Source organism: Phacochoerus africanus, chromosome 1, assembly GCF_016906955.1.
Source record: "Phacochoerus africanus isolate WHEZ1 chromosome 1, ROS_Pafr_v1, whole genome shotgun sequence".
NCBI lineage: Eukaryota > Metazoa > Chordata > Mammalia > Artiodactyla > Suidae > Phacochoerus > Phacochoerus africanus.
Window position 1 is genome coordinate 93,778,551 of NC_062544.1, and position 144,179 is coordinate 93,922,729.

Sequence of the window (144,179 nt, forward strand, 5' to 3'; positions counted from 1 at the left end):
TCAGCGCAGACACCAGAACACAGAGCTGCTCCCTGTGATGAGTTCCCATCGAGACGCTGTGAACAGATGAGAGATAATATTAGCTAACAACATTTCAGCACCCCTCTGGTGTTTGGCAACTACTTGACAGTGAGCTTCAGGGAAATACTTGTGTTTGGGGGAACGTCAGGCCTGAGAGGAACTTTGCATACAGGCTGAGGCCAATCTTCTCTTTTCACAGAGGAAAACCCTGAAGACTGGGGCATTAAATGACTTGACCTTGACTTCTTTGGTCCCTTAAAGTTTAGAGAGAGGACTGGAAGCCCAGCCTCCACGCCAACAAGGGCATCTCCCTCATGCCCTTGGCTTCTTATAATGAAACAAGGACGATCAGAGAAGCTTCCTTGTCAAATCCCTAACACCCCCAGTGGGCGGAGAAAACTTTAATACAAAAGAAGAAAATCAACCCCATAATTAGACACCAAGCTGACTCCAGACCAACTAGCAGAAATATTGTGCTGGCTTCCATAAGTGCTACAGAAGCAGGAAAAGAAAGCTTGCATCAGCAGCTAGACTTGCATGTGGGTCTGATAGGATGATACCACTTTCATAAAACCCAAATAATAACGAAAATAGCTATGATGGAATTCAAGAGAAACAAGAACAGCTAATTGCTAAGGAGGCCTGCTTTGGTATCCATTGTTAATGTCATTCTACTCTCCCCCACCCACTGCCCCCCAAACTGGAGGGAGTTGCAAACTGAGCTGGTTCATTGCATCTATTAAATTGTAGTAATAAAAACATTAACCTCAGTGTTGGAACTCTCACCACACCTTGTCAAGCCAAACTCTGTATCAGAAAAGTAACAGGGAGGTATGGAGAGTAACAGAGATCTTAGGAAGAAATGGGGTGCCTGAGACTCCAGTAATTCTACCCTGTGTGCCTAGATCCTCATTTTAGTGTGAGAGGGAGAGAGAGAGAGGCAATTTGCCAAATACACTGATGTCATAGACACTTATCTCAATTAGTTCTTACAACCACCTTATGAGATGACAATGAGAATATTGTTCTCCCTTATAAAAGTAAGAAAATAGAGTCAGAGAGGTTTTGAACCTCCTAAGTTTGGACCTTCTCAAATTTATACCCATGTAAAAAACTCATTCGAAATTGTTTTGCATTTACTAAGAGTTGCCAAGTAGAGTACAGAGCATGTTCAGACAGCTTTGACCCAGCTTCCCCTCATCTTAACATTTAGTGTCACCATGTAAACTGAACTTTAACAGGTTTATTGCAATATAATTCATATACTGTATAATTCACCCGTTTAATGTGTACTTTTCAATGGTTTGTAGTGTATTAATAGATATGGGCAACCACCCTAAGCATCCACTAATCTATTTTATGTCTCCACAGCTCTCCTAGCATTGCATATGAATATGATCATATAATTCATGGCCTTCTTTGATTGGATTCTTTCACTTACCATAATATTTTCAAGATCATTCACGTTGTAGCCTGTATCAGCTCTTCATTTCTTTTAGTGGCCAAGGATATTCCATTGTAAGGATATAATATATTTTATCTATTTGTCACTTGACATATTTTTGGCTTGTTTCTACCCATTGACTTTTTTTTTTGTCTTTTGTCTTTTTTGTTGTTGTTGTTATTGTTGTTGTTGTTGCTATTTCTTGGGCCGCTCCCGCGGCATATGGAGGTTCCCAGGCTAGGGGTTGAATCGGAGCTGTAGCCACCGGCCTACACCAGAGCCACAGCAACGCGGGATCCGAGCCGCGTCTGCAACCCACACCACAGCCCACGGCAATGCCGGATCGCCAACTCACTGAGGAAGGGCAGGGACCAAACCCGCAACCCCATGGTTCCTAGTCGGATTCGCCAACCACTGCGCCACGACGGGAACTCCCCATTGACTTTTATGAATCATGTGGACTTATTCTAGATAGAATCAAAATGTCCACTATATTGCTAATAAAGGTGATTGGAGAACATGGTTTTAGATCTATAAACACCTGGAGGGTGTCCTAATATATCTATCACTCCAGAATTAAACTGACTTATCCAACCAGTTGCTAATTAAAGACCAGCCTTTGAGGGCAAGCCCTCAAACACAAAGCAGAGGGCAGTCCAAACATTCATGCCCTACAGACTGGACTTACCATCCCTCAAAGAGAAGAATGTAATACATAATGCTCAATTCAGTTTCTTCTTTCAAATTAATCAGTCAGGTAATTTGCTCCTCTCCCTTAGGGGTCAGTAGTGAAGGGGTCAGAGAGATGATTTATCTTAGGTTATCCCAGAGGTAGACCCTTGAGATAAAGGTGAGTTCATATCGCTTATTCTGAAAGTTCTATTAGAGGGTCTAGGAAAGTGAAACAAGGAAGCTAAAAAAGGCTTAAATGTCGAGCAAGTTAGTGTTGGGTTTAAGTGGGGCAGAGTCACACTAGGGCCTCTGGGAGATGGTATAGAATGTGCCTTAGAGTCGAGTCAATGGAGGAGTAGGTAGGTGGTCTTCCTATCAACTCTCACTAGCTACCGGGGGTGGGGCAGCATGTGTCCTAGAACTTCTAGGCTATCCTTCAATGGACCAGGTGTGGAGTGGCAGGTGCTTACAGTTGGAAGAAGTGGGGTTGAGAATGGTGGGGCCAAGAGGATGTGGTGGAGCAGCAACACCTACGAGGGATGGGGAGTGCTATGGCATCCACTTATGGAAGGCAGGGCAAGAAGAGGAGGGCTTCCATCCTGAAAATGAGACACTGGTCAGTGAGTACAGGAAGCAGCACATCAGATCTGAACTTACTTGTCTATGAAATGAGAACTAGTTCTGGGTTCACTAAACCTTTGAAAATTAGGGCTGAAATCGTATATGAAGCAACATTCCAGCCCAGCCTTGCTCTCTTTCAGCTTATATATTATCCCAGAAGACAACTCTGCCCTATAGATAAATATGTCACTGTCCAATTGTGGTATGGTAGACAGTCCACATTTTGACATTTTGGAGGCTGATGCTTCTGGGTTCAAATCTTTTTTTTTTTTCTTTTGGCTGTTCCTGCGGCATACAGAAGTTCCCAGGCTAGGGTCGAATCAGAGCTGCAACTGCCAGCATATGTCATAGCCATGGCAACACTGGATTCCAGCAACATCTTCGACATATGCTGCAGCTCATAAGAAACAATGTCTGATTTTTTTTTTATTTTATTTTTAGGGCTGCACCCACAGCATATGGAGTTTCCCAAGCTAGGGATCGAATTGGAGCTATAGCCACTAGCCTACACCACAGCCACAGCAACTCAGGATTTGAGCTGCATCTGTGACCTACACCATAGCTCATGGCAATAGCAGATCCTCAACTCACTGAGGGAGGCTAGGGATCGAATTCACATCCTCATGGATCCTAGTGAGGTTCGTTAACCACTGAGTCAGGAAGAGAACTCCAATATACAACCCTTAAACCACTGAGCCACAACAGGAACTTCTGGGTTCAAATCTTGACCCCAACATATATAATCTGTGTACACATGGAACGAATGGTTTAGTCTCTGAGAACAAGTTTATCTCAATCCACTCCACTCCAAAGTCTGGTAATTACATGAGATGTTTGATGACACAGCGTAGTGGCTGGTTTACAGTGTGAGTCCTGTAAGTGTAGTTTTTCATTTTTCTTACTGGGAGTAACGAAGAAATACAACCAGGAAATACATGAACTCATTCAATGAAGATTTATTAAACCCCTACTATGTGCAGAATTCTACTGTCATCACTGGGGAAAATGGCATAGAAACCAAATCTCTGCCCTCATGAAGCCACCAATCTAATAAATCACAAATGCTAGGATCCTGTTTCTATATGTCAGGTCCTACCTTTTTGCTTAGAAAAACAGGATTCAATTTATATTACTCACTGGGCTTTTAACTTTTCAAAACATAAGCTTTATATATTAAGTGTCTGCCAGTGTTCTCCCTCCAACCTTTAATCAAATGTATTCTGAGAAGCATTTCTCAGATATTTCTTTGATGCTGCATTAGTTGGAATTCTGCATTAGTTGGAATTCTGCATTAGTTGAGTCCCAAGTGACAGAAACCCAAGTCGAACTAGTGTAAGCAAAGAGGCAAATTTATTGAAAAGAGAGGACGAAGAAAAGCTGTGGCTTAGGAAATCCTATTGTGGTTCAGCAGGTTAAGATCTCGACATAGGGTCCATGAGGACTCGGCTTGGATCCTTGGCCTTGTTCAGTGGGTTAAGGATCAGCATTACCTCAAGTTGTGGAATAGGTCACAGATGCAGCTCAGATCTGGTGTTGCTGTGGCTGTAGGCCTGCATCTGTGGCTCCAATTCAACCCCCAGCTGGGAACTCCCATATGCTGCAAATGTGGCAATATAAAGAAAGAAAAAAAAAGCTATGGCTGGCCCTCCAAACAGCTGGAACCAAGGACTCAATTGCTCTACCTCTCACATCTGTCCCCATGTGGCAGCTCCATCTCACTCTGTAGGGTTCTCTCCACATGGCAGACAGCAACCCCGCCCATGGCTTTTATGATCTACAGCTCATGTCCTTAGCCACCAGAAAAACTAACCCAACCTTCCCAGTTGTCTTGGCCAAAATTCAGAGACTTCCATCTTAGGACAGGGCTTCTCTGTTGGAACATTCATTTTTGTAGTTACATGACGTCTCACACAGGAATTCTATGGCTGAGGGCCTAAGAGGGCACTCCTAGAATCCTCTAGGGGTCCACACTACCTGTCCGGATCTAGAAGCTCCAGAAGGCTAATTCTTACATCATGGTCACCTTGATGGCAAGAAGCACGTATAAATAGCAGCTCTGAAAACTGGAGAAGTGAACAAAGGCTAGAAGAGGCCACATCTTATTCAGTCCACACAAGGTGTCCATCAGCAGAAATGAGCTAACGATGTGTTACTTCTGGCAAATTTGTCTAGTGTGTTCAAAACAGACACATTAAAAAGGGATTATTCACCATTTATGTGTCAGGGAAGTAACAATCAAGTCTCTGTTGCACATATTAATGTTCTTGAGTGCTTCCAAAATACGGTGGAACTTGAAAACATTTTCCAGTTTCGGAGAATTCATTAGCTCCCTCATGGAGTAGCTCACAAGCATTATTGCCATTCTGGAGATAGAATGACTGAGTTGGAAAGGCAAGGGGTGTTGAAGAGGTGTGGCCTCTTCTAGCCTTTGTTCACTTCTCCAGTTTTCAGAGCTGCTATAATAAGTATGTAGCAAGCATCCACATCATGCATGGCTCTGGCCTGAGGGTTGTGGGGCCATAAACTGATTGACATAGTCTTTGTTCTCAAGGAACCTACAGTCTAGTAGGAGAGGTGAACTTGTCAACAGCAAGCTCTAATACAAATCAAAAGGCCCAGATAGGATGGAAACACATAAGAAGCTAGAGGAGGCTATAAGATAAGGTATGAGATAAGGCTGGGAAGAGAGTCAAGTTGCAGAGAATCAAGAAAACCATGGTTAAAAACTTGGTCTTTCACTATGAGAAGCCATCATTAAAAAAATAATAATAATCTCAATTCATTTAAATGGCTAGTCTTAAAATTATTAGTTTCTTTAAATCACTAACAAGCTCATTTCTCCCACCTGACCAAACCCTACCTCTGGCAACCACTAATCTGTTCTCTGTATGAATGTGTTTGTTCTTGGTGGTGTTGGTGTTTTTGTTTTTTTAAAATTCTACATGTGCCTGAGCTCATACAGCGTTTGTCTTTCTCTGTCTGACTTATTTTACTTAGGGTAATACCCTCAGGGTCTATCTAAGTTGTCAAAAATGGCAGGATTTCCTTCTTTTTTCATAGCTGAATAATATTCCATTATACATTTATATTCTACATTTTCTTTATCCATTCATCTGTTGATGGACACTTAGGTTGTTTACATCTCTTGGTTTTGTAAACAATGTTGCAATGAATGGTATAGATGTCTTTTCAAGACAGAGATTTTATTTCTTCAAATAAATACCCATAATTGGGATTGCTGGGTCCTATGGTAATTCTATTTTAAATTTTCTTGAGGAACCGCCATACCATTGCCATAGTGGCTGAACTGATTTACATTCCTAGGTATTCCTCCAATTCTTAATGAAATAACCTCATTAAATGGGAGAAAAATCTATCCATTTGCTGAAATCATTCAAGTGTTCAAATGATAAGCTGGTTCAATAGTTTTCTTTGCCAGGTGAGTTCTGGATTAAAATTCATAATATTGTATGAAGACTGGGTTGTCTGTGTAATGGGCCACACTTCACAGTCCAGGTTTTCATTATCCGGGAAATGCAATCTTGGTGGGCCAAACTGCTATGAGCCATGAAGTGAGGAAATCTATGAGGAACTGTGAAGAGACACACATGGAGAGGTCAAGGTGGTGAGAAAGTGAGGGCCTGGCCTTCAGCTCCAGATGAATGCCAGGAGCTTGGCACAGCATGCCAGGCATGAGCTGTCTGGGAAGCAAAACTTTCAGTTCTGAGTTCAGTGGCCCTGAGCTAACACCAGGGCCAGAAGTGAGACTTCCTCCCTGAGCCTTGTCCAGATTCCAGAATCAGGATAATAAAAGATGGTTATTTTAAGCCAAGAAGTTCAAAGGTATTTGCTATTAAGCATAGTTAACTGGAATACCTTCCACAAAGAATTGATGACAGTAACATCTTTTTGCCTTAATCCCATTCATTCATTAGACACCCCAATGATTCAGATTTCAGAAATTCAACTCAAAAGCTCAGAGAAATGCATTTCCACTTCTGCTGAGAGTTTCCAAGGAAGACTACAATTCAAAATTCAAGGGATTTCCTTTACATGCAAAATTACTGAAATCTATTGATTTTAAAACAATTGACCTGGATTTCTAAAAAAAATTAAACTGAAAACACCCGTAAATGATGTTTTGCTTTTAGATTTCTGTCACATTTGTCATATGCACAGACAAGTTTTACAGAAGCTCTACCTCTGACCCAGAGGGGCCAGTTACTGTAACTGTGAAGGCCATAGACCCTCCTGGCCCTACACTACCAGGCTTTTTTCTCTAATTCACTAATCAAAAGTTACAAACATAGCCTCTGATGCCACCTCTTTCCTCTTGTTTATTGGCTTTCAAGACAATCAGCTCTTCATATTAACCACCATATTTTGCTGAGCTGGACTTGACTCCTGGTTGCTACAAAACAAATCTAAGTTTACATGGAAGGTGACAAACTCCATGCCCTGTCATTTATCCTTTTTATAGCATGGGCAACACCAGTAGTCAGCAAGTCTTCTTGATTCTGTGAATCAACTAGAGCAGAAAGCTTCACACTCTAGAGATTTCCTGTATTGATGATTAGAAATTGTCTGTTATAATTAAAAGAAAACTAATGCCACTGCTTTTGATTACTACATAAATTTTTAAAAAGAAACCCATAGTCCAAGTATAAATGGGGATTAAACATTGTTTATCCCTGTTAATACTGGAATGCATATTACTCTAGACATGTGTCTAAATACATATATATACACACATATATATACATATATATAGCAAAAAAAGTATTATACCTTAAACTCATCTTTAAATACTTAATGATTTCCAAAACATTGAGATTTTACTATACCCTAGGCACTATACTAAGTTATTCACAAATACTATTTCTTTTTTTTTTTAATTTTTATATTTGGCTGGACCCACAGCACATGGAAGTTCTTGGGCCAGGGACTGAACTCACCTCACAGCAATGAACTGAGCCACAGCAGTGACAATGCCAGATCCTTAACCACTAGGCCACCAGGGAACTCCAGATACTATTTCATTCAAAGCACAACACTATGAGGTAAATAATATCAACTCACTCATACAACCAGGTACTGGAGATTAAGATCCCAGCTAGCAAGTCAAAATGTCTGGCTCCAAACCGAGATTGTCGAGTCCAGGTTTTAATTTATGTCATCTCCTGCATCTGAATTTTTTCAGCTAAAATTGTGCTATACTTGTCACTCCTGACAATAGTCTCCTATATACTTACAACAAAGGTTTAATGCCTGAGAAGTATTCCATTTATATTTTTCAAAATATTTCATTATTTCTTGTTAGACATTTGAGTGTGGTTTTGGTTGCTTTCAATTTTCTACTACTATAAACAATACAGTAATAAATATCTTCGTAGATAAATCTTCTGGTCCATCCTGAATTACTTCCTGAGAATAAATTTCCAAAAATAGAGTCATTGGGACAATGGCCTGCAAACACTGTGTGCTTTCAAAGTAACACCCAAATTTCCCTTCAGAAAAAATTATACCAAATGACATACCTGCCATCCATATTCAACCACAACCTCATTTTAAAAAAGCAAAAACCAAAAAATAAATAAATAAGCAAAACTTCCAACTACAAGCTTTCCAATCACAGTATCATCTCAGAAATAGAAGATATCGCGGGAGTCATTTTTTCTCTAATTTTCTTACGCACTATGGAACTTTTTCAGCATGCATCCCCGATCTAGGGTATCTGTTCTATAATTCATAGAAAGTGAGGAGAGAAAATAAAGGAGAATTTAAAATATCCCTAAACCACAAAACGCATCCACCAAACTACAAAGCACAAACTCACAGCAGTGAAATACTGCTCAGACAGTTCTAAAATGCATCCGGCATAAGAGATCCTCATTGGAAATGAGGAAATTTTGGCAGGCTTTCAACATACTTGATACAGGTCATGAGATGATAAAGATTTTCTCTACCTGGAATGGGTTTGTTCTAGGTATTGACGGCAGAGTACATACCTCTTGCTCAACGCAGTTGTGCACCAGCTTGGTTTTCTGTGCCTTTAAGAATTCAGCAGAGAGAGGTAGTGTGGTCAGTGGGAGAAGAAGATTGTTTAGAAACTAAAATGAATGAAATAGCTTTCCATTTCTAGGTCATAGAGCCTGTGAATTTCACTTTCTTTTTTCTCTACTCTTTCTCCCATACTCTTAAAAATTTCATCATAGAGTCCCTTTATTTCTTATTGTTGTTGTTCTTTAGTTTATATTTTTTTATTATAATTGATTTACAATATTCTGTCAATTTCTGCTGTACGGCAAAGTGACTCAGTCATACATATAAAAGACCCAGTCTTTTTCTCATATTATCTTCTATCATGTTCTATCACAAGTGATTGGATATACATCCCTGTGCTATACAGCAGGAATGGAATCCCCTTCTAAAGACACCATGATTTAGCTATGTTTGAAGGAGAAAGTGACCTTCTACTGGTTAAGTTTTCCTTGAGAGTCACACCTATTATATACAAAACAACATCGCTAGATGAACTCTCCGCCTCCCCCCAAAGTAATACTCACAGGTGATGGATGCAACTGAAATCTACAAAAAATTATAAATATGTAAATTCTGCAGCTGATTGGCAAATACATTAGTAACAGCAAAGAAAATGGAAAGATTAATTCTGCCAGGAGTGAGGGTGAGGATAAAGGTGAAAGAGGGCTGTAAAATAAGAGGTATCTAGATGTTGAGAAGGCTGGTCCTTTGGCCCTATTTTTTTGGGGGGGTGCAAATCTGAAAAATAATTTAAATCAGGAAATAATAACGTTATTAAAAACAATAATTTGCTTTAACCGTACACTCTCTTCAAAGACATATACCCCATTTCGGCTACACATTCAAAGTCAACCCTGGAAGGGGAAAGAAAAATTGAATTTTCTAACACCTTTTTCTTTATAAGGAAACTGGGCTGGTTGGGGGTAGGGAACAGGGCCAAGGACTCAACCCCAAAACTTTGGGCTTCAGGAACTGCTGGGGACGATTTTGGAATTTGATCTTGGAGTCCTGGTGGTGGAGGTGGGGTAGCCCACCTAGTTTATCCTCTGGCAAAACAGCTAGTACAATACTTGGCATCCAGAAAGCAGTCATTTGTCGAAAGAATTTTACGCATCAGCCTTTTTCCCCATTAGAGGATAATCAACCCATCTCCACGCTGTGCTTCTTCTGCCAGCTAAATTCAGCTCTGATCTCAGTAGTTTAACAGGAGAAAGAATCTGGTCAGAGCATCTGAGAGTGGAGCTAGGCAAGGGGGTGTGAGGAAGGAGGGCGGAGGCGTCGGGGGGAGCGAACACTCCCACCCCAGCTCACCTCCTCCTGCAGCAAATAGCTCAGCCCCCCGCCCGCTCTCTCCGTCCCGGGCCCCCACCGGGAAGGCGCGAGGGCAGCGCCCGCGTCGCGGTGGCAGGGCTCCGACTGTCACGTTCAGTCCCTGCTGGCTGCTGTTACCGTCCCCAGCTTCCTCGCCCCTCCTCCCTCATCCCTAGCCCGGGTTAGGAGGCGATTCCCCTCTAGCGACTGAGCGGATCGCGTCTGGGCAAGCAGCGCTTCGCCTCCCTCTGGTCTTTGTCTCCTTCTCCTGCGAGGCTCCTGGGCCCGGCGCAGGGTCTGCGGCGGCCGCCGCAGCAGCGGGAGACAAGCGGTCCCTCGCACGGCCGCTTGCGGCCGCACCCTCTCTCGGTGGAGGCGCGGGAGGACGCCAGCTTAGCCACGCACCGCCGGCGTCCCGCGCTCCAGCCGCGGCGCACAAGCGCCGCCGCCGCGACCGGAGAACTAGCCCGCCTGGCCGGCCGGGTCCGAAGCAGGCGGCCCGGCTGGCAGTCAGGCAGGGATAGCGGTCGCTGCAGGTTTGGCAGCGCGCACGCCGCCAGCCAGACGCACCCACCGCCTCCTCCCTGCGCCACGAGGATGGAGCAGCCACCCCGGCCCGGGACTGGCGCAAGGTAAGGTGCAGCCGCCTGTTGCTTTTCGCAAAGCGCGGTATAGTCCCCTCTGCCCGGTGCCTAGGCCATCCCTCCAGGAACTGGTAGAGGAGAACTCTCACCCCGTTTCCGAGCCATGTCCAACCCCCCTGGTTCCCTGTCGCTGATCCTTGGAGAGACCCCTCCTGGCGAGAGGGGGTCGACCCTCTTTGCTCTTGTGCAGCTGGCTGCAGTACAATAGTCTGCAAACTTTTGTGCCCCCTCCTTGCGCGGTGCTCACCCAGTGCGGTGCAAGTTGCACATCTAGTTCTCGCTTGCGCCCTTCCCCCAGTCTTCCCCCCACCTTGCCATTGGCATCTCCACACATCTCTGTGTGTTCTTGCCAGTCGACTTTTCACTCCCTGCAGCTCTCGCTAGAGAGGCAAGGGTTTGGGACTCAGCAGTGCTCATCCTGCCTGTAGGGGTTGGGTAGGAGCCGAGATGGTGAAATAGGATAGGTGGGACGTGGGGGAAGCCTGCCCCCACCCTTGGGGCTCTGTCCAGCGCGGCGGGAGTCGGTCCATTCCTACGTATGCTACCCCCAATTCGGTAATGAAACCCTCGGAGTGGCTTGCGGCTGTGCGCCGTGGGAAGGCAAGTGCAGATCCGGGTGGGTGAAGTAAGTGGTGTGGGGAGGGAAAGGTTGCTGGTTGAGTGGGGGTGGAAACTGAGGGCGGGGATAGATCTGATTGAGGGGAGACCAAAAGGCTCCGCCAAAGTGGGCGAGGGGCCGGCCCTGAGCCATCTTCAGACCAGGAGGGTAAGGAATTTGAGTCTGGAGGGCGCTGGCCCGGGCGTGTAAATACCGGTGGGGGAGGGGTTGGGCACCTGGGGAAGCGCAGAGGGGCAGACCGGAGCCTTGGAATGCCGGCCCTGGGGGGACTTGGGAAGGCAGGCTTCTGGGTGGCTGGGATGGGGCGAGCTTCCTCTCCAGAAGAAGCAAACCTCCCGATTCTGTGTACGCTGGCGTCTTGGGCCGTGACTGAGTGGTCAGATCATGGACCAGGGGAGCGTTTTCTAGCTCCTAGAGAACCAGAGTCCCCTTGTTCCTCCGGCGCCGGCTCCTACACCCTTCCACCTCCGCAGCCGAGTCGGCAGACCGGCACCCACCTTCTGGGCTGGGCGCTAGGGAGTTGGGGGTGTTTCCACAGCCGCAGGGTGGGAAGGGGATTCCGGTACTCGAGGGGAAGGCTTGTGTGCTGGGTAGGGAGTAGTCCCCAGCGCCTGACGTGTAGACCCGGATCCCAACGGGTTGGAAGGCAACGTACGGGTGGAGGCTGCAGTGGGAGCCCCCTCCTCCGCCCCCACCCCTCGCCGCTCCCCACCTGGCACCTGGGCGGAGCCAGGGAGTAGGGGAGCCCCAGGCCGCCCGGGAGGCTCCGGAGCACAGAACTGTAGGGTGTGCAGCGAAACGCAGAGCCAAGGGGGTGTGGGCATCGGATGAGGGGAGGCCTGGCTCCCAGACCTGAGGCCCGGGCAGAGGTGGGTCTGTCCACTCCTCGGCCCCCAGGTAGATTCTTCTGCTTGTTCCAGATCCTTTGGCGGATGCTGGAGGGCGAAGTGCTTTCCCCTGATGCATCCAAGCAATCCGGAATGGAAGAACGTTTACAGGAGGGGGCCGAGACTGCTGTAGCGAAGAAGGGGCAGCGCTGGGCTCCATATATACTGGTGGGGAACACACTGGGCCGTCAAAGGTCTGGAGGTACCTCATTTAACCCTTCTCTCTCTGAGGAGGTGCACGCCCCTCTCCAAGTGGCGCCTTCCCCGTTCCTCCTGGTTCCATAGAAGGAAGTGGAGGTTGCGGGTCTGGAGCCCTGTAAAACCTTCTGGTCCTCCCTGTTCCGAGCTCCTACATGCAGGCTTTTAGGGGCACAGGCAGGCGTCTCTGCGGTTGCCCTGCAGCTGTATATCACTGGCTCTCTGAAGCTGGGGGAAGGCAGAGCTCAATGCAGTCCCCTTTCCTGGGCCCCAGGCTTGGCAAGATCTTTTGGGCACTGAATAGACGTCCACTGGCCAGGGCTCCGGGAGGAATCCTGAGTTGGGTCGCTCCCATCAGGGACACCCCAGAAGCAGCGAGCTCCCTGCCTTCCCACACAAGCCTCAGAGCCCCAAGCAGCAGATTGGAATCTGGGGAATCCCTCGGAACAGGCTGGGGTGCAGCTCTTGACCAGGAAGGCCACACCCTCACAGGCCAGAGCCCTGGCCTCTTCTGAATTTCCTGCATAATGGAGGTAGGATTAAGTCCCTCACTGTGCAACATTGAACTTTTAACACCCAAGGACCTGGTTCTTTTCGGAATGCTTATCACCTGGTTTTGTGCTCAGGCCACTTCCTTTGCTTGTAGAAATGCATTGGAACGTGTCCCTTGGCCAACTCTTGAAGAAAGACTTAAAATCCACACCAAAGTGGGGTTTTTTTTGTTTGTTTGTTTCAGGTTGCAGAGCTATTCTAGGGAGCTAGGTAGTTATAATAACAATCAGTGCTAGGTTTATTCTGTGCCAGGCTCTGAATATTTTCTGCACACTGTTTTATTTTTAATCCTCATAACCACCTTAGAAGATGGTAATTTTCCCCATTTTATTGGTGAGGAAACTAAGCCATGGAAAAATTAATCTATTTGCTCATTGTCATCCAGCCAGTACATGGTGGGACTGGTTAGTCTTGTGGGTAGAGCACTGGTGTATCCCCTGCTTTCAGCCCCATTTGGTTTCAAGGACCCTTTGTCCATAGGATGTGTGGGTGAGACACCAGGCTTTCTACTCCAACCCCTGGGGCCATGCTTGAAGGGCCAGTCCTTGCCTGTTAGCCCCTGTGGCTGTGGCGCTGGGAAGACTGATGCTGTACGTCCCCCCTCAGAGCCCTTTGGGACATAAATTGGGAGGATGGGCTCCAGGCACTGGGGACAGATGTAGGGAGTTGGCTGTTGGCATTGGACTTTTCTGAATCTTTTGACTGACATTCCCTTTTTCAATGTGAGATGAAATGGGAGGGGGATTTGAATATGAGCAGAGGTCTGCTTTAGGGACGCAAATGGTAGACACTCTATTCTGCAAATGAGTACCTTTCTAGGAACTGAATCACAGACTATTAGAGCTGGAGTCATCTCAGATACCACCCCTCCCAGTCCAGCAGCAGGGAGAAGATCCCTTGATGTGCTAAAGGCCATGGAATGTGTTCCCGGCATAGCTGCTAGAACCACTGTCTTCTGACCCTTGGTCAAAATAAACTCTGTTTATACACAAATAGATTATGTTCACTGTAGCTGTTTGTCAGCATCTTAAAATTAATTAGTGGAAAACTAAATTAGAGAAAAACTTGTTGATTCAAAAATGTTGATCATTTTGCTAATGTCTCATAAATGCCTCAATCAGCATAACCAGAAAAATAAAATCACTATCCCATAATGGATAAACCACCACGAATGTGCCTCATTTAAAAAAAAAATTGCAGTAGAATATTAATAAGCCTTCAAATAAGTATTAACTAACCACACACCCCTTTAGATGATTCTAAATTAAATTAAATGGATTCTCAACCATCTTAGCCAAGTGCTTCTGTCAAGTTGAGTGGCTCTGACCTGGCCCACCTCCCATCCCTCAGTATTTGCCAAAATAAGAGAAAATGTAGTACCTCAGAGGGGAAGATTGTTTTGCATACAATGAAATGATATGGTGTTATTTGCTCTGGATATCAGACCATTGGGTTAAACTTTAGGCTGATGTAAAGCCTAACGGGGCAAAACAATATCTTTCTAGTGGGCCTACCTGGGGCTCAGAAAGGGAAATAATAATTCTTTGCCCCTTTCTCTCTCATTGCGAGTCTTTAGCGAAGGTGACTTTCACTTGCAGCTTTGGAATTCCATGGGCTCATAGGCATTCTGGTAGAACAGAATCTTATTTCTAAGAACATTCCATGTCTTCTCTGTAGCTTCAGTACTAGATGTCCTACCCCTGGAGATGAACCAACAAAGTCAGTTGGGAGGGGAACTGGGAGGGGAAAGCCTGTTTCTCAGGATCACGTTGGGGGTGGGGGAGGGGGGACAGGTAAGAGTCTCAGGCAGATGGTGGAAACTGATGCCTTTTATGTCACCTGGAACAAGATTTCCATCTGATGCTGTGACTAGCTGGGACAGAGGCCCTCAGGCAGTGATGATGGGGTGGGGGTGGGGTGGGGAGAGATACTTGGTTGATGGAGGGTTTTGGTGTGGCTGAACTGACCCTGGAGAGCCCTCCTACCCACCTTCTGGATCTGCCATCTGTGCTGGGTTGACTGATCTGAATCCTAGAGACCTCCATTATTTCAAGGGGAGCATTCAAGGTCTACAGAGAATTCATTAGAAATGCACGTGCTTTTTACTTACGTAAGGAAAAATAGGCACAGATGCCCCTTCTCAGGGAGAGCTCTAAACATCCGATGGTGCCCAGAGGGATGGTCTTTGGAAAATGGGGAACTGATGCTGTAGTGAGATATCAGCAGTGTGAGGAAATAAAGGATGTACCAGAGAATGGATCTCTTTCTTAGGAACCGCAGGAAGAAGGGTCTCTTTACACCTGGGCAGACTGCCCGGTTCCAGCTTCATAGCTTTGCAGGGGTCCCTGGGGAGTAAGCTGTGTCCTCATCCTGTATGTGTGGCCTGCATCCCCTCCACTCACTTATTTACTCACTCTGTGTGGGGTCCTTTTAAAGGGCCCACATAACACTTGGGGCAGTTCCTTGGCGGTGTATTTGTCTTAAATCATATAAACAGAGGTGGCTGACAGAATTAAGCAACTTGTTCTAGGAAAAGGTTATGAAAAAAAATGACACCTTTTAATTTAGAACACAATGAATCAGTATTTTTATGCAATACATAGAATTAAAATTCTCAGTTTTGGTTAGATAGTTAAATCTTTTTTTTTTCTTTTTTGTGTTTTTAGGGCCATACCCATGGCATATAGAGGTTCCCAGGCTAGGGGTCAAGTTGAAGCTGTAGCCGCTGGCCTACGCCATAGCCACAGCAACAACAGATTTAGAGCCTATATCATAGCTCACAGCAACGTCAGATACTTAACCCATTGAGTGAGGTCAGGGATCGAACCTGCATCGTCATAGATACTAGTTAGATTTGTTTCCACTGAACCATCATGGGAACTCCTGGTTAGATATTTAAAAAAAAAAAAAAATTGAGTTCCTGTTGTGGCTCAGTGGGGTAAGAACCTGACTAGTATCCATGAGGATGCAGGTTTGATCCCTAGCCTTCAGAGTCACTGCAAGTTGTCGTGTAGGTCACAGATGTCACTTGGATCAGTGTTGCTGTGTCTGTGGTACAGGTGGGCAGATGTAGCTCCAATTTGACCCCTAGCCTGAGAACTTCCATATGCTTCAGGCATGGCCCTAAAAAAAAGATAGATAAGTAAATAGATAAATAATTAAATACGTAATCAAGAACCAGAGCAGCCAAACTTGACCTATTTTTAATAACAAGAGAAGCCAGTTGAGGACCTGTGGAATTTGAAGGAGGAGAAAAAGAAAAAAATATGTATAACCAAGCAGAACTTAAGAAGCTATTCCCTCATGGATTTTATTTTAAGTGAAAAATACCGTTTCTTAATCTACATTTAGATTTGAATAATCCATAAGAATAAAATTAGTATTTTATCTTCAGATTGTGGCTTTGATGAGCTTCATTCTACAAGTGTTTGGGAACCAAGATGAAAGTTTTCTATCTGACATACTAGAATATATCTATGCTTTATAAAATCTCTGAATTAATGCATCACAACATGACATATGAAATGGCTATTTTATATAAGAATGGCCATTTTATATAAGAGCTGACAGGCTTGGAACACATTTTCCCAAAATGGCTAAGTTAATAGTAACGGCTGTATAATTCATTTAAAATAATGAAAATGAGGAATAAATATTGAAAAAGAACCACCCTGATAAAAAGATTTTTGTGTTTAAGAAGATAAATGAACAAATATTTACGTTTATAAAATGTATGGTTTCAATTTATCCTAAGCTCTCTGAGCTGCTTTTTATGTTAATAGTTGTCCAGGGAGCTCCTGTCATGGCTCAGCGGAAACGTATCCAACTAGGAACCATGAGGTTGCAGGTTTGATCCCTGGCCTCACTCAGTGAGTCAAGGATCCGGCATTCCCGTGGGATGTGGTGTAGGTTGCAGACACGGCTTGGATCCCAAGCTGCTGTGGCTGTGGTGTAGGCCAGCAGCTGTAGCTCCAATAGGACCCCTAACCTTAGAACTTCCATATGCTGCAGGTGTGGCCCTAAAAAGCAAAAAAAAAAAAAAACCAAAAAAAAACCTTGTTCAGTGAAAGTATCACTGTACTTTTGGTTTGTGGAAAAAAAAACAGGATTTGTGCCTTTTATTAGAAGTAAAATGGAAACAAGAATGAAAAATAAAATACTGTGAGTCATTTTCAAGCATGGAGTAATACTTGACAAAACTAAGTATGTTTTCAAATTCAGATTTGTTTTCTTTTCTTTCTTTCTTTCTTCTTTCTTTTTTAGGTCATTGATAGAATTTTCAGTCTGCATGTAGGTAAGCAGTACCTTGCTGGAAGACATGGCTGTTTCAGAACAAATATTTCCCCTGGCGAGGGCAGGGAGAAGGCACAGTGTACTTGTGTCTTTGTCCAGAGCCAAAGCACAAAGGTCATGAAGTCACACTGGCCTCTCCTCTAGTCTTCTAACCTCAGTTCTGATCTAGGGAAGCAGTCCTTGCCTTGGCCTGCTTACAGAGGTCTCACCCTGGTAAGCAATGACTAAGCAGTATATACTTTCCTTGGCTACACTGGGAATTTATGCACTGAGAATCCTGGTCCAGTCGGCTGACCTTTTCTAGACATCTGGTCATGAAGGCTTATCAAGCAGGGATGTTTTCCATTCTTTCTACAAATTATACTCAAGTTTGGGTTGGCAGATGTACATAGTCTCCAGCCATGGCAGTCGCTTATTTGGATGGTCATCTGTGTTTCAGTTACTTCTCAAAAAACACTTCCTATAAACAAAATGAATGCCCTCCCCTAGTGGAAGGTATAGGGGAGACTCTTGGTACCCAAAGCATCTGCTCACAGAATCTGTGAAACAGGGATGGCTGGTAGCCAGCCAGGTCAGGAGGCCCAGGAGAGAGGCAGCAGAGAAGCAGAGGAGGTGGGGGTAGAAGGGAAAGGGGTGAAAGGGACAAACATCATGGGAAACAAACCACCAAAGGAGGAGGGCACAGCGGTTAGTACAGGGAGACTAAGAGATAGTTCTCATTACGGCTTAGCAGGTTAAGAACCCAGCTAGTATCTATGTGGATGCAGGTTCAATTCCTGGCCTTGATCAGTGGATTAAGGATCTCATTGCTGCAAGCTATGGTGTAGTTTGCAGATACAGCTCAGATCTGGTGTTGCTGTGGCTGTGGTATAAGCTGGCAGCTGTAGCTCCAATTCGACCCTAGTCTGGGAACTTCCATATGCTGCAAGTGCAGCCCTAAAAAGAAAAAAGAGAGAGAGAGAAAGAGATATTTGGTATCGGCCGAACCAGAAGGATTAAGGAAGAAAGGCATAAAAGTAAGAGGAAGTGAAGAAAGCTAAGGAAAGGGAGTGATAAAGGCCTGAAAGAGAGGTGTACAAGTTTTAATTAATGCACCTAAATAATTTCTCAAGGTCTAGCTGAACCCAAAGGCAGTCTGGGTCCTCAGCTGAAGGGCAGGTTCACTCTCCCACATTCCCTGTTGCTGGTTTAGGTGGCTTCCCCATCCTCGGGCCAAGGGCTCTTCATATTATTGATGCCACAGTGCCCTTTGGCAGTCTGAGGAGCTTAGGGACTCTTGAGTGTTGTGTTTAAACATACAGGCTGCAATATATAAGATTATAACACAAATCTTCTTGAGGTAATTGTACGTGCTCTATAAACCACTGTGACCTACTAATGGATGCATAATGCAATCTGATGGGGGACTGGTGGCTGCCATCATTTGGGAGTGGGGATGAGCCTAGCAGCTGTGAGGTGACTGCACACCTGTACCAAGAGGAAAATAATCTGATTTGTACTGATGACTATATCGCGGGTACCGCTACTGCGTTTCAGGTTTGTGGCCGCATTTACAGAGAACGAAGTGCTAAATCGGAGTTCAGTGTTCCCGAACAGATTTGTGACTTTTTTCCCATTCAAGTTCATGGATTCTTGAGTTCTTTTGACATGTGTCTTGGAAGGCTGTGACCAGGGTGACCGTATCATGACCAGGATACTTGTGAGAATGAAAGGGAGCAGGACTGTTGCTCTTAGAAGTGGGTGTGACTCGGGACAGGCCTGGGCAGAGTGTAACTAGGGTCCCTGAGCTGTTGTCACCTCCCTGGAGTCTCTCTCCACAGTTCAATTTTCGCTTCTCTGGCTCGAGGAGATTATTATGATTATGGCTCCTGATAGGCATTGGGAAGTGGAAACCAACTCTGGCTGGAAGGAGTCACTTGTTAGGGCCATGGCCAGGCTATAGGATGCCTTGGTAAGACCTGAAAAATGGGCTTCCTTGGAGCAACAGCAGCCTCTGGTTCCCTGCTGGGTAAACACTGGCCTGCCCTTCAGCTCCTAATGGCCACCTTGGCCAGATGTTCTTGTAGCCTTGGCCAATGTCATCTGAAGTGAGGTTGAATTATTCGGCTATGTTACATTTCATCTGAGAGTTTCAACTTCCCTCCCAATTTTTTTTTTTTTTTCCAAAACAGAGATATCACAGTGGCTTTTAGAGTTTCCCTTCCTTTCCCTGCCCACATCCTGATTATCAGAAAGTGGCCTTTTGCGGGCAGGTGGCCTGAGACTCCATGGGAAAGGCCAGGATCTGGATAAAGAGGCCTTGAGGGATGTCAAGGGGGCAGAGGAGGTCATGGAGCATTCCCTAAGCAGATGGCTGATGCTGTCCTGTGCTGGGGGAGATGACAGGGCATCCCCACTCCTGGAGATCGCTCTGTGTCTGTCTATTCTAGCTGGTGAAGTGGAATCTACTTAGTAGGACAAAAGGCTCTTCTAAGCAAGCTTTTGACTTTGCAGGGGGCAAGCAGTAGCTCAGAAACATTCTGTTTATGTGCACTCAGAGTATCGGACCAGGCATCCTATTCTGCCTCCAGCTTTGGCCCTCACCAGCTCCATGTCTTTGGGCTACTTTTCTTTTTTCTTTTTTTCTTTTTTTTTCTTCTTAGGGCTGTGCCTGCATTATATGAAAGTTCCATATGCAAGGGGTCAAATTGGAGCTGCTGCTGCCAGCCTATGCCACAGCCACAGCAACATGGATCCGAGTCTCATCTGCAACCTACACCACAGCTCATGGCAATGCTGGATCCTTAACCCACTAAGCAAGACCAGGGATCAAACCCGGAACCTTGTGGGTACTCGTTGGGTTCGTTTCCCCTGAGCTACAATGGAACTTCTCTTTGAGCTACTTAAGATGACCGCCTTCTGCTCTCCTTTCCCAAGGAGAGGACGATTGGAAGTGAAATGGTTCCTAAAGCCCCTTCCAGCTTGTAGTTGTTGTATTGATATTCCACATAACGGCCTCCCTCTTTAGCTGCTTCAGGATCACTTCTTTGCTTAAGGCCTTCCAGCCCTGAAGTACACAGATCCCAGAAATTTTTTTTTGGGTCTTTTTTTTTTTTTTTTTAAAGGCCACATCCACAGCATACGGAAGTTCCCAGGCTAGGGCTTGAGTTGGAACTGCAGCTGTAGGCATCTGTGACCTACACCGCAGCTCGTGGCAACGCTGGATCAGAGCCATATCTTTGACCTGTGCTGCAGTTTGTGGCAATGCCAGATCCTTTAACCCACTGAGCCAGGCCAGGAATCGAACCCACATCCTCATGGATACTAGTCACATTCTTACTCCCTGAGCCGCAATGGGAAATCCAGATCCAAGAACTTTAGATGAAAATACTCTACGATTCTGAGGGTCTGGGAATTGGAGTGGGGCTGGGGCTGGGGAAGGAAGAAGAGCTGGCAGGCTAAGGGACAGAGCAGGAAAGGAGGGGAAGAATGGGTAACCATCACTCTGGAAAGGTGTAGGAAAGGTGTAGAAAATGTGAAGGAGGCGTATGTAAAATTTCGATTGCGTGCCCATCTGTGTCTAACTCTTTATAGCCATATACGCCTGTCACTCACTGCGAACAGCACTGAAGTTACTTCTAGTTGCCTCTAGGAGGGTTCCATCCTTATGGTACTTAACAGGTTCCTTGTGGCCTAGTCCTGCCTGTCTGTTCATCTGTCACTTTCCTTGGCACACTTGCCCCCGGGGTGTTAGAATGAGTATCTTAGTCCTGGCTTCGACTGACAATGCTTCTCACTTCTTATCTCAAACTCTACACTCACTGATAGCATGTTGGAGCTGAAATGAGCTGCAACAGGGCCATCTACATCACAGAAAGTGACAGACATTGGAAAGCAGTGTTTTTTTTGGTTTTGTTTTATTTTATTTATTTATTTATTTATTTTCCGCAGCAAATCTAGCACACATCTCTGTCCCCGACCCACCAAAAGACTTACTGTTCCTGCCACAAAAATTGCCCTTTCATGTCTCTCTCCATTGGCTGTTCCTGATTCCTGGCAGCTCCCGTCGCTTCCTGCTTCTCTCTCCCTTCTTCTCTTCTTCCCTTCCTTTTTTGTAACTGTCCAGCCACCTGCTCGTTCAGAGATAGCCAGGTTCTGTTCTGTTCTCATTCCTCTTCTGGAATAGCTGAAGGAGTGAATTGGGGAAACTTTACTAACTTTTCCTATGCCTCAGTTTTCTCTATGTAAAATGGGTGTCATCATAGATCATTGTGAGGCTTAAAGGAGTTAACATGTATAAGATAATTTGCATAGGGTCTGGCACATGATAGATACTATTTAAGTCTTTGTTTTCAGGATCGGTCACAGCATTATCGATTGCTTACTGTGTTCCCAGCATTGAGTACTGCACATATGAAAAGAGGTCTAATAAAATGAGCATAGGAGAATGTTTAAGAGCCTTGAACAAGGCCTGGTTAGTTCTTCCAAGGAGATCAGAATTGACTGCCATGGGGCCTGGGGCATTTGAACTGCATCCTGAAAGACTGATTACTTATACCCATTGAACTGGCAAGACAGAGGGAAGCAGCTCAGGAGGAGGGAAGTCACGTGAGCACATGTATGTGAGGGAATGGCATGGTCCATACAGGTTTTCATCGAGGGAGGGGGATTTGATCATATGCCTTGGTCCACCAGGAGCATGAGCCACGGTCTTCTCTTAGCTCTGCTTTTCTGTTGCTTGCAGCAGTACAGGTCTGAGCTTTGGATTTTCCAAAAAAAAAAAAAAATCAGAAATCCAGATTTTTAGGCAATAGCTTTTAGGTTTTACGGTAGAACTAATTCAATTAAAAAATAAATAAAGCAGTAATTCCCTGGTGGCACAGTGGCTTAAGGATCCAGTGTTATCACTGCTGTGGCGTGGGTTTGATCCCTGGCCCAGGAACATCCTCATACTGTGAGCACCCATCCCCACAAAAGAAAGCAAAGCACGTCTATAAGCTGTATCTGGTCTCCTGCAGGAGAGTGGGGGTCTCAGTCCCCTAGCTGTGCCAAGCTAGGGTCTGCAGTGGAATTCTTGATTTTGAATGTGGTTCTGCTGTCGCTGTGTGGCTGTGCATGAGTTCCTTGGGGTCTTGGAACCCTGATTTTCTGTCAAATGGCTCTCTTGCCTCTTGTTCTGCCTTGCTGTTAGGAACCTTTTGGACTATGGAGCTAAAAGCCGCAAAAGAACCAGAGAGGCGCTAGAATTTTCCTAGGCTCCACGTGCTGTGGCAGAGCTGTGCACTCAAACAGCCCAAGCCCAATGGCAGTCACCCAGAGAGACCCTGTGTCCTTACCTGCCTCCTTCATTTTCACAGTAGATGGGGGGAGAGAAATGTAGGAGTTTTGTTTTTTTTTCCCCCTTTCATTCTGTGAAAAACATCCCACGGAGCTTGACATTCCATTTTGGAAGTCTGGATGTCACAGATGCAGCTAAGAGCTATTGATTGATTCTGCATGGTTCAAGCTCTCAGGGAAGGGGTACTGTCAGGCCCTGTGCACTGTCTGTTGATTGGGTCTTGGAGGTGCGGGAGGGGGCTGTGAGAAGCGGGTGGCCACCCTGGTTGTTAGTCAGGGTCAGGTCTAGATCTGCACTTTGTCAGATTTCCCCTCTTTTGATCCCTCTCCAGTCCAGGCTGGCTTTGATTGTGCAGGCTTCTGAGGAAAAGATCAAACCTTAGAAGAGGGACATTATTTCTAATTGAGGGGCCGGGCCAAGCCTGGGGAATGCCGGCTTCATCAGGCCTGGTTAAAAGCACTCTGGGAGTTTCTGTTGTGGCTCAGCGGAAACCAATCTGACTAGCATCCATGAGGATGTAGGTTTAATCCCTGGCCTTGCTCAGTGGGTTAAGGATTCTGCGTTGTTGTGAGCTGTGGCATAGATCCACAGCTGTAGCTCTGATTTGACCCCTATCCTGGGAACTTCCATATGCCATGGTGTGGCCCTAAAAAGCAAAAAAAAAAAAAAAAAAAAAGTCAGTCTGTCGTTGCAGCTTGGTGAAAAACCTTAGGCTTATTGTTATAGTTTGCATCTTGCCATTCTTCTGATTCTGCATTATCTGTGTGTGTTTTGTTGTGTTAACCTGATGGAACTTGGTCATGAGATGCTTCAGAGTTGCAGGCAGGCCTTGAAACAAGGACACCTGACCCACACAAGCACATCAGATCTGGATTCTGGCCCCATTGCAGGAGCTGACCAGAGCCTTAGAACCTGTCTCACTGTCCTCCAAGCCCTGAGCCACTGGGGTCCTTAGGACTGAGGTGTCCACTATAGCTGTAGCTCTCACCCTCTTTTGGTGTGTGGGCCCCTATCCCCACCCCAGCCTTCAGCTATTGTGGGGCCAAACCCTAGAGAAGCCAAGGGCCTACTCTTCTGAGGTGGATTGGAAACACTTAGGTCTGTTGGATTAATATCGTAGGTAAAATAGCATGTTTGATGTGGAGGAGGTGTTGGAGCTCTGACCCCTCATACGATGGTGTTTGGAGATGTGACCTTTGGGAGGTGATGAGGTTGGGGTGAGGTCAGGAAGGTGGGGCCAGACCCCAGAGATCTTGCTTCCTTTCTGTCCAGCCACACAAACCAAGGAAAGGCCCCTTGAGGATACAGCAAGATCATGGCCTTCTATAACCCAAGGAGAGGGCTCTCAGACACTGACCATTCTGGCACCTTGATCTTGGACTCTGCATTGCCAGAAGCAGGTGAAATAAATTCCTGTTGCAACCTGACCTGGTGAATACAGGAGGCCACTGTAGGTTAGCCTGGTGCCTGGGCACCTTTGTGAAACATTTCTGAGCAAAGATGTGCCTTTTTCAGACCACTGATGTTCACCCCCAGCCTGGTACAGAGCCCTACTGGCACACAGTAGGCTCTCAGTAACTACTTGTCGAATGAAAGAAGAAACGATGCCAGTCCTATTTATAAACAAACATTTAGAAAACAATTCATTTGAGTTTTGGAAATTTCCTGCATTTATGATTTGTGATGAAGGAAAAAGAAATTAGAGAAGGAGCTGTTAATAGCCTGCACTTTTTTAACCAGCTCATTCCACATGGGGTCTCCTAGAACCATTCTCCATGACGTGATGTCGAGTTGGGCTACTAACCTACCAAAGTGTAATTAAGTTGAGTAAAATAACAAATAAGAGTCATTTCTTTATAAGAGAATCATAGGATCTCGACACTGGAAAGGACTTCTGAGGTCCTTTTTAATTTTAAACACCCAATGGGCAGTTTGCCATAGAAGGATGTGATTTTTTTTTCTGACAAAAGAGTGGCTCTTGGGGGTCTTTCCTGCTGTCCTGAGAAGTCCCTCAGACACTCTGAGGCATTTGCTCCATGGCTTTTGCCATTTGAGCATGGAGAAGCTATCTCCTCAAAATGCTATTCATCTTTATTCATATCTGGGTGCAGATGAGTTCAGAATGTGTGGGTGTGAGATTTGAAGAGTCTGAAGTGCTTAGGTAACAGTTGGCATGCCAGTTGTGTAATGAAGAATATGTATTGACAGTATTAAATTGTAGGCTGAACCTTATTTTTGCTTTTTTTTTTTTTTAAAGGGTAAAATTTCCAAAAGCTACAGTGTTGTTTTTATGGCAGGGGTGTTTCTAAATGTTGGGGTAACTACGCTGAGAAACATGGGCCATGAGCCATGCATCGCTTTTTTACTCTGCCTAGCCTGGTTCTACTATGTAAGTCCCGCATAACTTCCTTTTTAATTGGAAGGCGCTTGCAGTGTTTCTAAATATACATTGATATTGTACTCAATTGATGGAGAATAAAAGGTGATTTTTTTTTTTTTGTCTTTTTGGGTCCATACCCGCAGCATATGGAGGTTCCCAGGCTAGGGGTCTAATCGGAGCTGCAGCTGCCAGCCTACACCACAGCCACAGCAATGCAGGATATGAGCCATATCTACAACCTATACCATAGCTCATGGCAATGCAGGATCCTCGACCCACTGAGCAAGGCCAAGTATTGAACCCAAATCCTCATGGATTCTAGTTGGGTTTGTTACTGCTGAGCCACAAGGGGAACTCCCAACAGGTGAATTTTTAGGTCACTTTTCCTATTGAAGGTGGATGAGCCAGCTGGTCCCTAAGAAACATTAATGGCTTTTAATGAGTTACTGGGAAGTTACTGTTTGCTTCCCAGGCTGCCAAATCTCTAAGTCATCATCAGCTCCTAGGACTTTCTCTGGTGAAGCTGGTGAAGCTGTGTATCATCATTTCTTTAAAAAGTCATGATCCTTTCTTTACTTTTCCTTTGTGCTGACCAGTAGAGAAGGAATACAGAGAAACTTTCTGTTTCTTAGTTGTGGGTGGAGTGACCCTGATGGATGCAAGGTGACATTGTGGCTTCTACTAGAAGCAGGTGCCTCTAGTTTAAAACACATGGATATTCAGGGTCCTGGAGCAATAATGTAATGCTTAGGTCAGGGGGTTTTAACATTTTTTTTTTCCCTACTAGTCCTTTTGGCAGCCTAGTCAAACTTGTGTGTCCCTTCTTATTTTTTAATGTAAAATTCATATTTTTTTAAATAAAACGTAAAAACATTTCTAAATGGAAAAGGTATGTAGGATTGGAGTTCCCGTTGTGGCTCAGCAGGTTAAAAACCTGACTAGTATCCATGAACATGTAGGTTCGATCCCTGGCCTCACTCAGTGGGTTAAGAATCTGGCATTCCTGTGGTTGTGGTGTAGGCCAGCTGCTGCAGCTCTGATACTACCCCTAGCCTGGGACCTTCCATATGCTGCAGTTATGCACCTAAAAAACCAGAAAAACAAACAAATGAACATAGGATTACAAAGAACAACAACAAAAAAATACACACTCTGATTTTCACAGCATTATGCATTATGCATGATCTATATCACTGCCCAGTCTGTCATCAGTATTTGAAAAATTACTTTACATAACACACTTTAATAGTTAGCTTAACCATCAGATGTGTTTGAGTTGGCCTGGTATAGACTTACAGCCAACATGCCCATCATATTTCAAAAGACATTGCTAATTCATAAAGAATTGAAAATTCTCATATGAACTGTCTAGTTTTGCAAAACTATAACTATTTATTTATTTACTTATTTTTTGGCTGTGCCTGCAGCCTGTTGGAAATTCCTGGACCAGTGATTGAAGCTGTACTACAGTTGTGATCCGAGCTACAGTAGTGACAATCCTAGATCCTTAACCCACTGTGCCACCAGGGACCTCCTATAACAAATAATTTAAATGGTTGATTTCTTCTCATATATCTATGAAGGACAAGCAAGTGTAAGACTATATAGCATCTTAGATGCCTCAACCAGTAGGTGGAGAATATACCTTCCCCCTTTTAGGACTGAATGAGGATCAGATTAGAAATTGACCAAGAGTTGCCTCTGTCAGTAACAATTAACTACCATGATTTTAAAGTTACGATGTGTGTAAGTGATATTTCAGGATATCTGGAACAACTGTGTTGTCATGTGAAAAAAACAGCTGTGATTTTTATTGCTGATGTCACAAGTTCTGATAATAATAATGCCATTTGCTCCTTGCCTTTATTTTATTTTATTTTATTTTATTTTATTTTATTTTATTTTATTTTATTTTAGTCTTTCATCTTTTTAGGGCTGCACCCAAAGCATACGGAGGTTCCCAGGCTAGGGGTCGAATCGGAGCTGTAGACGCCGGCCTATGCCACAGCCATAGCATAGCTATGGCTTGGGATCCAAGCCACGTCTGCCACCTACACCACAGCTCACGGCAACACTGGATCCTTAACCCACTGAGCGAGGCCAGGGATTGAACCTGAAACCTCCTGGTTACTAGTCAGGTTCTTTAACCACTGAGCCATGATGAAAACCTCGTTCCTTGCCTTTAAATTGGAAGGAAATGCTAAATTCCAATTGGACATCAGTGGAGGAAAGAAATCAGAAAAGACCTTGCAGAGTTGTGGATCCAAATTAAGTTAAGAAACCTCCAGATTCTTATTCTGGTCAAGGTCTCAGTGGGGGTAGGGATGGGGCATGGACCCTGAGTTACAAACCTGTCTCAAGGTATGAATAAACACCTGATAACAACCAAAGCAGTTCTCAGATGAGACTCTTTAGGAGGGATTATAAGAAAATGTCATTTTCTGGTTGGTAGTTTATTCAACAAACATGCCAGAATTTAACCTAAGGGGTGTGGTTGGCTTCATAACTGCTCCTATTGGAGAGGGACGCTATTGATTTTATTTAAAGCAGTGTTGGGTCTTCTTTGTTGTCAGTAGTATCATATTTTAAATATTCTCATCAATGTTAATTCTTAAACTGTTTTTGGGGTGGTTTGAAATAAGCCAAAACATTTGAGGTAAAGCTGCTGCTGAATGTTAGAGGGTGTTCAAGGGATGTAGACACCAGATCAGGACTTGAAAATCCCAAGGCTTCTTTTCAGAAACAACTCAGCACCCCCAAATGCTGTCCCATTAATGGTGAAGCTGGGATAGAGATGAGAGCCAAAGAGGTTGCATTTCCAAAAGGAGAGCATCTTTAGAGTCATCTTTAGGAGTTCCTGCTGTGGTGCAGTGGGTTAATGATGCAGCTTGTCTCTGTGGAGGCACTGGTTTAATCCCTGGCCTGGGGCCCCGGGTTAAGGATCTGTCATTGTTGCACCTGTCATGCAGGTCGCACCTCTGGCTTTAATTCGTTTCTTGGCCCAAGAACTTCCATATGCTGTAAGGATGGCCAAAAAAAAAAAAAATTAGTGACAGCATTCAATGTCATAGTCTATAGAGTCTTGACTAGAACTATACTGTCCAACAGAAACATAATGCTAGCTACTTCTGCAATTTAAAGTTTCCAGTAGTCACACTAAACATGTAAAAAGGAAAAAGGTAGTTTTAATAATATATTTTACTTAACCCAGTGTCTCTAAAATTATCACTTAAACATATAATCAAATTAAAATTTATTAAAAGTTTTTCACACCGAATCTTTGAAATCTAATGCGTATTTTATACCTCCAGTGCATTGCACTTGGACAGGGAATTTTCATCAGAAACGCTTCACCTATGTTTCAGTTTCATAAAATGGGCTGTCGAAAAGTCATATTTGCATATCCAAGCTGTTTCAGAAATACTTAAATGTTTTCCAATCACTGAATGAGTTAGTTTTTAAATTTAAATAAATCACATTTAAAAGTCAACCTTTAGCTTCTCAGCCTCGCAGATTGTATTTCAGTGCTTGATGGCCACATGCACTGGTGGTTACCGTACTATTTGGTGCAGATTGAGATTATATGGGGCAATGTTGGAGAGGGACCCATAGGCTTGTGGATGGTTAAAATGCTGGAAAAATTACAGAGAGAAGCCTCCTCTTCTAGTTCTCTGCCCTTCCTGTGAATCTGTGCTTTGTGTCTTTTTGTTAATCTCATGTATTTCCAAAGCTCTCGAGCTTGTCTTTAGAATCTTTCTTATGACCCCCAGACGGCCTTTCCCTATGACTCCTGATCACCCCAGGGGCTCTGCTTCCCAGAAGGGGTTTCAGGGATGAGAGCAGCTGACTAGTTGGAGACAGGGAGGAAACTCGTGCCTCTATCTCAGTTTCTTACGACTGAGCAGTTAAACTACAAGAAAAGTAAGTGTTCTGACTCTAAGCCCACTGGAAACATTATGTGGGGCCCAAGGAACCACATTTTTTTTTTTTTTTTAATGGCCGCACGCAAGGCATATGGAATTTCTGGGCCAGGGATTGAATCTAAGCTGTAACTGCATCCTATGCCACAGCTAGGGCAACGCCAGCTCCCTTAACCCACTGTGCTGGGATCGGATCTGAGACTCCACAGTGACCTGAGCTGCTGCAGTTAGATTCTTAACCCCCGTGCCACAGCGGGAACTCTGGAAACTACATCTTTATCCAGTCTTCCTTTCTCCACTTACCCCACCCAGTGACTCAAAACAGCTTAACTTAAGAATCGCCGGAGTTCCCGTCATGGCGCAGTGGTTGACGAATCTGACTAGGAACCATGAGTTGCGGGTTCGGTCCCTGCCCTTGCTCAGTGGGTTGGCGATCCAGCATTGCCATGAGCTGTGGTGTAGGTTGCAGACGTGGCTCGGATCCCGCGTTGCTGTGGCTCTGGCATAGGCCAGGGGCTACAGCTCTGATTTGATCCCTAGCCTGGGAACCTCCGTATGCCGCGGGAGCGGCCCAAAGAAATAGCAAAAAAAAAAAAAAAAAAAGAATCGCCGACCTAGGAGTCCTTCCTGCCTCTGTATTCTTTTGGCTAGTGGTTCATAAGGTGTGCTCCGAGGATACTCTAAATCAGAATGCCCATGTCCCCTTAAACTGAAGACTTGTAAGCCCTGCCCCAAACCAGCTAAACCAGAATATTTGACAGTGTGGCACGAGCAATCTGCATTTCTAACAAGCTCTCTAAATGATTCTTATGTTTGCTAAAACATCGAGACTTCAAACCTTCAAACCTTACGCAGAACCTCCAGCTTAGCAGTGTGGAATTCTTTTATCCTACCTTTTCTCATTCATCCTCCCTGCCGTATCTGACATTTAGAAATCCATATCCATATTTATTTGGCTTCCCCCGGGTTAGGGTATTGAACAGATATGCTTTTGTTCCAGGGCCTGGGGACACACAAATACAGATGCGGAGAACCTGTCTCAGACTGCCAAGAGCTCCAAGTAGGAGGGAGAGATAGATCTATGGAAAACGGGTCATAACACATTATAGGTGGCATGCCACACATATGTGCTGGGCACCCTGAGGACATGGAGAAGACCAGAGTTACATGAGGTGATGAGAATGGCTTTAAAAGGGCTTCAGAGGCCCTGAGGTGATTTAGGAAAGTTATCGTCGGTATTCCATCAGACAGGGGGACTTGGAATGAATTAGGATGTGAGAGGGAAGCAGGGCCACTATGAAGGGCATGCCCTCCTGGATTTATTGTGGAGAACAGACCTTACAGAGCTGTGGGAGGTGCTCTCCGTGCAGAGGTCTGCAGGTGGAGGTGAAGGAGCAGAGACAAGTTAGCAAGTCAGTGCTCAGAGACCAGAGAGGAGATGAGATGTCTGGAAGCACTGCCTCTCCTGGAGATGGGTCTGACCTCTCTGGAGGTCAGCAAGGAGGGCGAAAGTGAGGGGAAGCATGGGAACGAGGTGTGAGGGGCCGGTGCTGGGAGGATGAGCTGGAGTCCAGGTCAGTGGGAAAAGCTAGAGCGGCTGAACACACAAACTCAGATTCTGCGAGAGCGGGGAGGCCTGGTGGGAGCAGCAAAGCTGACTGGGCCACTTCCGCCTTCCCCGCGGAGGGAACCAGCAGAATGCCTGGGGGCTGCGGCAGGGCCTGCCAGGTCTGGTACGGACCTGTGAATTCCCTTCAGCTTCCAAGTCCATACAGATTTCTGTTAACTTGAACCCCACAGGGATGGGAACTCCGGCAAGAGTGGCCAGATGTGCAGAGTCAGCATGGTACCGATCCACTGCAGCTGGCTTAGGAAACATGTGCTGAGGTTTGGGGGGGGGGCGTGGGCTCAGGGTAGGAGAGAGTGAGGTGCTAGGTGGAGGTCAGCCCTGCCCAGATCCATGAGATCCTCACCTCTGGATGGCCACGGCTTACAAACTGGAAGAGTACAACGTTAATGAATTTTCTGTGAGTAAGAGAATATACTACTCAAGCAGCAATTCTCAAACTTTCTGGCACCCAAAACCGTTTCGATTCTCAACCATTTTTGAGAATCCTAAAGAGTATTTGTTTCTGCGAGTTCTAGTATCTCTATTTACCAAATTAAAAATTAAGTTAAATGTAAAAAGTATTCCCTAATGTGCTGAGTGTAACAATAATAAGCATATTACATTTTAACATGAAAACCACATTTAGATGAAAAAATAATTTATTTTCCAAAACAAAAATTCAGTGAGAAGAGGCATGCTTTTAGATTTCTGCACATCAGGTTAATATCTGATTCCTGCGTCTGCTTTTGCACTCACTCTGTTGTGATAGCCCATGTCAGAAAGCCTTTGGAAAAACCCACGATGCATTTATGATAGCCTGATCATGGAAAAGACAGATCATGTCTTTAGTATCGGGTCTATAGCATGATGGAAATAGTTTATAACATATCTAGGGTCCAATCATGTCTACAGTGTTAGGGAAAGAGTCTCATCCTCACTGATCCAGGAGTCCCTGGACCACACTCTGAGAGCTATGGGTGAAGAAAGTAGCTTGGATGCTGGGGAGGAGATCTTGTGACAGTGTTGGGCAGGATGAGGGCCTGCATCAAGGTGTATCAGCAGGGGGTAAGGAGCAAGGATGGAGGAGAGAGGTACCCAGGAGACAGATGCCAGAGGTAACCAACCGGAAGTGGAACTGGGAGTGGGGAGAGTCCCTGAGAAAGTCCTGGGTCACTGGACAGCTGGAGGTCTGCCAGCTGCTGGTGCGGAGGTTGGGGTGTTCCTCAACCCAGCCCCAAGCTAGCCATGCCTCTGCCCCATGGGTCACAGCTGAGGTGGAAGCGAGGTAGCCAGTCCAGCCCCAGAGGAGTTGTCTGAAAGTCTAAAGCTGACTTCTGGAGCTGGATTATACCTTGGCGGGAAGATCAGGATGGGCAGAGCTCCTGAAGGCATTGCTGGCTACATGGGTCACATGTACAGGGATAAGGGAACACACAATTGGTGGTGAGTAGCACAGACAGCAGGGGGTGAGCTTTGGAGAATGCCCTTCTCCTTGGTCATCTCTGTGGTGAAATAGCACTTAGGAGGCACTCAGGAAGCCAGAAGGTGGTCTTACATAATATAAGCATGCATGTGTGCATGTGTCTGTGTACATGTATGTTATAAGTATGTGTATAAGTATGGTTCTATATTTGCCTATGGTGGAAATGTAGGTGGTTTTATATATAAATAGCTTGATAGGCTCTGGTCGCAGCATGGGCAGTGGGATGCACTGGTCTAAGCATCAGAAGTGTTGGATGCAGTTCCTGGTTTGCCGCTGCCGACTACCAGTGTGACCTTGGACCACCCACCACAGAACCAGGGGTCTCGGTCTCCTTGTCTGGGAAATGTAGAGGACGTGAAAGAGCAGCTGTCGTGTGATCCACGGCATGTGTTTTAGAGGCTGCCAAGAGTGATCTGGAGGACAAGGCATTCCATCAGTGTCAGAGTCTCCTGAGCAGCGTTTTTTCTGGCCCCATTGTCCATCTTGCCTGCTGAGGGATTGGGAAATGAATAGAGAAGCAATCAATCTGAAATCAAGGGACAGCAGCTGCATCTCAGGAACTGCAGATCTTGGCATTTGTTGGAATGTTGTCCCCGGCTTGGCCTGACAACCTTGGCACTTTCTTATTTCCTTAGTTCTTGAGAAAGCCTTTGTGTGAACCCCATCCATAAGTGTGCTTGCACACACACACACACACACACACACACACACACTCAAACAAGCACACACAGCAATTTGTCCATATTCTGCTCTATTTTCCCATGGGCCCCAGTGTGCTCTGGGAGATAGTTTTAGATGTGCACACATTTTGGGGGGTATTGTGTAAATTTTGAGAGCATAGAAAAATAGAGAAAGCATAGCAAAACCATATTTATTGATTTCTTAGGATAATAGTTTGAGTCCCCTGGTGGCCTAACAGTTAAGGATCCAGCATTGCCATCACTGGGGCTCAGGCATTGCTGTGGCACAGGTTCACTTCTTGGCTCGGGAACTTCCTCATGCTGAGGCCGAGGTCAAAAACAAAGAGAAACAGTTGAAATAACTTGAATTTTAAAAAGATTGCATGAATGCTAATATAGGTAAAACTTGGATGTAGCCAAAATTCTTGTAGGTAAGATGTGAGTGACCAATATGTGGGGAACACTAACTTAATTAGATTAATGAGGCTTTTTAACAAATTCAGAAAAGGAGACTGTGAAAAGATAAGGCTATCTTATCAGGCCATACCTGATACCTGATGCTTATGTCAGAGGTGTTTTTATTCTTCATGAATTTGATATTTCAGCTCCCTAATTCCTTTTGAAAAAACTTGAGTTTTTTAATATCTACTTCATATTGGTCATGTTAGGTGCTTAAAATTTTAATTTTAACCTGGATTTACTCGGAACAACTGTTAACTGTATGGAATGGTCTCTGCTGTAGTAAGACTTTCATGATTTCAGGAGCCCTCATGAATCCTAGTTGGATTCATTTCTGCTGCGCCGCAACGGGAACTTCAGGAGGAATATTTTCTTTTACACATTCTATTATTTCTTCCTAATGCTCTCAGCCTTTGAGTTTGCCCCAGAGGTCAAGGTCAAGGATCTTCTGAAACCAGGGTGTCTGCCGTGCTGCCACGAGGTCTGTGCTTCTGGTTCATCCAGCCACATGAACACAGGGTGGGGGTCCATGCTGAGGAGCGGGTGGTACTGGTTTCCTCTTTATCTTGTTGATGAAGGTAGATGTTGTCTGTGCACTTTTCATCTCTATGATGGACTTTTAAGAAAGTTAAATCGAAAAGCCACAGAAAGCCCATCATTTGCTCATACCGACACATGGTGATGAAAGTTGAGTTATTGTCCCTGAATAATGCTGCAGGAAGCCTTCCAACTGGCAATTTTCAGTCATGCCACATCGGCACCCCTCAGAATTACTACCTGCTTTTGCTAATTCACTATGACAGGTTTCTAAAGCAATTTGAGTTCATGTAAAAGCAGTGACAAAGAGATTATTCAGACTTGCTTAAAAGGGGGGTGGGGGGAAGAACTTCGCTTATGTTCGCCAGGTAACACTGATCAAGATCCATTTGGATTCATTTCCTGGAGGCATTAAATATGTTTTATTTTTTCTTTTTCAGTCACCCTTTTTTCAGTTTCATCTGGTAATTCCATTCTACCTGCAGTGCTTGAATTTATCCCAGAGCATAGAACCAGTCAGCTGCTTTGCCAGCCTGGAGGCCACCAAGGACAGAAGTAAGGACAACATTCCTTAGCATTAGAGAAATTCTAATGTCCCTCATAGGAAATCACTCAGGAGATAGGCTGGCAGTTAAAAAAGATCCTATGTAGGATTCAAAATGTCCATGTTGCCTTTCTTCCCCCTGTTTGCACCTAGCTGAACTAAAGCTGGCCTTCCAGATGGCAGGGTGTGGGCTGGGCAGCATGTTGGAGTGTAACACATGGAGGGTTTAGAGTTAGAGAGCTTGGTTTCTGTCCCAGCCCTGCCACTTACAACCGTGAACTTGGCTCAAGGCCTGGCCCAGAGTAAACATCAGCAGACAGGAGCCCCGTTTCCTCCTGCCTCTCAATCTTGCTTCTTTATGCTTGTCTGGCCTCACACACTCCAGCCCTCCCCCACCAGCCCCAACCCCTGCCCGCCAGCTCCAGCCACTCTGCCACCTTGCTATCTGTTTGCAGACTAGGCATGTTCCTGCCTCAGAGCTGCTCAGCTTGACCTGCTCTGTCCCTCCCTCTGATCACACTTGGCCTGATACTCACCTCTTTCCCTCCTCAGTTCATGTGTGACCACTCAAAGAAGCTCCAGTGCTTGGTCACGCCAACAATTACCCTGATGGATTTTCTTTAGGGCTTCTCTTTCTCTCCTAAGTTACCTAGATGATGCATTTGCTTCTTCTGATTGTCCTTGTTGCCCTGAGCGCTGTGGGAACAAAGACCTTGATGACTGGGGGCGTACCAGCCACTGGTAGGTACTAGTTGCTCAAGAAATATTTGCTGCATGGGAGTTCTGGGGATGCCATGAAAGATGGGAGAGCCTTGCAGGGCTGTTCTGCAGATCAGGTGGTACAAGGTTTCTGAGAGGACTTTAGAAAGGATAACACTCTATGCACTTAACACATTTTTAAGGCTTCCCTACCTTATTCACAAAGCCTCCCTTTCCCATTGCCTCACATGGAGGCATCCTCTTCACCATCTTTTCTGGAAAGATCTGGCATTTTTGACACACACCTTAACTCCTGATACCTCTCACTAGCAGGAGTTTCAAATGAAACTTGGGAGAATTTGAAGCAAGAATTGGAAATTGGAGTTCCTGTTGTGGCTCATTGGGCTAAGAACCAGACATAGTCCCCGTGAAGATGCAGGTTCAATCCTTGGCCTTGATAAGTGGGTTAAAGATCGGGCCTTGCCGCGAGCTGCGGCACAGTTTGCCGATGTGGCTTGGGTCTGGCATGGCTGTGGCTGTGGCTATGGCATAGACCTCACCTGCAGCTCTGATTCGACCCCTAGCCAGGGAACTTCCATATGTCACAGGTGTGGCCTTAAAAAGAAAAAAGAAAAGAATTGGAAATTGCTTGTCACCAAGATATTCACAAGTACAGCATCAGGGCTTGTGGCATGTTGATGTTGGGCGTTCAAGCTGCCCACAGTTTCCCTGTGCCATATTTGGCTTAAAGAAAATGGCCTCTCTTGCCTGGTTTGGGGAGGTGGAGGTAGAGGCAGAGGGTTCAGCTTCGAGTCAAGTACCGCTCTTGTCCCTTGAGTTCCTTCAAGACACCGGTGCTGTGATCAAGGATGGCAGTGCTGATCATGAGCCACTGAGCACATCGTCCCTGTATGAGATGTAAGGATGTTTTTTGGTTTTTGTTTGCACCTACCTACCTTTGCTGCAAGTGTTCAACCTTTACTATTTATAACTGTTTCAGGCTTCAATCAAGATGTGTCGTCTGTTGGCTTTGAAAGAGCTTGATTTAAATTGTGGAGGGAAAGGAAGGGGGTTTCAGAAATCTCAATCCATTATACATGTGGAGAAAGCTGTGTTTTTGTTTTTTGTTTTCAGGAGTGTGAAAATCATCTGAGAGAGACACAGCCAGGCAGTGCAGGGCTCTGATTTCAGATGGTGAAAGCCCTCCTCTCGGCCACCTGGGGCCTCTCCCCTCCCCACTCTCAGGGTTTCCAGGAAATTAGAAGGGGTTCAAGTTTTGGTGGAAATTGGAAGCCTCTTGTTTAAGAAAATGAAGCCAAATCTTGGATTTGGGGAAAGAAATTACTTTACCTGGGCTCTCACAATGGATAGGCTGGCTCCCTCTTTACTGAAGTGTACAGATTTTTGGTAAACTGACTCAGGAAAGGAGATTGCACATCCAACCTGTTCCTCCCCCATCCCCAGAGGACCAGTTGCCGCCTACCTCCTAGGACATGGCATTGCTTTGTCCAGTTCCAAAGAGAAACCCTCACAGAGTTGCTCATCTCTCCTGAAACAGAAGTATAGAGCACAAGGATTTTGATGCTCGATGCAAAAATCCATTGATTATATTCTTTTTAATTTTTAATTCGAGTGACTTTAAAAATGAACAATTGAAACACCAAATCTCTAATATGGACTGTGCCTTAAAATTCAGCAAGTTATCTGTAACAAAGATAAGTATACTGACTCTATAAACTCTCTTAAATTTACAGTTCTTACTGAGATCAACTCAGAAATAAGAACAAGGCACTTTTTTCCTCTTCTGGAGAATTTAAGGGTTCTTACAGGGAGCTTTAAAGAGGAGAGGTGAATTAATTAGACCAGGAGAAATCACCAATTAAGAGCAGCTTTAAAATACGGCTCATTCAGACAAGGGGTTAAAACACATTTCTCTCTTTTTTTTGTCTCTTTTTGGCCCCACCCATGGCATATGGAGGTTCCCAGGCTGGGGGGGAGTCAGAGCTGTAGCCACTGGCCTGCGCCACAGCCACAACAATGCCAGATCCGAGTTATGTCTGTGACCTCACCACAGCTCACAGCCAGATCCTTTACCCACTGAGCAAGGCCCAGGATCGAATCTGCATCCTCATGGATACTAGTTGGGTTCTTAACCTGCCGAGCTACAATGGGGACTCCCACATCTCTTTTTTTCAATTGAAGTTATTTGTGTTTTCAAGGAAAGAATTATAAACAAAAGGTAGATCCTACATTCCTAAGGGGTTCCAGGGTTTTGTATTGTGTCCTCTGACTCAAGGCAAGATTGCCAGGTGGGCTGGGGCCATCACCAGACAGAATGTTCTTGAACATCATGCAAGGGATTCTTTGGCTTCTTTGCTTATTTTGGAGGGTGGAAAGCCTTTCCTGACTTTGGTGGAGAAACCAACATTTGAGGTCCCATGTTCAAAGAGAATTCTTTGTTCCTCTGACTGCTCTGCATGGCTTCTTTGGGAATCTTTAGTTCAGAATATTTCATCTTCTATTTAGAATAAATACAACATCAGCATATTGAAGAGAACTTTCCTAGAGGCTGATTGTGTGATGATTTCCCCTATACCCTGATCTTCCTATTCTCCAAATTAAAAATAAATTCAAACTCTGAGCTTTAATTTTGTGCTGTTTAATCCCATATCTAATGTCATATATTGCCTTGTGTCAAGCCTTTATCATTTTTTGCCTTTATGCATCCCAAATTTTTCCTTCTTGACCCCCTTCCTATATCTCCATTCTTACTTTATGTTAACACCAAATTTTTTTTTTTTTTTTGTAAAATACCATTTTGAGTCAGTTACCTCTTGCTTAAAGTGTTGGTGACCTCTGTTAAAGTCAAATTCCTTCACCTGGGGTTCAAGGCCATGGCCCCATCCTACTCCTGACAGATTTCATGAAGCATCTCAAGGCTCATGTTGGACGATCATCCATACTGTCCCTTGACTCTTTAACATGCTCTGCATTTTCTCTCTCCTCTTCCTCTTTACTTAGCCAATGCAATTCCCTCCTTTTGAGACCTGGCTCAAATATTACTAAGGAAGTTTCCCTTTACCAGCCCTGATTAAAGTAATCCCTCCTTTTTAATAAACTCTACCTCTTGAATGTATTTGATTTTTTTCTTTTTTTTCTTTTTTCTTTTTTGCCTTTTATAAGCTGTGCCCAAGACTAACTATATGACTTAAGATCCCAGACCATATCTCACAATTTTGTGTACCCCCTTCACTGCTGAGCTTGCCACTTACACATTATAGGTATTTAGTCATATCTGTTATTTGCTCTCAAAAGTGAGATACTGTTCTTGCTCATCAAGAGGAAGCCTGAGTGGCTCCTGTTTCTAAGGAGTCAAATGAGCTTTTCTCTTGAGCCTCAGCAACCATGTCAGATCACTTTAGTTTCAGGATATGGGATATTATATTCCAGGCTCTGAAAGGTCCATGGAGGAAAGTGTGAAACAGATTTGGAAAAAGGGATCATGCTAGATCTGGAAAGGAGGAGAGAGGGGTCACCCATCTCAGCTTGTCAGTGACATACCTAGGGGGCAGTGTGTGCCCCAGGGGCACGCAGTAGCAGCACAGAGAGAATTTAAAATTGCTATGAAATGGACATGGAGCTGTTCTATTTTTATCATCACCAAACACTAGCATTTCTAAACAATGAAAGTGATAAAATGCTCTTTCCTCCCCCAAAATATATTTTTCCATGTTTACTGTTAAATTTTAATGATATATGTAACCTCCAAATTAGTACATCATTATACTGTTTAAGGAAGGCTGTATTCTTCATAGACATTAATTCCAAGAAGTCCCAGTTATGCAGAGGGTTCACATGACTTAAGTTATCCACTCAACAAGGACACAGCCATTCTGGGACACTTCTCCTACTTCAGGCACAGCTCACATCTCTACCTGTGACTTTCTTGAACTTGATGATTATAAAAAGGAATAAACCCGTATTTACATTAATTCCATCATTCTCTGAGACAATTTGTGGGTTGTTTTCTTTTTTTTTCTCTGCGATGCTCATGGCATGTGAAGCTTCCCAGGCTGGGGATGGAACCCTCACCACAGCAGTGACCCTCGCCACAGCAGTGACAATGCCAGATCCTTAACCCGAGAGTCACCAGGAAACTCCCATTTGTGGTTTTTTATTTGTGTTTAGCATTTGGAAACTTCACATACATGATTTTATTTGATGACTGCATATTTTAGTTTCTTTTCTTTCTTTCTTTTTTTTAGGGCTGCACCTATGGCATATGGAAGTTCCCAAGCTAGGGGTCAAATTTCAGCTGCAGCTGCTGGCTTACACCATAGACACAGCAATGCCAGATCTCAGTCACATCTTCAACCTACACTGCAGCGTGCCACAAAGTTGGATCGTTAACCCATTGATCAAGGCCAGGGATCAAACCTGAATCCTCATGGATGCTAGTCAGGTTCTTAACCTGCAGAGTCACATAAGAACTCCCACATTTTAGTTTCTATATGAAATATGTTTGTTCCATTTCATGATTATCACTGAATATAATTTTTTCATGTAGAGGAGGGGTATGTCAAAAGCGATTAACTCTGAGAGTCAGGTATACTAAGAATTCCTGTGCATCATTGTGTTTGTTTTGCTGAAGAACAGTTTCCAAGGAGGTCTCCAGAGAAGGCTCTACACAGATCTTATCGTATTGGAGGGGCTTTTTCTATCCATCACCTGCAAACACCTGCAAGATATAATCACTCCCCTACACTCTCCTGCCCTGCTCTATATCATTCTTACCCCAGTTAGGTTTTCTCCATAGCACTAAACAACCTCCTGATATGTTATACATGAGTGTGTGTGTGCATGTGTTTGTGTGTGTGTGTGTGTGTGTATGTTTGCTGCTAGTTTTTGTCACCTCTGCTAGTCTCAGGTTCCATGGAGTCAGGAAACTTGATTTATCAGTGCTGTATCCTGGGCACCCATCAGATGATCCGCTATGTGGTCGATGCTCAATCAATATCTGAATATTTATTGAATAAACGAATGAATGAGAGATGTGTCAGAATAAACCCCACTTTCATTTATTTTCCTCTCTCTGGAGCCCCTCTGAAGTGGGAAAAATAAACAGACCTTCAAATGGCTTACAGAGGTACCTTTTGCCTATCTTAAAGAACATGGTTTTCTTGAAGTAGATGGAAAGTTGCCTCAAACTTCCCTACCCATCGGTTTAACCCTCAAACCAAACTCAGAAAGTTGGCAGTATAATAAAAATGACCCTAAAGTGAGAATTTATAGTTGGGCCCTTTCATATGTTTTATCTCAATGAATACCTAAAAAGCCGTTTTATAGATGAGCAGATGACAGCACTGTGATCATTTGAGCATGCCCCACCCCCAGGCCTGAGAAGGAAGAACAGCTGGGGCCTGCGTGTGAGGCAGAGCCCAGCCTTCTGTGGGACCCTCTCCTTTCCACACAGTTACTGCTGCTTTGGCACCTGCTCCTGCCAGCACATGCTGCCGCCAAGTGTGAGATGTCACCGCACAGCTGCGAAGTAGGGCGGAAGAGAAGAGCAAAAGGAATGGAACAGAAGAGCTGGGAGCCCAAAGTGAGGCTTTGGAAGGTGGGGGAGCCATGTTGGCTCAAATCCTGCAAGAACAGAGAAGGCGGTCCTCCAGGGGAGGAAGTGTAGGAAGCCTGTAGTCCACAGAGTCAACTGTGCACCAGCCATGTGTTACGTTAAGTCTGCCTCTGAGAAGGTCCTCACTCTTTTCTGTATCACTGTGAGTTACCCTACAGCCCCACTTAAAAAAAAAAAAAAGAAAAGAATTCATTAGATGTTTTAAAGACATTAAGTCAAAATTTTAAGTACTTTTTTTTTTTTATTCAAAATTTAAAATTCTAGGGAGTTCCCATTGTGGTGCAGTGGAAACAAATCCGACTAGTACCCATGAGGATGTGGGTTCCACACCTGACCTCGCTCAGTGGGTTAGGGATCCGGCATTGCCGTGAGCTGTGATATAGATCAAAGATGTGGCTCAGATCCCGAGTTGCTGTGGCTATGGTGTAGGCCGCCAGCTCTAGCTCCAATTCAACCCCAGCTCCAATTCAACCCCTAGTCTGGAAACTTCCATATGCCATGGGTACAGCCCTAAAAAGCCAAAAAAAAAAAAAAAAAGGAAGAAGAAAGAACAGTTTAAAGTTCTACTAATAAAGTTATACCAATATTACAAAGTTGTAACAGCACTAGGGAAAGTCAGCAAAGCCTATCCCTAAATTTCATAGTACTACAAAATCTCTTTCATTTTTTTCTGGGTCCTTTCCTTTCCAGTTCTTGTCCAAATGCAAGCCTATTTTTATAATGGGATGTGCCTGTGCCTTTAATATACTAGAATCTGGTTCCAGACAGAGGTGTTTCCACCGCCACAAGTGTGAGCAAGGTCTTGCCAAGGTCATGGAGGAGATGAAGGGAAGATAGCACCCCCAGTAGATTTATATTTAGGGGGAGATCACCCCAAAGCCAGAGGCTGAGCTTCTAAGATAGCAGACTGGATTTGCTACCAGAGAATAGACTAAGGGAAGAGAGAACAAAAGGGCCTGAGAGATTGGATCAAAAACATGGAAGGTAGGTGGGGCAGAGAAAAATGAGGGAAGAAAAAGACATTAGTGGGAATTAATAAAAAGATGACTTGCATCTTCCTGACATTTAATTTGGCTAACTTGTGTGAGCCACAGCCTGTATCTGGACAGTTTCTCCATGAAATCGGGCCTTTCTGTCATTTTTCGACAGGCAGAGTAACGAAGATGGCAAAAAAAAAAGACTGATTTCAAATCTTCTCAAAGATGGGCTTGGCTATACATGTGAGTTCAGATGTTGCAGAAATTGGTCTGTCATGAATAATGTTTTAGGAAAAACTGACACGTCATTCCTCATTGATTTCAGAATCAATGAGAGAGAGACCGAATATAAAACAAAACCTGTAAACTGTCAGGAGGAAGAACTCACAGAAAATAAAGCTGGCAGTGTCTTTTAAACCTCAGTAAGATAACCTGAAGGCTAACAGAATTTTTGAGATTTTGATCACTTTGTGTGTTTTAGGCTCTTAAATCATTTCTCTGATTACAGCTCATGGCCAGGTGTTAGATTTTACTGTGAATTATAATGTTATCCATTTCAGCTCACTTTGGGCTTTTTTGTTTTTTTAAGGTCGCACTCACTACATATGGAGGTTCCCAGGCTATGTGTCAAATAGGAGCTGTAGCCACTGGCCTACACCACAGCTACAGCAGCGCCAGATCCGAGACGAATCTTTGACCTACACCACAGCTCAGGGCAACGCCAGATCCTTAATCCACTCAGCAAGGCCAGTGATCGAACTCACATCTTCATGGATACTAGTCAGATTCATTTCTGCTGAGCCCCAACAGGGTCTCCTCAACTCACTAAACTGTTTCTTTTTGAGAACAGACTATACCCAGGTAAGCGCCATAAGTAGTTGGGCACAGCCATACTGAAGACGCCTTATCGAAAACAATGGTTCCTCTAGTTGATAGCATTTAGTTCATAGAGGTTGTTTATGTCATGTGGCTATTGGAGAAAAAGGTTTTAGTGTCTATACTGGGTGACACCAGATGGCTGTTTCTCTCTATGTTTCATTAACAGCCTAAAATAACCTGCATGATACTTTCCCTAGCTGTGGAAGCAGTCCAAAGCCTGGCTGAATTGTTGTGATGACTTCCTGTTCCTGGTGGCCTGTTTCTAATAACCTGTGCAATAATATAATAAGAGTCATGATTCAAAATCATTGGGGAGTTGGGTGTCCTGGAACAAGACCAGGCTGGCCTTTGCACGCCCAGGCCTAGGTGGGTTCAGAACTCTGAAATGGCTGTCCAAGCCTTTCTGTTGATGCCAAAGTGAGCAAATATCAGAGACTGACCCTCTAGGGTGGGTCTAGAATTGACAGTCTTGTCACTTCTCCAGATGATGACAAGTGTCTGTAGTGATGGTTTTCAAACTTCCCTATAGATTGCAATGTACTGGAGAGCTTCTACTGTCCTCTGAGTTCTGAGCTCTACACACATGAAACCAGGATGTCTAAGACTAGGGCTGAAGCATCAGTAGTTTAAATCATTTCCCAGGTGGTTCCAGTACAGAGCTATAAAATAAGGTAAGGTTAAAAAAAAAATTCATGCTAATGAGAAATGGTGATTACTCTAGGAGTCCTTTAGAGCAAAGAGAAACAGAAAAGACTTCCTTGGCTGGGAGGAAGGAGGGGTGCTAGGCAGAGGGGACAATAGAGACAAACACAGAAATAAGAAAGTGTGTGGTGGGACAGGGCAGAGTTCTTTCTGGCTGTAGCCTGGAGGCACAAGGAAAGAGCAGGGGAGAATGTCAGTGAATATCAGAATGTGCTGGCATTTCCGGCCATACCTCCCTGAGAGCTCCCAATCTCATCAGAATGTGCTGGAAGGGAGCTTGGATGCCAGGCTGATGAAATCTTAGTGGAAAACTGGTATTGCTTTTCATAAATAGAGGTTTAACCTTAGGAACCATAAAAATAAAACAAACTGGTTTCTTGTTACATATTCTCACCTGTCAATGCTTCTTTCTGTCTTTAATACCATTTGCAAATCTCCCTGGGAAAAGAGGGTGATTTGCAAGTGGTGTTAAGACAGAGTGGCACTAAGCCTAAGAAGGGTGGTGGCCCTGAGGGTGGAGGAGAGGGGTTGGGAGTGAGATGAGCCAGGCATGCACTCCCACAGACACTCCCAGTCTTTGGCCGGTGGCCCTTGTTGCCGCTGCACGGGGTGATGGGCATTTTGTCAGTATGGCCTCGGAGGATGCAGTCAGAGTCTGCCATCTGTCAGCTTCAACACTAAAATACCTATAAGGGATTGGCTGCGAAATAAGGTACAAATCACATCAGCAGATCTTTGAAGGTGCTTTCAGAGCTAATCATCCCCTTTTATTTTGCCTGCAGAAAAGGCAGATCCTGATGGTTTGATAATCCCACGAATAACGTACTTGTTCTCAGAGTGAATGAACTTAACTGGTCACATACAATTTAACTAAATATGCTTGGATTTAGAGATTGCCGTTTTCAAAATGCTATATTGAATAGCAGGAGAATTTGAAATGTCATGGAATTTGAAAATAGTGTGCTGTCTGGCAATAGTTTCATATGGGCACAGTTTATTTTGGTGACAATTTGATTAGGTTTGAAGCAATGGGAAAATTGTGGTGTCCATTTATGGATGCGTGTGTGTGTCTGTATTGTGTTCATTTAACTACAGTAAATGGAACTTTCCAAAGTAAAATTTTGAATTTAGTAGGCAAAGAAAGTAATGAAAAAAATAAGCCTGCAATCATAGAACAAACATTGTGACCCTATTGTTAAAGTTGGAAACCAACAGGTAAGAAAATGTAATTCTCTCTCACCCTCTGGAGTTCTCTTAAAGCCTGTGAGAGGCAGAGTAATGACTGTATTTGGGTTACACGCTGCTTTGATTATGTAGACTACTAGTAAAAGCCAATCTGCTGCCTCCTACGATTGCATGTTTGAGGCATTTGGCTGATAAGAAGGAGTTACTTGATAAGAAGAACTAACAATCCTAGGCTGACCTAGGATTGTTAGTGAAAACCAGTAGTACTGGAGATAAACAGGCTTCTGCTCTTTTCGCAAACTCATCGAACTCATCTGTGCCCCTTTCATCAACAGCACTTACTATCTTTATCTTTTTCATTGTCTTCTCTCTCTTTCCTGGCTGTGCCCTCTTTAGAATACCAAATGAAGAGCTCCTGTCTCAACCCCCCCCATTTTAACCACCCGTATTACCAGTTCTAGTTGTAGTGAGAGAAAAGCTCAGCAGTGTCCAAGTTAAAGATGAATAATGCCTACTGGTTACCAAGTATCTTTTAGGTGCCAGAGTCTGTGCCAAGCATATCACTTAAGCTGTGAAAGAGCTTCAGATTCGCCATAATGTTATTGCTATTTATTATCACTGCAGATGAGGAAGCCAAGACTCAGAGAGCCTTAGGGGACCAGCTAGAGTTTGCATGGCTAATAAATGATAGAGCAGGACTTCCAAGAGGTCCCCAAAACCTGGTTTCCTCTGCCTCTCTACACTTCCTCCAGATGCCTGTGCCTGTTTGTTCAGCCCCCCGGGTTATTTGGTTCAGTGAATTCTGAGTGCCTTGGAGAATCACCCCAGGGATGGCTTTGATAGTCTGTGTGAAGCGAAGCAAAGCAAGAGGCATGGTGCTGCTGCCCCAGATGAGCTGGCACACAGGACAGCTTGTGTCTAGTAGCCAATATCCACAGATCCACCCAAACGTGTCATGACTCAACACAACAATAGTTTGTTTCTTAGTCATGTGATCGTCCAAATTGAGGGCAATTTAAAGTTGGTAGGGAGTCAGGAGGGGAAGGGGACTCGACCCCATGCAGTTATTCAGGGACCTAGGCTCACTACGGCACTGTTATCCTCAGCACGTGGCTTCCAAATTTGTCCCTGTGGTCTCCATTCCAGTCAGCGGGAGTGGGGCAGGCTGAGAGGTGTGTACATGGGAGGTTTTTACACACCAAGACTTAGAAGAGGTATACATGCCTTGCACTCCCATTTCACTGGCTAGAATTCCATTGCATGGTTCTGCCTCAGTGCAAGGAAGGCTGTGAAATATAGTCAAGCTAGGCATCCAAGAAGAAGAGATAGTTTAGAGAGTGCTCCTAGCAAGGAGGCAGAGGAAACCTCCCTGGTCTAGGAATGCAGAGGGTAAGGATTTGGTCCTGATGACCCATTGTAGAGAGCCCCTTGATTCTGAAAATCAGAATCCTGTCCCCTTCTGTTTTCCACTCCATAGGATATTTAAGATCAAAATTAAACTTAAATAATGTGAGTATGCTTTGTAAGCAACTTGGGACTTTGGATGGGAGAGGAGACAACATTCTAGATTGGGATGTAGAATCCAAGTTCAAATTCTTTTTTTCTGCTGCTTCATGGCTGTGCAGGCATGACTCACCCATTTGCATTTTCTGAGCTGCTTTCCCATTAGGAGGAAAAGCACCTGCCTTACCTTCTTTATCGGCTTCCAGAGTATATACAAATCAGTGACCTCTGGGAAAGTGTTTGAAAACCATTACATATCAAATTTTTAAAAACATTTATTGGAGTGTAGTTGATTTACAATGTTGTATTACTTTCAGGTGTACAACAAAATTGAATCAGTCATACATATAAATATATCCATTATTTTCCCCATATAGGTTATTACTTGAGTAACCTATATGGGGATTGAGTCGATTTTTCTTAATGCTATTTCAGTAGGTTCTCGTTAATCCTCCAATTTATGTAATAGTGTGTATATGTTATTCCCACCCTCCTGATACTTCCCTCCCCTCCACAGTGTCACCCATAGTAACCACAAGGTTGGTTTTGAAATCTGTGAGTTAGTTTCTATCTTTTAAATAAGTCCTTTTGTATCACTTTTTATTAGATTCCACATGTAAGTGATCTCATATGATATTTGCCTTTCTTTTTTTTTTTTTTTTTTGCTTTTTAGGGCTGCACCCGCAACATATAGAAGTTCCCAGGCTAGGAGTCAAATGCCACAGCAATGCAGGATCCGAGTCGCATCTGTGACGTACACCACAGCTCACGGCAGTGCCGAATCCTTAACCTCTGAGGCCAGGGATGGAATCTGCATCCTCATGGATCCGAGTCAGATTCATCAACCGCTGAGCCATGAAGGGAACTCCCGATGTTTGTCTTTCTCTGTCTGACTTGACTTAGTATGATCATCTCTAGGTCCAGAAATTTTGTTTTTGATATTACTGGGGACTATTACCTGGAGGATGCTTTCTGAACCCACACTCCCTGCTTTGTTCTCTCCTCTGAAGTAGGGTATTTATGCACGAACATAATATTTTCCTCAAGAAATTGAACTACATGTCTCAGCACACACCATGAGTGACTGTAAACTCCCAAGGGACGGGCCTGAATCACCTCCAGTAACCTGAACTCCGCACCATGCCAGGTGTGTATAATCACTGCCTGACTGATACTGAAAGACATTCAATTTTAAAACAGACCCTCTGGCCAAAAACAAAGTGACTCGGGGGCCAGCACAGTGACAGTGACTCTGGGAGCTGCCATTCTTTCTTGGCAGGTAGGGTTAATCCTGAGTGATGATAGTCAAGCTTTCTTATTTGCTAAGTCACTTCTCTGAGTTGATGATATTAGTCACTTAAGCAGACTCACACTTTCTGTCTCAAGTAGTTCCAGAATCAGAGTGATTCATTGAAAGTTCTCTTTTTCCTCTTTTCTTTTTCTTCTTGGACTCTCTTGAAACTTCTTCATTCCAGCCAAGGCACTCATTACCTTCCAGGCTGCCTCTGAGCGGAGCTGTGTGGAGGGATGATCATCTGGCCTGGCTTTTCATTCATTTCTGGGCTCACTCAGCTCTGAATCGACAGGCAGAGCTTGCTCTGCTAATTGTGGTGTGGGATGACTCACTCATTCTTCTGGGTTGTTGCAGGTGAGGCTGCATCTGCTTTTTCAAGCTTTACTAAGTAACAAGAAACATTAGAGAAAAATCAGGAAGGGACTGGCTGCCTTTAGCTCTAGAAGGGTTGCCAAAGTATCTGGTAGTACTGACCATCAAACATAGGCTGGTCTTGACTTTACCTACTCGCTGAACTATCAGCAGAGTGTCATTCTTGAAATAGCCCCTCTGAGAAAAAAGAAATTGCAGATAAAGCACTTGCAGAGAAGTAACTCTGTGCATCTCAGACTTTCATGTGCATGGAAATCGCCTGGGATTTTCTTAAAATAAAGATTCTGATGCATTTGGTCTGAAGTTGGACCTTGAATTTGGCGTTTTCAATGAGCTCCCCGGGGATGCTGCTGGTCCCCCTATGATGTTTGAAGGAGGAGGAGAGCTGTTGAGGCAGGGGCCATTCTTACCCAGGCCTCAATCTTTATGCATATTTTAAGATAATGTGGTTTCTATAACAAGAAGTAATAACCAGGCTGCTTTGCAGAAATAGATTAAAAAAAAATGCAATCAGGAGGAAAGTGGGATCTTTCATGTTTTTTCAATCTACAGTATTTTTCAAAGTTCCTCCTCTAGGTCATTTGAATTTACGTAATTTAGGCAGCTCCCATTCTAAGATTGCAATTACCTTGACAATGAACAAGAAAGTAACCAACCCCGAGCCTGTTGCATCTGAGCCATGGTTTGGGCATCACTACCATCAGTTACCCCAAAGAAAGTATTGTTAACCCTAAGAGCAAGATGTGTCAGGATCATAGATGATTAAGGATCTGGGTTGGGATCAGATGCTAACTCAGTAATGATTTTGCAGAGTACCTTGGGAATTTTGCCATATCCAAACCAATATTGGAAATACCACATTACAAATACATTTGTATGTTTCAAAGGGGAGGTGGAACCAAATATCTGTACCTGTGTTAATAACAGCCATGTATATGGCACTTCTTGGGTACCAAGCACTTTGCAAACATCAACTCATTTTAATCTTACAACAACCTTAGGAAGTAGGTAGTAGGATTGTGTCCACTTTATAGATGAAGTCTCTGAGTCACAAAAAAGGTTAAGTACATTCTCCAAATCAGCTGTGTGCAGCTGCAGAGCAAATTCTCTTATGTTTTTCCTGGACTCAACATATAGCAAGGACAGGTGAGTTCAAATTCAGATTCTACTGTTTCACTTATTCTTTAATAAGTCCCCTGGTCGCTGTTTTAATCCCATCATTTGTGAAATGGGCCCGATGATGCCAGAGAACCTCTTAGGATTGTAGGGAAAGGATGGAGATAAAATAATGCACGTGAAATTTTAAAATTATATACAACTGTACAGATTCAAAGATTAGATGGATGCATTGATTACTCATTATATTTTGATTAGTGTATAAGTAGCCAACTTAAGTTTCTTTGGTCTCTGTTTTTATATTTCTGCTGCTTCCTCAAGAAGAACTAGTTTTTGCCTGGACCCTTAAATGAAAAGCACACACAAAAAATCTTTTTGGATTTGTTTTTGGAAATTACAATATTCTGCAGACTAAAAACCAGTACATGGCTCATTGGCCGATTTCCTTTATCCTGTTTTTGATATGATTCTCCATAGGTTCTTCTCTAAAGTATCAGCCCATCTGGATTGAAATGATCTTCCAACACCTCTTATGTTTAACTCTTCATTTGGAAAGGTGTTTTGTGATGGAATCAATTTTACTGCAGAACTTTGCATTCGGATTTAGATCATGATTTTTCCTGTTACCTTGCCTCATCCCAGCATTGTTATCATTCTTCAAAAGCCATCACTTTTCTTAGAGTTTTAATGTTCCAGCTGTGCACATTTTTTCCCTCCGAAATTTGGCCAGAGTTAATGTAGGGTTTCCCTCATAATTGTATTATTACATCCTTGCTTAGCCCAAGAATTCAGGGGACATAGGAATACGGAATTAGGAGAAAAGATTACAGCAATTTTGCTTGTGCTGCTGAGGCCAGGATTTCTTTGTCTCTGATTCCTGCATGCAGGTAATGGAAATGCCTCCTAATTATTAAATCACAAAAAGTATAAATAGAGATTAATTTCCTTTTCTTTTTTTTTGGTCAGAAATCCATAGAAGGAAAGCCAAGTACATTTTAAAGCAGAGCATTATTCTATTTCATTTAATTGAGCCAGATCAAAATCTGTTTCCTTTTCGGCAACAGATCATGATGTCTTAAGAGTAAATGTTGGAGCTAGATACAATTAGCTGTCTTAAATAAATTAGCAAATTCAAAGCAGAGCAAAGATGGAGTGAATTTGATGTATGCAAAAAGGTAACTGTTTAAGGCTGATTTAATAAAAAGAGAACCATCGGACAATTGCATCATCATTTTCTTTTAACGGTGGCTTCTAAGGTAGGGTTCTGGTGTGGCCAGAATAAGCAAGTCCAATAGTTAATATGTAGTCTTGTCGTCTGGAATATCACTTGTCTTCTCTGGTCTTGTTTCAGAGCAAACATTAATAGAGAAGGGTGGTCTGTGAGGACTACCTACTTCCATGATATCTAGGTGTATATTTCTGGTTTCAAAATATGCAGACATTGCAGAGTCATGGTCAGAGATGCAGACCTTGAGGTCAGAGAGCACACGGCTACAGTTCTTAGCTGTGTGACCCTGAGCAAGTTACTTATCCTGCCTAAGCCTCTGTTTCCTCATCTGTACAATGGAGCTGGTAAGTGCTGACCCCAAGGCCATGCAGTGGGCATTATACTCTCATAGTGTGTGGCATGTCATATATTTCTTAAAACATGTTCGAATTGTTTAGATGAGTTGATTTTGACATCACTTTATCTTTGATCTACTGTTAATCCACTTGGGATCCTGATAGCTCCAATATGTTTTCTTAGACTTTTAAACAATTTCAAAGAGATCCTACATAGATTATGAGTTTCTATCAAACCAGCCCAGACCCCAGAGCTATGACACACACACACACACACACACACACACACACACACACACACACACACACTGGCCTTTGTTTACGGAAAGGACTTGTTGAAAGATCAAAGTGTTATGGCTTCTAATATGGAGCCAAAAGGAATTCCTCTCTGAAGACCATGTTTGTGACCTAGGGAATTAGTGTAGGGGCCTGCACTTCATCCAAAGCACACTACTGCTTTTGGTTCATTTTGTTTGACATGCTTATATAAAGTAATTGGGAAGGAGTTCCCACCATAGTGCAGTGGATTAAGAATCCAACTACATGGAGTTCCCCTCATGGCTCAGTGGTTAATGAACCTGACTAGGAACCATGAGGTTGCGGGTTCGGTCCCTGGCCTCACTCAGTGGGTTAAGTAAGGATCTGGCATTGCCCTGAGCTGTGGTGTAGGTCGCAGACGTGGCTTGGATCCTATATTGCTGTGGCTGTAGCTGGCAGCTGTAGCTCTGCTTCTACCCCTCTAACCTGGGAATCTCCATATGCTGTGAGTGAGGCCTTAAAAGGAAAAAAAAAAAAAAAAAAAGAATCCAACTACAGTGTCTTGGGTCACTGTGGAGGTGCAGATTCAATCCTCAGCCCAGTGCAGTAGGTTAAAGGCTCTGGCGTTGCTGCAGTGATGGCTCAGATTCAATCCCTGTCCTGGGAACTTCCATATGCTACAGGTGCGACCATAAAAAAAAAGGTAAATTGGGGAAATACTAATAAATAGGAAGATGAAGAAATGACACCCCAAGCAAAATCTCAATCCCCACACTAAAATACTCTTAATACTCTGGCGATTTTTATAACTTTAGGTGTGTTAATGTTGTTAATTGTGATCATACTATACAGATAATTTTATATTCTCCCATATATATGTGTATATATATATGTATGATTTATGTATATATATGTATAGATATCCTCCCTTTATTTACACATATAAATATATCATTACAGAGATCGTTTTAATGGCTGTGTAACCTCTCATTGAATGGGTGTGTTGTCAATTACCTGGACAACCTTCTAGAGGAAACACTTTTGCTCCCTAGTTCCTTGCAGTAGTGCACATTGCTTCCACGAACATCTTTGTAGTCACCAATGCTGGGCGTTCATGGCAGTGGTCACCCAGCCCTGCGAGTGCCAAACCTGTGAAGTTTGTTAGAGCTGGACCTTGGTTGATGCAGATGCCATCAGTTTCTTACACTGCATTTCCTGATGTTGTTAGATTCCTCAGGCTCCAGATCCAAGTCCAAAGCTGGCCTCTGATATTTCTGTGCTTTTTAAAGGCTGGAAGGTCAGGAAAGTGCAAAAAAGGTTTCAAATGGCAAGAGGGTACCCACTGCTCAGGGAACTTGTGCAGATGACTGTGTTCCTGGAGTCAGAGGTTCTGATCTCTCTGAGAAATACTATTGTCCTTAACATGTCAGCCTACCATTCCCTCTTCTGTTCCAGAAAACCAGTCGTGTTAACCTCACCTATAAAGAAACACAAATTTCAGGTCTTTTAGTGAAAGTCTTCTTTTATCCATCCCTTAAATTAGATAATTCAGTCCTTTCTTCCAGCCCTCCCCCCCTTTTCTTTTCTTTTTTTTGATTGCCTGAGACATGTGGAAGTTCCCAGACCAGGGATCAAACCTCTGTCACACAGTAACAACAGTGACTCCATAACCCACTGAGCCACTAGGGAACTCCTCTTCTAGCTGTTAAAGCCACCCTATCCTACCTTTTTGTTTTTCTAGGTCATTAGGGTCAATTTAATTCATTACTGTTCACAGACTCTCTGCTATGCCCTACTTGTGCTTTACATTCTGGGATTTGGGGAGTTTAATATAAGAAAAATATTCTTTTTTGGTAGGACTGATAGTCATCTAATAGGCATGGTATCAGCATACCAATTGTTGAAATACTGATATATACATTTGTACTGATTAGTGAATAGTTACTACCACTCTGTCCCCTTAAAGGGCTTCCACTCACCCTTTAACTTCCACTATACCCTGGGAGCCCCAGCCTCTGCTCAGCCTTACTGTAGCTGTGGTGTTATCCATGCAGATGGGTTTCTGCAGATAGGTTTCTACCTATAAACAGATAGGTGAGTGTGTGTGTGTGTGTGTGTGTGTGTGTGTGTGTGTGTGTGTTTAATACCACCTTTGCTTCTTCGAATTGGAATTTGATTCTGTAACTGCATTTCAGGGAGAGCATGCATCTCCTCTGGTGGTGTGAATAGCACTTGATTCTTCCCACCCTTACTCAAGTCTTTGGTGGAAGTTTTCTCAAGAGGGCAGTGGGATGGCAAGACCAATTGGCTTCACCATTGTTTTCAGGAAAGCCTGAGGCTGGACTTCCCTCTTGCTTTTGCCCTCATTTGGGGTACCAAAGAGTTGCAGTCAAATCGAGTAGAGAGGAGGAGAGATGTGTGTGCATCTTTCTAAGGGGGCCTTTGTAAGGACCAAGAGACTGAACATTTGGGCAGAAGGGGAACTGGCATCTTGCACTGGTTTGATTGCCTTTGCTCCCAATGTCTCAGGTGCAAGGAGGTGGGGCTAGATTGGGCTGTACTGTCACCTCCCTCCCCGTCACCGCTCACTGCCCGGGGTACATTGATATTGCTAAACAACCCCTTCGAAGCCATCTCCACAGGCTTCTCCCTTTTGTCCTGATCAGTTCTGTCTCTGAGAAAGGGGTGCATTTACTGGTTAGTCTTTCTGAACCAGAGTTTGGTGTTGTGTTTGCTTCTGTCCAGAAACTAGTTAGTGGGATGCATTCTGCGATTTGCTTGTTGACAGACGACCTTGGTTAGCTTTCTGCTTCCCCACAAGTTACTGTTCACCGGACTGTTTCTCCTTCTAGTAAACATTTGCCTGTCTCTCCAACTACTTTTATCAAGATGTAAAATGTTATTAATTACTTAAATACTGTAACATTTCACTTTTCATTGAAAGTCATCATGCCACAATTGTGTTCAACTAAAAGGACTCGTGTGTTAATGGTGCCTGGTGTCTTCGTTGAGGCAGTTCTGTCCCAGCGCTAATCAGGACAGCCTTGTGTCTTTCAGCACTGATGAAGTTTTTTATCAACTGTGTTGATTTCAAGAATTCATTGTATTTGAATTTCCCAAAGTAGAGGAGCCATTCTCAGTGTGACTATTTGAGTCCTAATTCTGAACTGGAAAAATAGAAATGATTGACTCTAAGTGAATCGCATCACTCAAGGCGGAATGCTGGGTTTTTCCTGGCCGCACCTTTCTCTGTCACTCACAACTCCATGTGTTCTGTCCAAGTCTTGCCTATTCCACCTCCTTAAATCTTTCCTGGGTTCCACATTCTCTTCAAGTTCAAGTTCTTATATCTTGCTTAGGCTGTCACTGTAGGCTTTGGCTTGGTCTCCTTGCTGATGGACTTGCCCCTCTTGAATCAGCCAGGAGAATGCTCTCTTGCACTTCTTGAACATGTTGCTATCATCCTTAAACCCATCAGCAGATGCCCATCATCCACAGAGTAAAGACCCCTCTCCTGATCAGTGCACAGAAGTCTTCCTGTGCTTTAGAGGCTCTCCATGTTCTCAACTTCATCACCTGCTCCTCTTCAGTCTGTATGTAACACGGTAAGAACACCAAACAATGTATGGTTCTTCTCTGTTCCTTACTTCTGTGCTTTGGTCCATACTTTGCCTGGAATATTTTGGTCACTTTCCATATCTTGACTCACTCATCCTCAGTTAGCTCTGCCTCTTGCATCTCCCAAGAATTCGGGGGAAAATGTTTTCCTGGCACAGATGAGAATGTCCATACTGTTCCATTGACAGTCTGCATCTGTGTGTCTGCTCCCCACCACCTCTCCACTAACCCTAAGCTCTCTGAGGTCAGAGGAGCTCTGACCTTGTCCTCCTCAGACTCTAGCATGGGATGTGGAGTCCAGAAACCATCACTAGTGTCACACCAGGCCCCTAGGCTGTAGTCAAGGAAGTTGAAGTGTCCCCCAAAGGAGGTATTTTGGGGTCGGTCCCCTAGAAGCAGACTCTGAGCTAAAGATAAATGTGACATTGATAAATTATGAAGTGGTCCTAGGGAAAACTGGTAGAGGTGTGGGAAAGTGAGAGAAGGCAGTGGAAGGAAGGAGGCCAGGTGAGGTCGGATTATCAAGAGAGTCCCCCAGAGGGTCACTGTGGCTTATTTCTACAGGGGGATTCCGGAAATAGTCAGGGCTCCACCTCTGATTTGTCCGCATCAGTGGAGAGGCAGAGGGGGTGTTGGTACCACCACCATGTCAGTACTGGCTCTGGGCTGTCTCTCCCCAAAATATAAACTCACAATTACTCAGCTCTCCATGTCCATAGGTCAGTGGGTCTCAAAACTGAGCAAGTGTCAGAGCAACCAAGGGGCTTAGTAAAGCATAGCTTGTTGACCCCATGCCTGGAACTTCTGCCTAAGTGGGTCAGGGGTGGGAACCAAACCCTCATTTCTAGCAAGATCCCATGTGATGCTGATGCTGCTGGTCTGTGGACCACACTTTGAGAAGCACTGATATAAGCAGAAAGGGTGACAGCAACCCAAAGTCATCCTATGATAAAGGCATGCATGCAGACTGTTGGGATGGAAGTTCACCAGAGCAGAGTGGTCATCATGGGACCCAGGGGTCAAGGAAGGGCATCCCCAGCACCAGGAATGGGCCCCAACTAGTGTTCCAGAGGAGTGCTGGCCCCAAGTCAGATCCCAATTTGAAGGGCTGTCTTGCCTGTGTATCCAGCTTCAAACCAGACTCCACTTGGCTATGACTGAAAAAGTCACATTTTACTAAGTTATTTCTTCTTACCATCTTTGGTCATCCTCTTTCCCTCCTCATTCAGTTCTGCTAAAAATATTTGCTGGAGGCACCATGGCTTTGTCTTGCTGACATGTTTTTCTTCCCAGCAGACCTTTTATGTGTTCTTTTATTATAATTTACCAAAACTTCAAAGTGTTGTTAATGGAAAAGAGTTGAGTTCAGTCATGATAAGTCTAGAAAAGATAAATGAGGCAATATTCATCATAAAATTTTGTAGAGTATAAGAAATAAATAACCAGATATCAGAAGTGACTATTATAGCCAGATACATAATAACCAGACATCTGGTTATTATATAAATTATATAAATAAGCAGATATCAGAGTAAGAAAGAATAGCATTAAAACAAAAGAATTGTAGGAGTTCCCGTCTTTGCTCAGTGGTTAACGAACCCAACTAGCATCCATGAGGACTGGGTTCAACCCCTGGCCTCGCTCAGTGGGTTAAGGATCTGGCATTGTCGTGAGCTGTGGTGTAGGTCACAGATGTGGTACGGATCCCTCGTTGCTGTGGCTGTGGTGTAGGCTGACAGCTACAGCTCGGATTGGACACCTAGCCTGGGAACCTCTATATGCTGCAGGTGTGGCTCTAAAAAGACAGAAAGCCAAAAAAAAAAAAAAAAAAAGAATTATTGGAGTTCCTGTTGTGGCTCAGCAGTAATGAACCCAACTAGTATCCATGAGGATGTGGGTTCAATCCCTGCCCTCACTCTGTGGGTTAAGGATCCAGTGTTGTCATGAGCTGTGGTGTAGGTCGCAGATGCATCTCGGGGATATGGATTGCTGTGGCTGTGACATAGGCCGATTCAACCCCTAGCATGGGAACTTCCATATGCTGCGGGTATCGCCAGAGGCCTTAAAAAACAAACAAACAAAAAAAAACAAAAAACAAAACAAAACAAACAAACAAAAAACGAACAAACAAACAAAAAGAATTGTTAATTTGTCAGACCTTCCTTGGAAATAGTGAGGAATCTGTTGGCAGTTATGGGAATTATGGTCAATCCTTAAGGTATGCTTTTAGTTTTCTTGGCTCTTTCCTCCTGGTTGGTTGAAGGAGTCCACGGAGCCCAGAGGCAATTGATGCTCACAAGAGGAGCTCAGCTACTGGAAAAGCTGCCTAACTTGGTGCTTTGAGATAAATATGGGATAGTTAAATGTTCAGTTTTCGTAATTAAATCTGACATCAGGTCGGTGTGCTTGCAAAGGTAATAAATCATTCAAAAATCATGAAATAGTCCTTTCATCCAACTTTGTGTTCATTAATTTGACTCAGTTGAACAGAAACGTAATGAGAACCTACTCTGTAAAACCTTGGGAGGGGGAGAGGGAAGGACCGCCATGCAGGGAAGGGGAGCTTTGTCCTTGAGAAGCTGACTGTGGGCTGCCTTTGTAAGACCACATCTTACACTATGGATCCTAAATTTCGCTGTGTGGGTCGTGTCTGAAAGACTGTGGAGAGAAGCCTTCAAAGCAATGTACCAGGAAAAGCTGACAACAAACAGACTAGCTTGCACAGGGAAAGGACAGGATGCCAGGCAGCCATCCTGAGTTCACAAAAGCCTGTGACAAGAGAATACGTTTCTCAGCCATGCCAAGATGGAAGTCCATGTCAAGGAATGTATCCGATAACAAAAGTGGGTGGGGAGTTCCCACCACTGGCGCACTGGGATCAGTGAGCATCTCAGGAGCACAGGGATGCAGGTTTGAACCACTGCCCCACACAGTGGGTGAAGGATCTGGTATTGCCGCAGCTGTTGTGTAAGTCACAACTGCAGCTCAGATCTGATCCCCGGCCTGAGAACTCCATATGCTGCTGCAGGGAGGCCAAAAAAAGAAAAGAAAAAAAAAGGGAAAAAAGGCTTGAAGGGATCATGAGGGTTTACTGGGGACGAAATAGACTAAACTTTATTAGATTCCTTCTACAAGCCTTTATACCTATTATCTCAGCCAATTCTCCTGACAGCTTAGTGATAGATATTGTTTTTTTAAATATAAAAATTTAGCATTTAGAATGATTTTAGACATATAAGAAGTTTTAAAGGTAGAAAGTTTTTGTGTAACATCATCCAGTTTTCTCTGTTGGTCACCTCTTGCATCCATTGGGTTTATTTGTCACAATGACAACTCCAGTAACTGGTGCATCACTATCAACCTCACTCCAGACTTTATTTGGACACCAACACGGTATTTTCTTCCACTACTGTGCTTTTCAAGTCCAGTCCAGGATCCAGATTGGTTTTTGCTCTCATTCTACCTCATCTCCTCTGGTCTGTGAAAGCATCTCAATTCTTCCTTGTTTTTCATGACCTTGACAGTTTTGAGGGTCACCAATTTGGTATTTCATAGGATAGAAATCACTATGTCTTTTGTTGTTGTTGTTGTTGTTTTCTTTTGCCATACCCATGGCATACAGAAGTTCCGAGGCCAAGGATCAAATATGGGCTGCAGCTGTAACCTACACCACAGCTGCAGCAACACTGGATCCTTAACCCACTATGCTGGGCCAGTAATCCAACCCAAGTCATCAAAGAGACTATGCCAGATCTTTAACCCACTGCACCACAGCAGGAACTTCAGAAATCACTATTTTAATAAAAATACATCAACTATAAAATTTTTATCAAAGATAGGTATTTTAGCTGGAAAGGCATATCACTAATAACTTCTGCATAACACTAATAACATTTCAAACTAAGAATGAGCAGTTTTGTAGCCATGCCTGGGCTCCTGGAATTCTGGGAATTCTCCCTCTGTGCGGTTTTTCACTATTGGTGTAGGCTTTCTTCCAAGAAAAAGAAAAAAGTCTCAGCTTATACAGGTATACCCAATCCCATGGCCTTTTGGTCCCTGGGGGTTTGATGAAGATGCTCACCTTCTAAGTGACTTCTTAAGGATCCCTAACATGTAATATCTACTAGCTTAACTCTGCATTATTAAAGTTATTAAGGGTTCTAATTCTACCTTCTGCTAAAAAGACTGGTATCATGCAAATCTTCATATATCCAATAAGATTAAATTTGGCTGCAAGTAGAGAGACCTGAAAAAAAAAATTGGCTTGCCAATACAGAGACTTCAAGAAGGCAAATGTTGGAGTTCCCTTTGTGGCTCAGTGGTAACGAACCCGACCAGTACCATAAGGACTCGGGTTCGATCCCTGGCTTCACTCAGTGGGTAAAGGATCTGGCGTTGTGTGAGCTACAGTGTAGGTCGCAGATGCAGCGTGGATCCTGAGTTGCAGTGGCTATGGTGTAGGCCAGCAGCTACAGCTCTGATTTGATCTCCAGCCTGGGAACTTCCTTATGCCATGGGTGTGCCCCCCCTCCAAAAAAAAGAAGGTAAATGTCTTTTCACACCTAGAAACAATTGAGAGTAGGCAATCCAAAGCTGGAATGGAAGCCACAGAAATTACTCATCTGGGGACGCCATCCCCTTCCAGGTCACTGCTCTATCATCCCTAGAGTATAGCCACATCCTTATGGTCCAGAAGGGCTGATAAATCTCAGGTCATGACATCTGAATTCTGTGTAATTGGATGAAGCAAGAGAAGGAGGTGCCTTATCTCTTATAAGAAGACTTTCTGGAAGTACAGAACAGTGCTGTCTCCTTAGAGCTCCTTAACCAAAATCTGGTCACATGGACAGTCCCCAGCACAAAGGAGGCAGGAGTGTGTGACTTTCATTGTGGAGGTCATGGGCCTGGCAAAATGGAATATCTCTTATCAAAGAGCAAGATGAGACTGGAAGCTGGGAGTTAAGTGGAGGTCACTTCCATACTTGGCAATGCTGTTCCATCCCTTGTGCACATATAGACACAGATAATTGAATTACTAACAGTTTTCTGTGCACCTTCAATATCAGGTCTTTGAACTCAAACTTATTTTTTACCTCTCATTACTGTGTGCATCTACAGTGTTTTGGACCAATGGTTTTCAAATAACTAAATGATGGGGGCATATCTGGGTTGCAGTTAAATCCTAAAGAAGCTGGACTTGCTGACTTTGTAATCTGTTTTCCGAACATGAGATAGCCTTCTTTCTCCCTGCATAAACAAGCTGTTAAAAGAATTGGGGCACCTTTGTTCCAGACCATGTGCTCTGGGAAAAACTAGACTCTTCCAAGAAGAGGCAGTCAAGGTGGTTGTGAAGGGTCATGGCAGATCCGGGGTTGGTTACTCAACAGAGTGGCGAGCTGTGAGGCTAGAGAGGTGAGTGGGGCAGGATCAGACAGTTTGGGGGATCATGACATTACCTTAAAAGTCAGTGGGGTGAAGGACTTAAGCAGAAGCATGACAAGATTACTTCTTCAATGAAAAGGTAGTTGTTCTTGCCAGAAACTTAGTTTTTGTGGACTCTGTTGTGGTAGTAGAATGAACTTTTGCGTTTCCATAATTTCATATATCACTTTCCAGAATAGGTGCCCAGGACAGACTGGGAGCTATTAGGGCTATTTTCCAGAAATTTGTGTTTTTAAGTTTACAAGTTGACTGCAAGGGCCTTCCTGATGGAGCGGCATGGAGACCTTTCATTAGGTTTTTTGCTTTGCTTTTTTGTTGTTTGTTTTTACTACAAAAAGGGATGAATAATTATTGCTGAGAATTTGGGAAGTACGGAAAGGCAAATAAGGCTCCATAAACTATTCTAGTCAGTGACGAATACTGTTCATTTTCATGTGTGATCTCTGGCTCTTTATCAATGCATGTAGGCTGTACATTTTTGCAGGGCAACATGCTAGAATCCTTACCAAAAGTCTGTTTTTAGACCCTGGAGTCTTTAGTAAGAGAGAAAGGGTTGGTTCAGTAGTTCCCGTCTGGCAGCTAAAGCATTCTGGGGAGCCATGGATTACTTATAAGGGTCTTCAAATCCACACGCTTAACAAGTGTTGTCTCTAGATTGAACAAATTGATGTGTCACCCACACATGTTCAACCACTGTGTAAACATACCAATATGCTATTCATTGAGATTAATACATGCAAATTCATTCAAAAGCACTACTGAATTTAGAGTAGCTTACTGCCATTAGTTGTTTTTCAGTCAATGAATGTTAAATAAGTTCAACTATTTTATGGAAGGTCTACAGATGTGTTGATATTTCAAAGGGGTTCTTGTGCTTATAAAGTGAAAAACAAGTGTGTCCTTGATTTTCCCACATAAGCTCCTTTCATTAAGAGGGAGCAAATTTTTCACATTGTTGGGTGGTCCTTTTTCCATATCTGGATTCACTTCAACTGGCTTAGCTAGATCCAGAAAATTAAAGATTTGATTATTGAAGAAAAAATATTACCTAAATATACCATTTTTCGGTAAAATAAGGAGATGGTGATTTTTTTTTACCTTTTTACCCCACAATGAACTTGAGTCCTATAGCTGAACCCCATCTTTTGCTATTTTCTTGATATTTAATTTGTAAAGATTTATTCTCATGCTAAAATCTGTCCTCTTTCAAGAGAGCGAACCAATAACTTGGAAAATAAAACAGATTTCCCATTTGCCATTCTGAAGAAAAAAACTATTTCACACTTCATTACTTTTCTTTCCCCAAAGTTGACTCTTACTTAAAGTCATATAGTTACTGGTGAAAGATGATTTCTTGGATTTTCCATAAGTAGGATGTGTTAAAAGATATCCCTTTCTAACCAATTACTTTATTTTCATTTGTTTTAGTTTGGTTTGGTTCCAGTCTATTACTTAGGAGTGGAAACTGGCTCCCAGGGGGAAGATCAAGCCATCTTCATCCACCCTAGGAAATTCCAACTTTAACCATATTTTTTTGAGTTTAATAAAATACTCTTTTCCTCTCTACACCCTTGCTTAGCTTATTCTTTGTACATTACTGTTTCAAGTTTTATTGAAATATAGTTGATTTGCAAGGTTGTGATAATTTCTGCTGTGCAACAAAACTGATTCAGTCATATATTTATACACACATGTACATATATAGATACATATATACACACACATATGTCCTTCTCTTTAAGATTCTTTTCCCACATAGATTATCACAGAATATTGGGCTGAATCATTAATAAGTCCACAGATAACAAATGCTGGAGGGGATGTGGAGAAAAGGGAACCCTCCTGCACTGTTAGTGGGAATGTGATCTGGTACAACCACTGTGGAGATCAGTATGGAGATACCTTAGAAATCTATACATAGAACTACAATATGACTCAGCAATCCCACTCTTGGGGCATATATCTGGAGAAAACTTTCCTTAAAAAAGACACATGCACCCACATGTTTGTTGCAGCTCTATTCACAACAGCCAAGACATGGAAACAACCCAAATGTCCATCAACAGATGATTGGATTAGGAAGATGTGGTATATATACGCAATGGAATACTACTCAGCCATAAAAAAGAATGACATAATGCCATTTGCAGCAACATGGATGGAACTAGAGCCTCTCAACGTGAGTGAAGTAAGCCAGAAAGAGAAAGACAAATACCATATGATATCACTTATATTTGGAATCTAATATAAGGCACAAATGAACCTTTCCATAGAAAAGAAAATCACGGACTTGCAGAATAGACTTGCAGTCGCCAAGAAAGAGGGGAAGGGAGTGGGGTGGTTGGGGAGCTTGAGGCTAATAGATGCAAACTATTGCTTTTTGAATGGATTAGCAATGAGATTCTGCTGTGTAGCACTGGGAACCCTGTCCAGTCACTTATGATGGAGCATGATAATGTGAGAAAAAAGAATGTATACATGTATGTGTAACTGGGTCACCATGCTGTACAGTAGAAAAAAAAATCGTATTGTGGAAGTAATTATAAAAAAAGAAAAAAGAATATTGGGCTGAGTTCCCTGTGCTATACAGCAGGTCCCTGTTGACCAGTTACTCTATGTATCTCAGTGTGCATATGCTAATCCCAAACCCCCAGTCCATCCCTCCCACCTAGCGTCCCCTTTGGTAACCATAAGTTTTTCAAAGTCTGTGCTTCTGTTTCTGTTCTGCAAACAAGTCCATTTGTATCCTTTTTTGGGGAAATTATTTCATATTCTCAGCCTTCTCTGTACCCGACTGAGTTTGCTATCAGTCTAGTGCCTCGTTCTAATCATGTCTCTCCTTTATCCCATTCATTTTTTATCCTGTGTGTGTTGGCCACTCTGACCACAGGAGTGGTGAGGGGGGTTTAGGAAAGGCTTTACATTTCCTAGTGGATGTTTAGTTCTGAACAGAAGTCATTTCCTCACCTTGCCTTTCAGGAACGAGAGACAGGAAGCTGTCTCCTAGAATCTGGAGACACAGTGAGTAAATAGTGTGTTTCCTAAGATAACTACAGGGATTTTGTTTTGAAGCCCATTTCTTCCTTCCTACTTGCTAGAAGGACATGGTGGGCAACACAAGGGAATTTCCATTGTGTTATTATTCTGAAGGCTTGCATGCTTGTTCACTCTGCCACTTAGATCCTTGGGCAAATTGTTTCTTCTTTCTCATCTTGGTGCTTTTTAATCTATAAAATGGAGCTAATGCTATACCCAGGTTCTTTGGGTCATGAAATAACACGTGCTATAAAAATACCAAGGATTATTACTCCATGAAAGATTTTATGAACAAGCCAAAGGCAAAAGCCATTTGTTTCTCATTTGTTTCTATATTACAGAAGGAAATAATGAGTCCAGGGATGGGTGGCCAGTCCTACTAGCTAACTATGTGACCTTGGGCAAGTTATTTGATCTCTTTGTGTCTCAGTTTCCCCCAGCATTAAATAGAGATCATCATAGTCACTACCTCATTAGGCTAGGGGAGTGGAAAGCAGCAATGCACATAGAGTTCAGCATGGTGCTTGGGAGAACAGCAAGCCACGCAGAAGTGAAGCTGCTGGGCGGTGGGCTGGCCTTACCACCCAAAAGTTCTTCTTGCCCAGCCTCAGAGCTCTTGGGATTCCAGTGCTGCCATGTGAAATGTGAATGTGACCTCCTTGGAGGTCACTCTTGAATTGTCCAAATTTCTGTTGTAGTGGTGAGCAATCTTTTTTGCACAAAGGTCATCAAAAAAAATAAAAAATAAAAGTATTCAAAGATTACTTTCAGGTTTTTTTCTAGAAATCATAACTTGAAAAGAATAGAACATGATGTATCTAAAACTGAGCTTACACAGTCTTTGATTTCTGTGCTAAGATTTTCATCTCTCACAGTAACTGTAGTGCTGTGCCTTTAGATACTGTGTGAGATGAAAGCCCATCCCTGTGGTAGGAGGCATTGTGGAATTTCTAGATAGGGAGAAAAACTTGGCACCACGGTTGAGCCACAGTGCGATGACCATGTACTTCTGTTCAGGTTTTCTCAGCAGCACAGGGCAGTTTCAAGGGGCAGTCTTAGAAAATGGGGTGGTATAGTGGGGGTGGGGCAGGTACATACACCTGCCAGTGATTGTGTGCTCTTCCATGCCCACCCCCATTGTCCAGGTGGTCCCCAGGCCCTGCTGGGGGGGGAGGGGTTAGGAATGCCCTCAGTTCTCCTTCCTCCTTCGCATCTCTCTGGCTTCTCTTCCTTCTCCTTTGTCATAGACCCTGTGACCCACCATCCCCCCAAGAATGTCATGTCCCTGTAACAGTCCTGAAATGTCTTCCTCATCAGCTTTATCAGTGAAGAATCACCAGGCCTGGTCATAAACATAGACCAAGTACTGTCCACTGTCTCTCCTGACCGTTGAGAGAATAGCACATGTTCAAGCACAGTTTAAAATGGACGCAGAGTGGTTTATACTGGCTCTTGTGTTGATGTGCCATGACTTGACTTGAAATGATGGGAAACACCCTGAGATTTCACCAGCAGAAGGGACGAGAATCCTCCTCTCACCATTTTCCAGTTTTGGTGTAGGTTTTCTGGGTACTTTTACACCTAATTTCAGGTGAGAAGGCAGGATGAAATCTGCCAGCTGTGAAAGAGTTTTCTACATGCATGCACATGGCATGGTGAGTGACGTTGTTCCTGAAATGGACCTTGGGTTATGCACCCTCTCAGAAAGCTGGGCAGCCTGCGGAGACCCGGTCTCAGCTCCTGACCTACTGTAGACCATACATAACAAATAATAATAGGTAATGGAGAAGCAAATAGATTTGCTGATGAGAAGGTTTTGAATTAAGGCAACACCATGTTTTGATAGAAGTCATTTGAACCATTTGAATTTTTCTTTATCTTTATGTATTTATTTTTAATTTTATTGGAGTATAGTTGACTTACAATGTTGTGTTATCTTCAGGGGAACAGCAAAGTGAATCAGTTATACATACACATATGTCCATTCATTTTCAGATTCTTTTCCTATATGGGTTATTACGGGATATTGATTAAATTTCCCTGTGCTATACAGTAGGTCCTTGTTACTTATCTATTTTATATACAGTAGTGTGTCTATGCCAATCTCAACGTCCCGATTTATCCCTCTTCCCAATGTTTCCTCTTTGGTAACTTTATAAACCACTTGACTTTTTAGAGCAAGCCTACTCTGCATTCTACAGGAGAGATTTAGGTGTGGCACTCTCAGAAATGTGGCTATGACATTTATCATCTCCAAAAGTTAATGGAGATTTTTCTGAAGTCAGTGGGAAGTTAAACTATCTCCAATTCAACAAGTTAGTTATGACTACGTGGTGAACATATTTCATCATGCTGTCACAGGACAAGAGCTAGCAAACTTTTGAGTAAAAGATATTAAGATGACATTAAATGGACTAAAATAAAATTTAAACTCTTGACTAAAATAGCCAGAACAAAAAAAGAAGAAAAATATGAGATTATGCCAATTACAGCACTTGGCTTCTATTTCTGTTTTCTTATAAAAAATTAACAATGCTCTTTAAATTTTCCAAATGAATTATATATTATATAGTTATATAATATTTATATTAATTATAAATGTATTTAATAAAATATGTAATATTATAATACAAGTTTTCTCAAAGAATAAAAACACTCTGTCAGTTACCTCAGAAATCATTTCCCTTAAAATTCAGGCTCTCTGTAGAGGCAGAAGCCATATTCTTTCTTATCCCTAATACCTAGCACAGATTTTTGACATCAGTATATGTATATAATAAATATTTTCAGGTAACTAAGTGGATTTATAAGTACATACCAGACCTCACCACCTGGAAATCTCACAAATACTTCAAACTGAGCATTTATGAAAATGAACTCAAACTTGCCCCTTTCTTATCTGCTCCAACCCACAACCTTCCATATTTTCTTTCTCAGTGAAGACCTGAGTGTCCACATGGACTGAGTCTTGCTCATTGTCCCTCCAATAGCATGTGTTGAAGTATAATTGTAAATGGATTTAAAGTAGTTTGTCTTGGCTCTCGTGCTGATGACTTGACACGAACTAATTGGAAACACCCTTAAGGATCCCAGGCAGAAAGGGCAAGGATCTTTCATGTATGTTTTCTGTGTACTTTAGGAGAATGTCTTCCATACAGAGTTCTTTCCTGATTTGTGTTGCATGTAGGTAGATATCTGTATAGGTTGGTAGATACCATACAGGAGGAAACATGTGTCATTTTCTTAAACTAAAATGGAGATTTTCAGATGTAACATGTAAACAAAGCCAGTGATTCTCACAATCAGATCTGTCATGTGGTCCTTTGGTCTGCGACTTGCAGTGGGTGGTATTGGTGGGGCTGGAGTCTGGTGCGGTCTGGAGTCTTTGCAGTGGCTCTGGGTACTACACCCCTCTTCCCTCAGCACTTGCTACTGTCAGCTAGACACACACTCTGCCAACTACCCACTGCCTTCCTGGTGCTCCAGAGAGAGAAAGAGACGGTCAGAAAAGCAGCCAGTGGCATGGAAACAATTAATTCGCAATCTCTTTGTTTGCCCAGAATATTCCAAGCTGTGTGAAGAAGCCCCAAGTGTTGTTTCCATTTTTGCTAAACAGTGTATGAAACTAGAGGTTTGATAATGATATTGATAAAAATGAAGTTCTTTAGAACAACCATTTTTCCTTATATTGTTGAATATGTATGTGTGTGTGTACACATATATGTACTCAGATTGACAAACTTGTGTCAATAATTCTATACAAAGCATAAAGGAAATTTCTTTTAATTTTTCTGCATTTAAATTCAAAATATAATTCCATTTTGAAAAGTAGAGTGATATAAAATGCTAATGATTATCTCTTAGGCAAGACTAAGCTCTTATGCTCAAATGTTCCCCTTCCTGTTTTCATGGTGAACATGTCATTTCTTTTATGAAATAATGATGGTGGCTGGCAAAACAAAATGTGGCAACCCCAGGTCAATCCTTGATCTGTTTCATTTTGAAATTGTGCATGCCTACTAACACTGGTCTAGGAGTATGGTTTTGCAAGGGGCGGTGGGGGGGGCGGTCTAGGCTTCATTGCAGGCACTCCTTGGATAGACATTATCAATTGAAAAATAATATGCACAACCTAAAAGTTGGGAGTTCTGTTTTATTTGGTGGACCAAACTGAGGACTTAAGCCTGGGAGGCAACATCTCAAGTAACCCCGAAAAAATCCACTCTGATGAGTTGAGGGGAGAGCTAGGTTATATAGGAGTTTTGCAACAAAAGGCAGGTAGTTGGGAGAATAGGTTACTGTTAATAAAAGAATATCAAATATCTCAAGTTAGGGAATTTAGTGCTTTTCTCTGTATGGGAAGATGCAAGAGTCTGGGCTCACAGAAATCATCCCTTTGGTATGCACCTCAGCTGACTGGGGCTTGTATCCTGTGCTTTCACAACTTGAAGGCTCACCCTGGGGAGTGGCTGCAGTCTTATGGCTGCTAGATGGCAGGAATTCTTTGTTTCCTTCCTGAGTTCCCTCAGGGCTTACCAGCTTGGCTCACCTTCAGAGGTGGCTGTGATCGCTGGTGACTGTGACATCCTTTATTTACAGATATGGCAGACAACATTTCATCTCTCAACATGCAGACCAGTAATATCCAGGATTCAGAATCACAGTGTAAGGTAGGAGTTGGGCAAGGGGTCAGAGTAGGCTAGAAATAACACTGGTCTAGGGGTCAGAGAGCAGGGATTCTCATTCTTGCTCCATCATTGACTGATCACCAAGATGAGTCATCAGTCTCCTCACCTGCAAAATGGAGATATGAACCACATTCCCTATATTCTCCTGGATGTTAACCAATCCAAGAAAATAATGTGCGTGAAGTACTTTGAAAGCTTCATCGTCCTTTACAAACATAAGGCATTCCTCATGCAAGGAAACCATGTTTTCCTCTGGGGAAGTGGGGATGTGTGTGGATTGCTATTGAAAATATGTAAACCATCAGTTCTAGGTGCTGCAGACACTGTACTTCCATTATCCTCCACATGAGGGCGAAGCTGAGGGACCCCTGCAGGCAGTGACTGGCTGATGGGCACTTGCCTGTCCTGGAGCCAGCAGTGCCCTGGAAGGCTCCTACACCATGGTCCCGGCCACTCTGTTTGAGAAGAAGGGATAGTCCATGTGTGAGTTGCAGCAGACTGCCCAGTTGGTACAGGGATACTGGGCGCACCCTTGTGCCAATGCTCTTGCTATTTGAGGCTCTTCAGAGTGTATAAGGACAATAATTCTATAACTCCAAAGAAACACATGGTGCGTGTGTAACACATTCTCGTTGTGACCCAAAATTGAGCTACCAGTATGATGAATAACCAATTAGGATGTTTAAAAGGTTTTTAGGGGAGTTGTGGCTCAGCAGTAATAAACCCAACTTGTATCCATGAGGATGTGGGTTAGATCCCTGGCTTCGCTCAGTGTGTTAAGGATCCAGCATTGCCATAAGCTGTGGTGTAGGTCACAGACTTGGCCCAGATCCCAGGATACTGTGGCCGTGGCATAGGCCGGCATCTATAGCTCCGATTTGACCCCTAGCCTGGAAACTTCCATATGCTGCAGGTGCAGCCCCAGAAAGCAAAATAAATAAATACATACATACATAAATAAATAATGTTTTAGGCACATCTGAAAGCCTCAAGGACACCCTCTTGGCCAAACTTGTGGTCACCTGGAGGAATAAGGAGGCTATGGGTCAGTGCTGGTGCCTGAGGAAGCTGCCCCTGTGACCATCACAGCCACACACTAAGATATCCGATGACCATTCATGACACCTCTGGAAGAAAGATTGGAAAAGCACCGCAATTGGAGGACATAACATCACAGATTCTTAGAACTACATATAAAAATGACTTTGGAGGTCATCCAACACCCAATTCACATTCTGTTGGCAGTTTAGTGTGAAAGCCTTTCAGAGGGAAGAGGAAAGAAGGGTTTTCTGGGAGGGAAGGTTGTGAGTTTCTGGGAGAAACATATATATATATATATATTTTTTTTTTCTTATCTCCCATTAGAGACAAAGAGACAAAGTGAAAACTCCAATTCCTTTTCTGTAAATATTTGGATGGACTCTCCATTCACAACATGTCTGTTGGGCTCTATCAAGTCCTAGTCAACTGGATGAGAAGGGATTTTAACGACTATTGGGTAGCAGAGTCTTACTTGCCTTAGGGAGCCCAAACTGGACAAATAGAAAATTCATTCACACATTTGTTCGGTCATCCATTCATTCATCAAATATCTGAACTGGAATTCCCAAAGTCCTCAAGGATGGACGTGCTGAAGTGTGGTAGGTATTTGTAGGAGAGGTGATGGCAGGTTGAGGCCTGGGTACAAGCACAAGAGCCAGAGTGATTTTCCTTACAAGTAAATCAGACCATCCTGCTTATCTGCTTACAATCCTCCAATGGCTTCTTATTCTGCTTAAAATGAACCCCTGCCCCCACCATGTTCTTTGAGAACCCCCCATGGTCTGGCCCCTGCTGCCTCCTTAAACCTGTCTCTACCACTCTATGCCAGCCCATGTGGTCCATCCAAAGAAACTGAGGTTGCCTCAGGATCTTGGCACATGCTGTTCCATCTGCCTGAGCGTGCGTTTCTAAGAATCTGGTTCACAGGCCTGGGGAGGACCTGGGAACAAAGCCCTGCCCCCACCAAGCTCTGGCCTCCCTCTCAGCCCCCCCCACCTCCCCCATCCCCACCCTGTCTAGCCCCCCACCGTACCTCTCGTCCCAGCTGAGCGGAGTCTTGATGGTGAAAGGCAAGCGGGAGAACCTGAGGCATCTGTGAATCAGCTCCTCATCAGGCACTTAAATCCTGAGATCTAATTTATGCTATTTTTAATTTTTAAGAAAGTTATTAAAGGTCAAAGTAACTGAAAAAATAACAGAACTCAGACTGTCTGGAATTCTGGGGGTTATGGAGGGGGGTTGGACTGTATTTACTTCTTTTATTTTTTATTTTTTGTCTTTTTAGGGCCGACCCCAAGGCATACGAAGGTTCCCAGGCTAGGGGATGAATCGGAGCCGCAGCTGCTGGCCTACACCACAGACACAGCAACACAGGATCCAAGCCACACCTGTGACCTACACCACAGCTCACGGCAATGAGTATCCTGGATCCACTGAGCAAGGCCAGGGACTGAACCTGCATCCTCATGGATGCTAGTCAGATTCATTTCTGCTGAGCTACAACAGGAACTCCAGACTGTGTTTATTTCCATAAACCTTATTTTCCCAGGGGTGGTTTTGCATGTCAGGAGGAAAGAAAAAGCTTGTCCTGGGTCCTCCTCCTCTCTTAAAGTGGCATAATTTCACTTTCCATGTGTCTCATCTTGGCTGAAGAGTCAACATAGCACAAGAGCTTTTTGTTTGGAGAGTTCCATAATGCAGGTGAGAAAGGGTTATTTACCCTTTCACTCTGTTTCTACACATAGTGGAAAAGACACCCGTGGTGACAGTCTGGGCACAGTGTTATCATGACTGGATAATTCCTTGAACAGCTTGAGGTCCTGGGGTAGCCAGTGCAGTGTGATGGTCAGGAATCTTTTCCTCTAGGAAATGAGAGCTGAAGGTTTGGACAGAGTTAAGGATCCTGTATTGACATCCTATATCTTTCTGAAGATTTTTCTGCCAGAACAAGAAACTATTTTCTCTGTGTTTCTTTTATAATTAACAGGTGAAGACTAAGGATCCTGTTTCATTCTGTGAATAAGAATCTCAGATGAGTTAGATCGTCTGCCCAGAACCAGTGCCTCATGGTCATGGAGACGGAGTGGTAGAAGCTATTTGACGAGCGGGGAAGTGGTGCCTGTGTTTTTGAGTGATGTCATAGTCTTGTGAAGACAGGGGCTCACTCTGTTGTATTTATTTCTGCATCCCCAGTTCCTTCATTGCTGCCCAGCACATCGTATCCCTGCCCAATAAGTAGCTGTTGAATCAATGAACACCAGTGCTCTTTGCTAAGATGGATATTCCATTCCATGGAGACTTGTTCTGGACCCACAGGGTGCAGCAAAGTGCTGAGAATCTGATGCCCTCTGCTTGTACTTCACTTGTCACGCCTTTTCCTCCCAGTTCTGTTTCACACCCTCCTTGTATTTTAAGGGTTTTTTCTCTTCACTCTCCAACTGGAGAGACACAAAGGCCTCCCTGACATCTTCATCCAGGACCCCTTTTTAACAAGCTCAGACCCGGAGTTCCCGTTGTGGTGCAGGGGAAATGAACCTGACTAGTGACCATGAGGTTGCGGGTTCGATCCCTGGCCTTGCTCAGTGGGTTAAGGATCCAGTGTTGCCATGAGTTGTGGTGTAGTTCACAGACACAGCTCAGATCTGGTATGGCTGTGGCTGTGACTGTGACCGTGGGAGCTGTAGCTCCGTTTTGACCCCTAGCCTGGGAACCTCCATATGTCTCAAGTGTGGCCCCCCCCCAAAAAAAAAACAAGCTCAGGCCCTTCCTCCACAACTGCCCTTCCTGGACCAGATACAGAGATGAGAAGCGAAGCCCAGCCTAAAAATGTGTGCTGTAACTCAGAGCCCAGACCGCAGCTCAACACATACCTGTTATGATCCAGCATGGAAATCTATCATTTTAGAACCTCAAGCTATCTTATTAGATTCAGATATGTAAGGTGCATGTTATGTTGGGTTGGCAACAGAAGAGAAGAACTGCTTTGTAGACGCATTTCATTGCAAGTTATATATTTTTTGAATTCTAGGAGAGGGACATTTGGAGTACTACTTTAGCAAGAGTGTCAGAAGTGACAAGGCCAGCAGGAGGGTCTCTTCCATTTCACCTGCAGGCTTGGTCACCTGTCCTTACTACTCCACCTGAGAGTCAAATTAAGAGTTAGCAGGATGCCTGTGAAAGCACATAAGTAAATCTTGAGGCAAGGACAGTTGTGCCCATTTTATAGATAAGGAAACTCAGGTACAAAGAAGTTAAGCATCTTGCTGGAAGTTTTTTATAGTTCATAACTAGCAGATTCAAGCCTAGGATGACATTTGTTTTTAAGGAAGAAATGTCAAATATGCTTAAATAGCCTATTTTCTTAATTGAAAAAGGGATACACAGAGCTTTAGTATTGACTTTTAGTATATAGTATTAGCAATTAGTATTAATTAGCTTAGGATTATTAGCATTAATTGATGAGAGATCTCCAGGACATTTCCTTAGGAATTTGAACCTCCTGGTTCTTTTTTTTTTTTTTTTTTCCTTAGGGCCACTTCCGAGGCATATGGGGATTTCCAGGCTAGGAGTTGAATCAGAGCTGTAGCCGCCGGCCTACGCCCCATCCACAGCAACACCAGACCCGAGCTGTGTCTGTGACCTACACTACAGTTCACGGCAACTCCGGATCCTTAACCCACTGAGCGAGGCCAGGGATAAATCTCGAGTCCTCATGGATACTAGTCAGGTTTGTTAACTCCTGAGACATGATGGGAACTCCTGAATCTCCTGGTTCTTGCCATGTCAAAATTTTTTCATCTTATATAAAGCCAAAATATCAATAAATTGTAGTTAATTGTCCCAAAGTTTCAAGAAGTTCCCCAGTAAAAATACTGAGGGAGAACAAATTACATACAAAAATGTTCTTTTTTTCTTTTCTCTCTTATGGCTGCACCCACAGTATATGGAAGTTCCCGGGCCAGGGATGGAATCTGAGCCTTGGCTGCAGCCACACCGGATATTTCAACCCACTGCACCAGGCCAGGAACCAAACTCATGCCTCTGCAGCAAACCAAGCCCCTGCAGCCAGATTCTTAACCCATTGCACCAAAGCAGGAACTCCCCAGAATGCTCTTTTTGAAGTTTCTATGTTCAGGAATTCAGTTAAGTTGTGTTGCTGAAATATTGGCTACCTCTGTACACTGATGCCAAATAGAAACACAGAGACAGAGTTGGAAGAAACCAAAAAAGTAGCTTTAATTGCCAGGCAAAGAGGGAGACACCTCAAGGGCTGTGCCCCCTGTTGGAATGGGTAATGAGGAGTCTTATAGTGTTTGAGGAACAGGGTATGATCAGTTCATGGACATTTTCCTGATTGGCTGGTGGTATTAGCATCATTGACTTTCTGGTTCCAATGGATCTGGGTTCTGCGTGCTAGTGGGCAGCATACAGTTGACCTTTTCCACCTGGTGAGGGCTTCAACACCTGCAAAAAGCTCCAAGGACATGGCTCAGAATATTATCTATAGTCTTTGAAGAAGAACTAACTAAAGGTCCTTGACTTTGTTGAATGGCTAAACTATCATTATTCTGCTTTGATTGACTATTTCTGTTCTTTGTCTTTTCTCACTTCTCTGATTAAATAATTGATTTTTTTTTTTGACTAAAGGTTTTCTGTAGGTTAAAAGGGCAGGTGGAGGACATGAGTGGGGGGTCGACTCTGGGAAGGCCTCAAAGGGACCTGTTTAGTTACAGTTGCATTTTGAAATATGTCTTCTTACTCTAATTAGGGATTGACTGTCTTTAGTTTGCAAAATAAAAAGAAGTCCTGATGGGATCTCCCCTGATGAGGTCTAATGCCATGGGCAGAGATTGTAAATTTCCCAATGGGTCTTAGAAACAGAATTTTACATCTTGTTTGCCTCTGGGAAAGGTATCCCAGGAATGTCACACCTAAGGTACTTCTGTCATCTAAGGTACTTCTATAGTTTCCTGAAGCCTCCCTGTCACCCAGCTCACAAATGAGCAGTTTCTACTCTGCAGCTCAGAGGTGTGCAAACAATTGACCTTTCACACCTTCAAAAGGAATGCCTGCTGAAAGCCTGCGGGTCATCAGTGAACACTGTTTGGGCTTCGCATTTAGTAGAGGAAACTATAGCTGGTTTCTCCCTCTTGGTCTCCAAGACTCTTTGTTTCATAGTGATCAACAAAAAAAAAAAAAAAAAAAAGATTCGAGTATGTTGTTCCAGCCCAGAGAGAGAACCTGTTTTGCATATTTTAAAACACAGATTTCCAAATATTTCAGACAAGTATCCTAATCTAGAAAGATGGCTTTATCTTCCCTACTTCATTATTAATCATAGAATTTTCTGTTTGGAAGCCAAAGCCCAAAGGTAACATTGGGCAGAGAAGAGAAAATCTTTTCTTTTGTTCTCTCAAAAATGCATTTTTGTCACTTCCATAAAAGCAAGATAATTTAAGCACTGTGGTCTGGATCAGACTTTTAAAAAAGTAGCTTTTAAGGGTATGAGAAGAAAGTAGGGAAAAGTTGGCAGGTGAGATAATTAATATATAGTTTTCTCCCTGGCATTTCCTTGTCCTTTGTATCATCCATTTGTGCTTAGGGAAATTTTTTTAGACAGGTAATCTGAGATCACCATATATTGTGTTAACAAACATAATTATAGGTGTTGATTTGATGGTAAAAAAAAAACACGGACTACTGAATATGTAGTTATAACGGGGAAAACAGTTTGAAAACCATGGCTGAATTAAATGCATTGTGAGAACATCTTGGTAGCACATAAAATCTCTTTTCCTCACGGTCTAATAGGCAGGAATAGATGTAAACCCCATCAGTTCCACTCAGTAGGAGATGATATTCCATAATGTTTATGAACCCAGGATTTTGAGTTGGCAGATTTAGGTCAAAATCGAGACTGTGCCCGTGACTCAAGCAGGCTTCTCCGAGCTTCATTCCTTCATCTGGGGGAGGAGATGGTGGTGGCTGGTGCCTCTCTGGGTAGCTCCAAGGGTGGGACAGGATGATTTGATGTGTGTAGGGTATTCGGTCCCACATTAGGGCTGAATACCTGTCAGCCGCTATGATTATCATCATCATTCTCATCACTATGTTATCATCGATGTCAATCACTGATACTGGAGGAGCGACCAGCTGCTTGAAGAACCTGATATAAGTCAAAGGCTTGTTGAATTGAAAATTTAAACACAACGATTCACACAATCAACCTGCACGATGTGTTTACCGAAATTCCAAGTACCAAGTTAACCAGACCCATTTTATTTTTATTTTCTATTTATTTATGTTTTTAATTTTTTTGTCTTTTCCAGGTCTGCACCCATGGCATATGGAGGTTCCCAGGCTAGGGGTCTAATCGGAGCTGTAGCCACTGGCCTACACCAGAGCCACAACAACGCCAGATCTGAGCCACATCTGCGACCTACACCACAGTTCACGGCAACGTAACCCACTGAGTGAGGCCAGGGATCAAACCCACACCTCATGGTTCCTAGTTGGATTTGTTAACCAGACTCATTTTATACTATAGTCAAAATCCACAGTTTACTCCCAATCCTTCCTCACTCAGGACTTGGCAAGACTTATGCAGCCACTCCTTCCCTTTTGTCCAGCTCACTTGTTTTTTGCTCATTTTGTTTTTCTTCCATGCTACCTAGAATTTAGACCCCTCTGCACATTACCTGTGTCCACTTATCTCTGCCTGATACTTGCAGACTCTCAAATTCATTCTCTTTCTCCCTTGCTCTACACGCCCCATGCATATGCACATTGTCACCTGCAGAAGGGAACGTCTTCAGTTGCTCTCTTATCACCTGGTTGACTCTGTGACTAAATTTCCTTTTGCTTGCGTTACTGGTGGGAAGAGCTATTTCTTTCCCCCCAGAAAGTCTTGTCTTTGAGATGGGAAAATATGCCTCCTGGCTGAGTGCCACAAGAGAGACAGTCCCCAGCCTGGAGGAAAATGAAATGTTCCCTTTGTGATGGCATGGTTCACCCAAAAGCTCCCCTGGGCCCCCTTAGCACCCCCACTCGGGGTGCTCCACCAAGGCTATCATCAGCTCCGTGGGAGGGTTCTTCCTGTTCCCATCACCTGTTGCACATGGCACCTACCCACAGAATGTCAGCTTCCAAAGACTACTGTTTTTCCTTCTTCTACATCAGTTATTTCCCACTTCACTTTTCCTTTGTGTTTACCGCAAACAATGAAAGATCTGAGATTTCCTAATTTATACCCTGTGTCTTTCTACACAGGCGTTCCGCAGCGTGCATTGAGTGGCACATGCAAACATCCCTGTATGCATTTTTTAATGCCAGTTAAACCCAGGCAACTCAGTTCTGAGATCTTTTATATTCCACTCATGCTTAGTTCCAAGGTGTGCTGAGGATTCAGCAGCGCATTTCAGAAACCGGAGGAGGTTAGGAAAGGTCAGGATCTGGGAAGGGGAAACTGATGAGGCGATGAGGTTCCCCTGCCGCATCTAGGAAGGGGATGGCAGTTCACAGCCAAGGCTGGCTTGAGACAGCTGTCTCCTCTGCTGGGTAAGTGGCGGCAGCGGCAGCTGGGACTCTCCGGTCATTGGTAAAGCCAGATTTGAGCAGCTGTGGCATCAGTTCCTGGGGACCGATCAGCTTAGACCAGTGTAAGCTCAAGTGAGGTCTAGAGAAAGGAAGAAGGGACGTGACAAAAATGCAGGGAGTCAGATCCCCAAGAAGCAGAGAGGTTCTTGGCAGAGCCCTGCTAGTGTTGGTAGAATGAAGATCAGGAATGAAAGCATCCATTTTCAAAAGCCTGATCCAACACAGAAGGGCCGTGTCCTCTCAGCATCTTTTCAGGATCCTTTTTGCTGAAGGGTCTGCCCTGCCTTATCCCATTTCTGCTGGTGATGCAGCCAATTTTGGCAGTTTGCCTAGCTTGTTCGATCAGGATCATGGCTGGATGGACAATTCCCCTGGAAGTCCAGCCTCCCCCAACCTTTTAAAAAGTAGAGTTGGGAAAGTTTCAGCCCTCTCTTCGAAGGCTTTCCATTTTCTGATATTCACCAAGGACCAAAAGTGAAGGCAGATTGCATGGAACTGGTCCATAGAGCTGCTTCCATGGCATCAAGTCATAGGATCAATCAATGCGGTACTGAAAAGACCAGGTGGTGTTAGGCATTGGGTGAGTTGGTAAGAAAGTGTTGATGGTGTCCTGGCCATGACCATGATATGTGCTGCATCTGTGCTTATACTTTTCTATCTCTTTTCTGTCAATTTCTGGTCCTTTGCTCCAGCTTTCTTATTGACCTTCTATAAACATATTTAATAGTTCAAAACGAACTTGATATCCATGTGGAATTTAGAACTCTGATTTTGCCTTAGCCAACAGTTCTCCATTTCCCCCACAATGGACTGTTTACAGTTGTTCAGATGTACTCTTTTGCTTTCTTGACTTTGCTGGAGTGTATGTATTTGTGTATGTGTGTGTTTGCTTCCTAAAATGATCCCTCTCCTCAGTCTCTGCTTGCCATGTTACTAGTGAGTGCTCATGGACAAATCATTAAACTTCTCTGAACCTTAGTTTCTTTCTTTTTTTTTTTAATGGCCAAATCTGTGGTGTATAAAAGTTACTGGGCCAGGGATTGAATCCAAGACACAGCTTTGACCTACGCAGCTGCTGCTGTCCAATTCTTAACCCACCTTGCCAAAGCAAGAACTCTGGAACCTTAGTTTCTTTATCTGTGGAAGGAGGACCAGCATGTTAGTGGTGATTGATGGGCTTGGTAGTGCTGCAGTAACAAGTGATTCCTGGATCTCAATGGCTTAAAAGGACCAAAGTCAATTTCTCATTCATGCTGTGTATCCAGAGTGGAACAGTGAGAGGATCTGCTTTTCCTAGTTACTCATTGACCCAGGAAGATGACAGAGAAGATTAAAGGGGTCCCAAGGACTCACTTTCATTCTGCTCGGAGTTCATTAGCTATAGTGATCACATGGCCACACCTAACTTCAAAGAGGGTAGAAAGTACAGTCCTACCCCCCTTCCCCAAGGAACGCTGACAATTTTCTTTTCTTTTTTCATTACTTAATGAATTTTGTTACATTTAGAGGTGTGCAACAATCATCACAACCAAATTTTACAGCGTTTCCATCTCAAACCCTCAGTGCATCCTCCGACCCCCAACCTGTCTCCTTTGGAAACAATAAGTTTTTTAAAGTCTGTGAGTCAGTATCTGTTCTACAAAGAAGTTCATTCTGTCCTTTTTTAATATTCCACATGTAAGTGATAGGATTTGATGCTGGCCTCTCTTTGTTTGACTGACTTCACATAGCATGATAATTTCTAGGTCCATCCATGTTGCTGCAAATGTTTTAATGGCTGAGTAATATTCCGTTGTGTATATGTACCACATCTTTATCCACTCCTCTGTCGATGGACATTTAGGTTCTTTCCAAGTCTTGGCTGTTATATATAGTGCTTCAATGAACATTGGAGTACATGTGTTTTTTCGAGTCATGGTTTTCTCTGGATAGATGCCCGGGAGTGGGAACACTGACAATATTCTGAAGCACTGTGATGACAGCCACACCTCATCAAGGCACATGTAAACCCTAGGGTACCATTCAGATGTCAGGTGATGTCACCATACTTCTTCACAAAGGCAGGCTTCAGTTTGATGATAAGACAGAAGCAGAGCTAGCACATACACACACAAACACACACACATACACAGACACTCACACACAGGTTGAGAGAGTGAGGAAATAGCTAGCATGGATTCTGCATCAGTGCAAATCCCACCTTAAACATTTACTAACTCCGTGACCTTGGGCGAATTAATTAACTTGTGTAGACCTCAATTTCTTCACCAGGAAAATGAGGACAGTAACTGTCAATTCAATTCCTCCAAAGGTGGTTATACATGCTAGACATTAGTGATGGTGAGATCATCAGATGTTGTACCTGATGCCATATACAGATTTGCTTATTAAAATAGTATTATACAACTGCTTTTTTCTTTTAATATTAATACTAAGATGTAGTAGAATTTATATATATTTCTTTGGGTACATTTATGCATCTATGCATGTGTTTTCACCTTCTTTTTTAAAAACAGCTACATACTCTTCTACTTTTTGCCATATCTTAATTTTCTCGGGCAGTTCGATTGATTGAAACTTCCTATGATGCAATTCAAGATCTTGATTTCATGAATCTGCATTCATTGAGCCATTTCCTGCTTTACTCCCTTCAGACCTAGAATCTAAAGGCTATATTGAATGCCATTCTGTGAGGAAGCACGTCTAGATTTACTGATAATTTAATTCAGTCTCTCTGTTATGACATATTTATCTGGCGGGAAACATTCTCTAAGATTGCATCACCAAAAGTCCTCTGAATAGAAAGTATAGTGATCTGGAGTTCCCGAGACCTAGTGAGTTAAGGCTCTGGCATTGTCCCTGCTGTGGGCTCTGGTTATAGCTGTGGTGTGGGTTCAATCCCTGGCCTGGAAACACATTCAGTGAGTGCTGCCAAAAAAAAAAAAAAAAAAGTGAAAGTACTGTGTTCTCAGATTTAGCTCCAAACAGTCACTTTCCCATTCCTGGATTCACCTATGCTATGCGAGTGAAATGGACTTGCCCTCACCAGGTAAACACCATGCTTGTCCCCTTCGCTGCCCACCCTCCCTCAAGGCTTGGACCTGATCTGGGTGCCATAAACATTCCTAGAATGATGGCGTTGTGACTTCTTAGTCCTCCCTGCTCCCTATCTTCTTTCCATATTTCATTTGAAGCCCAGCCTTGTGATCCTATTCCCATTTGGATCATGCATAGCTTTTTTCTCCCCTACATCCCCCACCATCCCAATTTACATTTCTTCTTTGATGTATTTTATAGCTTCTCTTGTGCAGATGGATATCATACACAAAAGTTAATCTTTAGCTCAGAAAAAAGGATCAGCTCTACATCCCAGGCAGGATGAATCCATTGTTTGTCGAGCCTTCACTGGAGAAGCCTGGAGATGGGACTCTGCACCCAAGAGGTTTATTAAGAAGTACCCTTGGGAATTCCATGGTGGCCTAGTGGTTAAGGATTCAGGCTTGTCACTGCTATGGCTCAGGTTCGAACCCTGGCCCAGGAACTTCCACATGCTGCCAGTGCAGGAAAAAAAAAAAAAAAAAAAAAAAGAAGTACTCTTGGGATCAGCGTTTGTGGATGAGATGAGATAGGCTGGAGAGAGAAAGAAGCCAAACTGTAATGCAGACCCAGTGACAGCCTCATCCAGCCCTGCTGTCCCAGACTGGGCTGACAGGGCCAGGACTTTCTCTCCTACCCTGGTCAGTCATGGGAGGTAGGCTCTTCCTGGGGAAGGCTAAGTGACTCTGCCTGGAGACAGTCCCCAGAAGGGATCCTCTCCACCATCACCCCCAGTAGCTGGGATATGCCCTTCATTGCAGGGCTATGTGGTGGCACATCAGAGTTTCCATTACAAAGCAGGATAGGGCATGGGTAAGCAGAGTCCAATCCCTTCCTGGTTCATAAGCTCAGAGAGAAGAAGAATATCCCCTGCTGCTCCAGTGTTCTGTCCAGTCCTGCCATCCTATCTGTGCTGGTGATAGTGGGCTTAAAGGTCTTACTGTGTTGTTGTTGTTGTTATTGTTATTGTTTCTTTCATTACCCTGTAAGGTTTTCCTACAGTCCTTACTGGTTTCTGCTCTTGCTGTCCATGGCATAATCTTTTAAGAATACTTTCTTTGTGTTGCTATGACAATCAGTGCATCTTCTGCATTATAATTGCTCTAAATATGGTCTCAGCATCCCTTTTCCTCTAGTTCTGAGGGGATGAGATGATTCCAAACATGAGCTTGTTTAATAAAACCTGGGCTACTCTGTGTGGCGTCTTGTCCCTTTCCTTTGAAGAAGTTGCTGCTGGAGTGAGCATCCCCCCTCCTTTCTCCCTTGATCCCACAGATCATTTCCATACAACCCACTCAGTATTGCCTGGCAGCAAGGTGGGGGTTGTGGGACCAGTACAGAGAACCAGAACCCATGGAAGACCCCTCATATACTTGGAGCTGAGCTGCTAACAAGTGGAAGAATTGGTTCATTTGAATTTCACCTCCCTTCATTCCCTCTGATGCTGGTGATCATGAGCAGTGAAAATGACCTGGGACCCAGGAAGGAGATAAAAGAGAGAGTGAACCCAGGGCTTGAAAGAATCCAGAGTCTGACTAATCAAGCCTTTGCCTTGGCTCCTCAACCTCCCAAAGCTCTATCACTCTATGGCTCTGGGGCAGAGCCACCAAACAAAGATACCTTAAAGTGGCCTCTGGAAGGACTGCTGTCAGATTCTTCCTTGGTTGACCCTATAAAGACACCTCATTGAAGCTTCCACCTTCATCATCGCAGAAAGAGGCTCAGGTACCCCAGCTGTACCTGGAAAGACATAACATGGAAGTCTGATGATAGATTCACAGAAAAGAGACCTTGGAATTCCCACTGTGGTGCAGTGGGTTAAGAATATGACTGCAGTGGCTCAGGTTGCTGCAGAGGCGTGGGTTCGATCCCCAGCCCCATGCAGTGAGTTAAAGGATCCAGTGTTGCTGCAGTTGTGGCTCAGATTCAATCTCTCATGGCACTTCCATTTGCCATGGGTGTGGCCATTAAAAAAAGAGAGAGAGAGAAAAGAGATCTTTAAAAATGTGTCTACAATCAGACACCCAGGCATCTTCTACCTTCTCAGGTCAGCAGATAAGTGTTATAAGCTCCCCTGTGGAGGATAATGACATGCGTCTTAAATCAAGGACCCCAGAAAAGAACAGTAGCTGCTGCTGCTTTAATGCCTCAGGCAAAATTTAGCCTAAGTCAGGGAATGTTTGCCAGCACCACTAGAGAATAATGACCTTTTCCAAACCACCCCCATAATCACTGCTTAGAGTATACTTTTCAAACTCTCCCTCTGGTTCTGGCTACAGAAAGGCAAGCATGATCCCTGCCACAGACAACTGTTGGTGGATTGGGACAGACCTACCTGGATCCCCAAATAGATGAGAATCTACCACCTGGTGAGTAGGAGAGCCAGCTCTTCCATGGGTCAAGGCCTCAGTTTCCCCTTCAGGGGATGAGTACCATCTGTTCTGTGGCTGGAGAGTATGCTGTGTCTGTGCCCTGCCAAGTTCCTCTGACTCGGGGGAGTTCCCCGCAGCTTAGTAGACTCCTAGACGCCCATCTCCCTAAGGGCTGATGAGGAGCTGAGACTAAGGCAGGCAAAGAGGGAAACACGCAGATTTCAAGAGAAAACCCCATTTGGTCTGGATTCAGTCTCCTCCACTGATTCCCCATAACTATTTTACCTTCATGTTTTGACCATGTGTTTCTGAAACCTGGAGGCCAGGCCAGTGTCACAGGCTGCATCACAGTGTATCTGGCAGACCAGGACCCATCTCCACGTGTTAAACAATGTTGAGCCCTCCCAGAACCAGACTTTTTGGGACCATGGCCAACCCCCACCGCCGCCCCGTCCCGCCCCGCCCCGCACTGCCCGGGTGAGGTTGCTGATGTTGGGGGATGCAGGTTTTCTTGAATTGGACGCTGCCTTCTCCATTTCCTCCGTGGGCAAGGCTGTCTGTTTTTATTTTGAGCCTGATGCAGGAGAGGCAGCCCACACTTCTCGGCGCGCTCTGTCTTCCTCCGTTTCCACGTGGCTGCCATCTGGATGAAAGGTGGGGAGGTCTGCACAGCAGCGGGACGCGGCTCAGTCCCAGGACTGAAGACCCCACCCCGGCAGCTCTTAAGTTCTTGAGAAGCTTCCACTTTGGTTTTCTGACCTTCAGCCCTTCCTTGAGCAAATAGGTCCTGAGCACTAGTGTCACTGGCCCCCAGGCCGCTCCCTGGATGCTCACGCCCCCCTACTATGAGTATTTTGCTCTGCCCTGGCCCACCTTCCCACCTGTTACTTTAAGAACTGCTGAGGTGGAAAGGAGAGAATGCTTGGGATACGGGGCAGTGTATTCATGCTGAGATCTAGTGTTAAGGGAGTCAGGGAGTCAGGAGACCAGCCCAGCCTCGCATCTCTGCGGTTCCCATGTGGCAAGACCCCTCTCAGAGCAAAAAGCCACAGGTGGGGTAAAAATAAACTCTCACCTGACCAATCATTCTTTGAGTTGAAGATGTATAAAGCTTGATTTAATACGATAGTAATTTGATCACCAATCCCGAAACTGTTCTATAGGCAATGAGGTTGGTGACTGCATCTTAATCTTGTAGCAGTTTACAATTTAAAATTTGTGCAGGCATTTAGAGGAGGCAAAATGGGCATTTATTATCTTTTTCTGGGAGTGGTTTTCTCTTCTCTGCTTGACTTTCTTATCTTCACCTGAGCCAATTATTACTTTTTTTTATTTTCTTCCCACTTATCTTAACTTGGCTGGTTGGTTCACCAAGCTAGAGTAAATGCTAGGATGGAGAATATGCATTCAGTTTTATTTAAACCAGCATCTTATGTCTGGGGAAGTCTTACTGTAACCTGCAGACAATTAACTGAGTTTGGAAAGTTTTATTTGGTTTGTTGTTGACAAAAGCTAAGTCCCCGGGTAGCTGTTAATTTTTCCGGGTGATTCCCAGAGGAAAATCAAGTCAACGCAGGGCCCTACATTTTTTTCCCTGTGGAACTACAGTGAACTGCATAGTATGGAAGTCTCAGATTTGACTTCCCTTTTTTGTTCTGTAGAGTTTCCTTACATTAAAGGAAGATTTGGGGGAAAAGCCTAGGCTTAACTGAGAAGATAAAGGACTCAGGAGGAGAACAGGAAGGGGTAAGTGCATTGCTACTAGATCCAGCCTATTGATCTAAAAAGGACTGCCCCATTTACCCATTCGCATTATTTCATAAACAGGAAACAACCTGTCTGATGAACCTTCTGTTGTAATTAAATTGTCATCAGTAGCATCTAAACAAGTTCTTTATATTTCTACAGATACTGGTTGGATTTTCCATTCTCTCTTCTTCCTTAAAGAGGACTTCGGTTTTTTGAAAAACATGTATCACAGGATAAAGTTATTAAGGAAAAGTTTGATTTTATATGATTCCCCATGTGATCTCTGAGAAGATGAAATTTGAAAGTATACATTAGGGTACTTAACAGAATGAAGCATCGAAGTCTGAAATGAAAGGCAAATCACATGCAGATTAAGGATGATATAGATACCATTTGGTCTCTGCTAGCAGGCTGGAGGGGTAACAATTCTACTTGGTTCAGCAGACTGTCATTCTGGAAAGGAACCATTATGAGGTTCCAGCAGGAAGGACAATCAGAGCAGAAATGAGTTCTCTCTTCACCTGAAATTGAAATCGAGGTCCAGGTGCCAGTCTCAGGTTATCAACCTAGATTATTCTGTGACAATTTGTGTGAAGTCACAGATCTGGGCAAGCTTGTGGATGCTGTGAATGGCTGAAATGGAATTGGAGAAAGCACTCCCTCGGGGATTTTACCTTCAGACTTACGCAATGGAGTTTCATTTTATGGGAACTGTTTGCAGACAAAACAATAGCTGAAAGCCTCAGAGCACCTCCAGGCTGGCATTAGTTCCTGAATTAATATAGTGTTATTTAATGCAGTCCTATTTCCTCACAATTGCTAAGACATGGCATGTAAATTCTTCATTGAATCTCTGGAAACGCTGCTTTCCCTATAGTTGCCTCCTTGATCCTGGTCTCTGTGTTTGCATGATAGCTTCTGAAGCCTGACAAAGCCGGTCGGCACTAGACGGCTGAACACAAGCGCCCAGAACAACCACACAGGTCTTTGTTTCCAAGAGTATGTTGAAAGCAGAAGTCACTCAGCATAGACATAACTAACATTGTGTGCCTGTGTGCCAGGGACAATTGTAGGTGCTTTACCTAAGTAATCTCTCTTAATCCTCACTATAGATAGAAGTAAATGCTGCCCTCCTCATTTACAAACAAGGAAACTGAGGCAAGGCCCAGCTATTGACGGACCTGGGATTCAGGCTCCTGTAGTCTGACTCCTGAGCTCTTGCTCCGCATCACTGAGCTGCACGGACAGAGCACTGACTCCATGCCCTGGGGAGCAAACAGTGTTTAAGTGTATTATTCAGATTTGACCTTGGAATTGGAGGGGTGTCTTTCAGCCATGTATTGATTTTTCTGGGCTGCTCAAAGGGTACTCTAACAGTTTGGGACATTATGGACTATCACAGTCAGCAGATAGAATTAAATAATTTGGTTTCTACTGATAATGTAACTGCTAATGTCCTTCAGCATTGAACAATTACAACATTCTTTTTCTTTTTATGGCCACACCCACAACATATGGAAGTTTCCAGGCCAGGGATTGAACCTGAGCTGCAGCTGCAACCTATGCTGCAGCTGCAGCAACACTGGATCTTTTAACCCACTAGGCTAGGCCGGGGATCGAACCCACACCTCTGCAGCCACAGGAGCCACTGTAGTCACTCACTGAGCCACAGTGAGAACTCTGAACAATTGCAACGTTCCTGAATGAAGTTTCTATGATCTTTTATTAAGCATAATTTTCTGCTAGTTGTTGGTATAAATATGTTAAACAATTATCAATCAGGCTTTGGGATAGTTAACATAAGTATATTAACTTTTTAAATTGTTAAAATGGTCTTGTCTATAGCTAGCTTTTGCTACCTAACAGTGTCCCCAGACTTAATGGCGTGCATTATTGCTTACAAGTTCATTAGTAGCTGGAGGATCCTTCTGGTCTTAGCTAGGCTTGCTCATGAGTCTGTGGTCACTGCAGGTCAGGTGATTGGCTCTGAATATCTGGTTAGGTTCTCTCATGTGTTGGGAGTGTGAGAGATGGCTTCTTCTTTCTGTGATCCCTCATCATCCAGCCAGCCAGTCAGGGGATTTCACAGTGGCTGGGGAGATTGAAATAGCAAAAGCAAGAGCATGTGTGGACTCTTGAAAAGGCCTACGCTTTGAACTAGCATGATGTAACTTCTGCCTCAGCTGTGGTCAAAGCAAACCCTAAGACCAACCTAGATCCCAAGAATAGAGACACAGACTCCACCCCTAGATGGAAGAAGCTTGAAAGTTACTTTCTAAAAACCATGTATAATATAAGATAGGGGATAATGGAAGCCATTTTTTTGTAAACAATCTACCATACCATGAAAAATGGGTCTTATCATACCCATTTTGTAAATAAAAAAGTGAGACTCAGAGCTAAGCCACATGCCCTAAAAATCATGAATCTAATGAGCAGTAAGTTACTTCCACTAATTAATATCTAATAAATTGAGTGACAAAGCTAGACAAGCTTGGATATGTCTAACTTCAAAGCCCTTTCTTTGAATTGCTGCTTCCTAAGGTTTTCAAGGCCTTGAAGGATTGTGTTATTAATGATTTTTTAAGAAATGAAAACAGTGTCTAGGGATGAGGAAATAGGGGAGGATAACATTCAAACATAATAATAGCCCATTTGTTGCAATTCATTGATAGGCATGCATATTTTAATCCAGGGGCATTTCCTTCATTAAACAAAATGATTCTTAGTGATAGTTATGGATTATTAGTTGTTTTTGTTTTTGTTTTTGTTTTTTGTCTTGGCCTGCAATAAATATTGGTTTTGGATGTTTCTTCAGGGTAATATATGGCCTGAGAACAATCAAGTGCAAATAGAATTCTCATTTGCAAAGCTTGTCGCCTCATATTCCTTCAGAATGTTTGGGTAAAGTAAGAGGAGGAGGAGTAGAGGTAGCATTAAATGTTCTTTAAATAATCTGAATTTAGCAAATGTCATGGTCTGTGGGTGGTTATGCTGTAAAAATTATGGGCATGGGGAGGCCTTTGTCAGGGGGCCCAAGTATGTTTGAAAAATTGAGTGAGCAGGTTACTTTGCTGTAACTTCCCAGAATCTTAACTAGGATGATGACCACTGTGACTCAATGAAGGCGCTTCTCAGACTTACATACCTGCAGACATATTCATGTGGTGCAACTCACAGACACCCTTTATTCCCTTGGGAAGTCTGAACTTGCTTCTGATCCCTTTGAAGGTATGTTTGGATTCAGTAGTGTTTGTCAAGCATCTGCTATGAGAGAGGCACTGTTAGAACCATATCAGAAACCCATGAAATAATTATTATTCTTATTTATAATTTAGGAGACAGACTCAGAGCAGTTATTTTTTTGTCCAAGATTATCCATCTGGTACCCAAACTGACAGTTGAACCTGATTTTGTCTAACTTCAGGCTAGTGGCATTTCCTGAGTACTCTGCTGAGATTCAGAAAGTTTAAGTGACTACTCAAAAGAGATACCGTGTCTTCCACATTTTTTGTAACCCCTGTAGCTCCTACCAGAAAATCAGTTATCAGTCAGACCTACAGGCTAATCTCTTTGTTTATACCTAGTTATTATCATAGCCGTGCTCCTGGTAAAAGTTGCAATAGCAGAGAAGAGAACAAGATGAAAAGTAAAGATTTTCTATATCGTCAGCTCCAGAACCAAACCCTCAAGGGTAAAATTATTATCCCTTTTTTTTCTTTTTATGGCTGCACTTGTGGCTTGAGGACGTTCTCAGGCCAGGGGTCGAATCACAGCCACAGCAATGCTGGATCCAAGTCACATCTGTGACCTGTGCCACAGCTCATAGCAACACCAGATCCTTAACCTACTGAGCGAAGCCAGGGGTCGAACCCATATCCTCATGGACACTGTGTCAGGGTCTTAACCTGCTAAGCCACAGCAGGAACTCCTGTTATCCATTATTTATTCTTCTTCCATAACTTATTAATTATGTGTGTGTGTGTGTGTGTGTGTGTGTGTGTGTGTGTGTGTGTGTGTGGTGTAGATACTTCTGTTTTGTCTTACCAGGACCATATGAATACATTTTTCCTTTATATTTTGGCATATTTTTTATTAATATTTTTAATTAAAATATAATTGATACATAAAATTATGTTAGTTATAGGCATACAACATTGATTTGATGTTTGTATGTATTGCAAAAAAATTGCTACAATAAGTCTACTTAACCACATCATCACGTGTAGTTACAATTAGCTGATTTACAGTATTATAATAGTTTCAGCCATGATTCCATAATTTTATAGATTATACTCCATTTAAAGTTATTGTGGAATGCTGTGTTCCCTGTGCTGTACATTACATCCCGTGTCCTATTTTTTTAATACCTAGTAGTTCATTACCTCTTAATCTCCTTTCCCTATTTTGCCCCTTCCCTCACCCCACTCCTCACTGTTAACCACTAGTTTATTTTCTATAGCTGTGACAATTTCTATTTTATTATACTCATTTTTTTTTCCGATTCCACGTACAAGTGAAAACCTACAGTATTTGTCTTTCTCTGACTTACTTTACTAAGCCTAATACCCTCCAGGTCGATTTATGTTTCTGGAAAAGGCAAGATTTCATTCTTTTTAATGGCAGAATATTTCATTTTATTTATATATTTATTATATATACCCACACTCCATTTTCTTTATCCATTCATCCGTTGATGGACATTTAGATTGTTTTCATATAAATACTGCTGCTATGAACATTGAGGTGTATATATCCATATCCTTTCAAATTGGTGTTTTTGTTTTCTTTGGGTATGTACCCGGGAATGGAATTGCTAGGTCATATGGTAGCTCTATTTTTATTTGAGGAAACTCCATGCTGTTTTCCATGGTGGCTGCATCAATTTACATTACCACCAAAAGTATAGGAGGGTTCCTTTTTCTCTAAATCCTTGCCAACATTCATTATTTCTTTTGTTGTTGTTTTGTTGTTGTTGTTGTTTTGGTGATGGCTGTTCTTTCAGGTGTGAGGTGATATCTCATTATGGTTTTGATTTGCATTTCCCTGAGGATTAGTGACAAGCATCTTTTCATGTGCCTGTAGGAGAAATGTCTATTTAATTCTTCTTCCCTGTTTTAATTGAGTTGTTTGGGTTTTTTTGTTTGTTTGTTTTTATTTTTGTTTTTATGGACCACATCTGCGGTATTTGGAGGTTCCCAGGCTAGGGGTCGAATTGGAGCTGTAGTCACTGGCATATACCATAGCCACAGCAACACCAGATCCGAACTAAGTCTGCAACCTACACCACGGCTCACAGCAACGCTGGGTCCTTAACCCACTGAGTGAGGTCAGGGATCAAACCTGCGTTCCACTGAGCCATGACAGGAACTCTGAGTTGTTTGTTTTTTGATGTTGAGTTGTATGAGCTGTTTATATATGTATTGAATGTTTAACCCTCATTTGTCATATCATTTGCAGATATCGTCTCCCATTCAGTAGGTTGTCTTTCCACTTGTGAATGGTTTCCTTTGCTGAGCAAATGCTTTAAAGTTTGATTAGATCCCACTAGTTTATTTTTGTTTTTATTCCTTTTGCCTTTGGAAATAGAGCCAAAATAAATATTGCTACAATTTATGTCAAAGAGTGTTCTGCCTGTGTTCTCCTCTAGGACTTTTATGGTTTTGGGTCTTACATTGAGGTCTTTAATTCATTTTGAGTTTATTTTTGTTTGTGCTGTGATAAAACGTTTGAATTTCAGTCTTTTATGTGTAGCTGTCCAGTTTTCCCAGCATCATTTATTGAAGAGATTGTCTTTTCTCCAATGTGTCTTTTTCCTTCCTCTGTCATAGATTAATTGACCATAGGCATGTGAGTTTATTTCTGGGTTCTCTATTCTGTTCTGCTGATACACATGCCTGGTTTTGTCCCATGCTGTTTTGATCGCTATAGCTTGATAATATAGTCTGTACTCAGGGAATATGATAACTCCAGCTTTGTTATTTTTTTCTCTAGATTATTTTGGCTATTTCAGTCTTTTGTATAGAACTAGACAAATTTTAGCACTGTTTATTCTGCTCAGTGAAAACAGTCATGGGTATTTTGATAGGGATCACATTAAATATATAGATTGCTTTGAATTATATGGATATTGTAACAATATTAATTCTTCTAATCAATAACATGGGATATCTTTCCATTTATTTGCATCATCTTCAATTTCCTTTATCAGGATCTCATAGTTTTCAGAGTATAGGTCTCTTACCTCCTTAGTTAAGTTTATTCCTAGGTATTTTATTCTTTTTTGATGCAATTTTAAACTGATTTTTTTTCTTGCTTTCTCTTTCTGATAGTTCATTATTAGTGTATAGAACAGATTTCTGCATATTAATCTTGTTACCTGCACCTTTAATGAATTTATTTATTAGTTCTAATATTTTTTTGGTGAAGACCTTAGGATTTTCTACATATGTATCATGTCATTTGCAAATATAGTGATGCAATTTTTTTTCTTGTGAAGGGAACTTTTAAGATCTACTCTCTTAGAGACTTTTAAATATATGATGCAGTATTATTAACTATAGTAATCATGCTGTACACCCCAGGACTTATTTATTATATCACTGGGAATTTGTATCTTATTTGGCATCATTTTTATCAGGATTATAGATTGCTTCTTTGTTTTGTATTGATGTACCATATTTATTTAATCAATCTATTTGTGATGAATTTTGAGGTTAATTCTAGGTTTTTTTCTAATTCCTTTTTTGCTACAATAAATATTTTCTCAATGAAGAAACAATATTATACATATAACTTTGCACAGCTGTACTTTTAATGAAAAACATAGAAAACATGCAGGACATTATATCACAGAAATGCAGTGAACTATTTTCAAGAAAATGTTAAAGGAGCTTTAAATAAACAGTTTTCTTATTTCAAATATTTTGGCCAAGAAAAAGTACCCTACTTCTCTGATCAGTTAGACTCTAACCAGAGAGCAAAAGACCCAGCCAGTGGTCCCATCATGTGCCTTTATGACCAAGATCATTAATGGCTAAACCCAGAGAGGGCGACTCAGCTCACTGGTACTGTTGGTACCATACTTTCCCTACCCGACAGTTCTGCGTGGTTTGGTTTTTGATGCTATGGACAAAGATTCAACATAAATTGGAAAAATGCAACCACCTTTTTTGTCACGTTGAAGACATTGCACATTATTTATGCAATGGCCCTTTCAGTGATGTAGACCATGAACTGAATTCAGATGACAAGTCCTTTGACCCTACTAACTCACTTCTGGGAATTTATCTTAAGGAAATGATCCAGACGAGAAGATGTGTTGATGAAAAACATCCTTTTCAATTCTGTGTTATTTATGATAGCACAAATGGATGAAAACAAACCAAAATATTTAGCAAAAGAATAATGGTTCGATTTAATATATAACCCCATTCACTGGGGCTTTATGCCAGTATCCAAGCACCGAGAGTCGTGACCATTTAAAACTTTGAAAAGTGACAAAGTTATTACCTGTGCTAAAATAGTGATGTATGTACACATATCATTTTATAAAGCCTGGGAGAATAAAATATTTGATGTGTTAGATTTTTGCATTCTGGATAGTCTTTTTCATCTATAAAAAAATCCTATCTGTTTTATAATATTTTTGTAAAATTAATAAGTTAATAATCTACCAAAGGTAATTTATGTTTATATCTGAATCTTGGACAAATGTCTATTTTAGTCTCATTCAGGAATTGACAAATTCTTTTAAAATGGCTTCTAACAAGGCTTTCTCCAACATGGCCCAACCTCGTCCAAAGTCACAACTCATCATAGCATCAACTCAAAATCCAAAAATCTCATCTAAATATCAACTTTAAAATCCTAGATCTCACCATCTAAATTGTTCAAAGCAGATATGGGGAGACACTGTGTATGATCCATCTAAGGACAAAGTTCTTTTTTTTAATTTTTAAAATTTATTTATTTTTTGTTTTTTTAGGGCTGCACCCATGGCATATTGGCGTTTCCAAGGTTAGGGTTTGAAAATCAGAGATGTAGCTGCTGGCCTATGCCACAGCCACAACAATGCAGGATCTAAGCCTTGCTGTAACCTACACCACAGCTCACAGCAAGGCCAGATCCTTAACCCACTGAGTGAGGCCAGGGATCCAACCTGTATCCTCGTGGATACTAGTCAGATTCATTTTTGCTGACCCACGATGGGAACTCCTCTTCTTCATCTTTAAAGTAAAACATTTGGTCCAGTGCCTTGCATATCATAGAAATGTAGGCACCATCAAAATTATTCCCTTCATTGTATTAAGTGGAGGGTAGCCCTTTATAGCCTCCTCGTTGCCTTAGCAGAGAGAAGGCAAAGTATAAGATGATGATGATGACAGTAATGGTAGGGGTAGCAGAAGTGATGGTAATAGTAACTCTTAATAAGGAGTTCATCATGCAGCAGAAGCTTTTATAAGTTTTTTATATGTTGTCTAAATTTATTCTCATGAAGCCTCTTTGTGGTGAGAACTATTGTTACCCCTATGTTCATGTGAGAAAAGTGTGGGATAGAGAGGTTATATAATTAGTAAGTGGCCAAGCCATGATGTCCATGCTGCTCAGTTAAAAGCAGGTCCACCTTACACTCATGTTCTAGGTCACTGTGCCCAACCTTTTTCTAGTCTTGATGTTCATGAAATGCAATTTTAAAGAATCGCTACTCATTTTTCCTTCAGTTTCCATTTTGTGTATCTTGGGTTTCCATTTTGTCTGTCACACTCTGATGAACATTCCCAAGATTCTCCTGCTTTACCAGGAAGAGATTTCTTCTCTTCTGGAAGTTCTTTTTTATTATTGTTTGTTTTTTAAGACTTAGAATCTCCCCTCCAAATTTGCATTTGAAAAAATTTGAAACTTTCAGGTAAGTTGAAAAATTGGTACAATGAGCACTTTTATCTCTCACTTTCCATTTACTAATTGTTAATCTTTCATCTCTGTCTTTCTGCATATAAATAGATATAGTGGTTTTTTTGCTGGACAGTTTTTTGCTGCAATTGTCATGACACTTACCCCCAAATCTTGTACCTTCTAAGAACAAGGACTCTCTCCTTTCTACTTAGATCATGATAAAATCCAATAAATTTTAATATGATACATGTATCTAACATTCAGCATGCCTGAACTGACAAGTTAGAACAAATGGATTTCATGTCATTCTGATAAAAAAAGTTTTTTTCTGAGTAGACTTTAAGAGATTCTTACAGAGAGGAAGTTCCCTTCGTGGCTCAGTGGTTAATGAATCCGACTAGGAACCATGAGGTTGTAGGTTCGATCCCTGGCCTTGCTCAGTGGGTTGAGGATCCGGCGTTGCTGTGAGCTCTGGTGTAGGTTGCAGATGTGGCTTGGATCCCGGGGGGTTGTTGCGGCTCTGGAGTAGACCGGCGGCTACAGCTCCGATTAGACCCCTAGCCTGGGAACCTCCATATGCCATGGGAGCAGCCCTAGAAATGGCAAAAAGACAAAAAAAAAAAAAAAAAGAGGTTCTTACAGAGAAAGAGTCTCACCCCCCATGACTTTCCCAAACTCTGTAGGAAGTGGTAAACAGAAGGCTGGTTTGGCATTTGAAACTCAGCATTTGTATTTACAGACTCTCCATATCAAAAAGTGTCCAGGAAAGGAAATATATGAACCAGTGGGTGTTGAATGAGATCTGTTCTGCTCTGCACCTGGGGTCCAGGTTCTGTTTTTCCACTGACTAGTGGTATGATCAAGAGTGGCCCCCACTTGCTGAATTCTTCCACTCCCCTGAAGTAGGGCTCCTTACTTCCATCATTTGTATCTGACAAGGTTGTTCAAGGATTGAATGAAAGCATATCCATGGACTTGCCCCACAAGCATTTAATTCGAGTTCACAGACATAAGGCAGTTGTATCATTTTAGGGTTTTTGACCTGGAAGCATACTTCAGCCACTCTCCGCCTCCCCACATCTGCCAGTCTTTCTTTTCAGCTTGCAACTATCTGCTCCATGTAAAATCCATTATGGCCCTTGTTCCTCATCTTAGTGGAATCAGTCAAGAGAGAGAAAAGTCGTTATGATAATTGAGCTGTAAAGATGAGTGCAGTGCCATGTCAGACCACACCAATGCTGGAAGCCAAAGGACTGGAGTTCAGAGCTTGCCCTATCACAGTAGCTGTGACAGTGGGCAATTCCATAGCTTCTTTATGCCTCGATTTGCTCATCTGAAAGGTCATGATTGCTGCCTTTCAGGGCCATCGTGAGAACTGTGTAAGGTGATATGAATGTATCCAGAATAAATGCACCTTCCTTTTTGCCTCCCAATTTTGTTAGGTGATTACCCTCCCCTAGTCCCTGAACAAAAACATCAGTCAGCCCCCAAATTTGTGCCTACTCTTAGATTTTCCCATGGTTATTTTGTCATAAGCTCCATTAATTTCAAAATTAAATATGATAACTGAAATGTCCAGTCCAGGAAACATACGGTTACTCTGAATTTCATCTAATATTCAGTTATTCTCCTCTCCTCTTTATTTTGGGCTCAGAGGGAAGGGGAGGGAAATGAGGTGTGGTGGGCGGCTTGGTTTTTCCTCCTTGTCCTTCTTTCTCATTCTGGGCAACGTGAGAAGGTCAAAATGACCAGCCCTCTGAAAGCATGGTCTGGTGGTAAAGATAAACAGATGTCTTTGAGTAGAAAATGATAAATAATATAGAAGAGGCTAAGATACTAGAAAAGGAGTTTGAAGGTTTGAGGAGGTCCCTGAATCAAACAATTCAGGATCGGCAAGCAGCCTATAGTCCCTTTAAATATAAGCATCCTCAGTTCTTCCCTAATCTGTCTGCCCTATAAGTTCCTATCCTTAACTAAGCTGCTGTTATTAATGGGCCAGCTAAATGCCCCATGGACCATGTCTTCACAGTCAGAATTGAAACCAGCAAAGCTCTTCCAAGCTCTTCCAAGCTCTAGAGGTCTTTGATTGGGATGGTTTCTGATAAATTGCATGTTTGTGGGGTGAAGCACCATTGGTCATCCACTTTCAAGCCACCAATGTATGTTTACTGAGCTCAGGATTTGGTTTCTGTGTCTGTGTAAGGAAGTGTGGTGGGAGATAAGATTGGAAAAGGAAGATTGTTAGGAACAACAACAGGGGATAGATAAAGCTCTTTGACCATCAAGATGACGGGGTCAGTGTTCCTTTCACTAGACATTAGGAGAAGAATGGAAGCAGAGAGGAGCTTCCCAGACAACTCCAGGATTGAGGCTTTTGCTTTCAGAATAAGATGGTGGAGATTTGAACAGGAAAACTGGCAGGGGGAATGCAAAAGAAGGGAGGGGTACAAGGGAGAATGAAAATGAAAACTTCTCAAGCAATCAGGAGAGAAGAACAGGTGGTTTGTCGTAGCGGAGGAAGGTGACTGGATGGGATTGAAGGGTGAAAATGATTTTGCTTTTAGGTATGCCCAGTCTGAAGCCCTAGTGGCATGTTTTGGTGAGAGGTGGCTGTGAATGGAGACATAGGTCTAAAAGTCATGGCAGAGTTCAGTGCCAACGATGTGAATTAAGAAATGGTAGAAACAGGATCTCCAAGAGTAGCAGTGGCAAAAATGACCCCTTCATCTGGATTATTCACATCCGAACTCTCTTTCCCTAACTTTGATCAGGAATTACACAGATTGATGGCTTAAGCACCCCATACTTAGTTGCTAGAAAAACCCGAGCAAATAAAGAACAATTTCTATAATAGGCTGTAAGGCTAATTTCAGAAATACTGCATTGAAAACATTATGTACTCAAACTAGAGTCTTTGTGGACATAAACAAAAACTACCCAAATGAGAAAAAGCAAAAGGCTATGTATTCAAGGCTTTCTATAGCAGGGGACTCATCCACCATCCTTGGTATTTGGCAGAGATTCAAATGTAGGCAGGAGTATGCAAAAGCTTTTTTTTTTTTTTTTTTTTTGTCTTTTTGTCATTTCTTGGGCCGCTCCCGCAGCATATGGAGGTTCCCAGACTAGGGGTTGAATCGGAGCTGTAGCTGCCGGCCTACGCCAGAGCCACAGCAACGCAGGATCCAAGCCGCGTCTGCGACCTACACCACAGCTCATGCAACGCCGGATCATTAACCCACTGAGCAAGGGCAGGGATTGAACCTGCAACCTCATGATTCCTAGTCAGATTCCTTAACCACTGCGCCACGATGGGAACTCCTGCAAAAGCTTTATAGTGGAAAAAAAGGCTTCAAATATGCCCTGATTGGAGGCTCTGGCTTGGGGAGCTGGAGGCCAGCTAATTAGAACTGGGACATCCTATGTAATTGGTTATGGCGGCAGATTTGGTTTCCTGTGGTTGGCCCTAAGTTGGAAGCAAGAACAAAGATTAGAGAGGCTGGCAGTTATTGATAAAATCCTGGTTGATTTGGCCTCCAAATTGCAGGCTGTGGTTGAACTTCCCTGGCTAGTTCCTGCAGGTTGTGAATTTGAGTTCCCTTTTTATATATTATCTCAGCACTGTCCCTTTGAATATTCAGTCTTTTATGTTGAAAAGTGTTCACCTTTAGGAAGTTCCCTTTGGGGCTCAGAGGTAACAAACCCGACTAGTGTCCATGAGGATGCGGGTTGATCTCTGTCCTCCTTCTGTGGGTTAAAGATCTGGCATTGCCACAAGCTGCAGGAGTATGTTGTACACGTGGCTGGGATCGTGAATTATTGTGGCTATGGCACAGGCCAGCAGCTACAGCTCCAATTCAACCCTTAGCCCCCAGGAACTTCTATATGCCACAGGGGGCAGCCCTAAATAGTAAAAAAAAAAAAAAGAAAGAAAGAAAAAAAAAAGTTCAGCTTTAAAACTGTATCATCTTCTCATTTGCCTGACCCTCTTGGCAACCATTGTGTAACTGTTTATTTTTATTTTTTATTTTTTTTTGCCACGCCCCTGGCAGATATAGAAATTACCAGGTTAGGGATCACATTCAAGCCACAGCATGACCTATGCCATAGCTGCAGCAACACTGGATCATTAACCCACTGCACCAGATCTGGGATGGAACTCAGGCCTCAGCAGCTACCTGAGACCCTGTGGAGACAGCGCGGGATCTTCAACCCACTGTGCCACAGTGGGAACTCTGTCTCTTTCCTGTACTGAAAAGTTGCTTTCAGAGGCATTACATTTGGATTGGTTTTTCAGCTAAACCCTAGTTCTTTTGTCTTAAATCCTTTCTTTATTATAAAATATAAACAAACAGAACACCTTTATACCCTAAGAAGGTATAATCATACAGAAGGATATAAAACAAAAAGACAATTTCCCTTCTCCCTCTGCCAGTCCCTGAGTTCCACTATTCATTGTATCCTGCTACATCCCTATGGAAATGATCTTTGCATATGTAAACATATAAATTATATACCTGTAGTTGCATATTGGCCTCTGCTTGAAAAAAATTTTGCATAAGTGGGGTTACACTATTATCCCTTTTTTATTAACTCTTTTTTTCCGAGCTGTTTTGGGGGTCATCTTTGGAGATCTTTACATCAGTACATGTCAGTCTAACTTGTTCCCCATTTATACCCTCATTAAGTGGGTTTTGTTCTCCACTCTATCATTGGTACTAGATTTCAATGACACTCTTCCTAATTTTAAATGAGGTGAGAGGTCCTTTAAATTGAATTTATTTTACTGTCAGTGAGATCAAGAATCTTCATATAATTCACTAGCCATTTGTATACATGGCTTTTCTGTCCATTTTTCAATCAAATCAATTTCCTATTCCTCCATAAGATCTTGTATATTAGAGTTATCAGCCCTTTATTTTACCATCCATCATTTCACCTTGTATATCTGCCATACAGAAGTTTTAATTTTAAGTACTTAAATTTGTGGGGGTTTTTAAATTGGTTTTAATTTTATGTCTTGAATTGAAAGACCTTCCTGTTTTGCTACTTTGTTGCATTTTAATCAAATCCCCCGGTTTGGAAGCAGAGTTGCATGGAGTATAATTGGAAGAAGTTGGTGTGTCTGGCATTTCTCTGTGAATTGATTCCTTGTCTTGGAAGAGTTCATGAAGCCTTGAGTGGCCTGAGTATACCCTAATGATGAGAAGAAAAAAACAGGAAGCAAGAGAGATTTTAATCAGCCACTGAAAAACTGTCCTCTCAGGCAGGCTGCTAAGTTGTTTTATTGTTTTTTTTTTTTTTTTTCCTCCTGGAAACAGTATTTGATGGTTGGCCCCCAATCACAGCAATAATTGCTGCAGCTCAGAAACTTGTGTGACAGGAAAATGTGAGCAAGGCATGGGTACAGGGATAAAATGGCCCTCTTTGGGGACACAGCTCAGACCCGAAGAGCACATCCAGAAATTTTGTCACTTCCTGATTGCCCCAGACATATTTGAGGGCAATGAAGAGATGAGGATGGAGCAGTGGAATGAGTTGAGAATTGTATAGGAGGGAGAGAAGATGCTGTTTATTTATTTATTTATTTATTTATTTTTAGGGCCGCATCCATGGCATATGAAAGTTCCCAGGCTAGGGGTCTACTTGGAGCTGCAGCTGCTGGCCTACACCACAGCCACAACAAACACAGGATCCAAGCCACATCTGCCACCTGCGGCAACGCTGGATCTTTACCCACTGAGCAAGGCCAGGGATTGAAGCCGCATCCTCACAGACATCATGTCAGGTTCTTAACCTACTGAGTCACAACGGGAACTCCTGAGAAGATGCTGTTTAATTTGGTCTGTCCCTTTGGTTGTTTGATTTCTCATCAGGAGACCAGGCTGTGACTGCTGCTGCCATTGCTGCCATCACAGTGTGACCTCAGGCTGCCTTTGTGTTCTACGTGCTCATCCTTAAGTTAGGAAGGAAGCATTTTTTGTCCTGCAGCAAGGATGGCATTTTTGAGACTTTGGGTTTGCAGGCTGGCTTGACTGGGAAGAAAGCACGAGAGTTTTAGGTTTCCAGGCTTCTCCTTATCTCTGTCCTCTGCTGGATATAACTGATGTCTGAAGAATGCCTAGGTTCACTCAGAGGTACATCTCCCCATGGCTTCCTTCCCTAGGAACCACTGGTTACTCTCCAACACTTTATGGCAATGCCAAGCTGGTAATCCCTTTGGAAAACAGCAATTCAGCACAGTAGAGAGCTCGTCTGTCCTCACTGTTGAGGATAACCTTGACTCTGTGTCTTTGGACATCCAAGGGCTCAGCTCTCTACATCCTGCATCTTTTGTCACTTTGTCCCAGGGTGGGGGTGGAGGCTCTAGAGGCTGAGTCATAGCAAGCCAGCCATCTAGCCAATCCCAGAAGAATTGTATTCCCCTTTTATCAGCCTCAGAGAGAAAATGAAATAGTTTGAGTCCAACGTCTTTGAGTGCAGGGAATATTCCATATTTGTACACCTAATAGGCATTTCATCCCAGCATTCAGGTGGACCATTAGGGGCATGCAGGATTTCATCTCAAGAGGGATTACACTCTGATGTTGAGCACTCAAGATGTGTCCTAACCTCTTCTTGTCTGTGACGATGACCATCACACTGATCATTCTGGAGAAACAATGATTAGAGATATTTACTGAGAAAAAGTTCTATTTTTCCTTCCATCAAGTAGGAGTCTACAGTTGCAATTTTTTCCAATGGCCACCATTTTGACATGTAAAACCGCAGGCAATTGATAAGCCAATGTTTATGTTCAAAGTAATAAAAATAATTACCATAGGGAAAAAAAAGCACAGCTAGATTCCCCAAATACTTCATTGGTTTGTTCAAACAGTAGATATTTATTCTTGCCTTTAAAACCTCCCAGGCACCATGCTATAAGTTGGGAATGTATCTAGAATAATAATAGTAATTCTAGGTAACAAATATTGGGTGCTTATAACCTGTTAGGTATTGCGCCAAATGCTTTACATGGATCATCTCATATAATTCTCAAGTCAGCTTTGTAATTAGATGCTTTTATAATCTCTAAATGATGATAAGAAGAGTGAAGTTTGGGGAGGCTCATAACTTGCTTCTAATAAGGATTAAAGCCGAAATACAAACCCAGTGCACTTTTTCCTTTTTCATTGTTTACTGTTGGTTCTACATGAGGCAGAAATAAGTCCCTGACCTCACAGGGCTTATAGTCTAAATTAGCAAACACTTTTCTTCAGACAAACTCAGAATCAGTGTCTAGAGACATGTGCAGTGTTTCCCAGAGAAGGCTTTCCACATTTCAGCAGGAAGCAGGCTGGTCGCACCTACTCCTTTGGTGGCAGTTGGTGGATGACATGGACTCCCCTTACTTTCTCTAATCCTATTCCATCCTCCTGTATCCTGACTCCTCATGTCCTCCTCCCAGCAGCTTTTGCCTTGTCCTTCCAGCACCCTCTTTTTTCCCTGAGTATTCTCCCCTCCACACCTGTTTATTTCTTTTCTCCCCCATCTAGACAATTATTACTGTCCCTAAATGCCCTACAATGAAGTTTTGAAGGAAAACATGGAAGGGAGGGGAACTTTCGATACAGATGAAATGAGCTGTTGATGGATGGCTTAGTGAGGCTAGGGGGCTCCGTCTCTATCTGTCTCTGGCATTTGAGGGACTTAAGATTCCAAAAAGCACATTCTTCTCATTCTGCCATTGCTAATCTTATTTTTTTTCCCCCATGATTACCAACCCGGTTCATTATGTTTTCAGCTCACATTAATCTTCTTTTCTGTGAGTTTGGTAACATTTGGAGTTGTTTCCCTCTATGTTTATCCATCTGGGATCTTTAGAAAAGACAAGTTTGCAGAGAGTCATTTGTGGCTCCCTGCTGTAAGAGGAATGAATGTTCTCCTTGTTTCTCAGATTCAGAGAGAGACTCCTCCAAAGTCAAGCATGAATTCCCTCCACAAGGCAGGCCCCCCCTCCCCAGGGCTCCACGGCAACATCCATGTGAGATTGAGCTGCACCATAAAACATTGATCCCTGGATTTTGTTTGTCCTCACAGAGCAGATGGAATTGAGAAAGAGCTGTAGGGGTAGTGGAAAGAATTAATTGTGAGATTAATGAGTCAGAACAAAGTCTTTGGCTTGATTCCTGTCTCTACCACCTACAAGCTATCTGACCTTGGGCAAATCACATAACATGTCCAAGATCCACTTGCCTCATCTTTGAGGATTCCATTGTAGAGGGGATATTCTTTGTATGAGAGAGTAGTTTTCAGTGTTAGCTTGTATCCAGTTCTCATAACCTTGCTCATATCACTAAAAGTTGCAATTTCTGAGAACTTTTCCAACACTAATTTTATACATATATATATATAAAATATATACATATGTATAATATATATATGTTTGGAAAGAAAAAAAACAGGCTATTGAGGAATGCTTAGAGGCTAGATTTCTTTGGAGATGTGTGTCATATTAGAAGATCTATTGGGGGAGTTTACCCTGTGGTGCAGTGGGTTAAGCATCTGGTATTGTCTCTGCAGTGGTTCCAGGTTGCTGCTGTGGTGTGGGCTTGATCCTTGGCCCAGGAACTTCCAAAGACTATGAATGCAGCTGAAGAAAAAAAAAAATCTATTGGGGAGGGGCTACATCATGTAGAATACAGATAGAGAGTCCTTTAGAAATTCAGTTAAGGACATACTTTCAGGTATAATGTAATTTCAAAAAGTCACAGGGAGGCAACTCTGGTAGAGCATCTGGGCTGTAGGTCCCTAGAAACACTTTGTTGTAAAAGCTGGAGTGCCACTCATTCAGTCTAATTCAAGTTAAGGTATTTCTTTAGAGAAAATATTGCAAACTGGACATCGATTCAAAAATCTATGACAGACATAGTTTTCTATGGTAATTAATTCTGAAGTAGTATTATTTATCATTGCTGCCCAAGTGCAGGGCTCAATTGCAAAAGATGCCTCTGTGGTAGGAAGAGGAAAGAGATTATTATATTTTGTTGCTGTATGATTCAGAAAGGGTTGAGAATATGGTGAGGGCCAGGAGAGTTGAGAGAAACCTGGACTGCTTGCTCTAATTTTGCACCGTGAAAAATGAGGCACCATAATTTGGAAATGTTGTCATTTATTGACAGTCCTCTCCCCCAGCACCTGGGATTTGAACAGGAACCTCTCATGACACAAGTTTCTCCCAGGGGTGTTGATGGAAAGTACCTGCATAACCAACTCTTCTGCACACATAAAATGCCAGACGCCTAAGGAGCATTTCTAATTGCAAGGTACCTCCCTTTGCAACAGAGCTAATTCATCTGCTTCCCTTTCTTTTAGGTGCCCAAGCAAGGACAGGAACAATGAAGAGAAACGTGTGTTAGTTGCAGCCCTCTGAACCACGCAAGAAAGAAAATCAACAGTGTGGACAGGTCTGGAACCATTACCCCACTTGTTTGTTGGAATAAATGAGGAATGGGCTGGTGATTATGCTGACATTCCAGCATGAATCTGGTAGACCTGTGGTTAACCCGTTCCCTCTCCATGTGTCTCCTCCTACAAAGTTTTGTTCTTATGATACTGTGCTTTCATTCTGCCAGTATGTGTCCCAAGGGCTGTCTTTGTTCTTCCTCTGGGGGTTTAAATGTCACTTGTAGCAATGCAAACCTCAAGGAAATACCTAGAGATCTTCCTCCTGAGACAGTCTTATTGTATCTGGACTCCAACCAGATCACATCCATCCCCAATGAGATTTTTAAGGACCTCCATCAACTAAGAGTTCTCAACCTGTCCAAAAATGGCATTGAGTTTATTGATGAGCATGCCTTCAAAGGAGTAGCTGAAACTTTGCAGACTCTGGACTTGTCTGACAACCGGATTCAAAGCGTGCACAAAAATGCCTTCAATAACCTGAAGGCCAGGGCCAGAATTGCTAACAACCCCTGGCACTGCGACTGTACACTCCAGCAAGTTCTGAGGAGCATGGCGTCCAATCATGAGACAGCCCACAACGTGATCTGCAAGACTTCTGTGCTGGATGAGCACGCAGGGAGACCATTCCTCAATGCTGCCAATGACGCCGACCTTTGTAACCTCCCTAAAAAAACTACTGACTATGCCATGCTGGTCACCATGTTTGGCTGGTTCACCATGGTCATCTCTTACGTGGTGTATTATGTGAGGCAAAATCAGGAGGATGCAAGAAGGCACCTTGAATACTTGAAATCCCTGCCGAGCAGGCAAAAGAAAGCAGATGAACCCGATGACATTAGCACTGTGGTCTAGGGTCCAAACTGACTGGCATGGAGAGAGAAATCCGCTTGGGATTGCAGTAGAATAAGTGGTTTACTTCTCTCACCCATTGTAAACATTAAAAACTTTGTATCTCCGTTTCTTTTGAATTACGCCACTTTTGAATTATGCCACTGTTGAACTTTTAACCAACATGACGACATAAGAAATCATTTTAGTTTAGGCGACCCACCCCTTAATGGTACCCCCGGTGGTATATTCCTGAGTAAGCAACTCTCTGAACGTTAGTTAGATCCATCTCACTATTTAATAATGAAATTTATTTTTTTAATTTGAAACCAAATAAAAGCTTAACTTTCAACCACTGAAAACAGAGTGACTTATTGCTCAAGAAAACAGTATGGTCCATTGCTTTAAAGAGAAACAGACAACCCCTGTGAACCTAGAGAAATCTCAGAATGAAAGATGTGTTACTAAGTTCTGCTGTACACTGAGGAGCCATAGCTGAATGATCAGCCAAGTAAAGTATCTGTCTTAGCAAACCCAGATGATAATATGTAGCGTAGCATTCTGCAAGAGGCTTTAGTTGGGATGCCTCTAGGAGTTTGCTATTTAAAAGTTGGTGGTTTACCTAAACACACTATTTCTACTCTAGGCTAGACACATGGGCAAAAAAAGCAGTGCACATTCTGTCCTCAAGATATCCTGCTGGTGCACAGAGATGTGAGACAAACATAGAAATGGCCATGCCAAAAAGGAAGGCCCTAATTATCATGTAGCATCCACTTGTGCAGTCATTGTGCAATGCATTTGTACACTAATACTATGTCTCTAAACCCTCACTCCTGGAGGAGAAAGTGATAACCACCCCATCTGCAATGGAGGAAGCTATGCGTGAAAGAGGTCCCATGAACTGGCAGGTAGAAAGTTATCAGAACTTGAACTTGAACCAAGTCTTCCCATCTCCCACACTGAGGTCTTCACATTATGTTCTTACTGGGTTGGTTTATAGACATATAATTTACATTTTAAAAATGCCACCCATGGAAGTTCCCATGTGGTGCAACAGGTTAAGGATCCAGTGTTGCCACAGATGGGGTACAGGTTGCAACTGCAACATGGGTTTGATCCCTGGCCTGGGAACTTCTGCATGCTGTGGGTGTGGCCAAAAAGAAAACCAAACAACAAAAATGCACCCCTGGTAAGTGTACAATTATCCATATTTGACACAGTCATACACCTGTGTATCACAATACTATGTCCCTGATGTTGTTCAGAGATAGGAGAAAAACTCACTTGGTTCTTGGAGTAGGGAATTGTGTTCTTTTGGTTTTAAGGTGCAGTTGAAGGTAATCCTGGAAACTTGGATGGTGGTGGAGGTAAGGAAGGTAGAGGAAGTAGAGGAACAAAGGGATGAAAGTGTAGGAAGTTGTGTGGGTTGATGGGGGCTAGGTAAGGGAAGCGACATCATGGGCTCAAGAATAAAAGTAACTAGGAGTGTTTATGGAACACTTACTGTACACCAAGTGCTGTCTTTGCGTTGTCTTAGTGAATCCTACAGTTGCCCTGGAAATAGTCTTTTGTGAATGAGAATTCAGAGGCTCAGGAGTTTAAGTAATGAATTCAGGATCCTAAATCCGGCAGATACTGAACCGAAGTCAGTTGTCTCCAGATCCTCCAGACTGCCTAATCATCATACTGTATGCTTGGCAATCATAGACTCTACTATTTAAAGTGGCTAGTTCTCTGGACTAGAGGTTTGAAGATACCTAAGTAATGGTTTCATTAAGAAATAATAGCAAAAACATGGAGTTCCCATCGTGGCTCAGCAGAAACAAATCTAACTAGGAATCATGAAGACATGGGTTCAATCCTTCGCTCAGTGGGTCGGGGATCCAGCGTTGCTGTGGCTGTGATGTAGGCCAGCAGTACTGCTCCAATTCAACCCCTGGCCTGGGAACCTCCATATGCCACAGGTGCAGCACTAAAAAGACAAAAAAAAAAAGAAAGAAAAAAAAAGGAAAAAGAAAGAAAGAATAGCAAAATTAGCCCTTTGTGGAGTTTATGTAGGAAGGAAGGATCTTGTGCCGTTTTGATCCCCATAGCCTTTTCCAACTCATAGGAGGTTATAATGGAGTCACATTTCTGTCCTCCAAAAGCACTGTAGTTCCTACCCATCTCAGTAGTCTCTTAAAAGAGTGAGCAGCGTGAACCATGAGGGTCAACCAACCCAAGACTTGTGGTAGGCGTTTAGGGCAAGGTGGCTAGGCTCAGGGCACACACCCCAAGGCCATGGGCTTGTCACACCTACATTAGCCTTACTGGAAAAATGTAAGGTCTAGTCTTAGAAACCTGAGATGTCAAATTCAGGATATGGGCCCCAGAACTCCTGCACCCCAGGAGAAGGAAGCTAGATTGTTTGCTTGTGCTAACTGGATCTGAACGCCTTTCAGCAACACTGGAGCTTTGCTGAAGATTTAACACCCCCTGGAGGACAATGTTATAATATATCTCGGTGAGTATTACCACAGAAATATGCCTCACTGAATACACTTTTCTTTTTCTCCCCTTTAAAGAACGGAAAAATAAAGTCTTTGCTAAGATAACCTTTGAAAATAATAAATAAATTAATTGTGTTTGAGTGTGTGAGTCACATTCATTTTTAGAAAACTTTCACAAATCACACAATCCATTTCAGGTTGATTCTTCCAAGATAATCTTTATATTCTTACTAATAAGAGCTGATTTTCCTACTGATCAATTTCACTAGTGGAGTGAAAGCACTTGTGTAGGAAAAATCTCAAGAGTGGTAGCATCATTCTGGACTTAGGCAGCTGTGGAAAAGTTAGTTTGTAATTCTCTACCTGCACAGAGTTGAGAGCACATTCTAGGTTAATCCCTGTCCTTGCCTGTCGATCTCCAGTGAAGAAGGTTCTAAGTGCAAGTGCTTTAAAAAACTGCCCCTCTGGTGGCTCAGTGAGTTAAGGATCGGGCATGGTCACTGCTGTGGCTCCGGTGGCTGCTGTTGTATGGTTTGATCCCTGACCCAGGAACGTCCACATGTCTCAGGTTCAGCATAAAACAAACAAACAAGCCCTTTTAAAACTGCCATGAGTATATAAGTCATTGGAGGAGAAAATTCTTTTCTTTCTTTTTTTTTTTTTTAATAACAGGCTATAGTCCCTTCATGACCAGAACTGAAACTTCCATTTCTAGGGATTTTCGACCCACTGGCCACGGTGCCAGTGAGCAGGAAGAGCTTCCCCACAGCTGGCTATCTAGAAAAATTCCCAATGTGCACACTCCCACTTTGATCCCAGCATGCTCCTTAATTTCCAAACCCTTGCACATGTCACATACACTGAGAGCTACGTATTTCAGGACTGTAAGCCTTTTTGAAATTAACTATTCTTTGAAGCAGATAGCATTTACCTTCTAAATATTCTAAATAACAGCCTCTTTGCTTAGCCCACTCCTTTGGTGTTCCTCTTTTAACCTCAACCTTTTAAATTAAAAATATATATACGTCTGGGAATTTAGTCTGATCATTGACAATGTGCTTATCTCCGAAGCAAGGCAAATCATAAAACATGCCAACCCAACTGGAACATTTTGAAGAAAGTGATGAAAAGTTATGTAATGTAAGGTTCAACTTTCAAGAACGCTTTGGCAAATAGCAATGCACTGATAGACAAATTCTGCCATGTACACATTGTTCTTTTTTATGTCCTTCTCTGATTACCCACAATAATTCTTTTCCTGACATCAGGCAGCGTAAGGCTGTCTGCAGTGTGGGTAGGATTTTCTTACTGGCTCATACAGGGAGTCCTCCCCTCTGTCTGGCACAGCGGGAGAATGGAAAATTCTGCTTAATTAAATGCCTGGGTGACTAGAGATAGGTGAACTCCTAGAATGTTGGGGATGGAAGCATCCTAGAAGTGCTCTTCATCCACTGATTTTCAGGGGTTAAAGCTGAAATCCTTGCAGGCATGGGGATTAGCACTCATGTCTCCATAAAACCCATCCAAGGTCCCTCTGGGACACACCAACTGCCTCTCCTGATAAACTGTCTCTCAGTCTTCAAAGGAACAGAACAACCTAATGGGGTACACCATTAAAGCTTCATTGGCTATGAGCAAATTTCCTTGAGGATTCAGAAGGCGCTTAAGGTCCCTACCATTGCCACCAAGTTGTAATAAAGAGTATGCAGGATTCTAAAAAGTTTCTTGTTCCTTCCAGATCAGATGGGAAGATTCATTTCCCTTCACAAATAGGCCCCAGATAACATGCTCTGTGCTGTGCATGGTCTGGGCTTCCCAGTGGAGAGACTAAAGATTTGATGCTGTTGCAGCTTCCTGTAGGGGGGTGGGGAGGAGATGCACGTTTGTTTCTTTGAGTAGCACCATAACCCCTGAGGGGCCTGGTACAGCCCTGCTGGCAGGGGGAAAGGGGAAGGATTGCCTTTACATGGTGTTCTTTTTGTTTCTAGAGCTTCCCTGAGTGGTATCACTAGATTCACGAAGTTGACTAGACCTGAGCCAGACAAAACCAACTAGAGGCAAACTCCTTTGCCACACATTTGTAAATATTCTTCCTGTCCTTTCCCAAACCCAAGTAAGGGAATCAGAAATTAGGAAAAAGGAAGATCTGAATTCCTCAGCCCACATTCACCCCATACTCATTGTATGGATGGTCCCAAAACTCACATCAATGAGTGGGTCACATCTACATCAGCCCAGCAGGGGGCACTCCTCAAGGTCTAAGACATTTTCCTTCCAACAGAGGGAAATTATGATCTTGAGGCCACAAGACCTCACAGAGTCCTCATCTGGTCACAGGGAGCCCCGTTTCATGAGTGAGTGACAGTAAAAGAAAATCCATCTCTCTTAATGGCTTTAATATTTAAAAGAACCAGGAGCTAGTGTGAATTGCTGAAGGGTGTGTGTGTGTGTGTGTGTGTGTGTGTGTGTGTGTGTGTGTGTGTGTGTGTGTAATGGGACCTGTGTCCCAGAGCCTCAGGAAAAGAGCTAATAGGAGCATGGAAAACAAAATCTGTCAGTAATTTGGTCCCGAGATGGCCCAGATTTGGGTTTTCTGGGAAAATTATTAGATGTATTTTCAAGACTGTCCTTAAGTTCAGTGAAAACAATTCCACTTGTCACTCATGGCAACTGAGTCTATCAAGTTGAACTGTGCACTTTCTATGGCTGATCTTCTGCCTGATCTTCTGCTCACTATTTTTGAAGAAGAATCAATGCATTTACTTTCTTTGCCTGTAGCCAGATGAGCTTCCAACTGACAAAAGTTGCTGGATCTGACCTTGAAAGAGAGACCTGAAATGAACATGTTGTGGGTTCCTCTGGGGTTGGGACCAAAATTCCATTTTTTAAAAAATTTTGTTGGAATATAGTTGATTTACAAAATTGTGTTAATTTCAGGGGTACAACAAAGTAAATCAGATATACATAGACATACATCCATTCCTTTTCAGATTCTTTTCCCATATAGGTTATTATACAGTATTGAGTAAATGTCCCCTGTGCTATATATTATGTCCCTATTACTCATATATTTTATATATAGTAATGTGTATAAGTCTGTCCCAATCCCCTCCCCTCCCATATGTTTCCCCTTTCATAAACATGTTTGGTTTCAAAAGCTTTGAGTCTGTTTCTGCTTTGTAAGTTTTATTGTATCATTTTCATTAGCTTTCACATATTAGTGATCTCATATGATACCTGTGGGTCATCTCATATGATCTGAACTGGGTCTCTTGCAGAAAACATATATACAGGTCTTGTTTTTATATCCTTTCACCTGATCTGGTGTCTTTTGGTTGAAACATTTAATCCATTTACATTCAAAGTAATTATTTATGTGTGTGTGTGTGTGTGTGTGTATACTTACTGTCATTTTCTTAATTGTTTGGGATTTGTTGATGTTGGACTTTTTTCTTCCCTTCCTCTTTTTTTCTTCTCTTGTGATTCGATGACTATCTTTAGTGTTGTACTTGGACTTCTTTTTCTTTTTTAATGTGTGTGTCTATAGTCCTTTCCTGGTTAGTAGTTCCCACAAGTTTTTGATATAGCATTCTGTATATATGTAAAATTCTTTTAACTTGCTAGTCCCTTAACTTCAAATGCATTTCTAATATCCTCTGTTTGTAATTTCCTCTGCTCACAGTGCTGGTTTAATTGTGTGTGGCCAATTTCCTACATTTACTGTATGTTTGCCTTTACTAGTGAGATTCCCCATTCATAGTTTTCTTGTTTCTGGTTGTGGCCTTTTTTGTTTTGTTTTGTTTTTAACCTAGATAAGCTCCTTTAGTGTTTTTTGTAAAGCTGGTTTGGAGGTGCTGAATTCCCTTAGCTTTTGCTTGCCTGAAATCTTTTATTTCTCTATCAAATCTGAATGAGATCCTTGCTGGACAGAGTATTCTTCTTGTTGCTAGGTTCCTCCCCTTCATCACCTTAAATATATCTTGTCACTCCCTTCTACCTTGCAGAGTTTCTGCTGAGAAATCAGCTATTATCCTTATGAGGATTCCCTCGTATTTTATTTTTTGCTTACCCCTTGTTGTTTTTAATTTTTTTTCTTTGTATTAATTTTTTTGTCAATTTGATTAGTATGTGTCTTGCTGTGTTTCTCCTTGGGTTTATCCTGTATGGGATTCTCTATGCTTCCTCAATTTGAGTGTTTCCTTTCCCATATTTGGTAAGGTTTTGGCTAAAGTCTCTTCAAATGTTTTCTCTGGCTTTTTTTCCCCTCTCTTTTCCTTCTGGGACCCCTATGATGTGAATGTTGATACATTTAATGTTGTCCCAGAACTCCTTTAGACTGTCCTCAATTCCTTTCATTCTCCTTTCGTTATTCTTTTCTGTGGCAGTGATTTCAATCACTCTGTTTTCCTCCTCATTCATGCATTCTTCTACCTTTGTTATCCTGCTATTGATTCTTCCAGTGTTTTTTTTTTCATTTCAGACATTGTGCTATTCATCTTAGTTTACTTGTTCTTTACATCTTCTAGCTCTTTGTTAAACACGTAACTTCTCAATCTGTGCCTCCATTCTTTTTCCGAGATTTTGAATCATCTTTACTATCATCACTCTGAATTCTTTTTCAAGTAGATTGCTTATCTCCATTTAGTTGTTTCTGTGTATTTTTATATTGTTCCTTTGTTGAAACATATGACTTTGTCATCTCATATTGTCTAACTTATAGAAAGTTTGTGGTCCCCTTTAAAGCAGTGGTATTGATGCTGTGGTGACTGGTACCCAGTCCTAGGTTTCTTGGAGGTGGTGGCAGCTCACATGTACTCTGAGCACATGATGGGAGCAGCAGTATCATGCTACCTCCCATCTTTGAGGAAGATGGCTGTGGTTCATGGTTCAGAGGACTGCTACTAGAGTGGGGGAGGGGGAGACGGCTTTACCAGGAAGCTCTTGGGATGGCTCCCTGTAACTGGTGATGTCAGCAGCCACTCTTGCAGTCCCCCCATTTTCCATGTGGCTCATGGGATCACTTGCTGAAGCCGGATGGGGGCAGTGGCTGCTCTTTCCATTGCCAGGTAGCTGCCGCTCACTCTACAGCTCCTGGAGCTGGAGCAGGCAACGTCCTGCCACCTGAGACCACACATGGGGAACAACGCTGTAGTGGTAGATGCCACCTCTTCCCTCTAGCACCCCCAAACAATGTTGCCTGGTCTCCAAGCCCATTTAGGTTTCATCCGCTTACACCCTCAAACGTGATTACCCTAGACTCTAGCCCCTCCAGGCTATTTCTACATGGTCCACACCAGTTTTTTTCCCCATACAGCCAGCCCCACTTCTCTTCCTGAGTCTGATCTCCAAAGCCTGCGTTTTGGTTCCCAGCCCCTGCCCACACCAGTAGATAATCGTCTCAGGCTGGGGAGAAGTAGAACTTACCATTCGCGTGGGACTATTTTCATTTTAATTGCTTCAAACTGATTGCTATATTCTCCTCAGAGACTCTAAAGTTCCCTCCTCTGTCCAGGCTGATCTCCCCACCTGTGAGGGGACTTTCCAGGGTACAGGAGCTTTCTTTTTTCCCAACTCCCTCTGAGGAGATACAGGTCCCATTTCACTTCACTTCTCATTTTCTCTCTCTTTTCTATTTTTAGTCTTTTTTTTTTTTTTTTGTCGTACCCAATTATGGGAAGATTTTCTTGTTCTATCAGCACCCTGAGGTCTTTTGCCAGTATTCTGCAAATTTTTCTGTGTGAATCATTCCACGTGTAGATGTATTTTCGATGTATTTGTGGGAGTAGGTAAGCTTCACGTCCTACTGCTCCACCATCTTCTCCCTCCTCCTCCCCCAATTCTATTTTTTCTTTTATATTTCATTTACTTATTTTCCTCAGAGAAGCTTTTGCAAAATGAAAGGCGATCTAAAATCTGGCTGTTGGTCTAAAGATGAACAAGCCAGCTCTTGAGTTAATGGCATTGCTTGTTGAATAGATTTGGCAATAAATGGCCCATAGAGAACAGGGTGCTGCTAATTTACACAAATCCATCTTCCTAGAGATTGTCCACATTTCTTCTGGAAGAAAGGTATAGGAAAGGCACCAGTCTGTTCTAAAAGTCTTTCCTTCTCACAGACAGTCCTGCTGATTCCCTGACTCTCTAAGGAGCATCCTGCAATGACCAGAGGAGAGTAAGAAACGAAGAAAAACTCAGAAAAGTGCCACTCAGAAGCAAGGCTGACTTAAACTGACATTGACCATAAAGGAGAACTTTTGTCTTCACATTAAAACGTGGACTGAGGAATACCTGTGTATAAGTCACAGATAAAGACCCTTTCTTCAATACTCTTACTTGTCCCTTACCACTGTCATCATTTACTCGGCTTAGTATAAGTTTCTGTTTATAACTTCCCTGTTTCTCACAATAGCCCTGCCAAGTAGATATTGTCATTGCTCCCATTTTGCAGTTGAGGATAAGGTTCAGAATACAGATAAGGTTAAGAATAGCCCAAGATCACAAAGCTGACAGACAGCATAGAGCCCAGGTCCAGCTACCTGCAAAGTCCTTTGTTCTACCCAAGCCACACCATCTAGTTATGCTGCATTCTTTTGTTGTGTGAAGTCTCACAAGGTAATACATAGATGAGAAGAGGGTCAGATATTTCTCTTAATTTGCAAAGGAAAAAATAAAATTCAAAGGAAAAAAAAAGCAAGTGTTTTCACTCAGCCAGTTAGCAGAGCCTGCATTTGGGAAAAATATCTATTCATCCCACACGCATCCCTCTGTGCCCAGTTCTGAAATCCTGTGTAGACAGAAAGTAAATTGCCTTCTTAGCAGGACAGATGTGTGTGTAACTCTCAGTCCTGGACATGATGCTCACAGGCACCTGTTTACTTCTGGGATGCTGGCAAGGGTGGCTCTCACTGCACTGCCTTGTGGAATTGCAGCTCCTTCAGTCCCATTGTTTCCATCCACACAGCTAGATTCCCCTGGCAGCTCCTGCCTGCATTCACCATAGGGTTTTCTCTGGCTTTCATAGCACACTTTGCACTTACACAGAAGGTTGAGGATGCCAAGGAGCTGCCACCCCCTTGGAGTAGCCCACAACCACGACTCCTGGGGACTTGGTTAGTAAACACCCACCCTTTCACCCACTGGAGCACAGAGCCCGCTCTGGATCATCAAGGTTTGTACTTGGCAGACTCTGCTGCCATAAAAAATGAACTGCTATCCTCTCATGGAGAGTGGCATAGGACCCCATAATAAAGTTCCCCTTTTAGCCTCACATACCAGGAAATTAAGAGGAAAAAAAAATTGTGCTTCTAATTTAGTAACACTACATGATCACATAATCCATCTAGCTACAGTTTAATTTCCTTTACTTTTGTTTTTTAAATTTTTTATACCTGCACCCACAACATATGGAAATTCCTGGGCCAGGGATTGAATCTGAGCCACTGCTGTGACCTATGCTGTGGTCATTAACACACTGGATCCATTAACCCACTGCTCAGGCCCAGGGATCAAACCCACGCCTTTGCATGGAACCAAGCCACTGCAGTCAGATTCTTAACCCACTGCACCAGAGCAGAAACTCCTAATTTCCTTCACTTTTGACCTGCTGTTACATGTAAGTTGTCAGTTATTCTGATTGCCTTTAACTTACTGTATGCATGTTCCTATATGATTATAAGCATTTTCTTTAAGACCTCTCACACCCTTTCTGTAATTAAATACAGAAACTATTTGTTTATTTGCTGCCTTTTACATTTCCCTCAAAAGTATAGATTGTTTTAGACTCATTTTTTATTCTATATTGCTTAAGTTCTGATTTCTTATCATTCCTTTCCCTTAGCTTTAATGTCCCCAAAATGTTTGATATCTAATCATATTTTACTATACAACTACATAGGACTGAAGCTGCAGGATTCAGAATCAAACATGAGTTGAAGCCTCACAGTCCCACAGCCCCCAAATGTACTTTGTTCCTGTGACTCCCTCCCCTTCCCTGGAAAGGAAGTAGAGCGAATTAGAGCATCACTTTCCAAATGAGGAAACTGAGACCCAGAGGTGCGAAGTGACCTGCCAAGGTGTCTCCAGGTAACAGGTGAGAGCTGGGACTTGCAGGGAGCTCTCTTGACACCAAAGCTCCTGATATACCTAGGTCTCTTTTAAGAATGATGATCACCTTTGCAAGGAGAGGAGTAATTATTTGGTGCAAGAGAACATTTGGCTTTAGGGGGAGTTGAAAAAAGCCCACATTCATCTCTATTCAAAGTTGGCAGATCATGTTGTCAATGTTACTGATATTTTAAGACAACAAGTAATATTTTAGCGCTTTATTGTTTTTTCCCCCCATTTGTGCTTTCCAACTGATGCCATCTGTTATCAGCTGAGTGGTGTTCCCTCCAAAATTGTGTGTTGAAGTCCTCACCCTCAGTATCTCAGAATGTGACTGCCTTTGTAGATGGGCCTTCAAAGTACAATGAGGGCTTTAGGATGGGCCCTAATCCAGTCTGACTGATGTCCATAGAAGAAGAGGAGATTAGGATGCACAGAAGAGAGAAAGCAGGGATGTGAATGCAGAGAAAGACCACGTGAGGATGCAAAGAAGGCAGTGTCTGCAACCAAGGAGACAAGTCTCAGGAGAAACTACCTTGCTGACACTTTGATCTTGGACTTGCAAGACTATGAGAAAATAAATTTCTGTTGTTTAAGCCACCCAGCCTGTGGTATTTTGTCACAGAAAACCTAACAAACTAATCCATGATGCTAACCTTTGATTTCCAGGGAGTATTTGGGAAGGTTTCTTTGAGAGACACTGTGAGAAAATTTCAGGAAATACAATCAATTAATGCCATCACATATGTATCTGGATGCCCCTAGTTTTCAAGGAGAATTTTGTTTTCGAAAGGGATTTCCCTCTGTCCTCTGAAAGTATAATGGCTCTAAGAAATGAGGGCCTGTCTATAGATATATAAGAGCAAAGTCAGAGTGAATTAGTGACCTGGGGTGATGGCTCCATTTCCAGAAAACAAAGACTTTTTAAAAGGGAAAGGAGTTCCTTTGTGGCACAGTGGGTTAAGAATCTGACTGTAGCGGCTCAGGTCACTGAGGAGGCACAGGTTCCATCCCTGGCCAGGAGGCAGTGAGTTAAAGAATCCAGCGTTACTGCAGCTGTGGCATAGGTCGCAGCTCTGGTTCAGGCTCAGATTCAATTCCTGGCCCTAGAACCTCTATGTGCCTCGGTGGGACCATAAAAATAAATAAATAAATAAATAAATAAATCATATATATACATACATAAAATTTATGATAAATAAACAAGTAAATAAATAAAAGAGGAAAATGGCCATAGGTAATAAAACCTCTTAATTGGAAGAATGACATAATTGTCTGTGTACCCCATATTTAATCACATCTGAATTCCTATTGCCCCTTCTGTCCCAACTTCATTACAAATTTTCCTCAGAGCTCAAAATCCCAACTGCTCCATGAAAACAGTTGTCCTTAAGATCAGGGGCTCAAAAAATGAGAGCTTTTCAAAAATCAATTCCTTTCCAGCAATTTTCACAGTAGATTGGCTGAGTTTCCAACTCCCACGTTCCCTTCTATGAAGGGCTTTGGAAACTCGGATCCACGTTGTCCACATGCCTCTCAACCCTCCCTTTCACAGAGAAAGACAAACACCTTTACTCAGGTTGGCTCACCTTTGCTCAGTGGTATACACATCTGGCTCCATTAGCTAGAAATTCAAAAGATTTTTTCACAGGCAAGAAACATAGAATACAGGGACAGTGGAAAGCCTGTTAGAAAACAGTTAATTGCCACTGTTTCCAGGAACTGTAAACACCATAAAGGGCAGAGGGCCAGATACCTAGTGTTTTAATTTACCTTGTGGTCTGGCAAAAAAAACCCAAAAAAACAAAAAAACCAGAACCCTTCCCCCCCCCCCACACACACAGGCTGTGTTTCATTTTGCTTACCAAGTAAAAGTAACTTGTGTTTAAAAATCTGAGAATGCAGAATCATGTAGAAAATTAGAGTAATATCAAAGAATATGAAGAAAAAATATAAAGTTGGGAGTTCCCTGGTAGCTCCATAGGTTAAGGATTTGGCAGTGTTGTCACTGCTGTGGCGAGGGTTCAATCCCTGGCCCAGGAAACTTCCACATGCTGTGGTGCAGCCAAAAAAAAAAAAAAGAAAAAAGCATGAAGTATTCTAAATTCCGTTACTCAGAATCACTGCAAATATTTTCAACTTTCTTCCAGACCTCTCTGTATGCACATTCATAAAAAGGATGCACTATCCTTGTTGTTCATTTATGACTCCCTCTTTCCCCTCAGTAAGGTCAAGGCCAGGCCCCCTTAGTGCTAATGTGATCCTTCCTGACCAACTCTGTGCAGTTTTCCAAAATAATCTCTGGCCTCTCTCCCCAAAACCCACTAGGTTTTTGCCTCTCCTATAGGAAACTTCCTGGAAACTCTCATTGCCTCTCATGGGATCCTTTGGAGAGTGTGATCAGCTTTGCATTTCTGAAAGATAACTGGAGGAAGTGTTCAGAATGAGATTCAGGAATAGGGGGGATGCTGGGGAATGAGGATCCCCATATACATAGCACTTGGCAGAGACTGTGGTGGTAGAGATGGAAAATGGGTGAATTTGAGAGGTGTTTGGGAAATGCAAACTACCCTGTGGCCAATGCTGCCATCATCATTATCACTGCTATTGTCATCACAGCCATTGTGGTTACCCTCCACCCCTAAATTTGAATGATTATTCATGAAAATTATGGAATAAATGAAGAGGCTTCATAAAACCAGCCTAATCATTCTAGCTGGGCCATTTGATTTCACTGTCAAGTTCAACCTGACGTGGCCCCAAAGTAGGTTTGGTTTAAACAGCATCACAGATTAAACAGTCTAAATTTTGCCTTCTGGTTGTCACCGAAGGATGAAGTTCATTTCATTTGAAGAGTCTTTTAATGAAGGCTTTAAATCAAAAACCATAACTGCTGTCATCCTGCAGAGAGATGACTGAGCTCAGCCTAATGCAGTTTATTAAATTCCCTGTCTAAGTCTTGACCTGAAAGCCAGCATTGTTGGAATCTCTGTCTTCTGAGCTATTCCCCCAGCTCCACACATGTGGGGATCTGCTTCTTGGGAAACCTGGGCCTTCTCTGTACTTTCATTCAAGAGATTAGGGGGTGAGGTGCCTGTGCCTTGAGCTCACAAAGACATTCTTCAGAATGGGTGGAAATACCTCAAAAGTGCTTCCCCATTGCACTCAAAGGCCATCTCAAGGAGTCTAAAAGCCCAACCGAAAATGTTATACTAGGAAGGTAACCCTAGTCATCAAAAAATAAGTTTAAGTGCCATGTTTCTACAACTCAATATGATAAAATGCTCTCTGTGATTGTTTTGTGCTGCAAAATTTAACATATGCCATCAAATAATGAAGTGAATCACAGTTGACTGATAACACTCATTAGAAAATTACCATGGGCTAAGTATCACATTATGCACTTTCTTACTTTCCTTGGTTACATTTCAGAGCAGACTTCTGGAATAGATACTGTTATGGGTCCCCTTTTACAGAGGAGGGGATGGCAGCATCAAGGAGCAGTTAACTCCCTAAGGTCACACCTTCTCCAAGGTACATCAGGGGTTTCAGCACAATGATCCCACTACAGAGGCAGCCTCATGGTGCTGCTACACAGTGTTCTTCATTGTGATGGCTAACACTTGGGTTGACTCATTTAAGCCTGAGAACATCATGTATCATTATTATCCTTTTTCTATAGAATGTAAAGATGTATACCTGAAAACCTTCATTGACTGCCCTGGTCCCCCAGGTAGACAGGTAGAAGGACTATTTCTCTGGTCTTCTGATGCATGGAGGGTTATGCTACATCTTCTTGTGTCAACATCATAAACCTCATTCTAAGCCTGCATTGTCACTGTTTTTTATTTTCTTTCTTTCTTTTTTTTTTTGGCTTTTTAGGGCTGCACTCATGGCATATGGAAGTTCCCAGGCTGGGGTCAAATCAAAGCAGAGCTGCAGCCGCCAGCTACACCACAGCCACAGTGACATGGGATCCCAGCCACATCTGTGACTATACTGCAGCTCACGGCAACACCGGATCCTTAACCCAGTGAGCAAGGCCAGGGATTGAAACAACATCCTCATAGATATTAGTTGGATTCATTACCACTGAGGCATGATGGGAATTCCTGCATTGTCACTCTTGAAATTAGCTGCTGCCTGTTACCAGGAGACCTAGCTGGATGCTTTGTGAATTAAGTGACAGTGGACTTGATCTGAGTTAATCATTTGTATGTCTTAACAACACTGCCATGATTTAATAACTATTGTTCACCACAAGTTATAAACTATACAATTTTATAACTCCAGGACTATTTGATTCTCACCTATATTACACTACACTGCCAGTACTGAGAAAGTACCAATCATTTCAAGAGTTGACAGCTATGGTTAGAGTAAAAGGTCTTAAGACAATACATTGCAGTATATGACATTATGGATGCCTGCTGAATCCCAGTTTACTAAATTTCCAGTTGCTCTTATGTATGACAAATTAGGCACTGTGCCCCTGACAGACACTCTTCCCTTTGGGAAAATAGGCAGTAAATTTTATTTCTGATTTTTTCCTAAATGACAGAGATGCCTCTAAAACATAACTTTGTGATTCATCTTTAAGAAAATCAAAAGTAAGAAAAACAGGAGTCACTGCTGTGGCACGGTGAGTTAAGTATCGATCTGCAGTGGCTCAGGTTGCTGCGGAGGCTTGGGTTGGACCCCTGGCCTGGCACAGTGACTTAGAAGATCTTGTGTTGCTGCAGCTGCAGCATAGTTTCCATATGCTGCAGGTGCAGCCAAAAAGGAAGAAGAAGAAGAGGAAGAGGAGGAGGAGAAGGAGGAAGAAGAGGAGGAGGAAGAAAAAGAAAAAGAAGTAGATTTGGGGATGCAGTAATATCTGTGTGATTTTATCCTTTTTTTCCCCCCTGGAATTTTAGCCTTGCCTAAATTAAATGATGTTTTGAAGTGCCTTTTTTAATGTATAGTATATTCATCAAAATGCACAATTTTAAAAGCCAATAGGAAGAAAACAAATACTCCAGTTATACATCAGACCATGCTGCCATCGCATCCTAGCCGAGGCCATAGGACCAGTGCTATCTTTTTCTGGAAAGAAGTGACAGTGTGCCAATTTAGAGTCTGGGCCTTGGGCATCAAATGCCTCCATTCCCCCTCCTGTAGTCCTGATCCAAGAAAGATGAAAGATCTATGAAGTGGGCTTCCTGAACTTCCTGAAATAGATTGTCTGGTAGCTTGAAGCAGAGCTACCCCTGCTGACGTCAGGACTGGGAGCAAGAGAAATAAATGTTCCCTCCTTGTCTTAGTCTGTTCGGACTGCTATAACAGACCACCAGATACAGGGGGGGCTTAAACAGGAAACATTTCTTTCTCACAGTTCTGGAGTTTGGGAAGTTCAAGTTCAATGTGATGGCCTTTGGTGAGAGCCCACTTCCTGATTCATAGATGGCCACCTTCTCATTATATCCTCACTTGGCAGAAAGTGGAGAGAGTCAGGGTCTTTCAGGATTCTTATAACAGCATTAATCCCATTCATGAGGGCTTGGCCCTTATGATCTCATCTAATCCTCATCATTTTCCAAAGGCCCTGCCTCCTAATATCATCACATTGGAGGGCAGGATTTCTACATAGGGACTTTAAGGGGACACAATTCAGTCTGTAACACTCCTTGAAGGCATTAAGATGTTTATGGAGTGTTATGGCACCATACCTGATTACTACAATCCATAAGAAATAACCCTAAAAGTAAACCAAAATATAAAGGGATGGGCCAAAAAGATTCCCTCAAGGATTCTACCTCCTGCTGTAAGTAAATGGTCCCCAAGATCAATGGGGAGAAATACATCAGTACTCCTGTGTTCTGAGCTAGGAGGATATACTTCATTTTAAGTAGAGATAAATGACATGTGATGTGCAAAAAAAAAAAAAAAAGAAAAAAAAGAAAAAGAAAAAGAAAAAAGAAAGAAAGAAAAAGTCATGCCCTGACTTTGTAACATTGTTTGGGCAAACTTTTCATCAGTACCAGAACTCCTGTTGTGGCTCAGTGGGTTAAGAATGTGCCATGGTATCTGAGAGGGTATGAAGTCAATCCCTGGCCTTGCTCAGTAGGTTAAGGATCTGGCATTGCCTCAATGTGCAGTGCAAGTCACAGATGAGGCTCAGATCTGGTGTTGCTGTGGCTGTGGTGTAGACCTGCAGCTGCAGCTCTGATATACCACAGATGCAGCCATAAAAAGAAAAAAAAATACTTTTCATTAGTACCAAATGCCATTCTCATGCATTCAGTTGGATTCTCACATAAAAGTTGAATAACTGTAGGTATGACTATCGCTAAATGTTTAGCTCATTTCCAAAACTCACCCTAGATAAGGTTGATTAGAACCATTCCAAGTCATGTGTTTATATTTTATGTAAAGTGCCTCCCTGAGATTGGCCTGAAAACTTCATAAAACTCAAAGAACACATAACCATGGGGAATGGAATAGAGAGATTTTCTTTTTTTACCAGATGATGAGCACTTTGATTAAAGGACCAAGGCTTCCCATCAGTGGAGCTGCAGCTCATTGAGATGATATTATGTAAGCTGCAGAAGCATCATGAATTCCCCCTGCACTTTCTCATTCACATCTCAGTGTCAAAAATGCGTTGTTAATTGGAAGTGTGGCCTGGTGTTTTTTGCAAAGAATCCTTCCAAGCTGTATCACTGCATATATCACAGCTGAAGTGTGATATCTAGTTTTGACGCTTGGATTTTCCATTTCCTGAGAAGTCCCCTGACATGACTCAAATTCTATGAACTTCAGTTCTTTACCTTACTGCAAAATAAGAAATAATAATAACTACAGGGGTTATTGCAAAGGTTGAATAAGATACTGTGTGTCAAGTGCATGTTATAACATTTAGATATAATACTTAAGAATAAGGCTCAATAATATGTGCTGCTTTTATATCTGGTGACACTGGGAGGGACATGAGTAGCATAAATACAAATTCCTCTCCCCCGACTCTGCTCCCCTTGGTGAGTTTCCCTAGCCAAACAACCTCCTTATCATGGGAACCAGTCACAGTCCTTGCTTTTACCCTTGAAGAACAGACTTCAGTTTCCTGCCAGCCCAGAGAATTATTCAAACAAGCCAGTCACTTCTGCCTGTGGGATTCTGGGCACCACACCCTCTGGGTACTAAAAAGCCTGCCTCCCACAGTCCCAGACTATTGATTTTTTTCAGTGCAGCCCCTGTGTAACTCTGCAAGGTATGTGGCGTTCTTCTCCCCTGGACTGTGAGCATCTGTGACTAATAAATATGTGGCTGTCAATTTGATCTGCCCAGTGTTTGATGTTTGGCCATCCCTATATAGCAGGACTTTCTCTTTACAACGTGATAAAGAGGAAATGTGAAAACGAGTACCTAGCACATTGCAAATTTTCAGGAAAAAATTAAACCGTAAAGTTGCTCTCCCAGAAACCCCTTTAATAAAGTCACCTTGGAGTTCCCTGGTGACTCAGTGGGTTGAGGATCAGGTGTTGTCACTGCTGTGGTTTGGGTGGCTTCAATCCGGGGCCCTGGAACTTCCCCATGCCATGGGTGGGTCCAACATAAGACATCTTTCCCTACGGCAAAGAGATGCTCACCCTCTATCTTTTGTCACCCAGAGCTGCCATTTGGATGCTGGGAATAAGGGAGAATAGTCAGGACCACAACTTGATTCCTCCTCAGTGTAAAGGAAACAGGAACAAAAAGCCAAGTTCCCTAGTCACTATAATCTCTTGCCATGTCTAGGGTGTCTTACCCCACTGTGAATGGGTAGGGCCACCCGTGGACATGCAGAGTCATTGGTTCTCTCTCAGCGTTAATTCTGGGACCTCCCTGATCTGTGAGTCTGGGCTTACCCCCCAGTGGAGCTTGAGCATATAAAGGATCTCTGAGAATTCTTAGGAGGACAGAGGTGGAAGGAGCAGACCCTCTGTTGTTGTTGCTCCTGCTTCATCAGTGATCCTTCTTCCTGAAGTTTGGATCCTTAGCCTCAGTAAGATATAGTGACTGTGTTGTCCACTGTTACTGTCATTGCACTTAGAGTAATGCCTCTCATGTAGAAGACTCTCCACACACATGTGTTAAATAAATTATTGATTGAATGAATGCAGAAGTCAGTTGCATTTGTTATGAAGCTACCTGCTATAAGAATTGTAAAAAAAAGGTCCCTAAACTTAAAGAGACCAGAGTCAATGTGAAGAGATAATAACCAGAAGCATGCAGAGCAAGGAGGAACTCAATGTGGTAAGGAAGAGTTGGGAGCTCCCATTGTAGCTCAGGGGTTTAAGAACCTGACAGTCTTTGTGAAGATACAGGTCTGTTCCCTGGCCTTCCTCAGTGGGTTAAGGATCCAGCATTGCTGCAGGCTGTGGGATAGGTCACAGATGTGGCTCAGATCTGGTGTGGCTATGGCGTGGGCTTCAGCTGAACTTCCAATTTGACCCCTAGGTTGGGAGCTTCCTTATGCTGCGGGGGTGGCCGAAAAAAGAAAAAAAAAATGGTGAGGGCTCCTTGAAGGAGGAGGGGAAAAAGACAATTTTCAACTAAGTCTGAAAAGAGAATGAGAAGAAAGCAAGGAGCCAGATGGAAGTGGACAGAGTGGACAAAGCCTGTGCTGTCTCATGGGAAGCTAGTCCATATATTCTTGCCCTCCACCCCCATTTCCAGAAGAAAGAAGCAAAAGTGTGGCTGCGTGGACATAAACTGTGATGCAGGAGATGCTTGTGACACTGTAAAACACATCGTCATACACAATGCATGCAAATTAAATCAAAGGATGTCTTGTGAACAAAGTAACGATTTTGTCCCATGTAGCCTTCTTTTGAACAGCAATATTCTCCATTGTGAATGCTCACATCTATAAAATTTAGTGTGCCCAGTATACTACTAAAACATTATTGATATGATGTAAATGAATTCCTACCTCAGGATGAATTCATGAAAACTGTCAGTTTTCCCTTGATGTTCTCTTTCCATTATGTACAGAATAAAAAGGGAGCTGTGGCAGGAGGAAGACCTGACAAAACAATGTTGGTCTGACAAATATCTGAGGCATAGAAGTTGAAATGTGACATAAAATATGATCACTAAAGGGAGATAATGGCACCTTTCAAACTTTCTCCCCAAATCCCATTATAGAAATAGGAAATCAGAGTCATGCTTTTAGGAAAAGACTTGAAGCCAAATTCTTTCTCTCTTACTTTGGGTATGGGGTTCTATGTCAAAACATTAGAATTAAAAGTTGAAATATATTCTTAAAAGCCTGGATTAATGGACAAAATTGTATTACCTACCTAAAAACAGCGGCTAAACTTCAAATTCAAATAAATTTTACATTTTGAGATATTATCCCGAATCCATTGTGAACAAGGAAAATATAGATCATTTACTGATATTTTAATAATGTTTTATGACTGATGTAAATAGCTGTATTAATTTTTAACATGCATATGCACACACATGAGTTCCTCAGCTATTATTTTGAAATAGAAATTTAATTTTTAAGCCAAACTAACAATGTTATCTGTTATGTCTGATATGTTTATGTCACAATATCTCACAATTTCCAAATAATCTGCAGCATATAATTCCTTCAAGATGACTAACACTGTGTGGTTGATTGGGTTTAGGGATTGGTGATTTGGGCTGAGAGAGTCTTATTGTCATGGTAGTATTGGATACTTTTTATATGGTTTAGGGAAAGTGATGAATGGTTCATTAGTAATCGCAAGGCCAAGCTATAGTTCTTTAGAAAGAAAGTTGTTAAATTAATATGAGAAATATATTTTTTGTTTTTTTGTCTTTTGTCTTTTTAGGGCTGCATCTGTGGCATATGGAGCTTCCCAGGCTAGGGGTCTAATCGGAGCTGTAGCCGCTGGCATACACCACAGCCACAGCAATGCCAGATCTGAGTCGCGTCTGCGACCTACACCACCGCTCAAGGCAATGCCAGATCCTTAACCCACTGAGCAAGACCAGGGATCGAACCTTCAACCTCATGGTTCCTAGTCAGATTTGTTTCTGCTGCGCCACAACGGGAACTCCAGAAATATATTTTTTTAAGTTGTCCAGACTTTAGAATTCAGGCAGGAAATTAAAACTTTGTGGTGGTGTGATGTGTCTGAATGTAGATTTTCCTGGAGAGAGCCATTCATTTCTTGGAGAAGCACATTCTTCTCATTCCTTCCCTCCTCATTTCTTTTCTTTGCCACCCTGAATGCATGGGAGCCAAGGTCAACACCCTCACTGTGTGAGTCTTGGACACCAAGACCAGAGCAATAGCAGCTTTGCTGAGCAGAAAAAGGATGGCCACCCAGGGCCCAAGATTATAAAATGTATAGGACATTAGAAGACACAGGTGGAGACTAAGACTTGCTCATGTTCATGGTAAATCTGGTGGTTCCCAAAAGAAAAAATGGACATTAGGGACATTTGAATAAACAAGTGTGGGAAAAATTTAGGAGAAAAAGTTTAGGACATAAGAACATATGGGGAAAAAAAGACAAACAAAAAGAGCAAACAAGTAACTAGGAAATCCACGGTGGATGTAACATTTCTGAGCCATGTAGGGTGTTAGCGGTTTCATGTGCATTACCTGGAAGTGAGGATAGGATCGGTTGGCATACACCACCATCCTCCTATTTCAACTCTCTACTCTTTTGGGGATGATCCTTAAGCCCCTTCCTTTAAGGACTTTTTAAGCTCTTTTGGGGATCTGCTGAGTAGAGAAGGCAATCCTTTTCTTCCTGATCCCTGGTGGGCAGATATAGCTCCCTAGGCACAACGCTGGGCAGGGAGGCACTTTCGTTTGAGACCAACTACTCAGATGCTAAGCAATTGGAGGCTGAAACCCTACCATCTGTCAATTTCTCCTCCCACAGGTCACAGCTATAGAGCTGAACTGGGAGTATAAAAATAGGAGCAAGAAGGGGTTTCTTCTCTGGTTTCAGCCACATTTTGAAATTATAGAATGGATAGTGTCAATATGAAATAGTAAGTAAAGAAAATCAATGTGGGCATGATATGTAGGATGGCCAACAAGTCCTATGGCCAGTGGGAGCCATGCCTGCAGCCAGTGCCTTACCTTAGGTCCCGTGGACTGAAAGCCCCGAGAGCAGATGCTCAACCTACGCCCAATGGAGACAAAGTCTCAGCAGCAGTTTCTTCCCTCAGATCTGTCACATCAGCCCCTGTGCAAATTTAGTGGGAAGGGGAGATGCATAAGAATGAGGAAAGGAGGAGTGGCTTGGACACAATGATGGGAGCTCTGAGGCCTTTAGAACCTGGTTCAGGGAGTCCCAATCTTGGCTGCCCCTTGGAATCACCTGGTGGCAGAGGGGCATTAAAAGTTCTAGTGTTCATGCCAGACCCAGTAGCCCAATGTCTTGAAGGGTGGGACCAAGGCATCAGTATTTTTTAAGATCCCCAGGTGATTCCAGCATCCAGCCAAGGTCATGAATCCCATCATCCCAGCCGTGGTACATGTCCATACCAGGAAGGTTCTAGGAAGCACAGATTCAATTCCTTAGGAGATTGGCATTTGGGGAACCCCCTGTGGCAACGTGTAGATCTACAGAAAGGATGCTATCGATGACAATAGTTCTCAAACTTTTCTGTAAATCATAATCACCTGGGGGAGATTTTTTTAATCCCACTTCCCAGGTCACAGACCTGACAAGTTAAATCAGCATCTTATAGGGGCAGAACACTGGCACCTGTATTTTTTAAGTTTCTGGATTTATTCCAAGTTGCATTTCTACAGCACCATTGCTTCTCAAGTTTCATAGGCAGAGAAATCACCAGTGGGGCTAGAGCCCCAGATCCTGCATTTCTAATGAGCTCCCAGGTGATGCTGAGGATGCTGGCTCCTGGACCACATTTGGCATAGCAGGGATTTAGTCTATTTTCTCGTCAGAAAGCCACCAGAGGCATAAGTATAAGTCACTGCTGCCTTAGGAGTTTTGGAGGATCCTCTGTGCCCCAGCCAGTGATGAGAAAGAGAGAGAAGAAAAAAGCCCAGACTCACCATTTTGCATCATATACATTATCAAATCATTATGTTGTACCTTTTAAACGATTAAAAATGTAGGTGTAATTGACATTTATATCTCATTAAAATTGGGGGGAAAATCATGCCCTCTCTCCATACCACATTCTTTCATAACCAGCCATAAATCCCTTGCTCCCAGGAGATCAAATGTGCTCACAGCTTTGTGGTCTGTGGGTCTTTGTAACTCTTTTGCTTTAGGTCCCATTTTTGCTAGTTAGGCTATGGCCAACAGAGCAGATTTGTCCCTTTACATGACCGTACAGATCCAAGAAGAGAGTTTGGAAGTTGCCTTTAAGATGGTGTGGTTTGTAGAGGCATGAGGAAAACATAGGGAAGGGGGAGCATTGCCAAGAGTGGAGATGCGGCTAATAAAACAAAAGACAACCCCAGGGTCATCCAGCTGTCAGATCTCCCCAGAAACACACACATCCTGCCTCCTTGCATGGAATGATGGGAAAAGGGACACCAGAATGTAGCAGGTCCACAGTTGTCCAGCCATTGAAAAGGGTTAGGGAATTTGGAACCAAAAGGCATAGTACATTAGGTCAAATCTCAAATGATAAACTGTCATGTAATACATGGACGAATTCACACCGTAGGCCCAAGAAATCAATTGCACGAGTTTAGGTTGGGGAGATCTGAAATAATAAGACTAATGGACAGAAAATATGTACATATTTTAGCTGACTGCAAGTGCAAATTAAGTCAATAATGTAGCTGTCATTTATTCCTTCTATTATTCAAAAAAAAAAATCTAGGTCAAGTCCAGTGTTAAACCATATGCTTTCAGGACAGAATCTCTGTCTTTCATAAATTTATAATCTAGCAGTGAGAAAGTTTTAAGTAACATAATCAGCTACAGAATGAAGTGCAGAGACTTGAGTCAAAGCCATATTTGTTCATTTTTTCTCTCCACCTGGAGCATGTTCATCTCTGGGACAAATGTCTTAAGAGGAACATTGACAAAGTATATGTATTCAGGAGACTGTTATCAGAACACATCTATAGCTACAATTATGTTAGAAAAGCAGGGGAACCTTTGCTATGATTTTCAAATATGAGAAGCACGATTATTCAGAAGTGGATTGGAACTTAATTTATTCAGCTCTGGAAAGTTGGCTCAGTGCCAGGGGGTGTCACTTACCAAGAGGCAGGTCTGGCTCAGGAAAGAGCAAGACCAGATGGAACAGGCTTCTCAGAGAATCCAGCGCACATGACATGTTGCTATGTGGAGCAAGTCCCCCATCCCCTTAGCCACCTTCACACAGGCTCAAGGTGACATGTTGTCAGGGATGCTCCAGGGAGGATCATGGCTGTGGGCAAGAGCACAGGATTGCAGGCTCAGGAGAACTTCCAAGTCTGAAACATGCATGGCTGCATTACAGGCTCCATGCATTTCAGGATGCATTACAGTCATCATCTCGTCTCTGATGAAAAGACTCATTTTAAGATGCTTCCCAATTTCTCAGACCCTCCTTTTGCTCTAAAGCCACACATCCAAAAGGCGGCAAGGTCCCAGCCAGAGACTGGGGTCCAGTGGACAGTAGTCACCCAGAGCCTTGGAAACAAAATGTCCCAGTGGACATGTAGAGCAACTGAGAGGAAAGGATCACAATTACAGAATAAAAGGGAGGTTGAAGAAAGAAGTGGGGGCTGAAAAATACCAGAGGCAAAACTACAGCCTTGGAGACGTGACCAGTCTTTCCTGGGCCAGTAGCCTAGAAGACGAGGGTGTGTAGAGGATGGATTTGAGTAAATGATTTTGCATCTGACTGGAGAAGTCCTCAAATTTCACAGGCATCTTTACACACTACCAGCCACATGATTAACCATGCCACTGGTTCTGGAAAATCAGACCCTTTGCCTTAGCCCAAGACCCTCAGGAGGCCTCACATCTATAAAAAAGTGACCAAGGCAAACTGGTTTTCCGGTGCTTATTCCAGGGCACGGACCCTGTCCATGTACAGCCATGCCCTCCTTTCCTTAATCACAGGCCTGAAGACTCTCGACCAGATAACTAGGGCTGATCCTCAGAGCACACACCCATCCAGTGCCACTCCACAGTTAGCAGTGGTTGGTGCTGCCTGGGTGAGAAAGGAGAATCAAGTTTTCTCATATTTTTGTTTATTTATTTATTTATTTATTTATTTATTTATTTATTTATTATTTTTTTGCTTTTAAGGGCCATACCTGTGGCATATGGAAGTTCCCAGGCTAGGAGTTGCATTGGAGCTGCAGCTGCTGGCTTACACCACAGCCATAGCAACGTGGAATCTGAGCCATGTCTGTGACCTACACCATAGCTCACAGCAATGCCAGATCCTTAACCCACTGATTGAGGCCAGGGATCAAACCCTCGTGGATCCTAGTCAGGTTCTTAACCCGCCGAGCCACAACAGGACATCCCAAGTTTTCTCATATTGTTTTCTTTTTTAAAAATAAAATGATAGTTGATTTACAATGTTTCTTAAATTTCTTTTGTACGAAGTGACCTAGTCACACAGAGTTCCCTGTGCTACAGGGAGGACCCCCATCACCATCCATTCCAAATGCAGTTTGCATCTACAAACCCCCAACTCTCTGTCTGCCCCACTCCCTCCCCCCTCCCCCCATCAATCACAAGTCTGCTTCTCATATTTTCAAAATACCTTATCTTATAGATAGTATCTTGGCTAACCCCAAAGGGAAAGGATTTTAAACTTTAACATCCTTTCTGTCATTTTCACACTCCACTCATTCTGTACAAGTGAAACTCAGGCTCAGTTTCCTAATGATATCCTATTCTATTTTACTTCTCATTATTATTACATGTGGGTCTAGAAACCATCTGTGAAAAGTTACTTTCCTTGAAATTATTGTAAAACTCCTGTGGAAACTGTACCATTTTCACTAGCATTATTAATGAACCCCTCACCCAATCCACTAGCATGATTTGATTTTTACTGGAGTCCAGTTTTGAGTTCCAGTCATTGAATTTGTTTCTTTAAATCATCAGTCAACAAACTTGATTTAAACATTCTAGGGTTTGGGTTTAAACTTTAGGTTTAATAATAAAAAAGAAATTCAGGATAAAATAAGAAACTGCTCCTGGGCTCAGTGAGTTGATCTGGATAATCCATTTGCAAGTCCTTCTGTTGGGGGCAGATTTGCAAAACCTCAACCAACAGAAAGGGAACCTTTCATAAATGCTGCTATTTGTCACATAATGTTCATCTCAAAGAACAGACATTCTGTGAAGATGCAGAACCTACCACACTATTTCAAGTGTTTTTATCCTGGGAGCTCCCATTGTGGAGCAGTGGAAATGAATCAGACTAGTAATCATGAGGTTGCAGGTTCAATCCCTGGTCTCACTCAGTGGGTTAAGGATCCGGCATTGCCATGAGCTGTGGTGTAGGTCACAGATGTGGCTCAGATCCTGGGTTGTTGGAGCTGTGGCCTAGGTCAAAGGCTACAGCTACAATTCGACCCCTAGCCTGGGACTATGCCGTGAGTGTGGCCCTAAAAAGCAAAAACTAATTAAAATAAAATAAAATAAAACAAAACCAAATAAAATGATGAAATAAAAAGTATTTATGTCCTGTTTAAAATATTCCCACATTTAAAAAAAATAACATCAGGGAATAGCAGGTGTCACATGAATAACAGGTACATACAATTTGAAATATTATCTTATCCTCATAATTACCTGTTTATCCTATCGCCTGCCTTCTTTGTGCTTATCCCTTGCTCTTTGTCTTCAGTTCTTTTTTCCTTTCTCTCTGTTTCATCAGACTTTCCTTTCTTTACCCCTTTTGCTTCCCAGGGCAGAGACCTCCTGGCATATATTCCATTTGAAATTTCTAGAGAAGTAGATTTTCCCATGAATTTGCAGAGAGACTTTTTTCATGCAATCATACCTCCTTTTACAGAATGTGCATTTGGGTTTATAGGATGCTTCCAGACTTCTCAGCCCCTTTGGATCTGGAGATGAAGGGGAATAAGGGAGGCTGGTGACTGGTGGGAAGTTTGCTATTTTTATCTGTGAAATTTTCAGCTGACAGCTCTGCATGTAGATGACTTTTATCACTTTAAAAGTTGAAGGAGGACAAAGATTGATCCATTTCCTTTCTAAAGAAGAAAAATCTTCAGCAAGTGTGCTAATCTTGTAGCAATAATGCTCTCTCAAGGACAACTCATTTGAGAAGCTTCTGGAATTCCATGACATTCTTCTGGGAGCATGACCAGGGGTCCAAAGGATGGAGATTGTTAAATTCAGCTGGAGTTCTTCCTCCTGTGCCCCTACAAAACTCTAATAAATATAATTTGGCTTTCTCTAAGAAGCTATCAGGATAGGCAGAGACAAGAAAGCTAGAATTAAGCAATATCTAAATTCAACCTCTAAAAAGCAGGTTCAAAGTGGAGATGGAGTTTGGGAATCTTCAGAGATCTCAGAAGAGCCAGATTTTTAAAAGTTTCCAATGGAGAAGGGCCTGGGTGGCATCTGGGTCCCACAGGGCCACTAGAGTCAATAGCAAACTGCCCTCTGCCTTCCTTCACCCCACTCCATAGTGTCCCACTCATATTGTCATTACTGCTGCTTCTGGCCACAGATCAGATAATGATCTTTTGAAAAATTACCACGTGGTCTTTTTCATCTGGACTTCATTCATGGTCCTAAATTGATGTTAATACCAATTTAGTTTTCAATGTATATGTCAGAATTCTTCTACTCTTTTAGAAAGTTATTGACTCCTCTCTTTCAGGAAAGACTTTGTGTGTGTGTGTGTGTGTGTGTGTGTGTGTGTGTGTGTGTTTGGTTCCATACTTGCAGCATATGGAGGTTCCCGGGCTAGGGGTCTAAACAGAGCTATAGCCGCCAGCCTACACCACAGCAATGCAGGATCTGAGCCACATCTGCAACCTACATCACAGCTTACACGGCAATGCCAGATCCTTAACCCACTGAACAAGGCCAGGGATGGAACCACAACTTCATGCTTCCTAGTTGGATTTGTTAACCACTGAGCCACAACGGGAACTCCTGCAGGGGAAGACATTTTAGATGCTTGTGTTTCACTGCTATTTCTCAATCTCGCCTGAAGATCTCAGGTTGGGATTTCACTAAGATTTGTTTTGAGTTCCTTCTCCTTAAAAGACATACACCTCTTGATGGGCCATGGGCCCAGAGACCTGGGGGAAATGGAAGAACCTAACATTTTACAGGTCACAAAGATCTTCCTTCAAACCAGTCTCAGGAGTCACCCTCTCACCAAAAATGCAGCTACTCTATGCTAAGAAGTACCCCCCTCCTCTAATATGGACTAGCTTTCTTCTTCTTTTTTTTTTTTTTTATTTTTAGGACTGCACCTGCAGCATATGGAAGTGCCCCACCTTGGGGGTCAAATCGGAGTTGCAGCTAAGGCCTGTGCCACAGCCACAGCAACAATGGATCTGGGCAGCATCTTTGACCTATGCTGCAACTTGCAGCAATGCCCCAGATCCTTAATGCACTGAGAGAGTCCAGGGATTGAATCCACATTTTCAGAGAAACTAATGTCAGGTCTTTAACCTGCTGAGCCAAAATTGGAACTCTCAAGATTTGAAAAGTTGAAGGCATACAGTGAGAGTTTTATCTCTTCTCTTCCCATATGGATGCATTTTATTTCTTTTGTTTGTCTAATTGCTGTGGCTAGGACTTCCAAAACAATGTTGAAGAGCAGTGGTGAGAGTGGGCATCCCCGTCTTGTTCCAGATTTGAGTGAGAAGGCTTTCAGTTTTTCCCCATTGAGGATTATATTTGCTGTGGGTTTATCATAAATGGCTTTGATTATATTCAGGAATGTTCCCTCTATACCCACTTTGGCGAGGGTCTTGATCATGAATGGATGTTGGACTTTGTCAAATGCTTTTTCTGTGTCTATTGAGATGATCATATGATTTTTGACTTTTTTTTTTGTTAATGTGGTGGATGATGTTGATTGATTTGCATATATTGAACCATCCTTGTGAACCTGGGATGAACCCAATCTGGTCATGGTGTATGATTTTTTTTGATATGTTGTTGGATTCAGTTGGCTAAGAGTTTGTTGAGAATTTTTGCATCTATATTCATCAATGATATTGGGCGATAGTTTTCTTTTTTGGTGGTATCTCTGTCTGGTTTTGGAATTAGGGTGATGGTGGCATCACAGAATGCCTTTGGGAGTATTCCTTCTTCTTCAACCTTTTGAAAGAGTTTGAGGAGGATGGGCACCAATTCCTCTTTATATGTTTGATAGAATTCACCTGTGAATCCATCTGGTCCTGGACTTTTATTTGTAGGGAGTGTTTAAGAACCCAAAAACTACTTGAACTGATTAATTAATTCAGCAAAGTAGCAGGATATAAGATTAACATTCAGAAGTCAGTCGCATTTCTGTATACCAGCAAGGAAATATTAGAAAAGGAATACAAAAATACAATGCCTTTTAAAATTGCACCTCACAAAATCAAATACCTCAGAATACACCTGACCAAGGAGGTAAAAGACCTATATGCCGAGAACTATAAAACTTTAATCAAAGAAATCAAAGAAGATGTAAAGAAATGGAAAGATATTCCATGTTCCTGGATTGGGAAAATCAATATTGTAAAAATGGCCATACTACCCAAAGCAATCTACAGATTCAATGCAATTCCTATCAAATTACCCAGGACATTTTTCACAGAACTAGAACAAACAACCCTAAAATTTATATGGAACCACAAAAGACTCAGAATTGCCAAAGCAATCCTGAGAAACAAAAACCAAGCAGGAGGCATAACTCCCCCAGACTTCAAGAAATACTACAAAGCCACAGTCATTAAAACAGTGTGGTACTGGTATCAAAACAGACAGACAGACCAATGGAACAGAATAGAGAACCCGGAAATCAACCCTGACACCTATGGTCAATTAATCTTTGACAAGGGAGGCAAGAACATCAAATGGGAAAAAGAAAGTCTATTCAGCAAGCATTGCTGGGAAACCTGGACAGCTGCATGCAAAGCAATGAGACTAGAACACACCCTCACACCATGCACAAAAATAAACTCAAAACGGCTGAAAGACTTCAATATACGACAGGACACCATCAAACTCCTAGAAGAAAACATAGGCAAAACACTCTCTGACATCAACATCATGAATATTTTCTCAGGTCAGTCTCCCAAAGCAATCGAAATTAGAGCAAAAATAAACCCATGGGACCTCATCAAACTGAAAAGCTTTTGCACAGCAAAGGAAACCCAAAAGAAAACAAAAAAACAACTGTCAGAATGGGAGAAAATGATGCAACGGACAAGGGCTTAATCTCTAGAGTATATACACAACTTATACAACCCAACAGCAAAAAAGCCAATCAATCAATGGAAAAATGGGCCAAAGACCTGAATAGACTGTTCTCCAAGGAAGATATACAGATGGCCAGCAAACACATGAAAAAATGCTCAACATCGCTGATTATAAGAGAAATGCAAATCAAAACTACCATGAGATACCACCTCACACCAGTCAGAATGGCCCTCGTTAATAAGTCCACAAATAACAAGTGCTGGAGGGGCTGTGGAGAAAAGAGAACCCTCCTACACTGTTGGTGGGAATGTAAACTGGTACAGCCACTATGGAGAACACTTTGGAGATACCTTAGAAATCTATCCATAGAACTTCCATATGACCCTGCAATCCCACTCTTGGGCATATATCCGGACAAAACTCTACTTGAAAGAGACACATGCACCCGCATGTTCATTGCAGCCCTATTCACAATATCCAGGACATGGAAACAACCCCAATGTCCATCAACAGATGATTGGATTCGGAAGAAGTGGTATATACACAATGGAATACTCCTCAGCCATAAAAAAGAATGACATAATGCCATTTGCAGTAACATGGATGGAACTAGAGACTCTCATACTGAGTGAAATGAGTCAGAAAGACAAAGACAAATACCATATGGTATCACTTAGAACTGGAATCTAATATCCAGCACAAATGAACATCTCCTCAGAAAAGAAAATCATGGACTTGGAGAAAAGACTTGTGGCTGCCCGATGGGAGAGGGAGGGAGTGGGAGGGATCAGGAGCTTGGGGTTATCAGACACAACTTAGAACAGATTTACAAAGAGATCCTGCTGAGTAGCATTGAGAATTATGTCTAGATACTCATATTGCAAGAGAACAAAGGATGGGGGAAAAATGTATACATGTAAGGGTAACTTGATCCCTTTGCTGTACGGTGGGAAAAAAATAAATTAAAGAAAAAAGAAAAGTTGAAGGCAGTCATTTTAATTAAATCAAAACACATGGAAAGAAATACACAGATTTCTTTTCCAAACTGTATTTTTTTTCAAGAGTTTATTTTTACTTCACTATCCTAAAACTTAAATGTAGCTTTCTCTAGAAAGAATTCCATGTATCCAATGTGGTAATGAAAAGCTTTTAAATGCTACTAGAAAATTATAGCCACATACTTGATGAATTCTGTATGATTAAGCAACTGAATATTTTTGTATGCAGCACTTATTTTTAATTTTTTAAATAACATCTTTATTGAGATATAATCATGGACCATAAACTTTATCCTTTAAAGGGTAGAATTCAGTGATTTTTAATATATTCCCAGAGTTATATATTTATCACCACTCTGTAATTCTAGAACATTTTAATCACTTCCCCAAATAAGCTTCATGTCTCTTTGCAGTTTTTCTCTGGCATCTAACCTCTGGCAACTAAGGGTTTGCCTATTCTGAACATTTCAAGTAAAAGGAATCACACAATATGTGGTCTTTTGTGTCTGACTTCTTTCACAGGGCATGTTTTCAAGCTTCATTCATTTGTAGCATATATCAGTACTTTCTTTCTTCTTTTTTTTTTTGTCTTTTTTAGGGCAGCACCCACAGCCTATGGAGGTTCCCAGGCTAGGGGTCTAATCAGAGTTGTAGCCACCGCTCTGTACCAGAGCCACAGCAATGCCAGATTTGAGCCGTGTCTGTGACCTACACCACAGCTCCCGGCAATGCCAGATCTTTAACCCACTGAGTGAGTCCAGGGATCCAACCCACGTCCTTATGGTTCCTAGTCAGGTTTGTTAACTTCTGAGCCATGATGGGAACTCCCAGTACTTTATTTCTTGTTGTGACTAGATGATATTCCAATGTCTCTATGGACAACAATTTGTCCATTCATCAGTTGATGGGCATTTGGGTTGTTTCCACCTTTTGGCTGTTTAGAATAATGCTGCTGTGAACATCTTTAGGTTTTGTGTAGGGGTGGGAATTGGGTCAAATGGTAAATCTTTAACTTAGTGAACAACTTTCAAAACTGATATTAGGGGATATACAGGTATCAACCATGCTGTAATTACATTGTTCCCAAATGATAAGTTCTAGCTTATCCCTTTACTCAAGCAACTTAGTGACATACTCGATCAGTAGCAGGGACATTGAGGAGAAAATTGGGCCTGAACTGTGAGTAGATTGAACAAGCATAGATGGGAAAAACGTCATCATAACTCTGTTTCCTACACAGCCTTGAGATGATAACACCTGTTTCTAGAAATCAGTAGGGCAGGAAATTTCACCAAAGAAAGGAGTTTTCCATAAGACCTCTTCAAGGAACAGGGTCCTGAGTCTGATAGGTACAGCACAGTCCCCATTCCCTGACTAGATTTTATTACCTGTGGGATGCTTCTGAACCCGTGTCCTTGTCTAGAATAACACCTACTCTAAGGAGGTTGTTTGGAAGAAATGTGGGAGCACAAATAAGAAATGTCTAAGATGGGAGTTCCCGTTGTGGCGCAGTGGTTAACGAATCCGACTAGGAACCATGAGGTTGCGGGTTTGGTCCCTGCCCTTGCTCAGTGGGTTAATGATCCGGCGTTGCCGTGAGCTGTGGTGTAGGTTGCAGACACGGCTCGGATCCCGCGTTGCTGTGGCTCTGGCGTAGGCCGGTGGCTACAGCGCAGATTCAACCCATAGCCTGGGAACCTCCATATGCTGCCATAGCGGCCCAAGAAATAGCAACAACAACAACAAAAAAGACAAAAGACAAAAATAAATAAATAAATAAATAAAGAAGTGTCTAAGATGGTGCCTTGCACAGAGAACATTATAAATGAGTATTTCAGGTGCTAGCCCTTCTCTTCCTTGTGATGCAAAACTGGGTGATGCAAAGAGTAATAGGCTTGTGATTAGAACATATGGATTAGAATTTTTCTTTGCTTTTTATTATCTCTGTGAAGTCAGACACTTCAATTAAAACCTAAGTTTCTCTGTCTCTAAAAGAAGATAATCATGCCTCCTTCCCTTTGCATCTACCTAAATTCCAAGATTCCTAAGAATGTGCGAAGTGTTTTGTAAATGTGTGTGTTAAATAAATATGTATTAATGCAACTTTTGCTTCCATTCCTCCTAACAGGTATCATGCTTGATTCATGTCCTCATTGGCAACAAGAGTTCAGAGGAAAAAAGAATACACCTGGACCCCAAATACATGCTGTCATGGGCAGCTATAATCAATCAGCTTATGACATATAGATTCCACGATATTTGGGATTAAAAATCCTCTTCTGATTGCTGAAACTCAGTCCTGAGATAAATATAATATAGCATCTTCCCTGAACTGAAAATAGCATCTTCCAGCATTGGGCAGTGCTAAGTCTCTACATGTCACAGAGATGCCACAGAATCCTTGTGAATCTGGCAGAGGTCAAAGGTGTCCAAGGTCCATGTAATTTTTATTACTATCCTTCCATCTAGGCCACAGCACACAGTGCCAGATACATGCCCCTTCATGTGCACATGGGGAAAAAAAAACTCCAAAGAAGGAACCCTAATGCTTAGTGTTATGTATACTGCAGATTGCTTGACTCAACAGATTCTAGCTTGGCTTCCTTTTTAGTAGTTGTAGTTGTCACAGTAAAAATTGTATTTTAAAAACATTATGAAAGTGGAAATCCACAGGTGAACCAAATTTCACCACACAGACACTTATCTTAGAGGGGACGGAAGGAAAATGGAAGCAGTACCACACATTGAAAAGCAATTTGGGGCAAGCAGGGATATAATTATTCTAGACTGTAGGTCTATAAGGTCCAGGTCTGGGCATTATACTTTTGACTGGTGGAGGCAGCAGCAGTGATGTTTCTAGTAGAGAGCTCATCCCATCTCTATTCTATTTGGCTGCACTGTTCTTCACTGAGTGACATCTGTGCCTGAATCCCTATGAACTATTGATATCAAATCACATCTCCTTCTGATTAATAGCTGTAGTGGATTCTGTTGTCTGTGACTAATAACCTCAACAAGAAATACTCCGTCACAACACCCTGATGAGAATTAAAAAAAAAAAAAAAGAAAAGGAAACCCATGACATTCGGATTTATCTACATATTTGGGAAAGGTAAAAGAGGTATTATTTTTTTAAATTGGCTGTATGTAATATCTCTAATATTATGAAGTCGAGAGAGAACTTTTCTTTTCTTCTGTGATTATCATCAATTTAGTGCTATAGGTATGCAAGCTTTGTTTAGTCATAGAGTCTGCTGCTCTTGTTGGTTTTTGGCAAAGCCAATTTTTTTTTTTTTTTTTAGTCAACATCCATCACTTCCGACAGTCACATTTTTTTTAATTGATATTTCTTTATTTATTTACTTTGAATGATTTTATTTTTCCATTCTAGTTGGTTTAAAGTGTTCTGTCAATTTTCTACTGTACAGCAAATTGACCCAGTCACACATACCTATATACATTCTTCCTCTCACATTATTCTCCATCATGCTCCATTATAAGCATGATGGAGGATATAGATATAGTTCCCAGGCAAAGTCAATTTTTGTTTCATATTTCCAAACCTTTCTTCTAAAGCTTTTCTTCACGTTAAGAACAGAAGTTTCCTGTCAAAAGTTAATAAGAATGTGCTAATGTTGAGAAAGTTTCTGAATTTGCAAACACAAATATTTTAAAATTATGATTTATAAAATTAACATGGTGTTAACTGTATTTTGCCTGCTTGAGGACTTCTGCTGGAGGACTTTTAGATTTTCAGGTCTAGGATCTTGAGGGTCTACGTATAAAGCATGATTTGAGTCTTGGAAGAAATTTGAGAGCCAGGGACACCTTATTATAGATAAGACAGCCAGCTATAGGTCACTCTAGCAACTGGATACTACCTCATTCTAGCAAGAAAGAAAGAGAGAATGAAAAGAAAGAAAGAAGGAAAGAAAGAAAGATAGAAAAAGAAAATCACAGATGATGTTCCTGTCTACCCAGAGCAATGCTTAGTCTCTTCTCATAGTTAATTAATTAATTCACCTATGGTGAGGACTTCTATATATTCGTCACAAACTTTTTCCCTTTTGTGGATGAAAGAACAAGTCCCCAAAGATGTCCATGATGTCTACATCTTAACTCCTAGAACTGCGAATGTGTGAACCTTGCATAGAAAAAGAGAGGAAATGTCCAGGTGTGATTAAGTTAAAGATCTTGAAATGGGAAGCTTAGCCTCCAATCTCTGTATGGACCAAGAGTAATCAGAAGGATCTATATAGCATAAAAGTATTAGGGTCAGAGGAAAAGAAAGTGATGTGATGTGAGGAGGGGAGCTCAAAGAGAGAAAGAGGTTGGAGAAGCTATGCTGCTGGCTTCGAAGGTGAGGGAAGGTGGCATAAACCAAGGAATACAGGTGGCCTCTAGAAGCTGGAAAGGGCAAGAAAACATAGCCCCCTCTGGGACTTCCAGAAGGAAAGCAGTGCTGACAACACTTTGATTTTAAGACCTTGGACCTCTAGAACTATGAGATTATAAGGTTGTGCTGTTTCTGTCAACCAAATTTGTGGTAACTTGTTAGAGCAGCAGTGGGATACAAACATATTTCCCTTGGACCGCATTTCTCAACTTCCTCTGAGGCTGAATGTGGCCATGTGACTGAGTTCTGGCTGACAGAATATGGCAGAAGTAAGCCGCATCACTTCCAGGCCAGTATAATACAATCCTTCCTCATGACCCTCCATGACCACTTTTTGCTAGCTGCATAAAAATGATGTGGCAGCAGTTAGCACTGTGATGCGGTGGGTTAAGAATCTGATTGTAGGAGGCTCAGGCTGCTGTGTAGGCTTGTGTTTGATCCCCATTCCCAGTGCAATAGGTTGTGAAGGATCTGGTGTTACCTGAGCTGTGTTGTAGGTCTCAGCTGCAGCTAGAATTTGATCTCTGTCCCCAGGAACTGCCATATGCCATGAGTGCAGTCATTAAAAAAAATGATGCAGCAGAGGGTTCCAAGACTCTAAGAGTGGATAGAAGCAGGATATTCAAGTGTGCAGCTCCTCTGAATCTCCACAATGGAAGGAGTTCATCAAAGAACAACACTGAACTGATGTGTCGGCCGAAAATAAAGTTCTAATGTGGTCAGCCAGGAAGATTTTAGGTTTGTTTGTTATTTAGCTTAACTGGGTAACACATCATTGAAGCAATAAATATTAGCATCTACACTATAGTAGGCTGCAGTAAAATGGCAGAAAAGAGATAATCATGATTTCTACCCTCATAAAATATTTAATATTCTTAGATATCTTTCTGCTTACTGAGTGGAAACCTCCTGAGAACTCTTATGAACACTAAAGTATGTTAAATCCTATCACCTCTGTAGTAGAGGTGGTGTGTGAAGAATAATGTGAAATGATATTAGTGATTAGGTTACAAATAGATTAGGGACCCACCTATAGAAGAATAACTCCTAGTACTCAAGCTATGCTAACTTTATAACAAATAACCTGAAAAGCTCAGTGTTTTAAGGCAATGACTTTTTTTTTCTTCTCACTCCTGAAAATCCACTGGGTAGTGATGGCTCTTTGGTTGACTATCAGATCAGAGTTGGCTCAAGGACACATTTCCCTCCAAACTGAAGCTCCAGGATCCCTTGGGCATGTACCAGTCAAAGATGGCATAAAGAAACACGAGGAGGGCACACAGGTAAGCCTACCCACCTGGTACCCAAGGTGGAACAGTTCACCTTTACTTATGCCATTGGCCAGAAGAAGTTATTTCATCCCCCCAAGATGCAAGGGAGCTGGGAAATGTAGTTCTTGATGGATAATCATTTTCCATCAATTACTATGGAGAACTTGTACAGAACTTATAGTAAAACCTAATCAAAGAAGCGGACACACACACAAAAAAAATGCTAGAAGCAGACCAGCATCTAAATTTCCTATCACACACACAAAAAGTAGATGGCCCCTCCCTTGTAAAATGGTATATTGACAGGTTTAGGGAGCAGGATGGACTAAAAAATGTGAGTGCCTAGATGTTCCATTCACAGAGGTTTCCTCCTTCACCTTCACACCCCAGAGAACGGGTCCCACCCTCACCTCAGGATTGGATAATACTGGGGAAGCACTGTCTGTAATTTAACCTCTCCCTGCATCCTTTACAATGTCTATAATCTCCCTTGGGATTTAAAACATGGGGTAGTTTTTATGCTGAAAATAAAAATCCATCCAGATGTGAGTAGCTACTTAGCTTCCTGCTTCACGTGCCCTCACAACAGTGTTAGAGGGGCCCAAGGCTTCCCACAGGATCTGCCCCTCCTCCTGCCTGGGAGGAGGAGCCAAAAGATTCCCAGGTTTGTTTTTTGGGTGATTCCCCTGAGTGATTATCTTGACTCTTATCTATGAGCCAAAGAAAACTGGATGCAATTCTGTGATACTCAGTGTGGAGCTGCAGAGGAGGGGAGGTGTTTTCTTCCCTAGAACCACTCCCCGGGAAGAGTTCATCAGCCCCTCCAGCAGAGATCACTGTAGTTCTTGCTTGTATCTAATGGCACTGGGCCCCTGTGGGTCTGCCTGTGTCCCCAGCTCCAGTAGGCAGGGCCAGGGTAGTTAAGAGCAATTTTACATCCAGGTTCAATGTATACAGTGGCTCCTGGTACATAAGGGTAACAGTTACTTTTTTTTTTTTTCATCTTTTGTCTTGTTGAGGGTTGCACCCGAGGCATATGGAGATTCCCAGGCTAGGGGTCTAATCAGAGCTATAGCCACCGGCCTACACCAGAGCCACAGCAACGCCAGATCTGAGCTGTGTCTGCAACCTACACCACAGTTCATGGAAATGCTGGATCTTTAACCCACTGAGCGAGGCCAAGGATTAAACGTGTAACCTCATGGTTCCAAGTTGGATTTGTTTCTGCTGAGCCACGATGGGAACTTCATAACAGTTACTTCTATTTTCCCTTTAACAACCATCTATACTGATATCATATGGTCAGTATAGTGAGAGGAGGAGGAAATACGTCTAGTTTACAAGCTGATAAAGAGTTTCTGCTGTGGCTCAGTGGGTTAAGAAACCAACTAGTATCCATGAGAATGCGGATTCCACCCTTGGCCTTGCTCAGTGAGTCGGGGATCTGGCGTTGCTGTGAGCTATGGCTGTGTTGCAGTTCGAAGACATAGCTTGGATCCCATGTTGCTATGGGTGTGGTGTAGGCCTGCAGCTGCAGCTCTGATTCAACCCCTAGCCTGGGAGCCTCCATATGCCACAGGCATGGCCGTAAAAAGAAAAAAATAAAATAAAATAAATAAAATAAACAAAAGCTGATAAAAAGAAGGGGTCAGGAAGAGAGGATTAAAAGGAGAGAAGCTGTCCTGTTTAGAATAGCATATCACTGTGCCCAGAGCAAAGGGAACACAGTTCTCCTTGTCCTCTACTGAAAGATTTCCTCTGTGGGAAAGAAGGATTGATCTGAGATTGATCAGTACGTTTACCTTTTCTGAGAGTGTGGGAAATACCTTCACATTTCTTACCTGCTCCTTTCACCTGCCACAGAGGAGGCTTTATCCCCCTGAACACTGGTCTCAGTCCTCCTTGAACTCAACAATTTCCCTTTCTTTGAATTACTTCCCTTTCAGTCTCCCCTCCTTCCTGCTCTCTGTCTCTCTCTCCTTTATCACTGGAGACTTTCCTGGTTAGGACCCTTGATAGGGTCCATCCTAACACCCTGAGACATCCCCAAAGTTTTCTCTCCTTCTATAATCTGATTACTATTCTCTCTTTAACATCAAGGAACATTTGAAATTTTCTTTATAAATATTTCTTGATCAAAATAAAATGCCTTGTCCTCAATGGATGTCCTATCAGCATATATGAGCACTTTTCGCTCCCCCTTCCTGACATTGCCGTCCCTTCCAAGACAGGGCTCTAGCTCTTTTCCTTCAGAGCTCAGCTTTCACTCCATTTCCCTCTGGCAGAATCACTCCGCCCTCCACTTGTTAGAATGCCTGGCCCTGTGTTCCTCTATCTCTCTCTTAATACAACCATTAAGATGCTCACTACACTGTTCTGTGATTGTTGATTTTCTCGGTTGCCTCCTTTGCTTCACTGTACTGAGAGTAAAGACAGTATCTTATTTGAATTCCCTATTTAAATTTCTGCCCTAGCACTTGGCATAGGGCCTGGCCTATGGCAGTTCTTTTGTATATATTTTTGAGCCCACATAATAAAACCAGAACCATAAAAAGCAACTATGAGTTCTATTTAGTTAGTTTTTCATCAATTAAACCTAATGTTTGTATTTTAAAGGCTGAAATAAGTCATTTCCTCCCACTGTTTAGCCAAAAGGACATTTCCCAGCACCATTGGAAAAGATTACTAAAAGAAAAATTGTATAAGAGCTTTTAAAGTGTTTTTAAAAACATACTCCACACAAAAGACATCCCAAAAGAAGATAAATAAGCATTTGCATAAGAAAATCTGACAATGATATATTTATGTGGGTGTATTCAGGGTTCCCAAAGATTCCAGTCAAGAAAAATACTTGCTTCTTATCTAGATTTTATTAGTTTAATAGAAGTTTCTCTTTTAAATCAGTTTTGTATCATGTTACATGAATAGCAAAGGGAGTAGTTGTGCTCTTCTTTTAGGTAACTTATTTCTGCAAAGGCTTATTCATTGCAAAAAATATACAGGGGTATTTTTCATTTTAAGGAAATATTCATTTACCATGTCTCTCCATTGAGAACTCACTATATGTTTAATGTGATTTGCTTAACTAAAATATATATGCATGAGGAGTTCCCTGGTGGCCTAGTGGGTTAAGGATCTGGCATTGTCACTGCTGTGGCTCAGGTCACTGCCATGGCACAGGTTCAACCCCTGGCCTGGGAACTCCTGCATGCCATGGGCACAGCCAAAATACACTTACACACACGAGAAAAAAATTTAGAAGCAAAAACATTTTAAGTAATTTTGATTTTTATAAAGCACTTTTCAACCAACTAGTATCTCATTTTATTTTTACATAATTCCCTGAGGTTGGCAAGGTAATTATCTCAATTATCACGAATAATAACAAGAAGAAATAACATTAGCAAATAACAATGGTAATGATGGCTAGTACTTACTGAACATTCACCATATGCAGATACTCTTTTTAATGTTTTATTATATCATCCCAACAACTATATAAGTTCTTGTAGGGGTTCCCATTTCACAGGTGAAGTATTGAGTATCTGCTACTGAATTGCTTTTAGTTTCTCATATTGGCTGTAGCAGGTAAAATAGTGTCCCCCAAACAATTATGTCCAAGTCCTAACACTTGGTACATGAATGTGACTTTATTTAGAATTAAGGTCTTTGCAGCTATAACTAGGTTAAGGCTACGAGGATGAAGTAGTCCTAGATTTAACATGATACCTAAAGCCAATGACTGGTACCCTTCTGAGAGAAAGAAGATGTGAGACACAGAGACATGAAAAGAAGCACGTGTGAAAATGCTGAGCTGCCACAAACCAAGGAAAGCCAAGAGGCATCAGAAGCTAGAATTTTCAAGAAAGAATTCTCTAATGCCTTGAGAGTAGCATGACCCTGCTGACACTCTAATTTTGGATTTCTGAACTTCAGAACAATGAAATAATACATTTTTGATATTTTCAGCCACGCGGTTTTGTTAATTTGGTACTGCAGCCCTAAGAAATTAATGTATTGGTCCATACTCCCTTTGGTGTAGATTTTTATATGTGTTATTTCCTCAAATTCTGCATAGAATGTATGAAGGAACAAAGAAAGTTCCTGTATCAGTAGGTTCTTACCCTAATGATGCTATATAACAATCGCAAATCTCAGTGACATCCCATGATAAGCTTCTATTTCTCATACATCTGCAGGTTTGTTGGGGCAGCCTTGTTGAACTCACTGAGGCTCAGGCATTCATCTGCAGGTTGACTGTGGATCAGCTGATGGAAATATGATTGGTTTGGGCAGCATTGCTCCAAGCCATGTGTTCAGGGGGTTTAGCTCATCATGTTGGGTCGGGCTCAGGTAATCTCCACATGCCACTCATTTTCCTTAGACAAGCACACTAGTTCTAAGAATAAGAATAGCAATGGCAGAAGTTCCTGCTGTGGCACAACAGGATTGGTGGTGTCTTGGGAGCTCTGGGACACAGATTTGATCCCCTGTCCTGCACAGTAGGTTAAGGATCTGGCATTGCCACAGCTGTGACTTAGGTCAAGACTGTGGCTTGGCTTGAATCTGATCCCTGGCCAGGGAACTCCGTATTCTGTGGAGTGGCCTGAAAAAGAAGAAGAGGGGGGGGGAAAGAATATCAGTGGCAGAGAGATAAGAAAGAGCAAGTGAAACCACATGATGCCCCCATAGACCAAGGCTCTGTACCTTTTCATTGCATCCCACATTCCATTGGCCAAAGCAAGTCACATAGAATTAAGGAGAAAGGACATAAACTCAATCCAAAGATGTGGAAGTGGCAGAAGAAGTGAATATTTTTAACAGTAACTTTGCTTACTAAAGACCTTTTTCTTCTCTACCTCACTTCCTGTCCTCATACCTACCATCCACTACTTCCATTTCTAGAAGCAGTCTAGATATTCCCACCTCCTAGAGGCCTTCCCTGCAATCTAAATCTGAGTTAGGTACTTATTTTTAATGTTGTTATTTTTAAAATTTTATTGAAGTATAGCTGATATATAATTTGTGATAATTTCTGCTGTACAACAAAGTGATTCAGTTATTCATGTACACATTTCCATTCTTTTCCAGATTCTTTTATATAGAGTATTACAGAATACTGGGTAAATGTCCCTGTGATACACAGCAGGTCCCTGTTGCCCAGTCATTCCACATACCACAATATGCATATACCAGTCCCAAATCCCCAGTTCATCCTTCCCTGCTACCTGGCCCCTTTCATAGCCATATGTTTGTTTTCAATGTCTATAAGTCTCTTTCTGTTCTGCAAATAAGTTCATTTATATTCCTTTTTAGATTCCCACA

At 42.5% G+C, this 144,179-nt stretch overlaps 1 protein-coding gene across 1 annotated transcript; it reads left to right on the top strand.

Moving 5' to 3' along the window:
* The first annotated feature begins 10,152 nt into the window (after nt 1-10,152).
* Nucleotides 10,153-102,576, top strand: LRRC3B (leucine rich repeat containing 3B). The gene is made up of 2 exons (XM_047769240.1): nt 10,153-10,743; nt 101,301-102,576. Exon 2 carries the CDS (start codon nt 101,466-101,468, stop codon nt 102,243-102,245), a length of 780 nt encoding a protein of 259 aa, XP_047625196.1. The 5' UTR covers nt 10,153-10,743; nt 101,301-101,465; the 3' UTR covers nt 102,246-102,576.
* The last annotated feature ends 41,603 nt before the right edge of the window (nt 102,577-144,179 follow it).

What these genes read in the sequence shown, in the direction of transcription:
- LRRC3B (XM_047769240.1), top strand. Translation starts at nt 101,466, where the DNA reads ATGAATCTGGTAGACCTGTGGTTAACCCGTTCCCTCTCCATGTGTCTC.